At 41.1% G+C, this 144,179-nt stretch overlaps 1 protein-coding gene across 1 annotated transcript; it reads right to left on the bottom strand.

The window, feature by feature from the left end:
• Positions 1-44,244: 44,244 nt before the first annotated feature.
• On the bottom strand, positions 44,245-132,327 carry LOC134357021 (cadherin-related family member 3-like). Its single transcript, XM_063068331.1, has 19 exons — positions 132,297-132,327; positions 129,490-129,692; positions 123,197-123,362; positions 112,334-112,425; positions 106,218-106,309; positions 102,652-102,759; positions 100,712-100,908; positions 95,822-95,999; positions 89,864-90,026; positions 85,191-85,296; positions 80,339-80,437; positions 77,503-77,735; positions 67,233-67,404; positions 56,437-56,672; positions 55,047-55,249; positions 49,545-49,564; positions 49,408-49,439; positions 46,582-46,630; positions 44,245-45,920 (listed from the first exon to the last, which is right to left on the bottom strand). The coding sequence occupies exons 1-19, from the start codon at positions 132,325-132,327 to the stop codon at positions 45,787-45,789; spliced, it is 2,514 nt and encodes an 837-aa protein (XP_062924401.1). The 3' UTR covers positions 44,245-45,786.
• Positions 132,328-144,179: the final 11,852 nt, after the last annotated feature.

Genomic DNA, 144,179 nt, shown 5'->3' with positions numbered 1-144,179 from the left:
AGGTGTAGCTCCTTGACTTGACAACGCTAACAGCTATCTCTTCCCAGTGCACCTGCCTTGAATACATCTCTGCTTTCCCCACTTCCTCCAAGGTCCCTAATGCAATGCTGGCAGCCTGATGAAACTAATTTAGCCCTTGTAATTACGCTGAGTACTTACATCGCTGAATATGCCCCAGGTCAGCATGAGCTCCAGTGCTGCACCCAGGTCAAAATTAAATCCGTAAAGAAGCAATGACAGTGACTGCACATCAACATTGTTTAAATAAGAAGACAGCTTAGATTTTATGTGCTTCCATATCAGTTCTAATTACCACAGAGTAATTGTCCACTGTAACTGCTACATCTTTACACAAGTTAATCAATGTAGATTACTAGATATTAAGAATTGAATAGCCATAATCTGGTCACATGAAGCTAAAAATATCAATTGAATCAAATACAAGAGCTGAATAAAGTTATGATAAATTATAATGGAATAATGTGAAGTATCTGAGGTAAATTATAATGCCATTTCTTCATAAATTAATTAAGTTGCAGCATATATAGAAAATACATTTACATATAGGCATTGGTAATGGTTTATTTGCAAGTTAGAACAAATTATTTACATGATAAGACTTTGTGCTGCTGCTGCTGCAAACACTACAGAATGAATATCTGTAACTCTGTTGCTAAGCGGGTATATCACATGACTCCCTTGACCAATCAGGTTCACTGTATGAACACACAACATGGCTATGCCTAATGATGCAACTAGGGCAAGGCTTAGAACAGTTCAATCAACATATAAATGATGTGTATTATTACTCTTACTAAAACAAGTGTCGGAAAAGCTAAATGAAAATTTTGGAAATGAAATTAAATAGTGTAAACTATTGTATACTTTTAGGGAAAAAAAAACCTTGCTTCATTATCTTCAACATAATTTTCATGTCATAAGCTACTCATGTATCAGAAGATACCTAAACTAGTGTAATAACAGAATAAAATATCCACTGTCCTCATGCAGCTCATAACAACTAGCAAGGACACTGTGAGTAAACATATTAGTAAAGAGCATGCAGGGACTCCCCTGGTTATATAAAGGCGCCCTTCCTGACAAGTGTCCGAAAGCTGATTTCTCCATAAGTACAAAACGTCTGTTTTCTATGCACATACGTAGCACACCAAATGTCCATAAACACATTACTCTACATGCACTTGTTGTAGTTCTTCCAGTTCATCATATATTCACCCCACAACCAACCAGATTTAAACTAATGAAATATATACTGTATCCAGTCATTAATGAAATTTGTGAATATTTTATTATTATTATTGCTGGTACTATAGAAAAATTGTTAAAATGTATGGGAGAATTTGCATAAAGTCAGGTTTCCATAATTTAGGTCATTCATAACTGGGGAGTCCCTGTATTCAGCAACTAATTTAATGTCGATAACAGAGTATAAAAATGTTTCAAAAGTGTCTGTTCTTGACGATTTGCAGCACTGAGGAGGAGCACAGGACTAGAGAAACCTGTATAGCTATAATTTTTAATAATCACGCCTGTCCAGATGGAAAACTCAGTAAAGCCGAGGCTAAAGATTTAATTTCAACTCAGTTTTAGAGTTTCATAAAGGTAAGAAAACGTTAATATAACATGAATTATTCCATGTATAAAATTATTATGTTTTGAAGAAGGTGTTTACTTGTAAACCTGGTTTTTGAATGTTATTACTGGAAGCCTTTTCTCTGGATCCTCATATTCATATAGTATTTATTTATTCATTGAGGTACAGCGTGGAATGGGCCCCCTGACACTTCGAAACGTACCACCCAGCAAAGCCTGATTTAACCCTAGCCTAATCACTGGACAATTTACAATGACCAATTAACCTGCCAACCGTTATGTCTTTGAACTGTGGGAGGAAACTGGAGCACCTGGAGGAAACCCATGTGGTCACGGGAAGAACGTACAAACTCCTTACAATCAGCGGCGAGAATTGAACCTGGGTTGCTGGTACTGTAAAGCGTTGGGTTAACCACTTCACTACCATGCTGTCCCAATGTGGTAATCAGTTAAATACAAGGATATGTGAACAAGATAAGTATGATTGGGTAACATTCTGGTTGGTACTGGATTCTTTAACTACAATAGTGCACAACATTATTTAATGAAGCAATTTACTTTTGGGAGCAGTGGAAGTAACACCTCTGTTTAACTTGACATCTTGTTATAGTAATGTACGGCTTAATTTTCTGTAGTGTACTTGAGAGAGAACCAATGTCAGGTAATTTGACCAGAATTGTGCTTCGTGATTTATTCAGCTGTTTATCTATTTGGATTTAAGGTCACAGCATCTTGCAGCCCTGTGCCAACCCTATTTTAACTAATCCTATTTTTTTCTCCTCACATTCCCATCAACTGCCCTAAGATTTTACCATTCACTCATACCCTGCAAACAACTGGACAAACCATGGCAGGAATTGCTTAACAGAGCTACCTTTTAATCAGGACAGTGATTGAGATTTTAAAGGCAGAGTTTTGCAGCAGTTTCCCTGTGTTGAAGAGCAACCAATCAAGAAGGGAGAGAGGCAGGAAAAAGGAAACTCTAGGCCAGTTAGTCTGACCTCAGTAGTTGGGAAGATGTTGGAGTCGATTATTAAGAATGAGGTCTCAGGGTACTTGGAGGCACTTGGTAAAATAGGCCATAGACAGCATGGATTCCTCAAGGGAAAATATGCCTGACAAATCTGTTGGAATTCTTTGAGGAAATAATAAGCAGGATAGACAAAGGAGAATTGGTTGATGTTGTGTTCTTGGATTTTTAAAAGGCCTTTGACAAGGTTGCACACATGAGGCAGCTTAAAAGCTGTGAGCCCAAGGTATTACAGGAAAGATTCTACAGGAGTAAAGCAGTGGCTGATCGGCAGGTGGCAAAGAGTGGGAATAAAGGGAACCTTTTCTGGTTAGCTGCCTGTGCCTAGATTTGTTACCCAGGCAGCTGTGTTGGGACTGATTCTTTTTATATTATTTGTCAATAATTTGTTTGATCAAATTGATGGCTTTTTTCCAAAGTTTGAAGACAATATGAGGATAGATGGAGAGGCAGGTAGTTTTGAGGAAGTAGAGAATCTACAGAAAGACTTAGAGAGATTAGGGGAATGGGCAAAGAAATGGTAGATGGAATACAGTGTTGGAATGTGTATGGTCATGGTAGAAGAAATTAAAGGGTTGACTATTTTTAAAGGGAGAGAAAATACAAAAACCTGAGGTGCAAAGGGTCTTGGGAGTCTTTGTGCAAAATTCCCTTGAGGTTAATTTGCAGGTTGATTCTGTGGAAAGGAAGGCAAATGCGATGTTAGCATTCATTTCAAGAGGACTAGAATACAAAAGCAAGGATGAATGTTGAGACTTTATAGAACACTGATGAGCCCTCACTTGGAGTATTGTGAGCACTTTTGGGCCCCTTATCTTAGAAAGGATGTGCTAAACCTGGAGAAGGTTCAAAGGAGGTTCACAAAAATGATTCATGGATTGAAAGGCTTGTCATATGAAGAGCACTTGATGGCTGGCTCTGGTTCTGTATTCACTAGAATTCAGAAGAATAAGAGGTGACTTCATTGAAACCTATCAAATAGTGAAAGGCCTTGAGAGAGTTGATGTGAAGAGGATGTTTCCTATGGTGGGAGAGTCTAAGACCAGAGGACACAGTCTCAGAATAGAAGGTGTCCTTTTAGAATGGAGATGAGGAGGAATTTCTTTAGCCAGAGAGTGGTGAATCTGTGCAATTCTTTGCCACAGGCAGCTGTGGAGGCCAATGCTTTATGTTTATTTAAGGCAGAGGTGGATAAAATCTTGATTGGTCTGGGCATGTAGGGATACAGGAGAAGTCAGGAGATTGGGGCTGAGAGGAAAATTGAATGAGCCATGATGAAGTGGCGGAGCAGACTCAATGGGCCAAGTGACCTAATCCTGCTCCTATACCTTATGGTATCATGGTATGAACAATTTACAGTGGCCACTTCATCCACAAGCCTGCAAATATTTGGGATGTGCAGGAAAAGTCGAGAACATGGAGGGAACTATTGTAGCCACAGAGAGAACAAGCATACTGGACACTGAGAACGCCAAATATCAGTATTGAACTCAGGTCCCTGGAGCTGGGAGATGGAAACTCTACTAGATAATGACATAAGTAACTGCTTGGTTCAAGTTATTCTTATGGGGAACTCAATACTAAACTTTCTTCAAAGCAAGGTGTAAGCTGGAGCCTTTGAAGAGAATTGAAGATGTGCAAAAAATAGGAAGGCTAAGCAACCGGTATTTATGCACTGCCTTTCTCATTATTTACCATGTTGTGTTTGAAATGTACTCATTTTCTCTGAAAATAATATCGTGGAATCTTACATCCAATGAAGGATTACCAATACTGATCTACAATATTTTGGTAATTGTTGAGGAAAGTCATGGGAAGCAATCAGAAACTAAATTAATTTTTATAAGTTATTTATTCATTATCATGCCTGACTTAGGAGTCCTCATGCAAGACACCCAGAAGGCTAATTTACAGGTTGAGTCAGTGGTAAAGGCAACTGCGATTTTGGCAATTATTACAAGGGGAATAGATTATAAAAGCAGGGAGATAATGCTGAGCCTTTATAAGACACTAGTCAGGCCACACTTGGAATATTGACAACAGTTTTGGTCTCCATATCTCAGAGAAGATGTGTTGTCATTGGAGAGAATCCAGAGGAGGTTCACGAGGATGATTCCAGGAATGAAGGGTTTTTTAACATATGAGGTGCATTTGGTAGCTTTGGGCCTGTACTCACTGGAATTTAGAAGAATGCGGGGGTGGGATCTCATTGAAACCCACCAAGGGGACTTTCGCCTGCAGCTCAATGGAGTAACACACGAATTTTGTGGCTGCCTTTAATTCGTCATTTTCTCCAGTTTAAACTTTGAATTTTTAACTTTTATTTGTCAGATCTTAGAGGGGAATAGTTGTCATTATGTCACAATCTTCACGAAGTGGAAAACAGCTTTCTGAATCCAGCAATGGAAGGGGAAAAACTTTACTTAAGATTAAGCAAGATTGGGAAAGAGAGCTTAACATGACCTTGATAACATAGGATTGGTTGCGAATTTTGAAGTTGGTTAACTATTCTTCAATTTGTGCCAGTCACTCTCTAATTCAATTTAAAATTGTACATCGGTACTATTTGACAAAGCAGAGACTGTCTAAAGTAATTCCTAATGGTGATAGTCAGTGTGATAGATGTAAAACTGAGACAGCTACATTACACATATGTTTTGGTCGTGTTCTGTATTGAAACAGTTTTGGAAATCTATTTTCTCTACAATTTCTAAAGCTTTAAAAATTAATTTACAACCTAATAAATTGACAGTTTTGTTCAGTATAATCCCTCAGTATATTCGTGGTATTTCTATATCAGACCAACATGTAATTGCATTTGTCACATTATCGGCCAGAAGGGCTATTTTATTGAAATGGAAAGATGCCTCTGCTCCCACTTTGATACAACGGTTCTCTCAGGTGATGTTATGTCTTAGTTTGGAGAAAATCAGAAGTCGAACTTTTGATCCTCGATTTGACTTTGAGAAAAGATGGGGTTCTTTTGCCTGCTACTATCATTTGATTTGAGTTAATTAAGATGGTTCCCTTCTGATTCTTGTGTAAATGGATTTGGTTGGCGGATTGATGTTTTTCTTTTATGGAAGCTTGTATGGCGTATAGCTCCGGGGTTGTGCTCCCAATGGGTTTTTTTTTCGATTTTTTTTGTTAGTAGGGTTTTTTTTGTTTTAGTTAGTAGGGGTTCTTTTTTCCTCCTTTATTTTTTCCAAAAACAAAATAGTTTTAATATTTTGTTTTTTCTTCTTATTATTGATATATTGTTTAGCTTTGTTAATCAGTTATTTCATAATTTAATTCTTATTGTACATATTGATATGTTGACTTGATTACTTTAATGTATTTTTTGTTGATTTTCAATAATAATGAATAAAAAGATTTTTAAATGAAATTAAACCCACCAAATGTTGAAAGGGCTAGATAGAGTGGATGTAGAGAGGATATTTTCTATGGTGTGGGTATCCAGAACTAGGGGTAACAGCCTCAAAACTGAGGGATGACCTTTTAGAACAGAAGTAAGGAGGTATTTTTAAGAGGGTAGTGAATCTGTGGAATACTCTGCCACAGACTGCAGTGAAGGCCAAGTCCATGGGTATACTTAAGGCAAAAGCTAATCGTTTCCTGATTGGCCAGGGTATCCAAGGATGTGCCGAGAAGGCAGGTGAACGGGATTGAGTGGGATCCAGGATCAGCCATGATGGGATGGCGGAGCAGACTCGATGGGTTGAATGGCTGAATTCTGCTCCTGTGCCTTATGCTCTTACAGTCTTATTATAAAATGCTTCCACTAAAGGTATTATTGAATACAGGTTTCCCCCGCCATCCAAAGGTAGAGTGTTCCTATGAAACGTCCGTAAGCTGGAATGTCGTAAAGCGAAGAAGCAATTACCATTTATTTATATGGGAAAATTTTGTGAATGTTCGCAGACCCAAAAATAACCTACCAAATCATGCCAAAAAACACATAAAACCTAAAGTAACAGTAACATATAGTGAAAGCAGGAATGATATGGTAAATAAACAGCCTATATAAATTAGAAATACTTCTCTACAAGGATTGCCTGCACTGTTCCCGTAGCGAAAATCTCACGCAAGCGCTCTCGACAGAAAATCTCACAAGAGCACTCTTGGCAAAATACTCTCTCCAGTAATCTTTAAGCTATGAAGCTGCCAAATAACACATAAAAATATATAGCCGATATAAAGTAGAAATAATATATGTTCAGTGTAGTATCACTTACAGGAATCGGGAATACAGCGCAGAGCACACTGATGATGGTGCGTTAGGCTGAGTCATCGGAGTCTGGGTGGTGCAGTGGCCTCCACCCTCCGGGCAGCGAACCGATACCGATCCGCGAAGCATGCAGGGGTACAGTGGTAGCCGGGAGGCACACAGCACATCTTTAAGAAAAAAGCCGAAATAAACATGCTAATTAATTAGGTGCTGCCCGGCACATAATTATCGGCCCAGATCAGAGGCAATTGCCGATTGCGTCGCCTCTGACCTGGGCCGCAATTTACATGCCGGGCGGTACCTAATTAAGTAGCATGTTTATTTCGGCTTTTTTCTTAAAGATGTGCTGTGTGCCTCCCGGCTACCGCTGCATTCTCCACGAATCGGTATCTGTCCGTGGCCTGGGAGTTGGGGCGGTAGGACACTGGGGTGTCATCTCATCGTCGATTAGGGCAGGCAGGTCATCTTCTATGTCTGCCTGCCTCGATGTCGAAGGTCGAGGTTCGTCGTCTGCTGTGGCAGATGTGGAAGGCTTGCTTGACTGCTTAGCCTCGCACATTTTTAGATCATACAGTTCTTTGTAAGCATTCAAACCATCTTGCAAATACTGTATCCCTAAACCCATGTACCCTTTCAAAATTAAAGTCATACTTTATCATTGCAGTGAAAATCTCATGTAGTTGCTTCACGTTCAGTTCCTGGACAACTTCACTTTCGGTCCGTTCGGTACTGCATTCAGTTCGATTGTTATTCTTTCCTCTTCCAATTGCCTCAGCTCTTGGTCACGGGATGCCAAAACCTCTTCAACATCATCTTTGTCAACTTCCACAAGCCAAACTCACTTTGTCCTTACTTAGTTCACCACGATCGAAACACTTAATTATGTCTAGTTTTACGCTAAGTGTAACACCCTTATGAGCTCTTTTAGGCTTTTCCGATACCTTAGAACTCATCTTGCAAACGGCTGCTCACAGCCACGTGTTTAAGCAAATACCGTTCCGAATCTGGGGGAGAGCAGCTGCTCGGGGCACGTGCTGATTTTTTTTTTCACGCGCTGCTTTTTCTCGTAACAGTGAAAACACCTTCTGTTAGCGAAAACAGGGAACTAATGTAGGTCTTTCGTAACAGTGAGGTTTCGTAAAGTGAACGTTCAAAAAGAGGGGGACACCTGTATGTAGAATGCAGAAGTACAAACATCACTCCCAGCAATAGTCTCACGGCTGCCAACCAAAGATAAACGACACTCTCCCAACACTTGAATCAAGGGGTCCTTGGAAGTATTAACCTTTCGAGCTCCCTTCTTATCTCCACATGAAAAGATACCATCTATGCATGGTGTATGAAGATATTTGAAATAAATATTATAATTTTGCTTCCTCAAGTGTGCTGAGAAAATGTGCATTCTCATATCATCGTGAAGAACGTTAAAACAGATTCTGCTCCTCTACACTCTTCGTAATAGCATGTGCTACTCTTCATTCCTGGAAAGAAGCTCTGCTCAATCAGAACTGGTCCTCCATACCAGTGAGGCCTCAAAGAATTGTTTGTTTTTCATGAGATCATTAAGTATTTGTGCTACAGTCACAGAGTGAATATTGTTTGGCTACAGGATGGAATGAAAACTGCAACGGACATAGGAACAGATTAGGCTATTCAGCCCATTGACCCTGCTCTGCTCAGAGAACTCAAACATATACAGTAAATATGCATTATGCATCTTTCAAAAAAAATTAATGATCATAAAATTCACCACTAAGAATTTTAATGATGCCATGTAGTTACGCCTGAAATCCTTATATGCAAGATCCTCGTATTCACTAATTTGAAGCAGGAATAAATAAGGTAAATCGTAAAATATTCAGGAATAAATAAGGTAAATCATAAAATATTCTATTACCCAGAAGGTTAAAGCCACCCATAAAATCTGAATAATCTTATTTTAAAAATTGCAATTTAGAATCAATTATTCAGAGACTAATCCTGAAACCCCCTGGGGAGTTTCACCCTCATGCCCTCTAACGTGATTATTGTCTGCAAACAGCTCAAATTTCAATCTTTTCTGAAGTGCTCAGTGACAGCTGTGGCTTTTGCCTCCAAGTCACAGTTTCAAGTCCTATTTGACAGCCTGGCGATTTAAGCACGGAATTCAGTATAGATATTTCCCTGCATTACCAAGATGTTGCTCACTTTTTAAGGTTCAAAGTAAATGTATTATTAAAGTATGCATATGTCACCATATACTGTACATCCCTGAGATTAATTTTCTTACAAGTCACAGAACATACAAGAAACTCAACAGAATCAATGAAAAACTGCACCCAACAGCACAAACAACAATCACTGTGCAAAAAAAAAACAAACTGTGCAAAAACAAAAAGAGAAATAATAATAATAATAATAGCAATGAATAAGTAAGCAATAAATACTAAGAACATGAGATAAAGAATCCACGAAAGTGAGTCCATAGGTTGTGGGAACAGTTCAGCATGCAAGTGAAGCTATACTCTCTGGTTCAAGAGCCTCATGGATGAGAGGTAATAACTGTTCCAGAACCTGATGGTGCAGGTCCTCAGACCCCTATACCTTTTGGTAGCCTTCAACCTGAAGGCATGAACATCAATTTCTAGATCTTCTGTTAATTGCCCCCCCCCCACTTCACCATCCCCCATTCCAATTTCCCTCTCTCACCTTATCTCCTTTCCTGTCCATCACCTCCCTCTGGTGCTCCTCCCCTTCCCTTTCTACCAAGGCCTCCTGCCCTCTCCTATCAGATTCCCCCTTCTCTGGCCCTTTGTCTCTTTCACCAATCGACCTCCCAGCTCTTTACTTCACCCCTCCCCCTTTTTCCATTTCACCTATCACCTACTATCTTGCATTTGTTCCTCCCTTCCCTCATCTTCTTACTCAGACTTTTCATCTTTTCTCTTCAGTCCTGATGAAAGGTCTTGGCCCGAAACGTTGATGGTTTAATCTTTTCCATAGTTGCTGCCTGGTAGGCTGAGTTCCTAAGGCATTTTGTGTGTGCTCTGATAACAGCAGAAAGAAGAGAGCGTAGCCTGGATGGTGAATCTTGGATGCTGCTTTCCTGCAACAGCACACCGTATAGAGGCACTCAATATTGGGGAGGGCTTTACCCATGATGGACTAGACAACGTACACTAATTTTTGTAGGATATCCTGTACAAGGCATTGGTGCTTCCATACAAGGCTATGATGCAACCAGTCAATATACTCTCCATCACACATCTATAGAAGGTTTTCAGAAAGTTTCAGATAGCATGCCGAATCTTCGCGAAATTGGAGGCTAAGTCATGTTTTCTTCATAATGGCACTTACATGCTGGGCTCAGGAAGGTCCTCTGAAATGATAACACTGGGGAATTTAAAGTTGCTGACCCTCTCCAACTCTGATCCCTTGATAAGGACTGGCTCATGGACCTCAATTTTCCTCCTCCTGTGGTCAATAATCATCTCCTTGGGCTTGCTGACATTGAATAAGAGGATGTTGTTGCAGCACCACTCAGCCCGATTTTTAATCTCTCTCCTACGTGCTGATTCTTCACCACCGTTGATTCAGCCAATGACAGTGGTGTCGTCAGCAAAGTTAAATATGGCATTGGAGGTGCAATTAGCCTCGCAGTCATATTTATAAGTGAAGTAGATTAAAGTGCTGAGGGAGATTGTAGAGGAGATGTCGTTGCTAATCCAAACTGACTGGAGTCTGCAAGTGAGGAAATCAAGGGTCCAATTGTACAAGGAGATATTGAGGCCTGGGACTTGACATTTATTGATTGGATTCAAGAGGACTATAGTATTGAATGCAGAGCTGTAGTCAATGAGGAGCATCCTGACGTATGCATCTTTGCTGTCCAGATGTTCTAGGATTGAGTGAAGAGCCAATGAAATGGCATCTGTTGACCTGTAGTGGCAATAGGCAAAATGGAGTGGATCCAAGTAACACACACAAAGTGCTGGAGGAACTCAGCAGGCCAGGCAACATCTATGGAAAAGAGTAAACAGTCGCTGTATCGGGCCGTGACCCTTCATCAGGACTCGCTTCTTAGGTAGGAGTTGATCTGTTTCATCACCAGTTTCTCAAGCACTTCATCACAGTGGATGTACAACATGTGCTACTGGACAATAGTCATTGAGGCAGGTTCCCATGGCACAGGATAATTGAAGCCTGCGTAAAGCAGGTAGGTACCTCACACTGCTGAAGCAAGAGATTCCGGATCTCAGTGAACACGCCAGCCAGTTGATCAGCACAGGTGTTTAGTACTTCACTAGGTACCAGCCTGATTTAAATCCCCAACAACAATTTGAAAGGTGTCGGGATAGGCTGTTTCTTGTTTGACTAATCACAGCACTAAACACATTGACATGTCGATGCTTTGATGCCAGCAACCAACGCGACCATCTGCGACGTCCTGCAGTGAGTTCAAGAAACTACTTCTTCTTCTCCTTTTAAATATGATTCTACTACTAAACTGCATGCAATTGGACCTTGTAATTTACATTTTGATTTTCTGTTTTTGAGTGATCTGGTGTCTCCTGGGGAATTCAACGTGGTTGAGAACTGAGTGTGTTGCATAATGGTGGAGCACAAACCCGTGATCAGCTCCATTACTCGCTAAACTCACTGATTAAAGTATAAGGCAAGATTGAAAGCAACGAGGATGAGAGCGGGAGGTGAATGGTTGCTCATCACCATCTTCGTGTACTTGCCCGGTCTTCCTCTCCCTCTTGCTCAGTGCTGCTGGAGGAAGGTACAGGACTCTTGGGTGTTGGACACGGTTTGATCGGCATGGCCGTGGATTGGACTCATTTTAGAGGATTCTGCGGTTCATGTTACATATGTTTCTGGTTTCTTTTTTTATTCCTATTTTGCCCGATTTTGATTGGGGAAGTTCAACATGGACTGGCTCAACAAATGTCGCAGCACTAAACTGGAGAGAACTGAACTAAGCTGAACATTTCTAGACCTCCCTCTCTTTTGGCCGTAGTGATGTACTTCTTACGCTTAGAGGTGCCATATACCTGCGTGCTTGAGAGTTAAGTCCACCTAGTCCTTCAGAAGACTGTAAAATCGTTAGTTCATTGAGTTGGTTCAGAAGTATGTTGCTTACAGGGAAATTACAAGCTGCAGATTGCAGTGAGAGTAATTCAGAAGTGTATTTAAAGTTTTATTAGCAACCCTCAACACGTCGCTGTGGTTCACCAGCGCCAACTTGGCAATTTTTGGATGAAATATTATACTCAGATTTTCATTCTCAAGTGAATGTAAGAGGTCCCTTGGCACTACTTTGAACAGCAGGCAGGAGAATTTCTGCTGTACCTTGGCCAATGCATTCCCTCAATCAAAGTTACAACAATGTCAGCTCACATCAAAGTTGCTGGTGAACGCAGCAGGCCAGGCAGCATCTCTAGGAAGAGGTACAGTCTACGTTTCGGGCCCAGACCTTTCGTCAGGACTAACTGAAAGAAGAGCTAGTAAGAGATTTGAAAGTGGGAGGGGGAGGGGGAGATCCAAAATGACTTGGAAAACACAGCCATATATCCTTTCATGGAAATTTTGACTTAAACAATGGCAGCTTGTGGGAGCTCGCCTTGTGCAAATTGTTAGCTTCAATCCCAGCATTACAATGGTGACTACACCTAAAAATACACTTTATGTACAGCAAAGTAATTTGTGATGACCTGATGCTGTGAAAGGTACTACATAATTAACCTAATTTTAGATGTTATTTCAGAAATAGAGAAATGAGGAACATTTAGTGTTGTTATTGACCTTCAGGTTTGTTGGGAACGATAAGCATTCACAATTGTCTTTCAGTTCAGAGGTTTTCAATGCATTTACATGATTGAAAATCAGGAATGAATCCAATTATAATTTTTCAAGTACTTCGTTAAAACCTTTGCAGAAATCAGTTATTATCCATACTATAATTACTTATATTCAGTCACAACAAATAATTGATTATTTGATTAGCCCCTTTAAAATATACATTCAGTGGCCATTTTAGTACACCTGTACACCTGCTCTATCTAATCAGCCAATCATGTGATAGCAACTCAGTGCATAAAAACATGCAGATATGGTCAAGAGGTTCATTTGTTATTCGGATCAAACACCAGAATGAGGAAGAAATGTGACCTAAGTGATCTTGACTGCGTTGCCGCTAGACAGGGAGGTTTATCTCAGAAACTGCTGATCTCCTGGGATTTTCACACACAACTATCTCTAGAGATTACAGAGAATGATGCGAAAAACAAAACAACACCGAGTGAATTGCAGTTCTGTGGGTGAAAATGCCTTGTTAATGAAAGAGGTCAGAGGAGAATGGCCAGACTGGTTCAAGCTGACAGGAAGGTGACAGTAATTCTAATAACCGCATGTTACAACAGTGGTGTGCAGAAAAGCATCTCTGAACACACAATACACTGAACCTTGAAGTGTATAGGCTACACCAACAAAAGACCATGAGCATACACTCTGTGGCCATTTTATTAGGTACAGGAGGTCCATAGATGCTGCCTGACTTGCTGAGTTCTTCCAGCATTCTGCGTGAGTTGTCAAGAGTAAAATAGCACCAAATGAAAATGCCACACTCAAGTTTTACAAAGCCCATCTGGTTCCTTATACCATCCATGAAAAAGCAGCCAATGAGTATGGACATTGAAGGAATTCTTTCTGATGTTGAGTGGAGCCCATGAGCAATGCCAGTGGTCCCAGTAGCCATGAAGAATGGGACTGTCAGGATCTGTGGTGGTTTTAAGGTCACCATCAACCCATTACTAAAAGCAGATCAATATCCACAGCCCAGGATAGAGGAAATCTTCACAAACCTTTCTGGAGGAAAACACTTCCACAAAATGGATGCAGGTACAGATGGAGTAGAAAAAGAATTCAAAGTATTTCTTGCCATAAACACCCACAAAGGGCTTTATCACTATAGTATGCTTATTTTTGGAGTAGCACCTTCACCCGCAGTCTGGCAGAAAGCAATAGGCCAGGTGCTGCAAGGTGTCCAGGCATTCATTGTTATTTGGGTTACATTGTTACAAGTTCCTGCCAAACCTGGCTACTGTGCTCCACCCCTTGAACTCATTACGGCAGACCGGGAAGAAATGGCAATGGACAAAGCAGTATGGGGTTGCTTTCCAAAAGACAAAGGTGATGTTAGACACTGTACTCACACATTGTCACCACGTCAACCAGTGAAGCCTGCGTATGAGGCCTCAGCTTATGTTATAGGTGCAGTCATGTCACATGTTATGAGTGATGGAAGGAAATGGCCCTTAGCTTTTGCATCACCTTCCCTTACTGCTGCAGAAAAAAATTTCACACAAATTGACGGAGATGCCTAGAGTCTGGTTTGCCTTGTAAAATGTTTCCAGCAGTACCTGTGTAGGAGAGAGTTTACTGTCATTACTGATCATCAATCACTAGTGTCAATTTCCATTCCACAGAAGGGCGGTTCACTAACAGCACTGGCATGAATACAGAGGTGGACTCTGTTTCCTGGAGGACACAATTACAAGATCAGATTCAAGAAGGGAATTCATCACGGAAATGTTGATGGATTATCCTAATTACCCTTGGGAAAGGGAATACCTGAAAAATTTTAAAAAGAGGGTGCTCGTCTTGTCATGTTCTCCTTAATGCAAATCCCTATTACAGCAGAGATCCATACTAGGTCTTTCAATATTCAATAAGTTTTAATGAGATCCCCCCCCCGCCCCCCTTATTCTTCTAAAATCCAGTGAGTACAGACCCAGAACCATCAAATGCTCCAACTATTAACCCTTTCCTTTATGGAATCATCCTCGTGTGCTCTGGACACACTTCAATGCTGGCATGTCATTTCTTTGATTAGGGGCCCAAAACTTCTCACAATATTCCGATTGCAGTCTGACCAATACCTTATAAAGCCTCAGCTGGGAGGCTTTCACATTTCTGGGAGCCCTTCTCTCCAGTATTGAGCATAGAACACCAGTTACTGTACTTGTATCCTATCCTTAATGACAGAGGAGCTATAAGCCTATATTTTTAAACTGAATTCTACTATTTTAACCCTAGCCATTGTAAAATAAGAGCATAGAAGGCATTTCCTATGGTTGCATAGCCAGCCACAAAAACATCAATGCAAGCGAGAGCATCAAAGGACCACATCCAAAAACCTTGAGAATTATTCTTTTTCATATTTACCACTCTTGCTCAGACTGAGTTTCAGAGCCTGCTACAGCCATAATTTTCCTCCCACAGGAGGATGGCTTGGTTTGATGTTGCACTAGCATTACCTGTGCCAGTCGGTATAATAAATGAGGCTTCCCTTGAGATGCCAGACCAATGAACAGGTTGAACAGAGCTAAATGTATACAGCAATCACATGAGTGACAACACTGACATCTGTGAACTGTTTGCTTCATATTCCCAGTGTCCTATTCAATTTAATCACATATTACAGAGTGGGTGTGGAGAGGATGTTTCCAATAGTAGGTGAGTCTAGAACCAGAGGGCCCAACCTCAGAGTAGAGGAATGTCCGTTTGGAACAGAAATGAGGAGGAATTTCTTCAGCCTGAGGGCAGTAATTCTGTGGAATTCATTGCCATGGGTGACTGTGGAGGCCAGGTCATTGGATGCATTTAAGGCAGAGGTTGATAGGTCCTTGATTTGTCAGGGCATGAAAGGTTACAGGGAGAAGGGAAAAAGAATGGGATGGAGAGGGAAACGGATCAGCCATGATGAAATGGCAGAGCAGACTCAATGGGACAAATGGCCTAATTCTGCTCTCGTGTCTTCTGGTCTTAAATATCTCCATTGGTATTGTAGGACCTAAGGTGATGTTTGCCGTATTCAATTTATAAATTCAAGCATATAGTTGAATGGATTTTAAAAGACAAATTTCAGTAACCCTCATCTAGAAATTTAGATGGAAGATTTGAATGACAAATCACACAGCTGAGGAGGACATCAAGTTCTGATCCGGTTGAAATCTATTGTCTGTTCCATGCATTCCCTTAGTCTCTGTTCCCAGTGCACCTACAATAGATGCAGTGTGATTCAGGGAAAGAGTACACTTTTGGTGGAGAAAATTGCAAATCTCCTTGGAGACTACAGTCATAGAGTCAGAGAGAATTAAAACACAAAAGCATGCCCTTCAGCCTCCTGAGTTCATGCCAACAATCAACCACCAATTTACACAAAGCATTCATTAATTCCACGTTATTCTCCCAAATTGTCATCGTCTCCCCCAGGTTCTAACACACTTACACACTAGGGACAATTTACTATGGCTAATTATCCTCTCAACCTGCACAGTTGTTTCAGAAGAGGAAGGAATCCAAAGCTTTTGGAGGACCATGTGACACTCCAGACCATGTTCCACAATCTCCTGCGTGCAGTGTGCTTCCCCTTTAAGAAGTCATTACAGCCTTAAGTTGCTTTTACTCAGTAACAATATGATGCAAGTGACTTTGCAGCACAATGCTGAATGAGAAGTGGATGGTCTGAGCACAACAATCACTGTGCATTCATTGATATAAAATAACCTAAGGTGATGTTTGTCATATTCACTTTCATAAGTTCAGACACATTGCTGAATGAACTTCAAAAGACAAATTTCACTAGCCTTCACCTAGATTTTCATTTGCTATAATTGATGCTCCAGTTCAGACTTTACCACATAGTAGTTGCTGACAATAAATGGTTCAAAGTATAGATTATTGTAATTATTATTATTATTATTATTATTATTATTATTACCTGTTACGCCAATGGAAATGAAGGTCCTCCATCTCTGGCTTCATCCGCCTGCACAGCCATTGGGTTCGAAGTAACTTCGTCCGCCTGTTCCACCATTGGGGTTGTTCTTTGTCAGGGACCTCACCCTCGACCTTACTGCCATGGGTGACCCTACCAGGAGCATAGCTCCATACGGCATTGCTCTCGGGATCACAGGACCACACAAGCTTCTCCAGCACAACAAGGTGACAATCCACGGAGAAGTGGCAGTGTTTATGGCTTCTTCCCTCAGGATTTTCACAACTGTCAGTCATGCAAGTCCCAGGTGGAGACTCAGGAATACTATCGCACTCAGATGTAGAAGGATTTTTCATTGCTATTTCCATAGCAATTTTGTTTTACCAGTTAGGGTTTTTAGCCCTGAACTCAACACATGAACCTGGAAGACATGTGGAGCACTCTTAATCTGGCCTTTACCCTTTGATCTGGTTGGCATGGGTGACCCTACCAAGACCATAGCATAAAGCCCTGGCTCCAGCCAACATAGGTCTCCAGATCATTGAGGCATGCAAGCCTTCAAACCACGACAAGGTTGTGGTCCTCTTGGAGAGTAAAGTATAGAGGAGATGAATAATTCACTCATACATACAGGTTTAAAAAAGCACAAACGAGTATTATCCTGAAAGTTTTGGATGAGGTAGACTAGATGAAGTAGGTAGCTCAGGTGGAATATTAACATGCGCACAGACCAAATAATGTTCATCTCTTTTGTATGGTCAATGTAACTTATTTCAGTGAAACCTTAAAAGCAAAGCAATGCTGATTTATCGAAGCAGAATTATTACATTATACAAAATGCACTTTAAATTGTAGCTGAGATTTGCCCATCTTTAGTGGATTCATCAGTTGACCAGTGTCAAACAATGTGGTGCCACTTGGACTTGCAATATAGCCAAGGGACCAATCTCCTTGGTGCCTGGAACAAGAATAAGAGTCAGCCCCAGCCATCACAAACCTAGTTCCTCAGACTTCTTAAATGTGCTATATGTTGATAGTGATGGTGTAGAGTTGATGGTGTTTAAAGCGAATGTCACAAAATAAAACTTCAAACAGAAAATCCAAATAACTATAAATTGCCTGATTGTATTTCTTTCCCCAGGGACAAGAGCTGAAAACAAAATACAAAGAAATAATGTCTAATCTTGATGAAGACAAAGACAGAAGAATGGACTTTGAAAATTTCATGATTCTTTTGACGAGCCAAACAATCATGTCAGATCTGATGCGTGAGTTCCGATCTGTAACAGTGCCAAAATGACACTACTTTGATTCAAACTATTTACTTTTAATTCAAGGTGATATTCTGTCAAGGGACACAGCTACTACCCAGAAGAATGAGGAAGAATGCAGCATAAGTAGTCATTTTTGAGTCATTTTGTGCTTGACATTTTTCTTTCAAAAGCAGCAAGTTAAAAAAAATGAAAAACTTTGGTTTTAATAAATTAAGATTATTTACTCATGTGTCGGAGCACATTGCTTTCCAAAAGGAAATAGAAATGAAACACTATTAAGAAGGCAGTACATAAATGAAGAAGTAACAAATGAAATGTTTGTATAGAAGTTCTTTAGAAGTAAGGCAAAACCAATTACGAAGGCTTACAAAGAACCACAATGGGCAAGAGTCCTTCTAAAGTAAATGATACCAACACAATCAGTCCATAGAATTCCGCAAAACCTGGAACAGAAGCATTTAGTTCTGCAATATGTCAGTTGAGAAAGTGTTTTAGTATTTTTCAACTGTTCAGCATTACAGTGTAATAAAATACACTTGTTTGTTTTGAACATCAAGCATTTCAGGCTTTTTGAAACTTCTTCATGCAAAGCAATGCATCAACATTTTCATTGTGCTTCCATTTATCTACTTGTGGTCATCCTGCCACTGAATGTCTTTGGGATTGCTTTTGGAGAAGTCACCAGAAATTGTATTCATTTGTGCTTGACTTTCATTTGCAAATTACAAGTATAAACAATTTTGTAGACTTTGGACTTCACCGGTGCTAATTTCTGTCGCAATCTTATCCATCAAAAGTAGCCTGGGCATCTCCATGTGTAACTGACCCTCACTGTCCCCTCTAAGCTGCATAGGTGCATGGCTACCCAGTAACTGAAATGCTTCCATTTTATAGACTTTATTGCCGCACAACTGGGAGTTTATATTATACAATGTGCCACGCTGTTTTCAGGCCATATGAAAATTTCCTTCTCAGAGCAATGGTTGGTCCACGCAGATGTAAAAAAAAATTAAATGGTATATTGCTCAGCCCCTCGCAACGCTCTCATTCTCTGGCATAGATTGATCACCTGTGATATCACAAGTCTTGCACGGTACAATTCTTCCATTACTGGTGGAAATTGAAGCACTTGCATGTAATATACAACCTTTACTGGTCATTCATAAAAAAACAGGTACACCTTGCAGAGATGAGCAACAAGACTTCAATTAAATTGTCTGTGCTGCAACATTGCTCTTTTGGCTCTGTTTTCAATGCTCACAATCATGAAAACCTCAGCACTGTATGTCCCTTCACCATTCACTGTCTTTTTAAGTAAATCTCGGGACGGCACCCAGTGACCTTTGCCCCCCTCATCATCCTACACCCTGAAGTAGTGTGGAGCCAGTTGCAGCTTCGGACAGAAAAGACCATCTCCTGAGATGCACCAACACACAAAGGAGATCACCATACCTCCTCCCTCAGCTCCAAAGTAGCCTCTGATGCAGTGGGTCCATGGTTGCCATGGAGAATAGACTTACTGTCAGACAGTCTTCACAACTGTCGTGTAGAAGCTTTTCAACCTTCTCAAGCAGCACCTAGATTGCACATTTTCTACTGTAGTCCATGATTCCATGTACTGTTTGTAATGTTTTCCCTCAATCGCTTAAAATATTGCAAGGGATCTGTCTAGAAATCTATGCCAATAAGCAGCACATATTCATGTGTTTAGTGCATCAAATCAAAAGCATGAAATCTAAGTTCTAGACACGGTCCAGAAAAGACCCAAAAAGACTGAGAGGAAGACAGTACCATAGTTCTGGGTGATAAGAGTATGGAGGGCTATGGTTCTGGTTCAGGTCGATGGGAGTAGGCACAGACCAGATGGGCTGAATGGCCTGTTTGTGCTGTATCTTGCTACGACTCTATGGAACTTCAGTAAGAGTAAAACAAAATACTATAGGAAAATAAGAGATAATAAGCAACAGAGAAGAGATAAGTAAAACTTGCGAAATGTACAGAGCACCTAAAAAGAATGAAAATGAAAGAATGAGGAGAGATAATGGGTTAAGCATGGGGTAGGGTGTTACAAGAAAAGAAAATTCCCAATGTTATCTATGGAAACAAGATTCAGTAACTGTAAGTTCTGAGTGCTGATGAAGGGTCTCGGCCCAAAACGTCGATTGTACTCTTTTCCATAGATGCTGCCTGGCCTGCTGAGATCCCCCAGCATTTTGTGTGTGTTGCTTGGATTTACAGAATCTGCAGATTTTCTCTTGTACTGATTTACTTAGTTCCCTTATCAGTTTCCAAAATTTCCTACACCTAACTTAACTGACGAGAACTATTTACTGAAGCCCTTTGTATTATTGGGAAAAGGGGACCGGGGTACTGGTGAGCATTTGCCTTTCTCCTCCATGGTTTATAGAACTCAGAAAACAGCCTTAAGGAAATTGCTATTCTTTGCCACAATTGATCTCATGGGCTTCACTGCCCAAGGCAGTAACATTCTGCTTTGAAGTAATAATTGCTCTTCATTCATCATTAATTAGCTGTAGACAATTGTTCTGTTTTAAAATGATTAACATGTTTTCTATCCTGTTATTTAGTTGGGGTTTGCTGGGAAATGTATCTGTTTGATAGGGAAGAAATGATTAACTGATAGCAAATGCAATGGGAAAAGATTCTATTTAAAATAAATGAAATTGCATAAAACCAGAAGCTTCACATTCATGAGCTGATTTGAATTTATCCTCAATAGAACATGTCATCAGTGTTAGTGGATAAAAGATTTAGGGCAGGCCTGCCAGCTCACACTTTAACATCTGATGAGGTTTAATAAAAAGAAACAGAAAAGCACTGAGGTGTACTTTGATATGTAGAGATTTCATATCGCATATCTGAATCTGCAGCTGCTAGATTACTTCTCAATACCGAATATAAGGTAACTACTGTCAAAAATAAGGAATTCAAACCGTCAATAAAAGGAAAATTGTAAATGAGCAATGGATAAAAATGGATAAACGAAAAAAATAATGCAGAAGAAATCTGAGTCAGATGTTCAAACTCTATCAATTAAACTATGGACACTAGATCCAAAGATGTACCTAAACTCTGTGGAGGAATTTGGAATTCACCCAGTGCTACAGCACACTTGACAGATTTGAACAGATTTCCTCCATGTCCATCCCTATTCTCTCCATTGTTGTGACCCATAGCTACAATTTGTGGAACAGATCCCCAGTGCTGCATTGTCAGTCCTTCTCCAGAATTGTTGCAGCCTCCTCAGTACTGCAATTGTCAGGCAGAGTTTCACAAGCACAGGTCTATGGCACTCTTTGAGTATTATTACTATGGAATAAATTGCACATGTCCTAGGGGTATATAGTAATATCAGTGATATAAGCAAAACTGCGGCGTAACATAGCACATTTGATTGAGGTTGCACAGTACATTGCTTCCTCAATGGCAAGAAAAAGGATTAGTTAACAAGTGAATATCTGGTCAATGTTGATCTGTGATTAATCAGCAGTATCAGTAGAATGTATTTTAAATAGGATATATCAGATTTTCAATGGAGGGTTTACAGATGGTCCACACTCTCTCTAAAGCCTCCACATCCTTCCTGTAATGCAGCAACTAGAAATGCACATAGTACTCATGATGCGTGGTGGGTGGAGATACATCTCTACCAAGGGAGGTGTAAGATGCTCCTTCGCTCCACTAGCCTGCAGGTCACCCTTGGGCAAGGCATAGCACCTGCTTAGCTCCTCAGTCAGGGTCACATAAAGCTATGGGAGCACGTGGTGGATGGTCGTATGAGCAGCTGGTGCATATCATATTGGTCCAGGTTATGAGACCAATGACGCCAGGCAATCTTTGAAGAATAATTATAATGGCTGAGGGGCCACCCGTCTTGTAAGGACATTGCCCAGAAGAAGTCAATGGCAAACCACTTCTGCAAAAAAATTTGCCAAGAACAATCAAGGTCAAAGACCATGTTCACCCTTGTAATTACATGGCACAAAACGACTCAGTACATGGGCTGACCGAAGTTTCATACAGCTACAGCATGACTTCCAGACTTTGTACTAACTGCTATAGCCAATGAAAACAAACGTGCCATGTGCCTTCTTTGCCACCTTACCTTTTTCTATGGCCACTTTCAGGGAGCTATGGATTCTCACCATCAATGCTCCTGAGAATCCTGCTATTTACTTATATTTTCCTCTTGCATTTGAGCTCCCAAAATGCAGTATTTCACATACCCGTCTGGATTAAACTTCATCTACCATTGCTCTGCTCAATTTGCAAAAGATCTATGTCGTACTGAACGCTTTGACAACCTTCCACATTATCTACAACATTGCCATTTTCTGAAGCATCTGCAAACTTACCAATCAGCCCACCTAGCTTTTCATCCCTGATAACTTATGTATATTAGACCATAAGACCATAAGATATAGGAGCAGAAGTAGGCCATTGAGTCTGCTCCGCCATTCAATCATGGGCTGATCCAATTCTTCCAGTCATCCCCACTCCCCTGCCTCCTCTCCATACCCTTTGATCCCCTGGCTAATCAAGAACCTATCTATCTCTGCCTTAAATGCACCCAAAGACTTGGCCTCCACAGTCGCTGAAGGTAAGAAATTCCACAGATTTACCACTCTCTGACTAAAGTAATTTCTCTGTATCTCTGTTCTAAATGGACGTCCTTCAAACCTGAAGTTGTGCCCTCTTGGCCTAGACTCCCCTACCATGGGAAATAACTTTGCCATATCTAATCTATTCAGGCTTTTTCACATTTGGAATGCTTCAATGAGGTTCCACCTAATTCTCCTGAACTGCAGGAAATACAGCCCAAGAGCAGGAAATACAGCCAGACATTCCTCATACAGCCAGACATTCCTCATACAGTCAGACATTCCTCATACAGTCAGACATTCCTCATACAGCCAGACATTCCTCATACAGTCAGACATTCCTCATACAGCCAGACATTCCTCATACAGTCAGACATTCCTCATACAGCCAGACATTCCTCATACAGTCAGACATTCCTCATACAGTAACCGGGTTAAGGTGGCACTGGCGAACCTCAACGATTTCTGGCTGGTGACTGATGAAACGAGGAAAACAACTAAATACATTATTAATCACACAGTTTCTGACAAATGATCATCACAAGCAATAGTCTGTAACTTCCCTTTGGACTTGGAGGCAATTTGATGTGGCAGAACTGAGACAAGGCAAGGCTACAGCTGTGTTGCTGAGAACAAGGAAGACCCGAGGATTAATTGTTTTGATTCTCATGCCGAAGCCGAAGGCCAAATCGAGACAGTGAAGCTCTGGCGTCAGAGCGTCCCAATTCGACTGAACCCCATGCTTGGACGGAGACTTAAGCTCAGGGCTGAATCAGAAAGGTTGGTTTCAGGCCGAATTGAGGCAGTGGGTTCCCGGCCCCAGAGCATATCGAGGAAATGGAATACGGTGTTTGGACGTTGACTTAGGCGCCAGGCTAGATTGAAAATGTCAGGGTGTCGGGGTCTGAGGTGAGGGACGGGCCGGTTCAGATCATTGCTCCACCACTTGGCTCTGCACTGAACTATGAGACTCTCTTTGCAGACTTCAGGTCAGAACACTATCTGCCAGTGGTCACTGATTTCATGATGTATTTTTCCTCTCTCTGCACATTGGGTGTTCAACGGTCTTCTTTTAATGGGTTCTGTTATTTCTTATGGGTTCTATTTTTACGAACATGACATGTTTCTGTCTCTCTGCACGTTGCATGTTCAAAGGTCTTCTTTATGGTTTCTTTTGGGTTTCTTTGTTCCATGGCTGCCTGTCAGGAGATGAATCTCAAGATTGTATAATGTATACATACTTTGATTATAAATTACTTTGAACACAAACATGTAATGCCAACTATTAGATGGCCCAGAGAACTGGCAAGTGCCGTGCCCTTCTGGTAGACAGGCAATATAGGCGAACAGGTGCATAGCATTGAATGTTTCTAAACAAATTCGCAATGTTTCCCTGTGTTTTTGGTACAAAAGTGCTGAATGATTTTTTTATAGCTCAGTTTGGTAGCATTGATAATATTTTTAAAGGTAAGTCAGTGTAATGTTATAGTACCAACACTCAGAAAAGGTATACGGCCAATATATGACTACCTTTTCTTTGGATGGGATACTTACGCAGCTGGTTAAATATTCAAACCCTGGAATTTCCATCAAGATTTATAATACCAGACTCCATGAGGAGATTGCTTTTCTTAGGCCATCCCTTAGAATCGAGGATGATCGAAACCACTCCTGTTTTGTGGACTGGGAGCTGACTGATGAGACCAGTGTGGGATCAGGTGGGTACCCCTGCCTGACAGGGCAGGCTGGTGGGTAGCTCATGGGGTAGTCCATTCCTTTTGCTTCCTATTCAGGCTCCTGATGATGGACTCAAAGTTCTCAACATCATCCCTAATATTCCTTCTCCACTTTGAGAGATCAGTTCTTCAGAGAGGTTTTGATCACGTCCTTGAATCTGTTTTCCCACTCCACCTGGTCCTATCCCACAATGAGCCTTAAATGGGGCATCAGTCTCAGGAGTCTGATGTCGTCCGGAAGACAAGGACAATTCTCTGTGATTATTCATCATCCTGCCTGCTTGTAGAGCTGAAAGTTTAAAAGTGGAAAAGTCAGCTTGTTGGCAGAAGTTTCAGTTAATAGATTTACCTAAATTACAGTATGTAGACTGTGCTTATACCTTTTACTGCTCTTTTTGAATGCTCTAACAATATCCACTAGACAATTACTTCACTAATTAATTATTTATTAATATGGCCTAATAAATGTCTACTTAACCTTGATGCTGGAAACTAGCAACTCTGAATGTTACCATGAATAGTAGTTGAGGGCTTGACGTGTCAGCAGCTAATATTGAACGTGCTTTAGGAAAGTATGTCACATTTTTGGAAGTTTGAACTTTTCTATTATACTCATAATGTGCACCTGGCTTATAATTAGCTGTCAAGTTTTTGAAACCCAATCTCCATGTTTCCTGGGGGACTGCTGCGGAATAAAGATCACAAGTCCAGATTGGCAGCTGAAGTTCTTAAAAGAAAATATGATATAGCATCAACAATCCAATCTTTGAAAACTTGTGCAGGTTTTACTTTGAATAATATATTCAGGAATAGTCACAGGTGAGAACTATTAGAAAAGGAAAATATTTTAATTGCTGCAAATTTAATAAAACACAGACAGGGTGGGAAGAGGTATAGTCAAGATAACCATAGGAATCGGCAGGTTTATAAAAGATGTTGGTCAACTGTTTGTCTCCAGAGATGGAGACAGAAAGATCAAGAAAGGGGAGTGAATTTAAGGGCAAAGTTGATGAAATTGATGAGCTCAGCATGGGTGCATGAAGCAGCATCAAGGCACTCAACAATTTTATGTTGGAAGAATTGAGGAGTATCACCAGGAAAGGCTTCAAACATGGACTGTCCTATGTAACTAAAGAAGAGGCGGGCATTACTGGGGCCCATGCAGGTGCCCATGGCTACCCTTCGAGTCTGGAGAAAGTGTGAGGAGCTGAAGGAAAAATTGTTGAGATTGAGGACCGGTTCTGCCAGATGGAGGATGGTGGTGGAGGAGGGGAACTGGTTGATTCTTTTATTGAGAAAAAAGCAGAGAGCTTTAAAGCATTCTTTAAGGGAACATCCATGGCGAAAATGAAGTGGTCAGGGCCAGGGAATTGAAAGTTACTGAGAAGATCAAGAGCATGAGAAGTGTTGCAGATATAGGTGGGAAGGTCTGAATCTAGGGGATAAAATGGAGTCGAGGTATGAGGTATGAGTTCAGTGGACTAGGAGCAGGCAGAAATAATAGGCCTACCTGGACAGTCAGGTTTGTGGATCTTGAGTAGGAGGTAGAGGCAAGAACTGCGGGGTAAGGGAACTATGAGTTTGGTGGCGGTAGATGGGAGTTCCCCAGAGTTGATGAGGTCAGTGATGGTGTCGGAGACAGCTTTCTGATGATCTGGAAGGGGGTCCCTTCAAAGGGGTAGGAATGCGGTGCTGTGTCTGAGAACTGCCACCTAGCCTCAGCCAGGTAGGGGTCAGGTCACCATAGTACAACAGCACCCCCTTTGTCTGCAGAATCCCCATTGTCTTTGCAAGAATCAACTTGGGAACTGCTAGCTTTATAACAAAAATATTCCAGTCGATGTTTAATTTGCTGCTTTTTGAAGAGGTTATGCATAAATGAGCAAATAACTGTGAGCAAACGAGAGCCACGGAACTCGTGTAGTAGGTCTGAAAATCTGTGTACAACTCATCAGTGACATATACAAGATCCATTGACAGGGTATGCTGTGATTAGAATTTATTTTCTAAAACCTCTTCAGTTTCTTTACCTCTCATACTTCATGCAGGTACTAGAATCCTTAGATTTCCTTCACATCAAAAAGCAGGACTATCACGTGGGGCAATAATGTGCAAACCTTTATTTCAGACAGCTGCACAGAACTAACAGCATAACATCTGCTTCAAGTCTTCTCCAATTATTCTGTCAGCAAAGAGGGCATCATCACGCTGAACCTTCATTAATTTACACTACTGCCAAAATAGGAGGCGCCTTCTTTTGTTTAAATATGCAACAGAAAACCATACCATAGGCTTCCAGTGCCTCACCATACTTATTAAAAGAAAACAAATAACATGGATGCACTTTCTGTTAACACCTGTTTCCTGGTGATAAATGGCAGTAAATGAACAGTGACTTTCAATATCATCAATTAATTTTGTTATTTACACCTCATGATGTAATCAAGAATATCCAAAACACTCAACTGCAAAGCGACTGATCAAAATCTGGCAAGAATATTTGCTGACTGAAAAGAAATTTGCACATGCAAGGTAATAACACGATCAATATCTTGCTGTAATATTCCCTCCTGTCATAGAAACTGAACAGTGTCCAAAATCACAAGCTGATGAACAAAATATTTCTTATAGAAAACACAATATCGCATCAATAATTTAGAAGCATTTCACCCAAGGTTGAAATATTGCTTTAGTCACACTTCCTCCATTATGAAGGAGGCAGGTAACCGGGTGACTGTCAGCTGAAGGACAGGAAAGGGCAGCCAGTGCAGATTATCCCTGTGGCCGTTCCCCTCAATAATAAGTAAACTTCCTTAGGGTCCTGACCTACTGGGGGTGGGGGGGGGGGGAACCGCAGTGACCTGGTTTTTGGCACTGTGGCTCAGAAGAGAAGAGAGGTGAAAGGGACTGCAGTAGTGATAGGAGAAGCCATAGCTAGAAGAACAGAAATGAGATTCTGTGGATGCAATAGAGACACCTAGATGTCATGTTTCCTCCCTGGTGCCAGGGGCAGGGATATCTCACTCTGGGTCTGTGGCATTCTCAGGGATAGGGTGAGCAGCCAGAAGAATGAGGCGGGAGGAGAAGGTGGCAGCGCGACGCAGGAGGAACATCTGGAGAAATTTCTGAAATGCCCGTTCGCTTCCGCTGTTACTGTGCGATCGAGAATCTTCCGGAGGGAAGGCCCCAAAATCCCCGGCTTTGCCTGCTGCTGGCGACCAAGGCTGAGGTCGAACCGTGCGGCAGAGATGGTGCTCGGTACTCGGTGTCGGAGGGCTGATCGGAGGTTCGAAGTTTTCGGACAACTCAGAGTCAGACTGTGGTCGGGCATGGCAGGGAGAGTTTTCTTCCTTCTCCCATCTGCGTGAGATGTGGGACTTTCGAGAGACTTTGAGCTTTTTTTACTGTGCCATGGCCTGTTCTTCATCCAGTTATGGTATTGTTGCACTGTTGTAACTATATGTTATAATTACATGGATTTTGTTAGTTTTTCAGTCTTGGTCTGTCCTGTGTTTCTGTGATATCACACCGGAGGAATATTGTATCATTTCTTAATGCATACATTACTAAATGACAATAAAAGAGGACTGCATGTCCTCATAATCTAAAAAAAAGTCTTGGTGCATATTGGCACCAATGTCATGGGTAGACAAGGTGAGGAGGTGCTGAAGAGAGATTTTAGGGAGCTAGGTAGAAAGCTGCCTAAAACATTTAAACATTTAAACTAATTCAGCAAGGGGATGGGGACCAGAGTGATAGTGCTGAGAATAAGGTAGTTGGCTTACATCGAAGGCAATGTGTAGTGAGACTCTTAGTAAGGAGAGGCTGATGATAGCTCAAAATTGCAGTCAGCAGGATGAATTGCAATGTAAAAGGTGGACAAAGTTGAAAAGGGCGAATACAGGACTGTAAGCGTTATATCTGAATGCACACAGTATATAGAATAAGGTCGATGAACTTGTAGCTCAGTTGCATATTGACATGTATGATATTGTAGGCATCACTAAATCATGGCTGAAAGAAGATTATAGCTGGGAGCTTAACTTCCAAGGGCACACATTGTATTGAAAGGACAGGCAGAGGGGGTGGCGAGGCTCTGTTGGTAAAAAATGAAATCAAATCATTAGAAAGAGGTGACACACAGTCTCAGATCAGGTGCACGGCATTCTAAAGGGGGAGGGGAAGCAGCCAGAGGTCTTGGTACATCTAGGTAGGAAATGCGAGGAGGTCCTGAAGAGAGCTGGGCAGAAAGCTGAAAAGCAGGACCTCCAGGGTAGTAATCTCTGGATTGCTGCCTGCGCCAGGCGCCACTGAAGGTAAGAATAGGAGAATTTGGCAGATGAATATGTGGCTGAAGAACTGGTGCAGGGGGCAGGGGTTCAGATTTATGGATCACTGGGCTCTCTTCTGGGGAAGGTATGACCTGTACAAAAGGAAAGGGTCACACCTGAACCCAAGGGGGACTAATATCCTTGCGGGCAGGCTTGCTAGAGCTGTTAGGGAGGGTTTAAACTAATTTGGCAAGGCGATGAGAACGAGTGTGATAGAGCTGAGGATGGCGTAGATGGTTTACAAACAGAGCCAGCGTGTGGTGAGACTGCTGGCAAGGACAGGCTGATGATAGGACAAAATTACAGTCAAAGGGATGAGGTGCATTGTAAAATAGGGACAAAATCAAAAAAGGTGATGAATACAGGACTGAAGATGTTATATAAAATCATAAGCTATAGGAGCAGAATTAGGCCTTTTGGCCCATCGAGTCTGCTCCACCGTTTCATCATGGTTTATCCAATTTTCCTCCCGGCCCCAATCTCTTGCCGTCTCCCCATATCCCTTCACGCCCTGACCAGTCAATAATCTATCAACCTCTGACTTAAGTATACATACAGACTTGCCCTCACAGCTGCCTGTGGCAAAGAATTCCACTGATTCACCACTCTCTAGCTAAAGAACTTCCTCCTCATCTCCGTTCAAAAAGGACACCCTTTTATTCTGAGGCTGTGTCCTCTGGTCTAAGACACTCCACATCCACCCTATCAAGGCCTTTCACCATTTGATTGGTTTCAATGAGGTCACCCCTCATTTTCAGAATCCCAGTAAATACAGGCCCAGAGCCATCTAACGCTCTTCATATGACAAGCCATTCAATCCTGGAATCACTTTCATGAACCTTCTTTGAAACTTCTCCAGTTTCAGCACATTCTTTCTAAGATAAGGGGCCCAAAACTGCTCACAATACTCCGAGTGAGGCCTCGCCAGTTCTTTATAAAGTCTCAACAGTACACCCTTGCTTTTATATTCTGGTCCTCTTGAAATGAATGCTAACTTTGCACTTGCTTCCTCATCACAGACTCAACCTGCAAATTAACCTTTAGGTGATCCTGCACAATGTGAATGCACACTAAGTACGTAATAAATATTCCTTCCTCCACCATCAACACTAGCCTCATCCCAACCTCCCACCTCCACTTCAGGGATAGGGTTCCTCTTGTCCTCACCTACCACCCCACGAGCCTCCTTGTCCAGCACATAATTCTCTGTAACTTCGGCCATCTCCAACGGGACCCTACCATCAAGCACATCTTTCCCTCCCCCCACTTTCCACATGGATTGCTCCCTATACGACTCCCCTGTCCACTCATCCCTCCCCACTGGTCTCCCTCCTGGTACTTACCCTTGCAAGCAGAACAAGTGCTCCACCTGCTCCTATACCTCCTCCCTCGCTACCATTCAGGGCCCCAAATTGTCCTTCCAGATAAGGTGACATTTCATCTGTGAGTCTTTGAGATCATCTACTGCCTCCTGTATATTGGTGAGACCCGCCATAGATCCGGAAACCACTTCGCCGAACACCTTTGCTCTGTCCACCAGAAAAAGTGGGAACTCTGTCTGGTGGCCACCTATTTCAATTCTACTTCCCATTCCCTTTTTTGACATGTCAGTCCATGACCTCCTCTACTGAGGCGATGAAGCCACACTCAGGTTGGAGGAACAACACTTTATATTTTGTCTGGGTAGCCCCCCCAACCTGATGGCATGATCATCGATTTCTTGAAGTTCCAGTAATTTCACCTCTGCCTCCTCTCCTTCTCCATTCACCATTCCTATTTCCCTCTCTCACTTCATCTCCTTACCTGCCCATTACCTCCCTCTAGTGATCCTCCATCATCTCTTTCTTCCATGGTCTTGAATCCTCTCCTATCAGCTTCACCCTTCTCCGGCCCTTTATCTCTTTCACCAATCGACTTCCCTGCTCTTTACTTCAACTCTCCCCCTCTCCTGATTTCAGCTATCACCTGCCACCTTGAACTTCTTCCTCCCCTTCCCTTATTCTGAGGTGGCTTTTTAGAGCAGTCCATGGTTGACCCCACTAGGACAGCAGTTTACAATGGAGTAAAGGGAATTACAGAGGCAAGAGAGAGGAGCTTGCCAAAATCGATTGGAAGGGAATGCTAGCAGTTATGACAGCAGAGCAGCATTGGCTGGAGTTCCTGGGAGCAATTCAGAAGGGACAGGATAGAAGAAGATGTATACTGAAGGCAGGATGATTCAACCGTGACTGATAAGAGAAATCAAAGCCAACATAAAAGCCAAAGAAAGGGCATATAATAGAGCAAAAATTCATGGGAAGTTAGAGGATTAGGAAGCTTTTAAAAATCAACAGAAGGCAACAAATAAAGTCATAAAAAACAAGATGGAATGCGAAGTTAAGCTAGCCAGTAATATTAAAGAGGATATCAAAAGTTTCTTCAGATATGTAAAGCATAAAAAAGAGGCAAGAATGGGTATCGGACAGCTGGAAAATGATGCTGGAGAGGTAGTAATGGGGAACAAGGAAATGGTGGATGAACTGAATAAGTAGTTTGCATCAATGTTCACTGTGGAAGACACTAGCAGTATTTCGGAAGTTCAAGAGTGTCAGGATGCAGAAGCGAGTGAGGTTGCCATTTCAAGGGAGAAGGTGCTTGTGAAACTGAAAGGCCTGAAGGTAGATATCACTGGGACCACATAGTCTAAATCCCAGGATTTTGAAGGACGTGGCTGAAGAGATTGTGGAGGTATTAGAAATGACCTTTCAAGAATCAATGGATCTTGTCATGGTTCTGAACAACTGGTTAGTTGCAAATGTAACCCACTCTTTAAGAAGGGAGGAGGTTGAAGAAAGGAACTTATGGGCGAGTCAGTCTGATCTCAGTGGTTGGGAAGATGTTGGAGTCAATTGTCAAGGATGTAGTTACAGGGTATTCGGAGGCACATGATAAAATATGCAGAGTTGGCATGGTTTCCTTAATGAAAATTTTGCTTGACAGATCTGTTGGGATTCTTTGAAGAACAAGCAAGTAGGATAGACAAAGGAGAACCGGAGAATGATGTATACTTGGATTTTCAGAAGTCCTTTGACAAAGTGCCACACATGAGGCTGCTTAACAAGTTAAGAGCCCATGGTACTACAAAAATGATACTAGTATTGATAATGCATTGGCTGATTTGCAGGAGACAAGAAGTGGGAATAAAGGGAGCCTTTTCTGGTTGGCTGCAAGTGACTGGTGGTGTTCCACAGGAGTCTATGTTAGGACTGCTTCATTGTACATTATATGTCAATGATTTGGACAATGGAAATGATGGCTTTGTGGCCAGATTTGTGAATGATACGAACATAGGTGGAGGGGCAGGTAGTGTTGAGGAAGCAAATAGGCTTCAAGGGGACTTAGACAGATTTGGAGAATGGGTAAAAAAGTGGCAAATGGAATACAGTGTCTGGAAGTGTATAGTCATTGACTTCGGCAGGAGGAATAAAAGCGTAGACTACTTCCCAAATGGAGAGAAAATTCAAAAATCTGAGGTGTGAAGGGACTTGAGAGTCCCTAAAGTTTAATTTGCAGGTTGTGTCTGTGGTGAGGAAGGCAAATGCAATGTTAGCATTCATTCCGATGGGACTAGAATATAAAAGCAAGAATGTAATGATGAGGCTTTATAAAGAACTGGTGAAGCATCACTTGAAGTATTTTGAGCAGTTTTGGGCCTGTTATCAAAGGAGGTTCATGAAAATTATTTCAGGATTAAAAGGCTTGTCGTATGAGGGGCTTTTGATGGCTCAGTGCCTGTACTCACTGGGATTCAGAAGGATGATGGGGATCTCATTGAAACCCATTGAAATGTTGAAAGGCAATAGAATGAACGTGGAGCGGATGCTTCCTGTGGTGGGGTGAACCTAAGACTAGAGGACACAGCTTCAGAATTGAGGGAAATCCATTTAGAATGGAGATAAGGAGGAATTTTTTTTAGCCAGAGAGTGGTGAATCTGTGGAATTTGTTGCTATAGGTGGCTGTGGAGGCCAAGTATTCCAACTTGTCAATGCCAATAGTTCAAGGTGAATTTGCCAGCCCACAAGGAAACAAATTCCTTGGGGGAGGCAAGATACCAATTTCAATTCCAGAAGCCATTAAGTGTCATATTTGGCATATCCCTTGAAAAGGTGAGGACGGAGATCAATAATGCTTATCACTGTCAACCTGCTAAGCCTACTAAATCAGGAAACCCAAATGTAAGATATTAATGCACAGGCTAAGTTAAAAAAGACATTAACTTGTACAGAAGCTTCTGTATTTCTCCATATAGTAACACCCCAGTACAAATCACTTGCTGCCCTGCTCCTGATTCAATAGAATGTTAATATTCAGCCCCTGGAGTCAATTGCAATAATGAAAAGTTGGAGTTGTTGATAGCAGCATATTGGTGTGAGCTAAACTCATGCTAAGCAATTATGTTCCAACATTGTGGAATGCAAAAGATAAATAGGAGAGAGGAAGGATATACCCTGGGGTATTTCTGAAATTGCCATGTAGTGTCAACAGAAAAAAATGTTTAAAAAATGTAATGACTGATTTGGGAAATGTTATAAAAAGGGAAATAAGAGATGAACGTGACTGTGGAGAAAAAAAGATGATGGAGAATGGAGTATCGAAGATGACAGAGGGACGGGGAGCTGAAGTCACAGTGACAGCCACATGGACTGTTATTAATGACATTGACCTTTACAAACATAATGCCAAGAGCTTGCTGTAGGAATTCAGAGAGTGGAAGGAAGACATACATATAAAAATTTGGAGAAGAATGAGCTTGTAAGAGACAGAAAAAATATCAGAGCTGAGCTGCATTTTCTGAGGAATGCAGGTAAGATAACAATGATATTATTTTAGAAAAGAAGAACACCTGATGGTAGTGAAACATTGGGACAGTGTCAGCAAGCATGTGCCAAGGAAAGGAAAATGATCTGATTAATTCATTTCATTGAAGTTAATGAGAAAAAAATGGAATAATAAAGATCACATCAGACAGTACCTGTGTAGTGATGAATAGAGAGAATGGTTTGAAGCAATGGCCTTTCATCAGAACTCGGGAAATGTCTGAGGTAAGTAAGTTTTAAGTAAGGAAGAAAAAGAGGAAAATTGATAGCTGGGGAGAAAGGAAAGAACAAAAGGAAATTCTGTGATAGGGTGGAGAGGTTTAAATGACAAAATAAGTAATGATGTAAGGCAAAAGGAAGTGATCATGAAGCAAGTGAGGAAACAGAGTACTCCAGGGAGGTTTGTGCAAGAATGGAAAAATCAATACCTGAAACTACTGAACTTGATAGCTTCCGGGTCATCAAGGGAATGGCGGCGTAAGGAAAAGGTCTCTCGACAAAAAAGAAGGTAAACTGCCCCAAAATCGAATTTAGACAAATACTTAATATTGCATAACTATACTAATAAAAGGGGCAAGGATGATGTCTAAGAACAAGATTAAAAAGTCCGCTCCGAAGGCTGATAAACATAAAGAGACGCAGCAAGGTGACGGGTCTAGCTCCCCCACAGCAAGCCAGGACGGAGATAATGAGGGGGAATCGGTGACTCTGTCTTTGATTCTCGGAGAGATTCGCAAGTTCCGACAAGATAACAGCAAACAGCTGGAAGATATTAAGGGAGAAATAGTAAAAACTAACTCGCGGATAGATGAAGCCGAAGCAAGGATTGTTGGAATTGAAGAGAAGCTACAAAACGCCGAGGAAGTGTTAGCAGAAATGCTGAAGCTACAAGACCAGCTCCAGTGGAAACTAATAGATCAAGGCGGCCGCTCGAGAAGGGAAAATGTGAGGATTTACGGAGTTCCTGAAGGAACCGAAGGTAAACCCGGATTGATGATTCCCTTCGTGGAGAAGCTGCTTAGAGAGAACCTTGATATACCAGCCGCAAAAGACCTACAGATAGAAAGAGCTCACCGCGCGTTGGCACCACAGCCCCCGGCAGGCGCCCAGCCCAGATCGATTCTGGTCAGATTTCTCAGTTACAGAACGAAGGAAGAGGTGCTTAAAAGGGCATGGCAAAATAAAGGTTTCATGTGGAACAACTGTAAAATCAGTTTAGACCACGACTACGCACCGGGGATTCTTGCCAGACGGAAGGAATGTACGGAAACACGGAGAGTCCTGGAGGAAAACAACATCAGATTCCAGACCCTGTATCCAGCTCGGCTGAGAGTCTTTTACGACGAAGGGACAAAAACTTACGCTACGGTGGAGGAGGCAACGTTGGACCTGGCGGACCGGGGACTACCTATTAAAGTTATCACCCAACCGGAGTCGCTACTGGAGAGGATTCGGCAGAAGTCGTGGCAGTTAGTGGGGCGAGGACGCTCCACTCGAACCAGAGTGTCAAACTACAAGGAAAAGCTGCAAATATTCAGACGCGAATGTACAGAGAATACAGATTAATTAAGAGAAATGACTGAAAAGAGTAAATCGGACTTAAAGGTAAAATGAAAACTGGTAACTTAAAATAAACTAGGCGGAATAACTTGAATGATAGCAATATGGTCAAGACATAAATAGGAGAAAATTCTCTATGATTATTCAAACTGCTGAGGGCCCTCTAACACAGGGTGAAGATAGAGGTTATCCCTCTGAACTGAGGCGGGTCGGTGCTCAGGCCTCACTGTGGGAAGTCGGGAAAAATTTTCAAATGTTACACGTTCAAAAATGTCTAGAGTGTGGTTATATGTCTTGGTTTACTGTTGAGAAGGGATTGCTTACTGTTTGGTTAGAAAAGGAGAGGTTTTTTTTCTACTAGAGAAAAATGCAAACTGAATTGGTAAAAATAATTTCCTATAATGTTAATAGGGTTTTGAATCCAATTAAAAGAAATAAGATTATGTCTAAATTGAAAAAAGAGAGGGCACAAATAGCTTTCCTCCAGGAAACACATATGAGCCAATCTGAACCTGGAAAATTAAAAAGAATGGGCTTTAAGCATGTATTTTATTCATCATATAAATTGAGTCACTAAAGAGGGGTAGCTACTTTAATATCAAGTACTCTTAATTATGAACATATTTCAGAGACTAAAGACAAAGAAGGACGGTTTGTAAAAATCACAGGAAAAATAGAAGGTACAGAAATAACATTGCTGAATGTTTATGCTCCTCCAGGTTGTGAATGGTCATTTTATAGACACATTTTTGACCTAATGGTCAGTTCTCAAGGGGTAGTAATTTGTGGAGGGGATTTTAATATTAGATTAAATCCTGTATTAGATTCTTCCAGAATAGTTACTCAGAATAAACCTCTGACTCGGAAAATGAATTCATTGATGGAGGAGTTGGGAATTATAGATGTCTGGAGGGAACTACACCCTACTAGTAAAGATTATACACATTACTCTTTCCCTCATTCAGCCTATTCAAGGATAGACTATTTCTTTATCTTTAATACAGATAGACTCAGGATAAAAAACTGTAATATTGCAACAATTGATCTGTCGGATCATAGCCCAGTCTCTATGTCTCTAATCCTGGAAAGGAAAATGAGGAAAACACTATGGAGGCTAGACTCACATATACTCAATAACCCGAAGGTAATGGAGAGATTAAGGGGAGAAATCAAAGAATATCTAGACCTCAATAACACGGGAGAAACATCACCAGTGATCTTATGGGATACATTGAAAGCTGTACTGAGAGGGAAAATTATTTCCATTACCACTCACATGAAAAAAATCAATGCACAAAAATTAGCAGACCTTCAAGGAAAATTAAAACAACTTCAAGTTGTAGATAGCAGCAAAAGTAATGCAAATCGAAAACAGGAAATTAGGAAATTGCAAAGTGAAATTGACGATATTTATACATTGGAAACTCAAAGAAATTTTCTTTACTTGAGACAAAAGAACTATGAAGTAGGAGGTAAATCAACTAGATTATTAGCATATAAATTATGAAAACAACAAGCAGACAATACAATTCATAAAATAAAGAATCCAAAGACAAAGCTTGTGGAGAGTACAATAGGGAAAATTCAAGAGAGTTTTGAAACATATTATCGAGAGCTGTACTCCCAACCCCGGGCCCCCAATGAGCCCTATATAGACAGTGTATTGAATTTTTTAGATCTACCTGAATTTACAGATTTACAAAATGAAAGTTTATTAGAACCAGTAACTGCCAAAGAACTGAACGTGGCCATCTCTAGATTAAAGGCTGGAAAGTCCCCGGGTTCTGATGGGTTTACCTCAGAGTGGTACAAGTCCCTGAAGACACAGTTAGCCCCATTACTACTTAACACCTTTAACTGGATCTTGCAGCGAGGAGAAACTCCACCTTCCTGGAGAGAAGCGATTATTTCAGTTATTCCTAAAGAGGGTAAAGATAAACTAGAATGTGGCAATTATCGGCCAATTAGTGTTCTTAATTTAGATTACAAACTATTTACATCTAAATTAGCGCGCAGATTGGAAAAGCTTTTACCTGGCCTAATCCATTTAGACCAGACTGGATTTATTCAACAAAGACAAACACAGGACAACATAAGGAGAACTCTGCACATATTAGAACAGGTTAATAAGAACGAGACAGAGACAATGGTAGTAGGATTGGACGCTGAGAAAGCTTTTGATTCAGTTAGTTGGGCATTCCTATACAGAGTGTTAGGAAGATTCGGCTTTCAAGAAAAGTTTATTAAAGTAATTCAGACTCTATATGACAGCCCTACAGCCCGAATTAAGATAAATGGGGACCTCTCTGACTCCTTCATCTTAGAGAGAGGCACTAGACAGGGATGCCCAATTTCTCCTCTCCTTTTTGCGCTATATATTGAACTGCTAATAAAACAGAGCGAAATCGTAAAAGGTATCAAGGTGGCAGGGATTGAACAGAAAGTGGCGTTATTCGCAGATGATGTTTTGGTCTATCTGAGTGAACCAGAAAAATCATTTATAGGATTGTTTACACTGTTGGATGACTTTGGGAAAATATCAGGTTATAAAATAAATGTAAAGAAAACGCAGGTTATGTCCCTAAATTATACACCATCCAAAAAATTGCAGGATACATACGATCTTAAGTGGGAAGCTAAATCATTAAAATATTTAGGAATAACCCTGCCGAAGGATCTTTCAACACTGTCACAGGTAAATTATGGGCCATTAATCTCAGAGATAAAAGCAGATATGCATAGATGGAATCTTATCCCCTTTTTAAGTTTAAATTCAAGGATAAATACTATAAAAATGAATATTCTTCCTCGGTTATTATATCTTTTCCGTACTTTACCAGTGGAGGTGGATGATAATCAATTCAGGGAATGGGACAAATGGATTTCCCGCTTCATTTGGCAAGGAAGGAAACCTAGAATTCGAAATAACACCTTACAGTTAGGGATGGAAGGAGGAGGTATGGTTCTTCCTTGCCTGAGAAATTATTTTTATGCCTCACAGATAACCCCTCTGTTATATTGGTGTAATAGGGAATATAAGGCTAGATGGAAGGAAATAGAATTTGGATTAGTTGACAGTTTTCCTCTACAGGCCTCAATAGCTGACAAAGGATTGATGGCCCAGTTGGAAAAATTTAAAAACGGTTGGATAAATCTTACATTAAAAGTATGGCAGAAGGTGGTTAATTCATGTGGAATTAATAACATGTTAAAACTCTTTAGATGGTGTGCATATGATACCGAATTCCTTCCCAACAGAGGAGATAAAAGATTTGAGCTATGGATAAAGAAAGGTCTTACAACCTACCTCTCATTTATAGATAAAAGAGTATTACAAAGTTTCCAAATCCTGCAGGACAAACATGGCCTAGAACACAATGACTTTTTTAGGTACCTTCAAGTACGAAACTATGTTAACCAGAGTTGTAGATATACAGACCTATCAACAGTAGAATTAGAATTTTTCAAGATTCTGAATTCGGCTTGCAGTTCAGTACCTAGTAAATCAGTTTCTCGATTATATAATGCACTCTCCCATGCTAAAAATGTAAATACACTGTATATTAAAGAGAAGTGGGAGAAAGAAGCGGGGTTGGTACTTTCAGAGGAGGCTTGGGGGAAAATCTGCTGCTTTCAATGGTCCTCGACTAATTCTTTGACTTGGAGAGAACATTGTTGGAAAAACATTATAAGATACTTCAAGACCCCATATCAGGAAAAATATAAAGATACAAATATGATGTGTTGGAGAAGGTGCGGCTCCAAGGAGGCAATTCATTTTCATATTTTCTGGGATTGCCCTAAATTAAGTCTATATTGGGAAGATATTCATAGAACATTAGTTAAGGTACTTAGGTCCCAGATACCTCTGAACTTTGAGACACTCTATTTGGGGCATATATTGTTTCTTGAACAGAAGGAAGATATAAAGTTGCTGCAGGCCCTCTTAGCGGCAAGTAAGAAATCAATCACTAGAAAGTGGCTAAATCCAATACCACCTACATTAGAAGATTGGCACGAAATTATCTTGGAAATATTTAAAATGGAAAAGTTGACTTACTCCCTGAGAATTCAAAAAGAAAAATTTTATCAAATCTGGAATAAATGGATTGAATATATAACCCCAATGCGAGCAGACTTTAGATGACTCTCCTAATGATTTATACTGCTCTTCTCATCAACACAGTAATATTGCTAACGTAAGCACCCCTAGTCTAAATGTCTTTTTTTTTTGTTTTCTTTTGGAAAATAGAGAATTAACACAAGTAAAGGGAAAGATTTGGGAAAGGGATAAAAATGAAAAAATTAAGTAAGTAAGTACATAGGGATTGGATAATTATGTCTGCGGGCAGGAGCAAGCATGAACAAATTAGGATATAAGCACCTACAATGGTTGTTACATTTGCTTACATACAACACTTTGGACCAGTGGAAATGGTCCAGAAGAGTTATATGGAAACTATTATTACCATTTTTCTTAACAACTAATACCATTACTTAGCCTAACAGATTAGAATTACCACAGTACATAATTATCTATTTAAGTGTCTAATTTCCTTTTATATCATCTCAATGTGTACTTAAGAATGTATAAATAATTATAGTTTTATACATATAAAAAAATGGAAAAGGTTATATGTGTGAAAAAAGTACACGATATTTGTGAATTCCTTATCCAAATAAAAATAAAATTTTAAAAAAAGAAACTACTGAACTTACTTTTGAGATACAAAGGTAGGATATTGTTCTTCCAGGAATGGAATCCTAACAGAAAGCAAAATGGAGATAAGTGCAGTTGTGGGAATCTTTGAGTGAATGTGAATTGACAGCTTATTTCAGGAAATATAGAGAGTTGAAATAAAGATGGGAAGTTGAATGTATAGTACACATTGGAATCAAACAATGACATTGTGCACATTGGAAGGAGAAAAGAAAACAATGACAATATTTCATTAAAGTCTTAGATTATGCGTTTAAGGAGATGACTAGATGACAAACAGAGTACAGAATGCATCGTTTGAAGTATCTGCGATTGCTTGAGCACAAGAAGATTCCTACAGCAACACATTTCATTTGCAGAGAGAGTAGAAACAAAGGAAAATTGATCCTATATTACAACAAGTTCAGAGAGATAAATGAGTCTCGGTGATTATTTAGAAAGGTGACGGGTCCTCAGTTTGTTAAGGGACAGAGATGTAGTGGATTTGGTGACATCAAGACAATAGGAGAGAGAGCAGAAACTAGTGTTGCAATGGTGGACTTCAGAAAAGCTGGAAGCAAAGGCTGAAAGAAGCTGAACGGGGAAGAAAAGGCTTAAGAGACAAGCTTTGCAGGACAAGCACGAGCTGAAATATGAATCTACCAGGGAAGAACAGCTATGTGAACTGGAAAGAATGTAGAAGCAGATTGTGAGAGTTTGAGTGAGAGCAGTGCTGGAACTTGTTATCTTTGATATTAGAAAGAAAGTTACTTTTGTTAAAGTGCAGGATGAGCCAAAATTGTGAATCTGGAGAGCTCTGAGATAAAATAAGTCAGTGCTATTGAAGTAACTAATGCAATAGGAAAAATTGGCGCAGTGTAAAATGGAACGTCAATGTGGTTGAGAGGGATAATAAATTAACCATGATGGAATGGTGTAGCAGACTCGATGGGCTGAATGGCCTAATTCTGCTCCTATGTTTTATGGTCAACCATTTGCTCTGGCAGATTGTTTGTTGCTCCAAAATCCAACATCTGCCGGCTTTTGTGTTTCCATTTTGCCACATTGATTAGCAGATCAGTTAAAGTAGGCCTCAAAAGTTTTTGTTCCTTGACAACTGCAATTATAGCAATATGGAGACAATAAGATGCTGGGGATGGAGTAACAAACAGTCTGTTGGAGGAACTCAGCAGGTTTAGCAGTGTCTGTGGGAGTAGAGAAATTGTCAAAAGTTTGAGCCAAAATTTGTGTTTTGGAGTCGCAGTATGACCTTCGCAAATGTCTACAGATGTACCATTGAGAGCATTCTAACTGGCTGCATCACCATCTGGTATAGGGAGGCTACACCATAGGATCAAAGTAAGCTGCAGAGAGTTGTAAAATTAGTCAGCTCTAGCCTCTGTAGTATCCAGGACATCTTCAAGGAGTGGTGCCTCAGAAAGGTCCATTATTAAGGACACCCATCACCCAGGTCATGCCCTCTTCTCATTGATACCATCAGGAGGAGGTACAGAAGCCTGAAGGCACATACTGAATGATTAAGGAACAGCTTCTTCCCCTCCGCCATCCAATTTCTGAATGGCCATTGAACCCATGAACACAACCTCACTACTTTTTTTATTTTCGATTTTTTTTTTGCATTACTTATTTAACTATTTAATATATGCATACTTACTGTAATTCAATTTTCTTTTTCTTCTCTACTATCATATTACATTGTACTGCTGTGGCGAAGATAACAGATTTCACAACATATGCCGATGATATTAAACCTGATTCAGACTTAACGGCTCTAGATTGTGTGTGGTAATTGTAGTGAAATCAGTTTAGAAAAGCCAATATCAAGGTTGAATCTGAGTTTGCAACTAAGGACTGCATCAATCACAATGTCATAGCTGAGGTTAAACCCTTAAATAGTCTGCTTTCGATCTGAAACTTATTTAGAATGAACAATTTTGCACTTATTTTCACCAATATAGTCCCAATTTTCAAGTCACATAAGAGTCATTGCAAATAAGTGTAACCCTCAGGTTCGGCCGGGGTGGGGGGGTGGGAGGCGTTAGTCTAGGGAAGACAAACTCTGGCATCACCAAATGTATGAAATCTGAGGTGCAAAACCTCTCATTTGTGTGGACGCTGCGTGATGTGTTCCCCTGTTATAAGTCAGTACCGTGAAATAACAAACAGTACACCATATGCAATTAAATGATTTAGCTTTATAATTCTTAATTTGACTAGAGAGTTAGTAAAGAAAAACAAAAAGAAAAGGGCCCATTTTAATGAAACAATCTAAAATGTGTACGTTGGAGCTCACGGTTTCCCGTCCATTAGTCCTCCATTGATTTTCCCCGGGTGTCATCGACTCCCAGCCCGATTCCAAGACCACTCCGCTCTGCAGTCTACGACCTCTCCGTTCTGGCATCTTCTCTCTCCATCTTCCGCTGAACAAAAGACCTCAAACCACTCGCTCTCAGGCACAAAAGAAAAATCACTCCCCTCATTGGACGGCACACATTCCAAAGCCCCCGTTATCTCTAGTCATAACCCAAACACTGCTGCTACAGAACAACCATTGCATTAGCAGTGAAACCTTTCCCAGGACGTTACATAAGTAAAAGAACTTTAATCTATTTCTACTGCAGTATTCAAATTAGGTGCAATAGTGTTACCCAGAAATTGGCTGTTCATTTATTTTTATTTTTATTTATTTGAGATATAGTACTGAGCAGACCCTTCAGCCCAACAAGCCGGTACCACCTAATTACATTTACAAAGTCAAATCTATCTACTTCCGTTGATAATTAGTCAGTCAGCAGCATTGCATTCTATCTGTTTTGAATCATTATTAAGTAATTATGGCCAAAGGCTATCTCCAAAATAATGGACTCTGTTGTAAAGTTTCTACCTGGCAGGAAACGAATGGTAGCAGTTAATAGAAACGGAAATAAATTTATGCCTGGAGGGAACAGTTGAAATTGACCTCATTATCACAGGCAGAGCAATCTTATCAGATGGTTTAATTGGTGTTTAACAAGGTATTTATTTAAGTGACACAAATTCACAGGATGCAAAAAAAATCTTTATAAATAGCTTGAAAGGTTAATTTTTAAAGATCACGCTTTTCCTCAGATGACCAATGTTTCAGCTGATGCACTAGAGGTGACAGTCAATTTCGTCATTCATCTGTCTTGTCTGAGAGGTGGCTCCCACATTTTGCATAGTCTCATCAATCATTATTGTGGGTTGAGGGGAAAGTTCTTCATTGCAACACCCATCCATACAGAGAGCTCGTGTCACCTGCTTGCTAATGTTGGGTTGGTTTTGGAATGGGAGCGAAGGTGGTCGGTTTCCACTGTGAGATCTATTGGAGGTGAGGTGCAGCATTGTGGGGAGAAAGATTGAGCAAAGTGTTGCAGTACATTTATCGTTGAAGAATCTATACATTATACAACCTTGAGATTTGTCTCCTAACAGGCAGCCAAGAAGCAAAGAAACCCAAGAGAACCCATAAAAAGATTGTCAAACACCCAATGTGCAGAGAGGAAAAAAACAAATCATGCAAACAATAAACACAAACAAATAGCGTTTTGAACTGAAGTCCTCAAAGACAGTCCGAGACCCATTGCGAGCTGTTCCCTTGCCTGGTGCCCTGACACCTTGAACTTTTCAATCTGGCTTGGTGCCTAAATCAACACCCAAACATTGGGTTCAACTGCCACAAATCATTCTGGGGCCTGGATCCTGCCACCTCAATTCGGCCTGTACTCTACCTTTCCAATCGGCATGGTTCTTATAACAATTGAACCTCGGGTCTTCCTTGCCTCAGTTCTGCCACATCAAATTGCCTCCGAGCCCAAAGGGGAATTACAGGCTATTACTTGCAATGATCATTTGCCAGAAAAAAATGTGATTAATGAAGTATTTAGTTGTTTTCCTTGTTTCGTCATGAGAACGCCTTATTTGACAGCGGTTTGCACTAAGATTGGACATCTTGTGAACCCATTGGATTAAGGTCCTGGCTTGCAAACATAACTTGGACATGAATTTCTGCAGGCAACCAAATTTAAGAAAAATTTTCATTATGTGGAAGACTTTCCTCATGATAGACAGCAGGCAGACCATTCTGTGGTTAACATTATCAGCTTTGTCGCCTTCCTTGAAGATGATAACATGTCTAGTGTGTCTCCTTCTTCCAAGACATGAGGGATAGTTTTAGGAATGGTGACTGATGTTTTTCTCTGGTAAGTTTAAGAAATTTAGCAGGGATAGCACCTGGTCCTGAGGCCTTGCTGTTTCTGGGTTGGCACATAGTCTTTTTGCTGTATTTGGGCTGGCCTGGTGATAATTCTGCACTCTAATTTTGCAGATTTTACAGTGAAAGACAAAAAAGGGCTCGTACTTCTCTACAAGAAGATATTTACACAAAATTACAAATTAAAATGATGTCAACAGGTGATGCAAACTCGTCTGTCAGTGTTTCTATTTCTGGCAACTAAATCTGAACCTTAGGAGACTTCAATCCACAAAGAATTAGATTTTAATGAAGGACAAGCATCTTACATGTACACATCCGTAAATTAACAAGTTTAGAATAGGCTTGTTACAAAGGTTATTTTGAGAAGCTGAAAAAAATACTGATATACATCAAATATATTGTCCCTGCATCTTTTCATGCTTTTTGCCACATTTTGAAATATTGTGCCTCACACTTTAGATATCAAAAACCTGAAAGAAATGTCACAGCTTCCATTCCAGTTCTCTTAGCTTGTGGTTCTCCAGTAACCGGGTGGCAATGACAAACCTTACCTAATGTTTCTGTTGCTCTCTCCCTCCAAACAAAAGAACATCTAGAAATCAAGTTGAAATAGAATATATGAGGACTTGGGATATTTAATTGGAATAGAGGTGCAGCCATCGGCGGTGCCACCTCACAGTTCCAGTTATAGAAGTTGTACAGGCCATCCCCAGGTTACAAAAATCCAAGTTACGGACACTCCTACAGATGATGGAGTTCCTGTATTATTATTAAATTCAAATGTTCAACATACATACAGTACCTTCACTCCGGCAAACAGCAGAACAAGTTTCAGCTCTCCCTCTACTTGTAATTGTTCTTTCTTCTTAGTCATGTGTGTTTGTGCGATATTGTGAAGGTAGGGCTATCATACTGAATCAATTTTCTGATCTATTGGCAAGACTGACTTGACATCTGATAAAAAAGGCAACTGTTTGCTACCCAAGAATGGCTTTTACTTTTTTAATGGGCATGGTTCAGCCATGGCTTGAGGTGCTGTACGCATTGGCTTTCCATGAGCCCCTCAGGATCATGCACTCCGGCTTCCTCCCCGTTTTGGGCTGGGAGATTAATTGGTAAATATAAATTATCCATTGCATTATTTAAGTGGCAAAAGAGACAAGGTTGAGTTAATGAGTATGAAAGAGATTAAGTTGCAAGGAGATGGAAATGGGACTGACAGGTTGCACTGCTGGGAGCCAGTACAATGTTAATAGCCTGAATGGTCTCCTTCTATATTAGCAAATGCACCCAAGAAAGCAACATACTTATACCAATTCTGTACTGTTATAGTTCCACTGGTAATAAATTGATAGAACAATAATACAGACTTCATAAATGCCCCACTAATTTGATTAAATCAAGCAATGACAAGAAAATTGCTTCATTATTTATTCATGAAACTATCATTATTTCCGTTACCCTGTAAATCGCGTTAAGTATATTTTTTTGTTTAATTGCAGAGCAGGTTTTTACATTACAGCAAAACTGTACTTTTATGATATTTTGAAAGTCAAACAATAACATTTGATATAACCTATTGGTTGCAAAGTAAAGCTAAATCAGGAATTGTAATCAAATCTCAAAACCCAAACTTTTTAATTAAAAATATAACTCAATAATATTCAGAATGCATATCTTTGTTCACCTTGTAAAATGTCTCCCAAACTATTAACAAGCAATCATATATTGATTAAGAGGATAAACCTAGATCCTTTTTCAGGATAAACCTATTTATGAGATCTTCTCTTCCTATTCTTTGTAATAACTTCTTTTTATTTCGGAGAGGGAAATTTCTCAGGCTTGTGTATTTCGGGTGCAGTATTCCTGTTTTCCACATCTGGTATATTTCCTTCCTTCCACTTCCTGGCACCTGTTGCACTGTTGTACTCATACAACCTTCCAGAAACTGAAGAAGGTAGGTATATTTTCAGTTAGAAATTTATTATTCAGTTATGAAGTCAGAGTTTTTAAAAACAGCTCATCAGCAATAAACAAAATGTCATAGTTCAGTTCAGCACCTGAAGAAACAAGCATTAAACAACCTGGTAATCCCAATCCCAAGGCAACAAGCACACAGAAATGCTACTCCTTCATCCTCAAGGGGTCTAAGTCTCCATTATTTCTTCTTGTCGGTATTGTGGGAGTACCTTCACTGGAAGATACACAGTGATTCAAGGAGATGGCTCAGTGCCATTTTCTCAAGGGCAGTTGATAGGCAATAAATTCTGGTCTTGCTGTAACGCTCATATTCCAGGAATGAATAACAAAAGACAGAACTGACTTTTAACAGCCTAATAAATGATAAAAGTTCTATATCTTCTCTGAGAGTACATAAGAAATAAAAGCAGGGTCGAGTCATGCAACCACACAAATCCTGCGTCCCCAACCATTCCCCTTGATCCTAGTTATTATTCAAAGAGTCTATATAACTCAGATATCAGCAGCCACAGCCCACCTGAGTATAGACATACAAAGATTTATGACCATCTGCATGAAGTTTTCAGCCTAAGATTATATGTGCAGATAAATATTTCATATCATTGGAAAAAGTATTTGTCCATCATTACCTGGGTCGACCGCTTGCCCATTGAAAACAGTGTCGTATTTAGTTACCTCCTGGGAAGAGCAAACAATTACGCATTAGTCAAATTAAGAAATTGATAATATTTACTTCATTGCGTAATCTTTTATTCTGCAGTCTTTTCAATCTTTATAATAACCTTAAAATAATTCAGAGTTCACATCCTATGGGCAGGGTGTTGTGATCAGCAATTTCCAGCTGATGGAGACATATCTAATGTTAGAGTAGAGTTGACAAGATAACGATCTCTTTCCCGTGTTAAAAACACAAAGGTAGTAGTTTAAAAAGTCATTTTCACATTTTCACTCTGGAGACCAGGTAGTCTTCCTGCCAACACCCTTTGCTAATTGCTGAGAAGTTGTTTGCACAATGAGAAAGCTTTAACTGCTTCATCAGTGTCAAGCGTACAGTCTTCCTCACCCATGCTGGGAATGTTCCGGTTGCTACGAAATATTAAACTTGATGCAAAACAAATTTATGAAATTTAAAGTAGCACACACAGTACGCTGGAGGAACTCAGCAGGTCAGGCAGCTTCTATGGAAAAGAGCAGACATTCGACGTTTTGGGCTAACAACCTTCTTCAGGACTGAGAAGGAAGGGGGAAGATGCCAGAATAAAAAGGTGGAGGGAGGGGAAAGATGCTAACTAGAGGATGATGGGTGAAGTCAGGTTGTGAGGGAAGGGTCGAGGGCTGGAGAAGAAAGAACCTGTTAGGAGAGGGAAGTGGACAATAGGAGAAAGGAATGGAGAAGGGATCCAGGGGGAAGTAATAGGCAGTGAGGAGAAGTGAAATATCAGAGTGGGGAATATAGCAAGGGGGGGAATATTTGTCTGGCGTTCCCCCCCCCATCCTCTATTCCCCACTTTGACCTTTCACTTCTCTCCTGCCTATTACTTCTCCCCGGGTCCCCTTCTCCTTCTCTCCTTCCCTTTCTTCTATTGATCATTCTCCTCTCCTATCAGATTCTTTCTTTGCCCTTGACCTTTCCTACCTATTACCTTCCAGCAACCCTCTTTCCCTCCCCACCCCACTTTTTATTCTGGCATCCTGCCCCTTCCTTCCCAGCCTGAAACGTCAACTGTTTACTCTTTTCCACAGATACTGCTTGACCTGCTGAGTTCCTCCAGCATTTTGTGCACGTTACTTTGGACTTGTAGCACCTGAAAACTTAGACAATTTTAACTTTAACCCTTTTGCTTTATCAGCCATATAACAATACTCAAGAAATTATCTATTGTCTTGTATGTCACACTGAGTGCACTAAGAAGAAATTTACCCAAACTAATCCATACTATAGTTTATGGTGCCTCTCAAACCTCTCCACATCTCATTTAACTCTTTTAAAATAGCATTCTAGTTTCCTCTCCCTCATATATATGTAAATATATCTTCTCCCATACAATTCACCTCAGCTCCTGTCTCACCATGCCTGATTTAATTTTTTTTCTTCTGAATTCACTATTTTGTTCTTTATTTATATTGACAGGCTCTACTTTTGCTCTTGCCTGCATGAGTAAACATAAAAATCTTCCATAATTTAAACATTGTTGTTTCTGTATTATATGAGGTGTATAGGAGCACCAAAGTGGTGCAGAAACATTTAAAAATCTGGTGCCAGACAGAGAGACAAAAAGACTTTGCATCTGTGGTACCAGCTTCAGAAATACTTTTGCACCACTCCAGTACCCTTATACACTTCCTATAATACAGTAACCACAATTGAACACATCATTCAAAAGTAGATTAACCATGATCAGAGAAATCACTGTTTTGCAATTTACATTTTCTACAAGTAGTGCTTCAATTTTTTTCTATTAACCTGCATCATTACTTTAACAAATTGTATATTTGTGCCTCCGGATCATTTGAATCTCATTTTATTTCATTATTTTTCAAATTGTATGTGAGTCTGCTTATTGTTCTTACAAATGTGTAATATCTTATCCTTACTTCATATTGGCTCTAATCAAATTGATTGATGTTGCTGTGTGTCTAATTTTTTCCCAGATCAGACTCATTACTGACAAAGATCCCTCCAATTTGTTTCTACAATGTGCCTTAATGACAACCTGAAACTATCATTCATATTGCTCCCTCATGCCCTCCCATACCCTACCTCACTCTCACCACTCCACTCCCACTGCACCAAATATCTAAGCAAACCTTCAGCATGAATGGTGGCAGAACTTTGAAACTCAGTGAAAGGAAATGGGCTCAATTCAAGAAAGCTTCAAAGTAAATTTACTATCAGAATACATACAGAATATGTCACTATATACTACCCTGAGATTTATTTTCATGCAGGCATTCACAGTTAAACAAAGACTTACAATAGAATCAATGAAAAACTACACACAAAGACTGACAAACAACCAATGTGCAAAAGAAAACAAATCAAAGGATTATCTATAGTGGCATTTATGTACTTCGATAATTAAGTTTACTTTGAACTTTAGAATGCAAACTATACAAATACAAAAAAAAGTTAATAATAAAAACAATAATTAATAAATAGTACTGAGGACATGAGTTGTGGAGTCCTTGAAAGTGAGTCCATAGGCTGTGTTCAGTTCGATGTTGCGGTGAGTGAAGTTACTCATACTGTGTAGGACATGTAAGGAATAATTCTCTCTTTTGCCCAGCTTCCAGATTTCCATGAACTTCCTAGCATAAACTTGGTCTGATGTCACACACATTACTAGTTGCTACTCACTGGGGAGGAGTTTATGAATTCGTACATCTGAGCTGCCCTCAGCCCCCTCCGTTTCCCATTATTTTGTTTAGTAAAGTCAAAATTCTGCCCTACTTACCGTTAGCACTTCCACTTTTTCTTTCTTAGGTTCTGTTTTAAAAATGAATAGAAACTTGTCAAAATTATGACCACATCATTAAATAGTATTGTTTGCGTAACAAATTCTTGGTTTTATTTATAATCTAACATACACACCTGGTACATAAATCTTCACTCTGCAAAAGTAGCATGACGAGAAGTTAATTAAAAGAAATACAGTATATGATAAAACATTTTACAAGATTCTCAGAGAACAATTAAGCAAACATCGTAGAGGGCACTGGGATCATGATCAGTATCCATTGCCTCTGATGCAAGTGGCCCACCATCTTTGTCTTGCCTGCTGAATTCAGATGGGTGCAATGAGGAACTGCCACTCACTGGTTGTTGAGTGACTGTAAGCCTCAGTAGGGAGCTGGAATTTGTGACAGGCTGGTGTTACAGCCAGCCAGCATGTTTAAGGAGACGTCCATTATGTCTGTAGCAAGTGTCTTAACTGAAGTGCAAACATCTCTGCCGCTTTATTTTGATACCCAACTTAAAAGCCTGCATGTTGAGGTTTATGAGAAGAACTGTTACGTGATCAACACTGGGTATATGTGGCCTCACGCTGCAAGATTCATCTCCCCTCTTTTTTTTTCCGGCAGATTGAACTGTGAGCTCCTGGGGAACATCTACTGATCCATACAAGTCTGCAGCATCTGGTTGTTGCAGAAACCTTGAAGTCAATTTAAAGTCCTTCAGCCCCTCCCATGTGACTCCCTGTTGACCTTTGTAATTATAGAAACTCTCAAACACTTTAACAAGCATGGTACCCGCCTGCAAAAGTCAGTCAGAACTAACGTGAACGCACTGATCCCTTTAAATAATTATGGTGCTGAAGACATAGTCAATGATGCATAATTTTAAGGGACATTGAAACCAAGACAAGAATTTACTGATGAATACTGACAGGAGGCGCATGTGGCAGGGAATTTCTGAAGATTACAGACTACGAGTCTACCCTGTGCGTCAGCAATCAGGATGCTTCACTCCGAAAGGCTGAATGTCTTCTATGCCCAGTTTGATGTACAGAGCAAAATACTGGCGAGGAAGGCACCCCTTCCCCCAGGGGAGCAAACACTGTCTGGCTGAAGCAGAGGTGAGGAAGATTCTGGCTAGAGTCAACCCATGCAAAGCTGCGGGACCCGATAACATACCAGGTTGAGTTCTGAAAGACTGTGCACCCCGGCTAACCAAGGTGCTGATGGATATGTTCAATAACTCTCCGGAAAAGTCCATTGTCCATTTGGTTTTCAAGTCGGCAGCCATCATTCCAGTGCAAAAGGTGGTGACAGTAACCTGCCTAAATGACTATCATTCTGTGGCATTAACATCAACTACTATGAAATGCTTTGAGCGGCTGGTCATGGAGCATATTAAAGCCTTTCTCCCAGCTACGTTGGACCCTTTCCAGTTTACTTATCGCTCAAATCGACCCACAGACAATGCCATAGCCTCTGCCTTCCATTCTGTCCTGTCCCACCTGGAAATTGGGGTCTCATATGCCAGACTGCTGTTTATAGACTTCAGTTTGGCATTTAACACCATCATACCCCAGGAACCGGTGGGAAACCGACCTCGCTGGGTCTCAATGCCTCCCTTTGTAACAGGGTCCTGCACTTTTTAACAGAAAGTGCACAGTCAGTCAATGTGGGCAGCAACATCACTGGTCCCATTACGCTGAGCACTGGAACTCCCCGGGGCTGTGTGCTCAGCCCACTGCTGTTCACACTGCTGATGCACGACTGTGCCGCAGGATTCAGCTCAAACCTTATCATCAGGTTTGAGATGACACAACAGCAGCTGGTACAGCAGGCAGTGAAGAAAGCTAATGCCATGTTGGCCTTCATAACAAGGGGAGTTGAGTATAGGAGCAAAGAGGTCCTTCTGCAGTTGTACAGGGCCCTGGTGAGACCACACCTGGAGTACTGTGTACAGTTTTGGTCTCCAAGTTTGAGGAAGGACATTCTAGCTATTGAGGGAGTGCAGTGTAGGTTCACAAGGTTAATACCCAGGATGGCGGGAATGTCATATGTCGAAAGATTGGAGCGACTGGGCTTGTATAAACTGGAATTTAGAAGGAAGAGAGGGGATCTGATTGAAACATATAAGATTATTAAGGGATTGGACACACTAGAGGCAGGAAACGTTCCCGATTTTGGGGGAGTCCAGACCCAGAGGCCACAGTTTAAGAATAAGGGGTAGACCATTTAGAATGGAGTTGAGGAAAAACTTTTTCACACAGAGGGTTGTGGTTCTGTGGAATGTTCTGCCTCAGAAGGCAGTGGAGGCCAATTCTCTGGATTCTTTTAAGAAAGAGTTAGATAGAGCTCTTAAAAATAGCGGAGTCAGGGGAAATGGGGAGAAGGCAGGAAAAGGGTACTGATTGTAGATGATCAGCCATGATCACAGTGAATGGTAGTGCTGGCTCGAATGGCTGAATGGCCTACTCCTGCATCTATTGTCCATTGACCTCATCAACAACAACGTGCAGCAAGGAAGTGGAGTGGCTGGTGGACTAGCGTGAGAACAACCTAAATCTGAACATGGAGAAGACCAAGGAAATGATTGTGGACTTTATGAAGGTGCACAATCTCCCTGTGCAGATACACGGCTCCTCCACAGAGAGAGTTAAGTGCACTTTGTTCCTACAAGTTCACGTCACAGATGACCTCACCTGATCCCTTAATATCACTTCCCTGAATAAGAAAGCACAGCAGTGCCTCCACTGCCTGAGGAGACAGAGGCAAGTGAGGCTCTGCTCCATCTTACTCGAATGGAAGAGAGCCCTGCAAGAATGTAGCACCTTTCAATCCCTTTCATACAGGTTAAAGAGGCTTACAGCCAATAACTAAGCTTCTTTTGATGTTTACTCAGAGTTCCAATACTTGCCAATATAAGACCTATGACAGATATGACTCTGAAGTGGCTTCTTTAACTCATATGTTTTGGTCCCGTCCTCTTTTGGAAAAATATTGGAAAGATATTTTTGATATTATCTCAACAGTTCTATGTTTTGATTTACAACCCCATCCTATTACTGCAATTTTTGGATTGCCAATGGTAGAACATAGATCTTTGTCTTCTTCGGCCTGTCAGATGATAGCATTTGTTACGTTAATGGCCAGAAGATCTATTTTATTGAACTGGAAGGAGACCAATCCTCCTACTACATTCCAATAGTTTTCCCAAACTATATTATGTTTAAATTTAGAAAAAATTAGAAGTGATATTTTTGATCTTTCGGTTAAATTTGAAGAAACTTGGAAACCACTTATGCAACATTTTCATATGATGTAATTTGACCTTTCCAAATATTTTTTATTAATTTAAAATATACGAATAGAGGAGTGGAGTTGACGACATTACTGAACATGTTTGATTTAAGATATTGGTCTAGCCCTGTTTTGTTTTGTTTGCTTTTTTGGGTTTAGTATTTAGTTTTTTTTTCTTTTTGGGGGGTTTTTTCTTTGTATTTTTCTTCTTTTTATTTCTTTTTTTTCTTTACAATTAATTACATCATGAGTTTGGAAGTCTATTATACCTATGTTATCTGAAATCCTTTTTGCATACGTTTATTAACAATAAGATTATTCCCATCTCTTTGTATCAACATTGTTATTTTGTTTATAATTTTGGAAAAAGTAATAAAAAGATTTAAAAAGAAAAAGAAAGACCATAAGACCATAAGATATAGCAGCAGAAGTAGGCCATTCAGCCCATTGAGTCTGCTCCGCCATTCAATCATGGGCTGATTCAATTCTTCCAGTCATCCCCACTCCCCTGCTTTCACTCCGTACCCTTTGATGCCTTTTTGATGCCAAGAACCTGTCTATCTCTGCCTAAAATACACCCAATGACTTGGCCTCCACAGCCACTCGTGGCAACAAATTCCGCAGATTTACCACCCTCTGAAGAAAGTAATTTCTCCGCAAACACGAGGAAATCTGCAGATGCTGGAAGTTCAAGCAACACACACAAAATGCTGGTGGAACGCAGCGGGCCAGGCAGCATCTATAGGAAGAAGTACAGTCGATGTTTTGGGCTGAGAGCCTTCGTCAGGACTAACTGAAAGAAGAGATAGTAAGAGATTTGAAAGTGGGAGGTGGAGGGGTAGATCCAAAGTGATAGGAGAAGACAGGAGGGGGAGGGATGAAGCTAAGAGCAGGAAAGTTGATTGGCAAAAGGGTACAAGGCTGGAGAAGGGAGAGGATCATGGGACGGGAGGCCTAGGGAGAAAGAAAGGGGGAGGGGAGCACCAGAGGAAGATGGAGAGCAGGCAAGGAGTTATTGTGAGAGGGACCGAGAGAGAGAAAAAAGGGGGGGGGGGAATAATTAATGAATTAATTAATTAATAGATAGATAGATAAATAAATAAATAAGGGATGGGGTAAGAAGGGGAGGGGGGGCATTAACAGAAGTCAATGTTCATGCCATCAGATTGGAGAATACCCAGACAGAATATAACGTGTTGTTCCTCCAACCTGAGTGTGGCTTCATCTTGACAGTAGAGGAGGCTGTGGATAGACATATCAAAATGGGAATGGGACGTGGAATTAAAATGTGTGGCCACTGGGAGATCCTGCTTTCTCTGGTAGACAGAGCATAGGTGTTCAGTGAAACGGTCTCCCAGTCTGCATTGGGTCTCACCACTATATAGAAGGCTGCACCGGGAGCACCGGATGCAGTATATCACCCCAGCCGACTCACAGGTGAAGTGTCGCCTCACCTGGAAGGACTGTCTAGGGCAGTGAGTGGTGGTGAGGGAGGAAATGTAAGGGCATGTGTAGCACTTGTTCTGCTTACAAGGATAAATGCCAGGAGGGAGATCGGTGGGGAGGGATAGGGGAGACGAATGGACAAGGGAGTCGTGTAGGGAGCGACCCCTGTGGAAAGCAGAAGCGGGGGGGGGAAAGATGTGCTTGGTGGTGGGATCCTGTTGGAGGTGGCAGAAGTTACGAAGAATTATATTTTGGACCCGGAGGCTGGTGGGGTGATAGGTGAGGACAAGGAGAACCCTATCCCTAGTGGGGTGGCGGAGGATGGGGTGAGAGCAGATGTGCGTGAAATAGGAGAAATGCGTTTGAGAGCAGAGTTGATGGTGGAGGAAGGGAAGCCCCTTTCTTTAAAAAAGGAAGACATCTCCTTCGTCTTGAAATGAAAAGCCTCATCCTGAGAGCACATGAGGCAGAGACAGAGGAATTGCAAGAAGGGGATGGCGTTTTTGCAAGAGACAGGGTGGGAAGAGGAATAGTCCAGATAGCTGTGAGAGTCCGTAGGCTTATAGTAGACACCAAATAAGCTGTCTCCAGAGATAGAGACAGAAAGATCAAGAAAGGGGAGGGAGGTGTCGGAAATGGACCAGCTAAATTTCTCCGCGTCTCCGTACTAAAAGGATGTCCTTCAATCCTGAAGTCATGCCCTAACATCCAGTATGACTCACTTTTCAACTACAGGCAGGCACACGGTATCACTGAAAAATTGCATGGTCTGTACTTGCATTTTTGCCTTTGTCCTCACATTACAGATGAAACATAGTTCTAAACACAAATCTCCTAATTGAAAAACACAACAGATCTAAAATCATTTCAATGTAATGAATTTTAAAGAACTTACTTCTTGGGAGGTGGTTTTGGCTTTTTAGTGCATGCTTTGCTGCAGCGTTGTATGCATTTAGTCCGGGTCAAGATAAGATAAAGAGCCAGGGCAAAGAGGATAGCCAACAGGATTGCCAGCAATGTGATTACAAAGGGAACATACCAATCTGATCCATTATAGGTATTCACTGCACTCTTAATGATAGTCAGTCCTTTTCTTCCCTGTTTAAAAAGGATGAGAAATCTATTACCATCCACATATGATGAATTAGTGTGGAACAGATTTACATTTTTCAGTCTCTCTAATGGAAATCCCCAAGACCATTCCAGGGGAGGCATGAAAGAAGAGGGTGAGATTAATTGCAGTCAGTGTGACATTAATTTTGTATCCAGAAAGGAATGGTTGGCAGAGAGACAACTCTCTGTTCCAGCCAAAGGTTAAGGTGCCAATCAGAGGGAAGAGAAAGCAGGTAGTTCTCTTGTGGAGCTGAGTTTGGGAGTGGACTGAGAGGGCAGGCAGCATTTCTGGAGAAGAGAGTGAGTTGTGAAGGAGCCATGAATGTGCAAACATGTTGGTATCTTGTACAAAGTATATTGAAGCATTTCTAAAACTGGAAGAGTCATAGAGATGATGCAGCCAGCATCCAAGCACCCTACCTGGCTCCTGGCCTCTCATGGACCCCTTCAGTGTCAACTGGAATTACCATGACCCAGGAAACTCTTCCAGCAATGACGAGGCCATTCTTGCACCAACTGGAGTCCACCTACTGGACTCACTTTCGTCTCAACCAAGCTGTGCGCAGGGTTCGGAGGAGAGATTAGGGCACAGGACAGGCATCTCTGCCTGATTGTTGGCATACCTCAGAGGGAGGGGCAAGACCAGTAACTGTAACACGTCCCTGCCCGATTCCATCAACAACAGACTGTGTGGTTTGCAGCTAGGGAAGTCGCATACAGAACACTTTAAACAAGAGAAAATCTGCAGATGCTGGACATCCAATCAACACATACAAAGTGCTGGAGGAACTCAGCAGGGTTCCCTTCCCCCTCTCCCAGTTTCACCCATCACCTACTATCTTGTATTTCTTCCTCCCCTCCCCCCACCTTCTTACTCTGACCTCTCACCGTTTTTTCTCCTGATGGAGGGTCTCGGCCCGAAACAACACCTGTTTACTCTTTACCACAGATGCTGCCTGGCCCGCTGAGTTCCTCCAGCATTTTGTGTGTGTTGTTTGATAGAATATCTTAACTCGTTTTTAAACTTGCAGTTACCAAAAGATTTAAAATAGTGACTGTGTCCTATTTAGTCACTTTCTACCACATTTTCAGTGCATGACACCATTATAATAATGTAATAACAATATGAAGATTAATGGGCAGTGTGCTGTCTTAAAAAATAAAGCACTCACATAGAAGGATGCCGTTGTGGGAGCAGTTGTTCTTGTCTCAACTACAGTAATGTCAATCAGCACAGTTCCTGTCCTTGGTTTCACTTTATTAATATTATCATCGATGATGTGAACAACAAGATGGTATTGATGCTGAACGTCTACTTTCCCCTCAAAGTCAAATGGAGCTGTTACTATCAGTTTAGGAGTATTCAGTCCACGGACAGGGTCGAAACCAAAATGGTGGTTCACATTTCCTTATGAAAAATGAAATGAAACGAAACATCGTGGTGAAGAATGGATTGACAGATTAATTTCCATTTTACTCTGAAATGTTAATTATAAAAATACTGATGGAAATATAACTAGATATGGATATGTGGGATTAACTTCATATGAGGGAACTTCATTAAGTATGCTCGCTCGAAACTGTTGGCTTAGATAAAGCGTTCAGTATCAAACATGACATGAATTCTAAGTCATAATTGAATAATAATCTCTTCAATACAGAAGAATGTTCAGTGAGATTTAAAATAGTTTTTGTTATCTGATAATGAAACTAAAAACACTGCAAGTTTTTGGCACCTGGTGGTGACCAGTGGAGTGCCTCGGGGATCTGTTCTGGGACCCCTACTCTTCGTGATGTTTATAAGTGACCTGGATGAGGAAGTGGAGGGATGGGTTAGTAAATTTGCTGATGACACAAAGGTTGGGGGTGTTGTGGATAGTGTGGAGGGCTGTCAGATGTTACAGCGGGACATTGATAGGATGCAAAACTGGGCTGAGAAATGGCAGATGGAGTTCAACCCAGATAAGTATGAGGTGGTTCATTTTGATAGGTCAAATATGAAGGCAGAATATAATATTAATGGTAAGACTTGGCAGGGTGGAGGATCAGAGGGATTTTGGGGTCCGAGTCCACAGGACACTCAAAGCTGCTGCGCAGGTTGACTCTGTGGTTAAGAAGGCATACGGTGCATTGGCCTTCATCAATCGTGGGATTGAGTTTAAGAACCGAGAGGTAATGTTGCAGCTATATAGGACCCTGGTCAGACCCCACTTGGAGTACTGTGCTCAGTTCTGGTCGCCTCACCACAGGAAGGATGTGGTAACCATAGAAAGGGTGCAGAGGAGATTTACAAGGATGTTGTCTGGATTGGGGAGCATGCCTTATGAGAATAGGTTGAGTGAACTTGGCCTTTTCTCCTTGGAGAGACAGAGGATGAGAGGTGATCTGATAGAGGTGTATAAGATGATGAGAGGCATTGATTGTGTGGATAGTCAGAGGTTTTTTCCCAGGGCTGAAATGGTTAGCACAAGAGGGCACAATTTAAGGTGCTTGGAAGTAGGTACAGAGGAGATGTCAGGAGTAAGTTTTTTTTACGCAGAGAGTGGTGAGTATGTGGAATGGGTTGCCAGTGACGAGGGTGGAGGTGAATACTATAGGGTCATTTAAGAGACTCCTGGATAGGTACATGGAGCTTAGAAAAATAGAGGGCTATGGGTAACCCCAGGTAATTTCTAAAGTAAGGTCATGTTTGGCACAGCTTTGTGTGCCGAAGGGCCTGTATTGTGCTGTAGGTTTTCTGTGACTATGTTTCTATCGGACAGTGAAGCTCAGAACATATGCCAGTGATTCCCAGAGTATGATCAGGACTTTAATGATTATCTTATCTGCTTGTAATTCCATTATAACATTTTTCTGTGCCTTTTTTTAACAAAATAAACTTCATTCACAATAAAAAGATTATTGACAAAAATAGACTGTTTCATGACCTTGCATTCTTTATATAGGTGGTCAATGCTTTCCACACTGTTCTCGCACTCTGCCACTCTGGGTTTTTATATTAAATACTACAATGATTGAGAGGCTTCCTTCCCCCACTTTGCCCCTCCCTCTCCAGCAGGAGAAGTATCCTAAACTGTGGTCTTTCCACACTGAGCCTTGGCGGTGACTGCACCAAGCTTCTGTGCGTCCCTCAGCACGTACTCCTGCAGCCTGGAAAGTGCCAGTCGACAGCATTCCTCCACAGACGTGCTGGCAGACCAACAAGTTTTGGGCTGACCAAAGAACGCCTTTCACTCAGTTGATGATCTGCCAGCAGCACCTGATGTTCGTCTCCGTGTGCGTCCCCGGGAACAGCCGGTAGGTCAGAGAGTTCCCTGTCACACTGCTGCTCAGGATGAGACGTGACACACGCCCTTTCAGCTTCCTCCACACCTTCTTCACAAGCCCACAGTGTGCATGGAGGTGAGCTGCTGTTTCTTCCCCACGACAGTCAGCGGGTTGTAGGGGCGATGTTCCTCGCACACAGGAGGGATATGACTGGGAGGGCCCCTCTCACTGGCAGCTGGGCTCGGCTTTGACGCCTGTTGGTGAGGCCTGGGGATGATGGTCTGGACAGTCTGCTCAGGGAACCATCCCACTATGTCCACCACTCCCTTCTGCAGTGTCTGCAGAACGTCCAACTGCCTGAAGGCCCTGTGGTCGAAGGTCTTGGTCTGTAAGAACTTTTCCATGAAGGACTGGTGGTCCAGTAACATCCAGCTAACTGGGATGTCGCGCAGCAACAGGGGCAAATGCGTACTTCGCTACACCGGGGACAGGTAGAACCTCGGCACGTACTAGCACTTGGTGCCCATTCAGCCTGATGCAGTCATGCACAAAGGTGGTCATCAGGGTGAGGGGAATGTTAGGAACATTTTTGTCCCCAATGTCCAGGGACTTGTGCATGGTGACCCATCTGACCCACTCCATCTTGGATCCCTCAGTGAACCTGCAGTCGCCTCAGGTGATTCTCAAGCTGGAGCAGCAGGGCATGGGCCACACCAGCACCAAGTGCAGCAGCCCTGAGGGCAGCTCAAACCTGATCTCCAGGTTCTTCCCCGTTATCGATAGGTAGCACCCTCTCCAACAGTCCCAATTTCTGCTTTACCTTCCCAGTCCGCTCCAGACAACTCTTGTTGCACGCCTCGGCCCCTCCGAACCAGATCCCCAGCACCTTCACGTAATCAGACCTGATGGTGAAGGGCATATGGCCTCACTCTTCATGCAGTTAACACCAGCCACGGACGCCAACTCAAACTGGTCGCAGACACCGATCAACCTGCAAACTGGCCTTGGGCGTGAGCTGAAGACAGAGACATCGTCCATGTACAGGAGGGTTTTCACTTCTGTGCTGGTAGGCAATCAGAATTGCAGCAAACTTAACACCAGTCAGCAGATCGATTCTCTGATGGGTAGATGCATCAGCAACTAATTCACTTCCAGTGAAGGGTCTCTGGTCTTTCAGATGATTTCCCAGAGCACATGTTTTCAGTTGAGGCATTTTCATTCAGCATTTCCCTTCATTATTGGTGCCATTTGTCATTGTACTTGGGTGTATGTGGATCGCTCTGACAGCAGGTTGTTGGGGAATACGATGTCGTGCTTCAAAAGCCTGGACCCATTGGGCTTTGAATAAATGTCATAGTTGCGGACTCACCAGTGATAATGAGCAACACTCTGGGATTTCTGTCGACCCACTTCACATTTGAAGAGTGTAACACTGCAAGGTTTAACTGCTAATGTAATGGTTTCCCTGTAGCAGCAGTGTTTGGGTTATGACGAGAGATAACGGGGGCTTTGAAGTGTGTGCCATCCAATGAGAGGCATGTTGTTTCTTTCTTGTGCGTCTGAGAGGAGGGTTTCGCGGTCTTTGGTTGGCAAGGGATGAAGAGAGAAGATGCGAGTGGAGAGAGTTAGCAGGCCGCAGGATGGAGTGGACTTGGAGCGAGGGTCCGGGAGTCGACAACTCGGAGGAGGTCGGTGGGGAACAAATGGACAGATATCCGTGAGCTCCAATGTGCACATTAGACTGTTCCATTAAAATAGGCCCTTTTTCATTGTGTTTTCTTTACCAACCCTATAGTCAAATTAAGAATTATAAATCTAAATCATTTGATTGCAAATCGTATGCTGTCTGATACTTTGTGGTACGTATTGGTAACCTGGCAACACATCACACAGCATCCACACAAACAAGGTTTCTCAGATTTGGCTGGGCCGGAGGCTGTCTTTCCCTAGACAAACGCATGTAGGCCAAACCTGAGGATTACAATTGCAAACATATCCTCGATAAGAAGGTGTATCATTCTGCTTAGTTGAATTCAGTACTGATACTGGGAGGATTCTTCAGTACTGTAATTCATTCATTTTTAATTTATTTAGAGATACAGCACAGAATAGGCCCTTCCGGCCCTTCGAATTCACATCACCAGCAACCCACTGATTTAACCCCAGCCCAAACACGGGACAATTTACAATGACCAAGTAATCTACTAACCAGTATGTCTTTGGAATGGGGGTTCACACACAGGAGTCCCACATGTTCATGGGGAGGTCGTGCAGACTCCTTACAGATGACGTTGGAATTTACGTCAGTAAGACGAAAGAGCTGATTGTGGACTTCAGGGAGGGTAAGACGAAGGAACACATACCATTCTCATAGAAGGATCAGAAGTGGAGAGGGTGAGCAGTTTCAAATTCCTGGGTGTCAAGATCTCTGAGGGTCTAACCTGGTCCCAACATATTGATGCAGTTATAAAGAAGGCAAAACAGCGGCTATACTTAATTAGGAGTTTGAAGAGATTTGGCATGTCGGCAAATACACTCAAAAACTTCTATAGATGTACCATGGAGAGCATTCTGACAGGCTGCATCACCGTGTGCTATGGAGGGGCTACCACACAGGATCGAAAGAAGCTGCAGAGGGTTGTAAATTTAGTCGGCTCCATCTTGGTTACAAGCCTACAAAGTACCCAGGACACCTTCAGGAGTGGTGTCTCAGAAAGGCAGCGTCCATTATTAAGGATCTCCAGCATCCAGGGCATGCCCTTTTCTCACTGTTACCATCGGGTAGGAGGTACAGAACCCTGAAGGCGCACACTCAGCGACTCGGGAACAGCTTCTTCCCCTCTGCCATCCCATTCCTAAATGGACATTGAACCCTTGAACACTATCTTACTTTTTAAATATAAATTATTTCTGTTTTTTGCACGATTTTTAACCTCTTCAATATATGTATACGGTAAATGATTTATTTATTTATTATTATTATTTTCTTCTATATTATGTATTGTATTGAACTGCTGCTGCTAAGTTAACAAATTTCACGACACATGCCAATGATAATAAACCTGATTCTGATTCTGAACCCGGAACTCTGGTGCCCTGAGCTGTAACCATCTCACTGCCGTGGTGCCTTTGATAAAAATTTCAATTTGAGCCTCCTGTTGCTTTATGGGGCAAGGAGACGGGGTGTGGAGTCTCGCAGGCGAGGATACCTCTGTGCTCTGGTATATCGGTGGAGGAGTCGGCAGAACGGGTGAGCGTGCTGACAAACAGCTGAAAGCGAGTTGCCACTGTAGCAGCCCTGAGGGGTGCTGCGAGATGTCGACTCTTCCACCATCACACACAGAAAGTCGGTTGAAAGGTGTAAACATTTCTACCACTTTACTCAGGTGGCGCAGGTACCCTTAGTGACTCGTTTTCACCGTGGTAAATCTGATCTCTGGGCTTTTATGCTCTCTGACACACTCCAAGTTTATTCCACCAATCACAAGTGAACACAAGAAAGCAGTATTATCTCATTCCAATCACTCGTGCCTACAGCTTTACAGTCTGCAGTCATAGCATTCTGTATTTGCCCAGTAACTATTTGAGGCTCTTTACTATGTCAGAACAACAGCACTTTCTCCATTTCTCTTTAGCACTCTCCTTTTTAAAGTGAAACCATGATGGCACAGGGTCACGTCTCCCATTCTGATCACAGTTTTTTTTTTCTGCTTCTCCCCCACATCCCCACCCTCCCCAGGCCTGGCTGCACTCTCACCCTGACACACCCATCTCCACAGCCCTTCCTACTTGCAGAGCGAAAATCCTCTCCCCCTCTTTAGGTCAGAATAACTGTGAAATGATGAGGAAGAGAGACCGAGAACAACCCAGGGATGCTGCTGTTCTACTTCATCACTGATGCCCCCAGGGTTACAGGTTGCCTTTATCCTTCTGCTCTTGTTAGTGTTCTAGCCAAATATCGATACAGTCCAACAAAATAAATTACATTTTTACTTCACCTTTATTGTCACAAGAACATTCTAAGGAGTGCTATCAAACTAAAAAAATGAAATTCAAACTAAATTGATTATCAAAGTACATATATGTCACCATATCCAGCCCTGGGATTAATTTTCTTGCAGGCATACTCAATAAATCCATAATAAAATAATAACCATAATAGAATCAATGAAAGACCACATCACCTGGTTTCACACATGACCAACAACAGAGATAAATTTCATGAATATTATACATGAGAAACATAAGGTGGGGAGCTGGAGAGATTCAGGGAAAGAATTTAGGATATTGGATTCTTGTCATCAAAAGGCATAGCTGCCAGAGGCTGCGTGATTATATTCAGGGATATACAAGGGGCCAGAATTTCAAGAGTGTAAGTGCCTTGGGAGGTAATGGAATCAGTGGAGACTACAGAGTTAGAGAGGGGTCAGATTAAGGCAGGGTTTAGCCATGTCAACTGCTTTTTAAACCTTGTCAAGAGGAACAAGTAAGGATTGAGTGAGTTGGTCATGGACATGATCTTTCGTGACACTGATCAGACCCATTCTGGTACGGTGGTAAGTTATCTGCATGGAGGGTTTCCAAGTAAGGATGGGTATGAATTTGGGGGAACACAATGAGAATTTTGGAGGAAAGGGTGAATGTAGAGATGGACTGATAAGTTGCAAGAGTACAAAGAAATGCATACTTCAAATCTTCACCAGTCCTGCCAGATGCAGTGAATTAAAATTGCCTCTTATAGTCTTTAGTAAATTGCTAATAAGCAGGATAACTCACGAGAATTAAGCTGGTTTTCATCTGCTGTTCTTGGCGAGTTACAAGACTGCCTAAGTACTTCTGCAAGTCTGCAAATTACAGATCCTTATAAAATCACATGCTATCTCAGAAACATCCTATACCTCACACAAACCTATCTAATTAGAAAAAAAACACCCTCCACAGTAATTAGTCAACATTTTTCTGTACATAACAAAATTTATCCAAAGAACTGAATTGTAGCTTTGTACAGAAAACTGGGTTACTATGCCATAGGTAAACAAGAAACTCAAAAGAAAAAGCCCATGAATTAGGATATATACAAAACACTCAATCCCCTCAGCAAATGGTTACTGAGAGTAAGCGAGCCATTTTCATAAGATGCCAGACATGTGTGTCTTGTGGAGAGCAATTTATCAAACCATATATTAACTTTTAGCAGTTGCATGCAGCTGAAATAGTACAGACTAACTCATTAGTAGAAATAAAAAAACAAAATAAATTGTAAATGCTAGAAATCTGACAAATAATGTTCTTATGAGTTCATAGGTCAGCCTACATGAAGAGAAATAGTCATATTAAAATTCCAGACATGCAATTGTATATCAGTAGTTCAAATCACAGTCAGCGTGCTTTTTCTCTGCACGAACACTGACTTGCCTGAGGCCCACACGCTTCAATTGATTTCTTTGGATAGTTTTCTATTCACAGTTTTTCCAAAGACAAAGAATGCTCCACTAAATTGGAGTGATTTTACAATGCTAAACAGGTATGAATATTTCACAGAATTATGCTACCATTTTATATAATAATCTAAAATGTGCTAGACTGAGAAAGAGAATTCTAGTAGAACTTTATAAATGAAGCATTATTACAGCCATACAATGGCTTGGTTAGAGCATATCTGAACTAGTGTGCTTGGTTCCCAATCTGCATCTTCCCAAGGTTATATATGCCGTGGAGCAGAGATTCATCAGATTGTTAGCAAGGATCTAAATGATAAATTACAAGATGCAATTAAAATGATAGAATTATGTTCATTGGAGCATAGAAAATTCAAGGGTGATTTAGCTGAGGATGTTTGATTTTGGAAGGAATTGTTATAGAAAATGAAACTTTTACCGATGGTAGAGGGTGGTGGGGAGGAGATACCAAAGGAGATGTAAGGCACTCCTTCCATCCGCGAGCCTGCAGGTCACCCTTGGGCAAGGTTGCTTAGCCCCCCCCCACCCCCGATCAGGGTCATGTGAAGTCATGGGACCAGGTGATGGATGTTATGAGCAACTGGTGCATATCACAAGTTGTGCGACCACTGATGCCAGGCAAAGAATCTCTGAAGGGGATTGATAATGGCTGGGGTCACCCATCTTGCCCAAGTGAAGGCAATGGCAAAGCATTTCTGTAGAAGAATTTGCTAAGAACAATCATGGCCATGGAGACCATGACCACCCACGTCATACAATGACCAGTGGTAGGAAAATTTAAAGTCAGAGCCAGACTTTTGGGAGGGAAATTCGTAAAAAGTCTCTTTTCAGCAAACTCTCCGACACACTGAACAGCATCTCAACTAAAGATATTAAATCTGCGACTGATGGGGCAAAAGCAGAAAAGCAAATGGATCAAAGTGAGTTAATAGAAATGTAACAGCATTTGAAGGCCCAAATAGGTTGAAGGGCTGAATGGCCTGTTCCTACTCTTACATTCTTATGAACCTGCAGCTTATCTCTGTATCTGTGGTAGCAACTAATCCATCAAAAGTACTGTTTTTGAATTTTTTTGAGACCCTTTAACAGGAACCATTTAGCATACATTTGAGAGTTCAATCTGCAAGAACAAAGCACTTGACTTGAATAATGGATGTCAAACTGTGTATCACAAATTTGAAAGTATATCTTGTCAGTGGCTATAATTTGTGCTTAGAAAGGTTGCCGATGTTGCAACTGGCTGGTCAAATTGTGTCATTGATCATATAACATTAATACACATTGTTTATTACACTTCAAAGTGATAAGCTGATATTTAGCACACAGTATTTTTTAAAAGCAGCCTTGACATTTTAAGCTGCTTACTTTTAACACGGAATGCAAAGAAAAAGCCTATTGTCAACAAGGCAATTTTTTTTACACACACGGAAGAGACTTTATTTTTTTCAAATCAGTCCAAGGATTTCAGCCCATGTTGTTTATTATTCCTTTTCCTCCACAGATGCTGCCTGACTTGCTGAGTTCCTTCAGCAGCCTGATTTTCTCTTGCTGCAGATACCAGCATCTGCAATCCCTTGTGCCCCTGTACTTGCCCTACCTGCTATTTTATAAGGTTTCTGTAAGCTTCATTTAATATTTTCTGGAAAAAAAACAATGGTGAAGATGCAATGCCAAACAAATATTTGCCAGCGATGACATCAAGAAGCTCAGAAGACTTTCACAATGACACCATAATTGTCAAAAACAGTACATGCCTGTAGTTATGCAGTGTGCTCGCTTCCTCCTTTGAGTACTGCTGTTTATTCCCTTCTCCTTCAGATGCCTATCTGACCTCGTCATTTACCAACAGTCCACTACTCTAGTTATGTTCTTCCTACATGGAAATATTTTATCTGAATCTATCAAAAATTTAGATAATCTTAAAGACTTTATGATGTCACCCTTCAACCTTATTTTCTCAAAAAAAAAACACCCAAATGTTCACCCTTTCTTTTTATATATATCTTCGCACCTTGTATCATCCTTGTGAACCTTCTCTGGTGCCTCTCTGTAATAGACAACCAGAAATATATGCAGTATTAAATATGATCTAACCAAGGTTCACTACAGATTTTGCACAACTTCACAGCTTTTCAATTCTATTGCCCTAGAAATAAATCCTCATCTTGCTTTACATTTTTTTTTAATTTGCTATGAAAATTTTGTCCAACCATAAGTGAAATAAAGTTCAATAGATACAGCACAACTTCACTACTATTGCTCCAGAAGTATATCTGCATCTTCCTTTGCATATTTTATAAACTTACCATGAATTTTTTTGTCTAATTTCCTGAATCTAGAATTTATCCTTCAAAATAAGATTCAGGGTAAATTCATAAAGCTCTATAAAGCTATTTGAAAGTTTTTGATGGATTGAATTCAGAGAAAATGTTTTTCCATGTGGGAAAGCACATAACGAGAGTGGCAAACTATTAGTAAGATTACAGTTCACAGGAGGTCAGGTAGGCATCAGAGGGAGAAAGGAATAAACAGAGTTCTCAGAGGAAGAACCAATCTAGTGTTATTATAAACCATCGCATTTCCTTGGTTGGTTCAGATAATTTTATAATGCTACTGAGAAACGCTTTGTAACACCTGACTGCACTAAGAGTGCTATATACACATGGATAGCTGTATTAATGCCTGTTTGAGGAAGACAAGAGGTCAGCCCATTCGTAGAAGGCAGCTGACAGAAGTTGGGGTATCATGGTGGCATGCATAATGCTAATACATCACTTCCGCCATTGGCTGTAGGGAGTTTACACATTCTCCCTGAGGCGTGTGTGTTTTCTTTGGGTGCTCTTGTTTCCTCCCACAAGACTTGTGGGTTAGTAGGTTAATTGATCATATGGGTGTAACTGGGCCTATCACCATACTGTAAGAATTTGTATTTTAAAAAATCAAGGGAAAGAAACACTTTTACTTTTAAAACTATCAATAATGAAAATGCTAATTTCTGAAGTAAAAACAAAGAAAGCTAAAAAGACACAGCAGGTGAGGCAGAAAGAATTAACATTTCATTTCAGGCTGATGACTTGTTTACGATCCATTTATACATGTGAACTAAAAACTGCACAATAGCCATCACTGGTGAAAAGGTTCCTTTTCATGTACACTGATAAATATTTATCAAGAAAGTGATTTTGCATGTCAACCCACATTCAAACTTTTATTTCAAGTTAGATGCAATATAATATACATACCTGATACAATCTCAAACCGTGTCTCATTGTGACTGGAATCTCTATCTTGACAGCTCAGTCTGAAGCTATTGATATTGGTTCCAACAGCAATATTGTCAAGAATAGTTGCTTTGTAAGTAAGTGGAAAGCAAATAGGTTTTTCATCATTTTCCTCTATTATATTGATGATGACCTAACAAGGAACATATTTCAAATGGAAAAGAAGTTTAAGATTAATACGCAAAAAGAAAAGAGTGGAGCTTTCAAAGTTTTGTTGGCTTTTATGAACATGTACCCATATCCTTGCCAGAAAATAATATAAAAGACTGCTTAAAGATTATAAATTGATGTATCATATTAATATCCAATTCCCACAGGAATACTTTAGTACTCTGTCTGAAAACCTGCACTTAATTCACCTTTAGAGATATTCTGGTTTCACAGGAGAATGACACGTAATAATTTTACAGAAAACAAAAAAGAGATTTAATATCAGAAGCCAGGAAGATTTTCCCAAGCCTGCTGCAAAAACAGCAGTGCCAGCCATTGGTAGCCACCCAGAAAGCCCAAAGATCAGAGTAATGTCTACTTCATGTCAAGTGATGCACTTTAGCCAACGTTTGAGGCTCTCTCCAAAAGATTTTGTGAAGCTTTATAGTATACCAGATAATAAACACCACTGCAAACAAATCTGTTAATGTTAGCTGTGTACATACATCTATTGATGCTTCTGGACACATCTTCAGTGATGTTCCTGGAATCATCGGGTGTTTCGGGTCTTTCAACGTCATACAACCTCCTCCAGGTGACCCAGCCAGGGCTGATCAGACCCCAGCTTGTGTCCAGATGGCTAGCTACTTATGACTCCATGGCTCCCCTCTTTTGAGCCACAGCCATCTTGAGGCCCTCTCTGCCGCATCGGTGGTACTGCGGATGGCTCTCCTCTTCTTCTCTCCCTCGATGCCCAAAATGCTGAAGGCTCTAACTAAAGAACGGGCTACAAATCCCCTACAACCAACCTCCACTGGGAGACACCTCGCTCTCCATCCAGCCTGCTGACAGTTGCTGACCAGTCCTGCGTACTTGGAGAGCTTCCTTTCAAAGGCCTCCTCCAAGCTATCTTCCCATGGGACTGTCAGCTCCAGCAGCACCACTTGCTTAGTCGACTCAGACGCTAGGACAATGTCTGGTCGCAGGGTGGTGGCTGAGATATGGCTGGGGTACTTCAGCTGCCCTTCAAGGTCCACCAACAGCCGCCAGTCCCTTGGAGAGGTCAGAATGCCTGCAGATGTTCTTTTGGCAGGTATTGGCTGCTCCCCAGCTCTGACAAAGGCAATGGTCTGCTTGCAGGATCGGGACCGCTTCGCCCACTCAACTCCTGTGCTGACGGCTTCAGTGATGGTCTTCAGGACCTGATCATGCCTCCACCTGTACCGTCCCTCACCAAGTGCCCTTGCACAGCCGCTGAGGATGTGCTCCAGGGTTCCTCGCTTGGAGCACAGTGGGCACGCAGATGACTCTGCCTTGCCCCATGTGTGCAGGTTTGATGGGCTTGGAAGCACATCGTACAGTGCCTGGATGAGAAATTGGATACGGTGTGGTTCGGCTTTATATACCTCAACACCAATGGGTCTTATATTATAGAATCAATTATCTTTTAGTCCTCTGTTACATGATCTTACTTTTATCTTCAAATGCAAACAGAAGTAATGGGGCAAAAAATACTGAAAGAAAATTCACTGACACATGATAAATCAGAGCTCTCGGCTGTAAACACAGATGCACTCTCATTAAATCCTCCTGATCCCAATCTATATTGATCTCCTTTAAACAGAGTGGGAAGGTTGCAATCCCACTTAGGTCAGATGCAGACAAGATAAACGACCTCTGATACAACATTACTTTGGTCATTTTTCTGCCCTGTCCTAAATTTAGAATTAAGCTCTCTAAATTGAACTGCAGATTTCACTTTAACCCCTGGAAAATTGCCTCAACAGGATCCAATTTGACCTCCAGAGCTTCTAGCATTTCTTTTCTCACCCTACCTTTCAAAAATTTGATTTGTCAATTTCCCAAGAACTACCTCACAGAGCAATCTCTTCCAGCCATGTATCACTTCCTCTCATCCTGGTCCTCTGCCAATTGCTCATTGCACTATTCGATTTGCCAGTGACTGCCACTCGACACACACTTCCATCACCAATAACCCCTCCAAAGTCGGCAAAGTTCACTTAAACCTACTGTATATATTTCTATCCTGTCATAGAACACAATTAAAAATGTGTAGAGTTTGATTTTCTTTTTGTTGAACCAGCTTATAGCTTACAGCACTTCACCACTCTACAGGAAAGATTAAGAATGATATATAAAAGATTCACAAGGATGCTGCCTGTACTGGAGAGCTTGGTTTATAAGGAGAGGTTGTGTCTGTTTTCCTTAGTGCAGAGGAGCCTGAGGGTGACATGATAAAGTTATTATGAGAGGTATAGAGAGGTTAGAAAGCCAGAGTCATGTTTCCCCACAACAGTGCGTCTTTAATGTGAGGTCATGGGTTTTGGGTGAGAGGAAGGAGGCTTAAAGTGGATCTGAAGGGTAAATTGGGCACTTGAAGAGTAGTTGACATCTGGATTGAGCTGCCGAAGGAGATGGTAGAGATAGGAACAGTAATCTGGACAAGAAGGTTGTCGTGGATGTGGTGGACAAAAGGGCCAGATTCTATGTTGTACAACCAAATGATTCTGTGACTTCTCAGATATGAGAAACAGCATCTCCATGTCCATGTTGTGGAGTCCTCGAAGAATTCTGTCTTTCAGTGAGGTCAGCTCTCATTCCACTCAACTCGAAAGGATGGAGGTTTATCTTGTTCAATAATTTCTCAAAAATCAGACATTTACATAAACACTGTGATGAGTCTTCACTGCACTCTCTCTAAAACAAGTATTTGTTTTTGCAAAGCAGACTAGAACCATATACAATACTGTACTCCAATATTATGGTCTCAGCAAGGAAGACGCTTACTCCTGTACTTGAATCCTCCAGTAATCAAGGCAAATACAGAATATCATTTTCCTTCCTAATGGCTTGCTGAACCTACCTCTTAGCTTTCAGTAACTCATGTACAAAGCTACAAATGCCCCTTTAAACATCAAAATTTCTGAATCCCTCACTCTTTAAAAATGTTTAGCGTTTCTCTTAATCTACTGAACTGGATAGCTTCATGTTGATCTCCCAACAAATAAACTGCTGAAGAAAGTCAGCTTCTGTGTGGGAAAGAAACTGTTGATGTGTCAGGTCGAAACCCTGAATCAGGTCAGAGAGTCTCAGTCTCTTGTGTCCCACTCTGATTCCCATTGATTTCGATAGGACTCCATTGCCCACAATATGCCAACCTGTTATTCCTTTGTTTTGTTTTCTATTTTTTACTTGGCTCTTAATCAACACTGGCATATTTCCCTCAGTTCTGTGCTCTCAGTTCTTTTACAGTACTTTCACCAAGCTTCTACATGGAACCTTATCAAAAGCACACGGAAAATCCAAATGCACACATACATTGGCCCGACCTCATCTTCTTTACCAAATGCACCTCAAAGAATTCCAATGGATTAGTTAGGTCTAATTTCCTTTTCATAAGTCCTCTGCTGAATCCTATCATTTTCCGATTACTAATTTCACATCCATTATAAGACCACAAGACCATAAGATATAGGAGCAGAAGTAGGCCATTTGGCCCATTGAGTCTGCTCCGCCATTCAATAAGGGGCTGATCCAATTCTTCCAGTCATCCCCACTCCCCTGCCTTCACCCCTTACCCTTTGATGCCCTGGCTAATCAAGAACCTATCTATCTCTGCCTTAAATACACCCAATGACTTGGCCTCCACAGCCACTTGTGGCAACAAATTCCACAGATTTACCGCCCTCGGAGTAAAGTAATTTCTCTGCATCTTCTAAATGGACGTCCTTCAATCCTGAAGTCGTGCCCTCTTGTCCTAGAATCCCCTACCATGGGAAATAACTTTGCCATATCTAACCTGTTCAGCCCTTTTAACATTCAGAATGTTTCTATGAGTTCCCCCTCATTCTCCTGAACTCCAGGGAATACACCCAAAGAGCTGCCAGACGTTCCTCATATGGTAACCCTTTAATTCCTGGAATCATTCTCGTGAATCTTCTCTGAACCCTCTCCAATGTCAGTACATCCTTTTGAAAATAAGGAGCCCAAAACTGCACACAATACTCTGTGTGGTCTCACGAGTGCCTTATAGAGCCTCAACATCACATCCCTGCTCTTACATTCTATACCTCTAGAAACGAATGCCAACAATGCATTCATCTTCTTCACAACCGACTCAGCCTGGAGGTTAACCTTTAGGGTATCTTGCACAAGGACTCCCAAGTCCCTTTGCATCTCTGCATTTTGAATTCTCTCCTCATCTAAATAATAGTCAGCCCGTTTATTTCTTTCACCTAAGTACATGGCCATACACTTTCCAACATTGTATTTAACTTGCCACTTCTTTGCCCATTCCCCTAAACTATCTAAATCTCTCTGCAGGCTCTCTGTTTCCTCAACACTACCTGCTCTACCACCTATCTTTACATCATCGGCAAATTTAGCCACAAACGCATTAATACCATAGTTCAAATAATTGACATACATCGTAAAAAGCAGTGGTCCCAACACTAACACCACTGGGAACTGGCAGCCAGCCAGAATAGGGTTCCTTTATTCCCACTCTCGACCAGCTAATGCTCCACCCATGCTAGTAACTTCCCTGTAATCCCATAGGCTCTTATCTTGCTAAGCAGCCTCATGTGCGGCAGCTTGTCAAAGGCCTTCCGAAGATCCTAGTGCACCACATTTATTGCATCTCGTTTGTCTATCCTGTTGTAATTTTCTCAAAGAATTGCAGTAGGTTTGTCAGGTAGGATTTTCTTTTTAGGAAACCATGCTAGCTTTGGCCTATCTTGTCATGTGCCTTCAGGTACTCTGTAATCTCATCTCTAACAATTGATTTCAACAATTTCCCCACCACTGAATTCAGGCTAATAGGTCTATAGTTTCCTTTCTGCTGCCTCCCACCCTTCTTAAATAGCTGAGTAACATTTGTAATTTTCCAGTCATCCAGTACAATGCCAGAATCTATTGACTCTTGAAACATCATTGTTAATGCCTTCGCAATCTCTCCAGCTACTTCCTTCAGAACCCAAGAGTGCATTTCATCAGGTCCAGGAAATTTCTCCACCCTCAGACCATTAAGCTTTCTGAGCACCTTCTCAATCGTTATTTTCACTCCACAAACTTCACTTCCCTGACACTCTGGAATGTCCGGTATATTGCAGATGTCTTCCGCTGCGAAGACTGATGGAAGTTCCTCTGCCATCTCTGTGTCTCTCATTACAATATCTCCAGCATTATTTTGTATTGGTCCTATATCTACTCGCGACTCTTTTTCACCCTTTTATATACTTAAAAAAGCTTTTAGTTCCTTCTTTGATATTAGTCACCAGCTTCCTTTCATAGTTCATCTTTTCCTTCCCAATGACCTTCTTAGTTTCCTTCTGAAAGTTTTTAAAAGCTTCCCAACCCTTTATCTTCCCACTAGCTCTGGCTTCCTTGTATGTCCTCTCTTTTGCTTTTACTTTGGCTCTGACTTCACTTGTCAGGCACGGTAGTGTCCTTCTTCCCTTTGAAAATCTCTTCTTATTTGGAATATATCTGTCTTGCACTTCCCTCATTTTTCACAGAAACTCCAGCCATTGCTGCTGTGCTGTCCTTCCTGCAAATATCCCTTTCCAGTCAACTTTGGCCAGTTCCCCTCTCGTGCCATTGTAATTTCCTTTATTCCACTGAAATACCAACACATTGGGTTTTAGTTTTTCCCTCTCAAATTTCAAAGTGAACTCGATCATATTTTGATCACTGTTCCCTAAGGATTCCTTAACCTTAAACTCTCTTATCACCTCCAGATCATTGCACAACACCCAATCCAGCACAGCCAATCCCCTAGTGGGCTCAACAACAAGCTGTTCTAAAAAGTCATCACTTAGACATTCTACAAATTCTCTCTCTTGAGGTCCAGTACTGGCCTGGTTTTCCCAATTCCACTTTCATGATGAAATCCCCAACGATTATCATGACTTTGCCTTTCTAACACGTTTTTTCTATCTCCTGCTGTAATTTGTAATTCACATCCTGGCTGCTGTTTGGAGGCCTGTATACAACTGCCATTAGGGTCCTTTTACCCTTGCCATTTCCTAACTCAACCCATAGAGACACTACACCTTCCAATCCTATGTCATCTCTTTCTAATGATTTAATATTATTTCTTATACACAGAGCTACACCACTCCCTCTGCCTACTAACCTATCTTTCTGATACATCGTATATCCTTGGACGTTCAACTCCCAACAGCAGCTAGCTACCCTGTAGCCATGTTTCAGAGATGGCCACAACATCATATTTGCCAATCCGTAGCTGAATTTCGAGATCATCCATTTTATTCCTTATGTTGTGTCCATTCAAATATAAGACTTTCAGTCCAGTATTTGTTGCTTTCTGTTTTAACTGCACCACACCTCTATTGCCCTGTAACTCATGCCACTGCGTATGATTAAGCCTCATCTCCTGCCTGCCCTTTCTATCACCTCTGTTGCACGCTATCTTTGATTTATTTCTGTTTTCCCCTTCCTCAACCCTATCACTCTGGTTCCCATCCCCATGCCAAATTAGTTTAAACCCTCCCTAACAGCTCTATTAAATATCCACTAGGATACTGACCCCTTTGGGTTCAGGTGTAACCTGTCCTTTTTGTACAGGTCATACCTTCCCCAGAAGAGGCCCCAGTGAGCCAGGAATCTGAAGCCCTGCCCCTACACCAGTCTCTCAGCCATGCATTAATATGCCTGAGCGTGCTATTCTTGCCCTCGTCAGCACGTGGCACAGGCAGCAATCCTGAGATGACTACCCTGGAGGTCCTACTTTGCAGCCTCCTACCCTACTCCCTGAATTCTCTCTTCAGGACCTCCTCCCTTTTTCTGCCTATGTCATTGGTATCAACATGTACCAAGATTCTGGCTGTTCACCCTCTCCCTTCAGAGTACTCTGCACCCGATCCAAGACATCCTGTACCTTGGCACCTGGGAGGCAACACACCATGCGTGTATCTCTACCCGGCTGACAGGACCTCCAGTCTGTTCCCCTCACTATGGAATCCCCTATGACTACCGCATTCCTCATCCTCCTCTTTCCCTTCTGCACCACGGAACCAGGCTTAGTGCCAGAGACCCGATCGCCGTGGTAGTCCTCTGTCAGGTCATCCCCCACAACAGTGTCCAAAGCGAGATAGTGATTACTGAGGGGGATGGCCACAGGGGTGCTCTCTACTATCTGAGCTCTTTCCTTCACTTCCCTGACCATCACCCACTTATCTAACTCCTGCAGCCTCAGGGTGACTAACTCCCTGTAGCTCCTCTCCATCTCCTGTTCACTCTCCCCAATAAGCTGTAGGTCATCAAGCCGCAGCTCCAGATCCCTAACACGGTCTCTCAGGAGCTGCATCTCGATGCACATGGCGCAGATGTGGCCACCTGGGAGATTGGAAGGTTCCCAGGATTCACACATCCGACACAACAGAGCAAAATACTAACCCCACTGACATGCTCTCTATTCCTCAAAAAAATGCAAAGAAAAACTAAAAACGAAGTCCACCTACCCGCTTACCTCTTCAAAGGTTCAATTTAATGTCAGAGAAATTTATACAATATATATCCTGAATTGCTTTTTTTTCACAAAACATCTACAAAAACAGAGAAGTGCCCCAAAGAATGAACGACAGTTAAACGTGAGAACCCCAAAGTCACCCCCAGCTCCCCCCCACGTGTAAGCAGCGGTGAGCAACAATCCCCCTCCCCCCACCGACAAAACAAAAAGCGCACCCGCTACTGAGCACAAGCGTGAGCTAAGCGATAGCAAAGACAGAGACCTCTTTATTATAGACTGAACTATTTTCCTACCTTTTTCAGGTTAATAGGTCAGTAATTCCGTTTTAACAGCACTGGGTTGGACATCCTCTGGTCTTTGGGATAAATCAGTTTTCAGGCTCATTAATTTCTCTAGGAATATTTATTAACACTATTTTTTTTTCTAATTTGCACTGAACTTTGGTTGCCCACTATTTCTGGATGTGTTCTATTTCTTTTGTGACAACAGACACAAAGTATTAGTTCATTTCTCTGCCATTTCCTTATATCCAATTATAAATTCTCTTATATGTATGGGACTCACCTTTAACCTCACTAGTCTTTTCCTTTCACCTATCTACGGAAGCTCTCACAGGTTGATATTGATTTTGCTTCTCATTCTTTGCCAAATTCTAAGATGCTCATCGTTTTCAGGTTCACTGTTTCTTCTGACAATTCTATAAACCTTCTCTTATAATTTAATGCCATCTTTAATTTCTCCTTTATCATATGTTAGGACCATGTTGTGTTTTTGTGTCTTACAGGGGGTTTATTTGTTGCATTTTATGTATTATTGTTTCAACAGCTAGCCGTGGTTTGTCCATGGGAATCTATATAAAAGTGGTCCCCGCTCTCCCACAACCAACCCCAACTTATACCTTCATAACTTCCTTCGTTTAGTTTGAAAATCATGGTTTCCAATTGAACTACATCAATATCAAGCTTAATGCAAAATTCCAGAATACTGTGGACTTCCTTTCCAATTCTCTTTGTATAGCACTAGCCTGAACCCTTTCAGTTCCTCAACAGAAAACTATCTCGTATACATTCTAGAAATTATCCGTACTAATTTGTTTGGCCAATCCATGTGACACATTTAGGTTTTCCATAATTACTGACTGTAATGACTCATTTATATCGTTCCCCATTGCACTATTATTCAGTGGCCTATTCTATCAACTTCTGCTAAAGTTTTCTTGCTTCTGGCCTCACCCGACTCTCATTCTCCACTTTCCATAGGGATTGTTCTCTCTGTGATTCCCGTGTCCATTCATCATTCCCCACTAATCTTCCTCCTGGCACATAGACCTCCAAGTGACCAAAACGCTACACCTGCCCATTTACCTCAACCTTTTACCTCCATTCAGGACCCCAAACAGTCCTTCCAGGTGAGGCAACGCTTCACCGCCAAATCTGTTGGGGTCGTCTATTGTATACAGTGCTCCCAGTGTGGCCTCCTATACATTGATGAAGACTGACATAAATTGGGGGACTGCTTTGTCGAGCACCTCTATCCACCAAGAGTGAAATTTCCTAGTGGCCAACCATTTTAATTCCTATCCACTTTTCTATTCTGACATGTCGGTCCACAGCCTCCTTTTTTGCCAAGATAAGGGCACTCTCAGGGTGGAGGAGCAACACCTCACATTCCATCTGGGTAGACTCCAACCTGATGGCATGAACATCGATTTTTCCTTCCAGTAAAAATTTCTCTCTCCCTTTCCTCTTTTTCTATCCCCCACTCTTGCCTCTTGCCTTTTCTCTCACCTGACTATCACCTTCCCCTGGTGCCCCTCATTCTTCCCTTTCTTCTATTGTCCACTCTCCTCTTCTATCAGATTCCCCCTTCTCCAGCTTTTTAGTTTTCCCATTCACCTGACTACACCTATCATTTTCTTCCTAGTCCTCCTTCCTCTTCCCCCACCCTTTTATTCTGGCTTCATTCCCCTTCCTTTCCACTCCTGAGGTATGGTATCAGCATGAAATGTCAACTGTTTATTCATTTGCATGGATGCTACCTGACCTGCTGAGTTCCTCCAGCATGTTGTGTGTGTTGCTCTGGATTTCCAGCATCTGCAGAATCTCTTGTGTTTATGATTTTCTTGCTTCTGCTGCTTCTTAGCATGACCCACACTGAGGCTAATTCTACACTACGCCCTGCCAAACTAAGATCCATTCTAATTACTGTGCTAATGAGATCTGTAATTAATAGCATTACCCCACCTCCTTTTCCTTCTTGCCTATCGTTCTAAATGTGGAATGTATTGAAAAATATAGTTCCCTGTTTTAGAAGAGCTGTAAAGACTGGCAATTGATTTATCCTTGGAAAGTTCAAGGGCAGTTCCTTCCACATGACTTTTCTAACATCATTTTCAGAAGTTCAGTCTTGCATTTTAAGTATCCCACAGCCAAAGTCTACACATAAAGATAATGTGTAACATTTTAGGAAATATATGTACATAAAAGTAGATAAATGCTATTTATAGTTTTTATCTACTATACCTTTTATTCTTTCAAAGAGTTGTCCATGTCAAACACATATTCCTACCTGGGTGACTGCAGTTTTAGGTTGATTAGGATCACTATCCACAGCTTCGACAGTGAGAGTATACTCTTTGACAGATTCATAATCTAACTGTGTTATCAGCTCTAGAATTCCTTCCTTTGGATCAATCCAGAACTGCTTCATGACTTGCATGTCTCCAGAAATGATCTTGTAGGTCACGGAATTCAGCGGAAAATCATCATCTGTTGCAACAACTCTCCCAATCTTGTGTTTTGCTGTTCAGAATAGACAATTTAAAAACAAACTCATTTGTGAGATGTGCACCAGAATCTAGAATGAGCAAGGAATTAGGAGATGGAGTCAGTTTACAAGCTGAGATGAAACTTCAGCTGCAGAGGATGAAGATGTGGCAAATATGGTGGCCTACTTCATAACTTTTATTTGACGTATACAAGAGAAGGATCTGGAATGATTAATGTAATTATCCGCAATATATAATGCTACAGTAGATGAAGAGCACAGCTCCAATATGTGCCTGGGGCCTCAGGCCAATCTTGGAGACCATTTAATTCTCTATGAACTGACACCCCATCCATCACTTACCTTGTTTCTGAAAGCACTGAAATTTTCATCACTTCTACATTCTATTCTCATGCAGAGCTTTTGGGACCCCCTCTGTCATCTCTCAGCACCCATTGTCACGGATCTGTCTATGTGCTCCTCTAAGCTAACGTCTTACACATGCTCACTGCAGTTCCATAAGACTATAAGACATAGGAGCAGAATTAGGCCATTTGGCCCATCAAGTCTGCTCCGCCATGCGGTCATGGCTGATCCTTTTTACCCTCCTCAGCCCCACTGCCCAGCCTTCTCCCTGTAACCTTTGATGGCATGTGCAATCAAGAACTTATGCACCTCTGCCTTAAATGCACCCAAAGAACCTGGCCTCCGCAGCTGCATGTGACAACAAATTCCACAAATTCACCACTCTGGCTAACAAAATTTCTCTGTGTTTCTGTTTTAAATGGACACCCCTCTACCCCGAAGTTCTGCCCTCTTGTCCTAGACTCCCCCACCATGGGAAACATCCTTTACACATCTACTCTGCCTAGGCCTTTTAATATTCAAAAGGTTTCAATGAGATCCCCCCTCATCATTCTACATTCCAGCAAGTAAAGACCCAAAGCCATCAAACACTCCTCAAATGATAACTGTTTCATTCCCAGAATCATCCTTGTGAACCACCTCTGGACTCTCTCCAATGCCAGCACATCTTTTCTAAGATGAGGAGCCCAAAACTGTTCATAACTCTCAAGGTGAAGCCTCACCAGTATCTTATAAAGCCTCAGCATCACATCCCTGCTCTTGTATTCCAGACTTCTTGAAATGAATGCTAACATTGCATTTGTCTTCCTCACCACTGACTCTACCTGCAAGTTAACCTTTAGGGTGTTCTGCACAAGGACTCCCAAGCACCTTTACATCTCAGTTTTTTGGATTTTTGCTCCATTTAGAAAATAGTCCACACATTTATTTCTAACTACCAAAGTGCACGACCATGCATTTTCCAACATTGTATTTCATTTGCCACTTTCTTGCCCATTCTCCTAATCTGTCTAAGTTTTTTGCAACCTGCCTGTTTCCTCAACACTGCCTTCCCCTCCACCAATCATTATATCATCTGAAAACTTGGCAACTATTCCATCATCTAAATCATCGATATACAGTAGAAAAAGATGTGGTCTCAACATCGACCCCTGCAGAACACCACTAGTCACTGGCAGCCAACCAGAAAAGGATCCTTTTATTCCCACTTGCTGCCTCCTACCAATCAGCCAATGCTCTAACCATGTTAGTAACTTTCCTGTAACACCATGGGCTCTTAACTTGGTAAGCAGCCTCAAGTGTGGCACCTTGTCAAAGGCCTTCTGAAAGTCCAAATATACAACATCCACTGCGTCCTCTTTATCTATCCGACTTGGATTTCAACAGGTTCATCAGGCAAGATCTTCCCTTAAGGAAACCATGCTGACTTTGACCTTTCTTGTCCTGTGTCACCAAGTATTCCATGACCTCAAACTTAACAATTGACTCCAAAACCTTCCCAACCACTGAGATCAGGCTAACTGGTGTATAATTTCCTTTCTGCTGCCTTCCTCCTTTCTTAAAGAGTGGCGTGACATTTGCAGTTTTCCAGTCCTCTGGCACCATACCAGAGTCCAATCATTTTTGAAAGATCACTGCAAATGCCTCCACAATCTCTAATACTACCTCTTTCAGAACCCCAGGGTGCTGTTCCTTTGGTCCGGGTGACTTGTGTACCTTCAGATATTTCAGCTTTTTTGAGCACCTTCTCTCTTGTAACAGTAACTGCACTCAATTCTCTTCCCTCACACACTACAACATCTGGCACACTGCTAGGCGCATTCCATGGACCATCTGTGAAGCAGGAGTTAACGCTTTGCCAAAGAAACCGAATTTCTTAACTTAAATAATTTTTCCAGAGAGAATTGTTGATTGAGATCAAATTAATAAGTCTTCACATAGAAAATTGATACTTACATTCTTAATTTCTCTGTGAATTAAAGTACAGTTAATCTGTAGGCCCGTCAAGTTCTTAAGAATGGCAACCCTGGACATTAAAATCTAAACCATGAGCTGTCAATGCCCTGAAATCACTGTTGATATCACAGGTAGGGGTGTGAGTGTGTGTGTGTGTGTGTGTGTGTGTGTGTGTGTGTGTGTGTGTGAGAGTGTGTGTGTGTGTGTGTGTGTGTGTCCCCTCTATATTTATCTTAGCAGTGTAGATTTTATTGCATATACACACATTGTTTGATAATCATTAAATCTTCCATGGTGGGAAATGAGAATAACTCACTTGCTTCTGTTTCCAAAACATCAAAGTGATAGGGAGTCTTCTCAAATACTGGACTGAAGTCGTTTACAGGTGTAACTTCTACAATCACTGTGGCAGTTGCTGGAGAAAACAATTACTGAAAGTTATTCCTTTTCAAATGTCATTTTCTGGTCTCACATCTAACAAAAAGAAATGTACAATATGACAATGATATTATTCCATTTCACACATGCCACATAGTAGCTAAGCTGAGAAATCATTTCAGTTTGAAGATTCACGGTTAAGCATTTTGAATCAATGCTTACAATTGATGTTATCTACTCCATTTAATGAGATGCTTTCTGATTTAAATAGAACATAAAACACTACAGCAAAGGAACAGGCTCTTTTGGTGCACAATGTTGTGCCAAACTAATTAAATAAAGGGACAACTGAACCGATCCTTTCTGCCTGCACAATGTTCATTTCCTTCTATCTCCTGCACGTGTCTATGAGCCTCTTTAACACCTCTATCATATCTGCCTCCACCACCAACCCCCCTCCCTCAATAGCACATTCCAGGCACATACCACTGTGTAAAAACTTCCCCTGCATATTTCCTTTGAAGCTACCCCCTCTCACCTTAAATGTGTGCCATCTGGTATGAGACATTATTAAATCCATTTTCTGAACATCACCTTTTGTTCAGTCTATAAAATGAAACTGTAAACACCAATGACAAAAATGACATAAACTTTGACAAACTTCTATAGATGGAGAGTGATGGTTGCATCACAGCCTGGCATGGAAACACCAATGCCCTTGAATGGAAAATCCTACAGAAAGAAGTGGATACAGCCCGGTCCATCACAGATAAAGTCCTCCCCACCAAGGAACAACATCTATACGAAGCATCATCACAGGAAAGCAGCATCCATCATCAGGGACTCCAGCCACCCAAAGCATACTCTCTTCTCACTGCTGCCATCAGGAAGAAGGTACAGGAGCTTCAGGACTTATATCACCAGGTTCACGGACAGTCATTAACCCTCAACCATCAGGCTCTTGAACCAAAGTGGAAAACGTCACTCAACTTCCTTGAAATGTTACCACAACCTATGGACTCACTTTCAAGGACTCTTTACTTCATGCTCTCGATATCTATCTCTTTTTTGTTTATTATTGTTATTTCTTTCTTTTTCTATTTGCAGTTTGTGTCTTTTGCACACTGGTTGAATGCCCATGTTGGTGCAGTCTTTCGTTGATTATATTATGGTTATCATTCTATTGTGGATTTATTGAGTATGCCCACAAGAAAAATAATCTCAGGGTTGTATATAGTGGCATATATGTACTTTAATAATAAATTTACTTTGAACTTTGAATTGAACTGAATCACCACCCTAAATCGGTATTGAAACCTGGAGTAATCAATATTTTAACGATTTTCTGAGATGAGTCATTCTGTGAGGAGGATCAAGGGGAACACTTTAATTTTCACGTCCCTTCTTTACATTTTAAGATGCATCCTTTCTAACACATTATACTGTTTGTAGGTCATAAACTCTGATAAACAACATTTTCATACAGTCATGTGCAAAAGTCTTAGGCACATGTAAAAAGATTCTGTAAAGCGAAGATACTTTCAAAATAATGAAATTAAAAGCTATATATCAAAAAATACTATAAAGAGCAGTAAGTGGTAAAAAAAAATTAAATCAAATCAAAATTTGGTGTGACCACCTTTAAAACTGAATCAAATCTCTTAGGTACACTGTGGTGCAGTTTTATAAGAAACTTGGCTGGTAGGCTGGTTGTTCTGAGCATCTTGGAGAACTTGCCACAGTTCTTCTGCAGACTTTGGATGCCTCACTTGCTTTCGTCTCTCCAGATAATCCCAGACTGCCTCTCTGATGTTCAGAACAGCATTCTGTGGAGAGCATACCATCTGAAACCATATAAAAAAATCTAAGGTGCCTAAGATCTTTGCACAGTACCGTTCTGGGATAATACACCTGGAGGCTGCTAAAAAAATAACTAAACTAGTAGTTCCAGAGGCCAGAATTTTACCAGCACTGGTATCAAAAACATGCCCACCAAATCTCAGTGAGCTGATGGAGTTTAGTTTTCCTGATTGAGGCTTAGTTCAAATGAATCTGTGTTATCCGGGAACTGATGTTGTCAAGGGTCAGAAAAGCCAGCTGGACTAAGGAAAACAACAGGAATTCTGCAGATGCTGGAAATTCAAGCAACATACATCAAAGTTGCTGGTGAACGCAGAAGGCCAAGCAGCATCTATAGGAAGAGGCGCAGTCGACGTTTCAGGCCGAGACGTCCTGACGAAGGGTCTCGGCCTGAAACGTCGACTGCGCCTCTTCCTATAGATGCTGCTTGGCCTGCTGCGTTCACCAGCAACTTTGATGTATGTTGGTTGGACTGAGGAAAACTGACAGACAGCAAAACTCTATTAAGTAAAAGGAGCTCTCAGTTAGATATATTTAAAAGGCTTTATTGAGTGCAAAGACTGGGTCGCGCCTGTAGATTAAGTTAGAATCATAGAATAGCTGCAGTGAAGAAGGAATCCACACATTATGAAAGAAACCTTGTTTTTTTTAAACATCCATGAATTTTCAAAATAATCACACTGAGGATATTAGACTTCACGTATGAAAAATTTTCCCTTCAAGGTCAAAGTCATGGTTCATCAGTAATTATGGCTTAGAAATCTGTTTTTTTAACAGCAAGAACAGCAGCTAAAAGGTTGAAGTTCACATCAACTTTCTAATTGTATGTTGAATGCCTCAGCAAAGACCGTAATAGCGCACCCTGTGGGGAAGAACGAATCACTGACAGCAGCTTCTGAATTTTCACATTGAGCGTATTTTAGCTTGCATGGTGCTGCTGTCAGTGTTCCTCCAATGTAATGTCACCACAAAGACCAGACCTTGATACAATAAACATAGCCTTGTCCATCGTTTTATTTGTTAAACGGCAAGCAGTGTGTTAAATAAAAGCTGCACAAAAATAGCAGTCGGGTGAGCATGCTGTGAGCAAGTCATAATGGTGTGGTATAAAGAAATACTTGCTGCTCCTTGTGATGGGCTAATGAAGGTTTGGCAAACAGTAGTGAAAAACGATGCTCAGGAGGCTGACAACATGTTAATGGTGTAGGGACAACGTAAAGTGGATATGTGTGGGAGGGAACACAAGAAGTGATAGCTTATAATTACTGGAATGAAGTTGAAGGTTGAAGAATTTGAAATCCATAATTCCATAGCAGTGAGAGTGCAGAGGTAAAGCTGAAAGAAAAATTAGTGCAATACCATTTGATAATACTTTTATAAATAGAAATGTAAGGGAATAATAAATGAGGAGAATTTATAACATGAAAAAGGCTTCATGGCCCTGGGCAGCTTGGACTACTTAATACATAAAGTCCATCTTGGAAAAACTCCAAAAAGCACAAAGAGCTTGTACGTTTGCAACTATAGCCAGAGGAAATTTGTTAACAATTAAGAAGAACATAGTGGATAATTCACTTAAATAAAGCCTGTGGAGGGACCCCTTCCCACTGCTTGGGCACTTTAGGTGGGATAAGGTTACGAGTGACGAACCAGAATGATGATTGTGACAGTGATCTGCTTGCTGTGTGATCTCCCAGTCTGCCAGGACCAACATGATGCACAGAAGAGGGACACATGCACATATTTATCATAATTTTTGTTCCTTTACCTGCGGGCAAACAAATCTCAAGGTTGTATAACTAATACGTTCTTTGATAATAAATGAATCTTGAATCTTGGCAAAAAAAATGTGCCAGGCAGCTGAGCCCGATTTCACTTCAGCCGTTCCTTTGGGAAACAGTTACAAAGAATTATCAAATGAAAGATGTCACCAGAAGAGAGAAGACTTTAGGAGATATTTCCTGATACAGATAGTGACAAAGTGTGATTGACAACAGGAAAAAATACATTTTCTATTAGTGCTTATGGACTTGTTTTAGGAGAAACTGGATATTTGAAACAGAAGTCTATGGTGAGAGTATGGGCTGGTGAGATTAGTTTAGGATAACTCTAGCAAAGACATGACAGATCAAATAGGTTTCTGCAAGGTTGTAAATATTCGCTATTCCAAGGTGTTATGCCAACAGTTGAAGAAGTATTAACCGCTAACTCCTAAATCTACTGTTGAGTGTAAGAAATTTAAACAAGGTTGCACGAACACATGAACTAGCTAAGAGTGCTCCTGAGAATGGCACATTCCCTACCGTAGTTGATGCTGTATGTGTTCAGTGAGACAATGCATGCATAAGAGATATAGCACTAGGGCTTCTGTATAACTTTTCTTGGGGTATTTCTTGAACTGGGTCGATTAACAGCTCTGACAAAACTACAACAGTAAACCCCTCCCATGATTTTCATACCTGCTCATTAGTCTTAAAGGTTCCTACAAGAATGCCAAACAAATATATCCTGCTGAACGGCAAACTGGAACTGAAAGCTGTGGTTCTGATCACTACTCAAGGTGATTATCAGAAATGGACAAAGAGTCTAGAAGCTGTTTCAGGTGTGGCCAGTGTCAGATATTTTATTTTAGCTTTTCAATATGGGAAAGAGTACATTTCTAGCTCTTAATATACTGAAGCTTCAGGAAACCATCTGGTATCTAGAAAACAGAAGATTCATGGCCATATTTCTAACCTAAACTTTTAAATTGGCATTAAATTAATAAAAAAGTGGAATTCACAAGATGTGGAAACTGCTCTTTACATTTTCTTCAGACATGTCATATTTATTACTTCAGGAAACATTATCCTGTAATAAAAATTTCCCATTGCTGTGATGACTAGCTGACTCACAATGTCAAACATATATGAAGAAAGTACTTCACTCACCAGTGTGAGTGGAGATACTTGAATCGGACACAGCTATCATCATTGTGTATGTAAAACCCACAGCAGCAACAGCTACATCTTCATAATCCAAGTCTTTAGCTCCTACCTAAAAACCAAAAATACCATCTCAGAAATTGTTTAATGTGTAATTGTGACAACCAAAAGTGGCTGTGTGTGTATGTGTATATAACTACAACACAAACAACAAAAGCAAAAATATCAGAATAAAAACTGAAAGATGGTATACCACTTCTGGGGTTTCCAATTCCTTCAATAAGAAAGGGAACTCCAAATTTAAAAAGCCCAAAACTGAAATGTTGACCTCAGCCTGGACTGTGGCCTCCTAACAATCAAGTGCTAATTCCAGAGGACATAGAGTACATATCTAACTAGCAGAGATACCCATTTTGCATTGGTGTTGTCATTCTGTCTCTCCAAGAATATGCATAGAAGACCCTAATCGAGTTAGGGATAAACCAATGCAAAAATCTCATTTCCTTACAAAGAATGCAGGAATGGATTTTAAATAAGTTGCATTTATTCAGTGGGAGTGGAGGGAAAATCTTGGTTAGGCTCTGTAAGTAGCAGAATCAGAATCAGGTTTATTATCACCGGCATGTGGTGTGAAATTTGTTAACTTAGCAGCAGCAGTTCAGTGCAATACACAATATAGCAGAGAAAAATAATAATAATAATAATAAATAAAACAAAAATAATAGTATATTAAAAAAGGGAGGTAGTGTCCAAAGAGTCAATTTCCATTTAGGAATTGGATGACAGAGGGGAAGAAGCTGTTCCTGAATCGCTGAGTGTGTGCCTTCACGTTTCTGTACCTGACGGTAACAGTGAGAAAAGGGCATGTCCTGGTATGGTAGATTAATGGCTAAATTACTGGATTATCAACCAGAGTTCTGCAGCATTGATTGGGGAACGTGAGTTTAAATCTCACCAGGGCAATTAGGAAATTTAAATTCAAGCAATTAAATAAGTTCAGTTAAAACTAGTCTTGGTAGCAATAACCATACAACTGCAGGATTTTGTTAAAAATCCACCTGGCCCTGCAGCATCAGTGTATTTCACGATAGGAAATCTGAGATGTCTGTTTAAGAATAAAAAGATTTTTTTTAGTTTGGCATGCAATATCAAAGCCCATTATTTAGTCTGTCGGAAAACCTGCTGTGTGGCTGCTGGCTAATCAATTGAAATCTAATTATGTTAAATCTCAAATCAATCAGATTTATAACCAAAATGATCGATTGATATTGGATCATGTGGGGATTAATCAAACCTTTTGTGATTTTTATTCTTCTTTATATCAATCAGAGTCTCCTCGAGATTCTAAATATATGAATGATTTTTTAGATAAGTTAGACTTCCCTCAGATTTCACAGGATATGTCTTCTTTATTAGATACTTCCATTACAATGGATGAGATTAAGAATGTTATTTTTTCTATGAATCTGGGGAAAGCTCCTGGCCCTGATGGGTTTACCGTTGAATTTTATAAATGTTTTGCTTCTTTATTGATTCCTTGGCTCTATAAGGTTTTTGAGGCTTCTTTGAAACTTGGTAAACTTCCGGAATCTTTTAATAGAGCATCAATTTCTTTAATACTAAAGAAGGATAAAGACCCTGCTCAATGTGCATCTTATAGACCAATATCTTTATTAAATGTTGATTCTAAAGTTTTTTCCAAGTTATTAGCAAATAGACTAGAAAAAGTACTTCCTTCTATTATTTCGGAAGACCAAACGGGTTTTATTAAAGGTCGTTACTCTTTTTATAATATTCGTACATTGTTAAATATCGTTTATACTCCCTCACAAAATGTTCCTGAGTGTGTTATTTCTTTAGATGCCGAGAAAGCTTTTGATAGAGTAGAATGGCCTTATTTATTTAAGGTGCTTGAAATGTTTAATTTTAGCTTGAAATTTATATCCTGGATTAAACTGTTATATCACTCCCCTGTAGCCTCGGTTCGTACTAACTCCTTAAACTCACCTTTTTTTCCTCTCTTTCGTGGTACTCGACAAGGCTGTCCTCTTAGTCCCCTATTATTTGATATTGCATTAGAACCTCTTGCAATTGCTATTCGAGAATCTTCAAATATTACTGGGATAACTCGGGGATTAAAGTCCCATAAATTATCACTCTATGCTGATGATTTACTTTTATATATTTCTAATCCTGAGAGATCCATTCCTGCTGTTTTAGAGTTATTAGCACAATTTGGTCTTTTCTCAGGTTATAAATTAAATCTTAGTAAGAGTGAACTTTTTCCGATTAATAAACATCTTCCCTTATATTATAAATTTCCATTTAAATTGATTAATAATTACTTTTCATATCTTGGGATTAAAATTACTTGTAAACATAAAGATTTATTTAAGACTAACTTTTTACCATTAATAGACCATATTACTCAACTTTCATCTAAATGGTTTCCCTTATATTTAACTTTGATTGGTCGTATTAATGCAGTTAAGATGTTTTTTTTGCCAAAATTTTTATATGTGTTTCAGGCATTACCAATTTTCGTTCCTAAATCTTTTTTTGATAAAGTTGACTCTAAAATTTCTTCATTTATTTGGCAGAATAAGAATCCGAGACTGGGTAAAATACATTTACAGAAAGCTAAGAGAGATGGAGGTTTAGCATTACCTAACTTTAGATTTTATTATTGGGCTATTAATATTCGACATATGAAATTTTGGTTACTTGACCGGGACATACTATCTATTCCTAAATGGGTAGCATTGGAATTACAATCTGTTCAGGGTTATACACTTGGTTCTATTTTAGGTTCCTCTCTTCCTTTTGATTCGAAACGCCTTAAGCAGGTCTCTAACCCGATAGTTAAATATGCTTTGCGCATTTGGTTTCAATTCAGAAAATTTTTTGATCTTAATCAATTCGGGTTAGCGATTCCTATTTTAGGTAACATATTTTTTCCTCCCTCTTTTACGGATCGCGCTTTTCAAACTTGGAAGACTAAGGGTATTTTACGGTTTTTGGATTTATTTTTAGATGGTTCCCTTATGTCTTTTGAACAATTATCTAATAAATATAACTTATCAAGAATACATTTTTTTAGATATTTACAAGTTAGAAATTTCCTAAGTACTATACTTTCTTCCTTTCCAATGCTTCCTCCTATATATATTTTAGATTCGATAATTAACCTTAATCCATGTCAGAAAGGTGCATCGGCTATGATTTATAATATTATTATGAAACTTAGGAAAGCTCCATTTGATAAGATTAGGGTAGATTGGGAACAGGAATTGGGGCTTACCATTTCTGTGGATGATTGGGGGCAGATTTTACAATTAGTTAATACTTCCTCTATTTGTGCTAAACATTCCCTAATTCAATTTAAAGTGGTTCATAGAGCACATATGTCCAAAGATAAGTTAGCGCGTTTTTACTCGCATATTAATCCTTTCTGTGATAGATGTTCGGGGCAGATAGCCTCTTTAACTCATATGTTTTGGTCTTGCCCTACTTTGGAAACTTTTTGGAGAGATATTTTCAATATTATTTCTAAGGTATTAAATATAGATATCTCTCCTCACCCTATTACTGCTATCTTTGGACTACCTAAAATTTCTAGTAATCTTTCCCCTTCAGCCCGTAGAATGATTGCATTTCTTACTTTAATGGCGAAAAGATGTATTTTACAACATTGGAAAGAGCTTAATGCTCCAACTACCTTTTTTTGGTTTTCTCAGACGATTTTATGTTTGAATCTGGAGAAAATTAGAAGTAACCTTTATGATTCTTCATTTAAATTTGAACAGATTTGGGGACCTTTTATTCGATATTTTCATTTAATGTAATATTTACCCTTCTTGTTTTTTTTTCACTGTTTTAATGGAGGTCGGGATTGAGGACGTGATTTTAAGTTTAACTCTGTTTGGTTTCAAGTTAGCCCATTGCTTTGCTTTGCTTTTAGGTAGTTGCACGGTGGGTTTTTTTTGGGGGGGTTTTTTTTCTTTTTTCTTTTTTTTTCCATTGATATATATAAAATCTAGTATACTATTATGTTATCTTGGTTTCTTATGCTTAAATTACATTGTTTGTAGTATTTTCTTTTTGGTATTGTTATCTTTTGGAATTTTATTGTACTTTAACATTGTATTAATGTTTATATGGCTTACCTTTTTTGTATACTTACTCAATAAAAAGATTTAAAAAGAAAGGAAAACCTGCTGTGTGATATTTATGGAGTGTGATGGCATAACTAAAGCAACTTTCTCTAATGAGAAAGTGTTTTTTATTAAATGTGATGATTAAACGTTAGAAAAAGAGAAAAGTATACATGTGCAGGGCATGAAAATTAATGACAATAAAGTTGCAGAAACACAAGGTAATATTTCTATTAGAATCATATTAAACTTAATCAGACTCCGATGGACACCAGGGATATGGATGACAGTGCACTGCACACTCAGTTATTTGACTATGATATGAAATGCATATTCAGTGCTTTTATTTTATTTTCTCCTTGGATGCAAAGCATTTAATTTTCTGCATGGTCATCAGCAAGGATTTGGCATTCCTTAGTTAGCACTCTTTATACAATAAAAGATAATGAGTTTAATAAAATCACCTACTCCACTATAAAAATACAATAAATTTTAGTTAGTGTAAATTAATTAAATAAGGCCAACCTGTATAACATGATCTGCACCAGATTTTTGGACAAAAGTATTTCCAGGGCCAAGGAACCCACTTATGGGAAGATATGATAATGCGTTGCTTGGAATGTCTGAGTCTGTACAAATTAAAGTTGCTACCACTGTTCCTCGAAGGACTACTTCAGGATATGAAATTCTGAAAAGAAGTAGATATCAGGTAAATTTTGAGTCAGGATTCAGTTTGTGTGACACAACAGCCCAAAAATATTTCAAATTCTGATGGGACCCTTGTTCTTTGTTTTGTATATAATAATGACAGAGGAATGAGTGTAGGAGATATAATTGGTTTGTTCGCAGATGATCCAACATAGACAAAGTGGACTAGAATCAACATGTGCTGTTGATAGCGAGTAGTCTTTGGTTGCAGAACAATATTGATCCTGCAGAGAATATTGCAGGGAAATAGCAAATGGAATTTAACTTTGATGTGAGGAGATAAAATTTGGGATGATAAATAAGGCTAAAGCACAAAAAATGTTCAGGGAACAAGGTGATGTAGTATATTTGTCCAAGGTTTAGTGAAGGCAGCAGCACAGGCAAATGAGATGGTTAAGAAGGCATATGGAATACTTTCCTTCATTACGGAAGCATAGAATATAAAAGCAGGGAAGTTATGCTATAGCAATATAAAACGTTTTCTGGGCCGCAGCTGGATTATTGTGTGCAATTCTGGTCACACTATGGGGAAGATGTAATTACATTGGAGAGGATGCAGAAGAGATTCTAGGCTTAAGATAAAGGATAGGAGATTCCTTGGAATTCTGTGGGAGAATTTTTCCCAATCAAAGGTATTGAAATCTGGAACACAAAGCATAAAGTGTGGCAAAGGCAGAGCCTCAGAAAGCATGGCTGCAGGCACTTTAGATCACCATGCCTGTGCTGGTGATGAGTTCCTTCAATTGGAGCAATTAAATAAATTTGGTTAAAACCAGTCTTGGTAATAATGCCCATGAAACTGCAGGATTATGATAAAAATTCACCGGGTCCTACAGCATGAATGTTCTTCATGATAGGAAATCTGAGATGTCTGTTTAAGAATTAAAGGACTTTTTTTTAGTTTAGCATGTAATATCAAAGCCCATTATTTAGTCTGTTGCAAAACCTGCTGTGTGATATTAATGGAGTGTGATGGCATAACTTAAGCAACTTCTCTCCAATGAGAAAATGTTTTTACTAAATGTGATGATTTATGTATCTGTTAGAAAGAGAGAAAAGTATATATGTGCAGGGCACGAAAATTAATGACAATAAAGCTACAGAAACACTAGGTAATGAGCTTCTGAAACATCTGGGCAAAGAAAGCTTAGGCTGAGCACTAGAAAATTGGATTATTATAGGTAGGTGCTGATGGCCAGCACAGTCATGGCGATCTAAAGTGCCTGCAGCCATGCTTCCTGAATCCATGAGAAGTTTAAACACAAGGGTACTTTGTGTGATGGATCATGGCAACATGTTGGAAGATGCAATGGACCAGTGATTATCAATGAACTCTAAGAATGGATTGTGTTTGTTATTATGGTCACACAACTCTCTTCTGATTTACTGAACACTGATCCTTAGGCACTGGTATCCAAGGCATCACATAATGAACCAGATTCAACTTCATACCACACTGATGCAATATTTCTCATTTTCTGCTTTCCAATTTTGGGGCCAGGTGGCCTTCCTGTATCGCTTCAGAAACCGATAACAAGAACAGTGGACTTAAATCATGTCTGGGCTAGGCAGTCTGGGAGGCTCTTCTTGTGATAATCTAGCAAGGTGCAAATCAACAGCGACATACAGGATTGCTAGAAGAACTCAGCAGGTCAGGCAGTATCTAGGAAAATGAGTAAATAGTCCGCGATTTGGGCCAAGACCCTTCTTCAGGACTGAGAATGAAGGGGCAAAGATGCTGGTGTAAGAAGGCGGCGGGAGGGGACGGAGGCTGGCTGGAAGGTGATAGGTAAAGCCAGATGGGTGGGTAAGGTCAGGGTCTGGAGAAAAAGGAATCTCATAGGAGAGGAGAGTGGACCATAGGAGAAAGGGAAAGAGGGAAGGAGGAAGGGATCCAGGGGGATTGATAGGTAGGTGAGAAGAAGTAAAGATCTGACAGAAAAGGTCCGACAGAGTGATCAGCAGCACTGGGGCTCCACAGGGGACTGTCTTGTCTCCCTTTCTCTTCACCATTTACACCTCAGACTTCAACCACTGCACAGAGTCTTGTCATCTTCAGAAGTTTTCGGATGACTCTGCCATAGTTGGATGCATCAGCAAGGGAGATGAGGCTGAGTACAGGGCTACTCTAGGAAACTTTGTCACGTGGTGTGAGCAGAATTATCTGCAGCTTAATGTGAAAAAGACTAAGGAGCTGGTGGTAGACCTGAGGAGAGCTAAGGTACCAGTGACCCCTGTTTCCATCCAGGGGGTCAGTGTGGATATGGTGGAGGATTACAAATACCTGGGGATACCAATTGACAATAAACTGGACTGGTCAAAGAACACTGAGGCTGCCTACAAGAAGGGTCAGAGCCGTCTCTATTTCCTGAGGAGACTGAGGTCCTTTAACATCTGTCGGACAATGCTGAGGATGTTCTATGAGTCTGTCGTAGCCAGTGCTGTCATGTTTGCTGTTGTGTGCTGGGGCAGCAGGCTGAGGGTAGCAGACACCAACAGAATCAACAAACTTATTCGTAAGGCCAGTGATGTTGTGGGGATGGAACTGGACTCTCTGACGGTGGTGTCTGAAAAGAGGATGCTGTCTAAGTTGCATGCCATCTCGGTCAATGTCTCCCATCCACAACATAATGTACTGGGTGGGCACAGGAGTACATTCAGCCAGAGACTCATTCCTCCAAGATGCAGCACAGAGCGTCATAGGAAGTCATTTCTGCCTGTGGCCATCGAACTTTACAACTTCTCCCTTGGAGGGTCAGACACCCTGTGCCAATAGGCTGGTCCTGGACTTATTTCACAATTTACTGGCATAATTTACATATTACTATTTATGGTTCTATTACTATTTATTATTTATGGTGCAACTGTAACAAAAACCGATTTCCCCCTGGGATCAATAAAGTATGACTATGACTATGTAAAAGGACAGAGTGGGGAACAGAGAAGGGAGGGGGTGCAATTGACAATTTGCTATGATGGGAACTCACAATCTCAAGGTTGTTAAATGTGTATCATAATTGTTTTCATGTTCCAACTCTCCTGACTACTCAACAGTCTTTACCTTGCCTCCGTAATCTTGATATTTAACTATATCTAGATTATACTGCACAATAGAGGAAAAGTACCTGGGTTCTGATAAAGGAGCATCGGCCTAAAATGTTAACCCTGTTTCCCTCATCCCAGGTGCTATCATGCTTCTTTTATATTTCAGATTTATATTATCTGCATTCTGTTGCCATTCAAGAAAACACCTATGTAGATATTGTAAGTAACCCATTGCTTCACCCTACGACAAAAGTCCTCTCTGCCTGCCTGTGCTGCTGAGAACCACTGGAACTCATATTAGTCCCACCACCACTCCCATTGTTTTCACACCTTGCACCTCCACTAATATGTTGCCTCAGAGAGCGGATACCTAAGATCAAAACAACACACTCATCATCTGCTCATTTTGCAGCATCCACCATTATCAAAAGGGTTAAATGTATCATCTCTCACCTGCACTTGCTCCACTAAACCAATCACAAGCTGACTAAGTGATAAATGAGTGTTGAAGGTACATTGCCTCATTAATACCCAGAGACGAGGCCATTTTGACATGTCACATAATCTGATGAACAAATGAATATATGAAAGTGTAGGAAATAGGAGAAGCACAACAGGCCACCAAGCCCTCAACAAGATTAAAGCTGATCCATATCAATCCCACTCTTCCACCTCAGCCTTTACTTTCCCTAATCCCTGGATTCCCATAGCATCCCAAAATCTGTCGATCTATGATAAAGGTGTAAAGGTGTCCATGACTGATGATCTTATGCCTTTGTGCCTTATACGACACAGAAGCTAGTCAGGAGAGAGCTAAGTATATTATTGCATCACTTATAAGCTGGGAACAACGGAAGTTGGGGATCTAGAGTCTTAGTCCAAAAAAATATTTACAGTAAAGGAAAAAAGATTTTTATAGAAAATTCAGTATATCAAAGGAAAAAAAAATCAGAATCAGGTTTATTATCACTGGCATGTGCCATGAAATTTGTTAACTTAGCAGCAGCAGTTCAATGCAATACATAATATAGAAGAAGAGGAAAAAATAAAATGATAATAAGTAAATAAATAGTATGATCTGCATTTTGTTGCCATTCAAGAAAACACCTATGTAGATTGGTGTAAATCTATGTAAATTGATTACAGTATAATCTATTTTGAATAGATTAAAAATCTAGCAAAAAAACAGAAATAATATATATTTTAAAAGTGAGGTAGTGTCCAAAGATTCAACGTCCGTTTAGGAATCGAATGGCAGAGGGGAAGAAGCTGTTCCTGAATCGCTGACTGTGTGCCTTCAGGCTTCTGTACCTCCTACCTGATGGTAACAGTGAGAAAAGGGCATGCCCTGGGTGCTGGAGGTCCTTATAATGGACACTGCCTTTCTGAGACACCGCTCCTTGAAGATGTACTGGGTACTTTGTAGGCTGGTATCCAAGATGGAGCCGACTAAATTTACAACCCTCTGCAGCTTCTCATAGTCCTGTACAATAACGCCCCCCCCCCCGCCATACTAGACAATGATGCAGCCTGTCAGAATGCTCTCCATGGTACATCTATAGAAGTTTTGGAGTGTATTTGTTGACATGCCAAATCTCTTCAAACTTCCAATGAAGTATAGTTGCTGTCTTGCCTTCTTTATAACTGCATCGATATGTTGGGACCAGGTTAGATCCTCAGAGATCTTGACACCTAGGAACTTGCTCATTCTCACCACTTCTGATCCCTCTATGAGGATTGGTATGTGTTCCTTTGTCTTACCCTTCCTGAAGTCCACAATCAGCTCTTTCGTCTTACTGACATTAAGTGCAAGGCTGTTAGTGCGACACCACTCCACTGGTTGGCATATCTCACTCCTGTGCACCCTCTCGTCTCCACCTGAGATTCTACCAACAATGGTTCTTTCATCAGCAAATTTATAAATGGTATTTGAGCTATGCCTAGCCACATAGTCATAGAGTAGAGCAGTGGGCTAAGCACACACCCCTGAGGTGCACCAGTGTTGATTGTCAGCGAGGAGGAGATATTATCACCAATCCACACATATTGTGGTCTTCTGGTTAGGAATTCAAGGATCCATTTGCAGAGGGAGGTACAGAGGCCCAGGTTCTGTAATTTCTCAATCAGGATTGTGGGAATGATGGTGTTGAATGCTGAGCTATAGTCGATGAACAGCATCCTGACATAGGTACTTGTGTTGTCCAGGTGGTCTAAAGCCATGTGAAGAGCCATTGAGACTGCATCTGCCATTGACCTATTGTGGCCATAGGTAAATTGCAATGGATCCAGGTCCTTACTGAGGCAGGAGTTCAGCCTAGTCATGACCAACCTCTCAAAACATTTCATCATTGTAGATGTGAGTGCTACCGGGTGATAGTCATTAAGACAGCTCACATTATTCTTCTTAGGCACTGGTATAACTGTTGCCTTTTTGAAGCAAGTGGGAATTTAATAGAACTTAATCTCATCTCTCTTTTTGATTGTCAAAAGATTTCCAAAGACGAATAATTTAAGACCAGTCATGAAAGTAAAATAAATACCATAGTATGAGGAAAAGGGAAAAATGTATATTCCCCTTATAATATGAAGATAATAAACTTCCAGTTTTAATACCTTATGAAATGGCATAAATATGAACCTTGTAGTCTTACTTAGTTAAAATCTACATTTTAAGGTTTATTGCTCATTTGCAATAATATGCTGCATTGATGATTTGTATAAACCACTTACCTATAAACAAATGGGTTGCAAGATGGAGCATTGTCATTAACTGGAATAATGTTCGTTCTGACTGGAATAGATGCGCACTTCAGATCTTCATCACATGCTTTAGCAGAGAACGTCTGAACTGTCTGAAATCCATTTTGGTCCCTGTCCATTTGAGAGAAAACAACCACCTTTCCTGTGTCTGAAAGATGAACGAAGTTGAGTCTATATTCTTTTTGACAGGTATGACAGATGTGATGATAGGCACATTGGATATTGCTAGCCTGACAATGTGTAGACTAATCTGCTGTTAAATAAAACTGCACATTGCTAAGAGAGCATTCTCATCATTGACATTCAGGAAACTGTGACTTGGTGCACTTAAATTGTCGTTATCCTAACTACCACTGAATGTACTATCATTATATTTCTTTGTTTGGTGATTCTTTAAAGCCTGCAATCCCTTTAAATAAAGTTACATTGGATAAACATTTCCTTAGGGTCATTGTTAATTTGACACATTAGCTTTTATAAAAACACAGCAAGATAATGAATGAGAGCTATCGTGAGGGCTATTTTTGCGAACATAACACTCAAATTCACCACTTCACAGAAATTAAGAACAAAGACATGTAACAACAGGCCTTCATTTCTGAGCCTGACATTAGCCTGTGACAGCCTGTGGAGAAAACTTCCATAAGCAGAACTTTCATTATCAAATGTTAATAGCGTAGGATCGCTGTTATGCCTCCCTTGAGTTTTTTTTCGGCTGCATTCTAAATGTATATTACTTCGGTAGGATACACATATAAATGATTACCAAGAGTTGCTAGGTGATGAAATTTAAAACACCAAGAGGAAAAAATAAATCAGTACTTCTGAGACAAATTCAGAATTACTTTCTTTATACAAACTGCTGTCATTTGCCTTCAGCTGTTTAGTTTTGTATTCCAGCAGCAATAAGCATCAACTGGAATTGCTATCATATCTAGCCCACTCTTAATCCCCCATTGAAGAAGACGATGTATTAAAAAAACAGGTCATTAGAATATTTCAAACACTTGATTAATAGATTTTTTTATGCATATGGGACCAGTAATCAATCCAGTCTAAACTTGGTCAACATAATGAACTGTATGTCTGTAAAATAGGTCAGCTTAATAAATAATTTCCAACTGTGTTTTATAAGCTAGAGTCAGTAAACTGCAACAGGAAATAAAATATATATTGTAAGCAACCTTCTTCTACTACTGTTGTCTAATTAAACTGACAATTTTTAAATTTATGTACAAACGGTAATTTTTACAGAAAATATTTGAGGCACACAAAGAAAGTAAAGACAATTTAAATTTGATTCACTATTCATGTATAAAACTACCCTTCACAAAAATTTCACAAGTCTGAATGCATTTCCAATTCAGTTTTGCCCTCTACTTGTTCACCACAATTGGTTTTCAGTCAAGCAATGCTTTATTTCTACGTACATGAAAAGCGTGTTGACAGGCTGCATCACAGTCTGGTATGGAAACACCAATGCCTTTGAACAGAAAATCCTACAAAAGGTAGTGGATTTCGCCCAGTACATCACGGGTAAAGCCCTCCCAATCATTGAGCACATCTACATGAAACACTGTCATAGGAAAGCAACACCCATCATCAGAGATCACCACCACCCAGGCCATGCTCCTTTCTCCTGTTGTCATCAGGTAGAAGGTACAAGTGACTCGGAACTCACACCACCAGGTTCAAGAACAGTTACTACCCCATAACCATCAGGCTCTTTATTAAAGGGGATAATTACACTCACTTGCCCATCTATTGAGATGTTTGCATAACCAATGATCTCACTTTAAGACTCTTTATCCCATTATCTCATGATCTCGTTACTTATTGCTATCTATTTATGTTTGCATTTGCATAGTTTGTTGTCTTCTGCACTGGTTGATCTTTCATTGATCCTGTTATGGTTACTATTCTATAGATTTGCGGAGCATGTCCACAGGAAAATGAATCTTGGGGTCATATATGGTGACATATATGTAATTTGATTATAGAATTTACTTTGAACTTTGAACTTCACCTTGTGTTCAAATTCCCCCATGATCTCCCACAATTACAAGTCTTTACTCTCCTCCATCTGTAGGTTTCTGCCCCTGGAAAGCTAGTCTTCTGGAGATCCTTTCTTCCCTTCATGCCATCAGCTGGGCCAATACCTACAGTTGAGTAGGCTGAGCAAACCTGCACATAAAAGTCTCTGCCTCTCTGCCTCTCTACCTTTATCTTTCCTCTTTGGAGCCACTCCTTTAGCACATGCATGAATTGATAGTTTAGTCTTCTTGCCTTTCAAAAGTTGCTTGCTGTTTTATTTTATATATTTTCTTCAGCTATACCTTCGTAAGTGAAACATTCAAATTAAATAAATGTAACCATTCAAAATGTTGGGAACAAACTACAGAAATAATTGAAACATTATCATTCAAATGATGTGAATGCAATGATTCATTTAAATCGCTGAAATATAACCATTTAAAACACAAACGTACAACCATCCAAAAATTGACATGTAAATATTTGAAACATGGAATTAATGCAAAGGATCTGCAGTATTCTCATCATCCTCAGGGTTGGCAATTCAGAAGTTATCTGGGATCTCAATGCAGCAGAAAAAAAAACTTTAAAAGGTATAGGGAGCGCAGGAATAAAATTGTAAGAGAAATCAAAAAATTAAACAAAAGTTATGAAAAAAGTGGTTTAAGACTATAAGCCATGGGAGCAGAATTAGGCCATTTGGCCCATCGAGTCTGCTCTGTCATTTGATTTATTATCTCTCTCAACCCCATTCTCTTGCTTATTGCCCATAACCTTTGATGCCCATAACCTTTGATGCCCATAACCTTTGATGCCCTTACTAATCAACAATAATAATAATAGCTTTATTTATATAACACTTCCCTACATTAAGATTCAGGCTCAAAGTGCTTTACATAGATTGTAAAAATAAATCAATATAGTCATAAAATATGAAGCAAAATTAAAAATCATAAGGACAAACATTATATAGAAAAAATGTAATGAAATATACCAATTTATATAAATGTAATCAACACCAACAGGCACATGAAGACCAAATGAAAAAAGTAGTTTTTAGAAGTGTTCGAAACTTTCCACAGTACTAGCCTGGCGTTTCTCACTCAGTAGAGATTCCAGGTTTAAAAGGCCGCATCACTGGTTCTTATAAGCTTGGCTCTAGGAACACGAAGCGAACCAGTATTCAGGGATCTAACATTATGATTAGGGAAGTAAGGGGATAGACACTCCAAAATATACAGAAGCTAGATTATTCGAAGCCTTATATACAATTAAGAATATTTTAAAAATTCATCCTAAAGGACACAGGCAGCCAGCGTATGATGTCAAAACTGCTGAAGTGTGCTCAGATTTTTTTTTGGGTTAAGAACAAGCGGCAGCCGATTTATATCTTTCTTAGGCAGTCCTGAAAAGAGTGCATTACAGTAGTCTAATTGGTTGAAAATAAAATAAATAAAATCTTGAGAAGTTGTAAGAAATCGAACTCTTGCAATGTTCCTTAAATGAAAGAACGCAGTCTTGATAATATGGTTAATGCGTGATTTGATATTTAGGTCAGAGTCAATAATGACTCCTAAATTATCCACTCCTGCCTTGATTTGTAAGGGCAGATGATTGTGTGTATCTCTAAGATTCACACTAGTCAAGAACCTATCAACCTCTGCTTTAAATACACCAAATGACTTGCCCTGCACAGCTGCATGTTGCAATTAATTCCACAGATTCACCATCCTAAGGCTGAAGAAATACCACCTCAACTCTGTTTTAAAGCGACATGCCTCTATTCTGAAGCTGGTGCCCTTGGTCCAAGACTCTCCCACTAAAGGATGCATCCTCCCTACGACCACTGTACCTAGGGCTTTCAATATTTGATAGGTTTAATGAATATTTTGCAACTGTCTTCACAAAAAAATTGGAGATTATTTTGCTGTAGTTATGGTGAATGTGCTAATTATTAAATGGGATGAACACAGTAGAAGAGGAAATATTCAGCAATTTATCAGCCTTGAAAATAGATAATGGAAAATGGATAACATAATGATAGGCAAGGCAAAGAAAAATATGGATCTAATGAGAACAAATGGGATTCACCTACATAGGTCAGCATGGACCTCAATGAATCTATGAGTCTATATGTCAACAGATCAATAAAGTTATTCAAAAGGCAAAGACATGGAGATCTGAAATAAAAACGGAAATTTCTGGATATATTCAGTAGGTTGGGTGGTATCTGTGGAGAAAGAAGAATTAACATTTGAGGTTTCATCAGAAATTTATAGATAGCAGGACAGGTCAATAAATCGTTCAACAGATAGAAAGAAAACATGTTCCCTTAGCGGAGACATTGATTATAAGCAAGAGATGAAAGTGGAACTGTATACCATTCTAGTTAGTCCACAGCTTGAGCAGTATATCCAGTATTGATCACTGCATTTAACAGAGATGTGTTTGCACTGGACAGGGTGCAGGGGAAATTTACAAAAATGATGCCAGGAATGGAAAATTGCATCTATGATGAAAGGTCAATTAAGCTAGTGCTGTTATCTTCAGAATAGCAGGGCTTGAGTGAAGATGTAGTTGAGGTATATACTGTATAATGATAAATATTTTCTATTTGAAATTATTAGTACAACAATTACAGGGAAGATTAAAAAAAACAGAGCTGTTCACTGAAAGAATGGTAAGAGTTTAGAATTCACAGCCTGAAAGAAGTAGAAACCCCATATAGTTAAACAGTGCTTGGATGTGAAGACCCATTGCCGACAAACCCAAACCTTACAGAAGTTACTAATATTTAAAGAATTGTATAAGTATTGAGAAACTTACCTCTGTCAATGGTGAAATAAGTATTTGCAGGATCAAGCTGGTAGCTGATTTTACTCTTAATATCAACATCTGTAGCTGTGCATGTGGCAATAACTGTTCCAACTGCCAGCTCTTCATCTAACTCTAGAATTGCTGTCTTCCCCGAATTAGAATCTTCTTTCGATTCTGTTTCCTTGCCATTAGTTATACTTTTGAAACTACAAAACAAAACAATCTTAGTTAGACTGAACTAAAACAAAACAGTTTTCAATAAATTCCTGAAAGCTTTATTTGTCTGCTTTAAAAACCACTATAATTATGCCAGACCTTTATATTCATATTCTTTGCTTTAATAGATAAAGTATTTATCAAAGTTAACTGCAATATCTACATGAAGAGCATTTCCAGATGAAATTGAACATGGGCTAATTGTTTCCATGCTGAAGGCAACTAACATTTTGAAAATCTATTAGAAATTAGGTCACTCAAAAACTTCTATAGTTGTACTGTGGAGAGCATTCTGACAGGCTGAATCACTGTCTGGTATGGAGTTTCTACTGCACAGGACCAAAAGAAGCTGCAGAAGGTTGTAAATCTAGTCAGCTCCATCTTGGGCACTAGCCGACAAAGTACCCAGGACACCTTTAGGAAGCGGTGTCTCAGAAAGGCAGCGTCCATTATTAAAGACCTCCAGCACCCAGGGCATGCACTTTTCTCACTGTTACCATCAGGTAGGAGATACAGAAGCCCGAAGGCACACACTCAGTGATTCAGGAAAAGCTTCTTCCCCTCTGCCATCCAATTCCTAAATGGACTTTGAAGCTTTGGACACTACCTCACTTTTTTTTAATAAACAGTATTTCTGTTTTTGCACATTTTTTAAATAATCTATTCAATACATTGCTATTCAAATATCATGCTATTCTAAATGCAAAATTCTAACAAAAAAATGTGTGTGAATCTCTCAGGGAAAAAATATTTTCACAGTTGCTGTGGTATGGGAACTTTCAAGAGAAAGATCCATATTTTGGGTACAATTTGATTGGCATCATACTGAATAAAATGATAATATTTGTTGCCAACGAGAACTGGCCACTATCCCTGGTGGTTACAAGAAATCTACCTGTCTGAATATTGAAACATGCAAAAGGCACAGTAAATGCTTTAATGTGGCTTGACTGGCAATAGTGGATTGCCACACAGGCCCCTCAACTAGTTGTATACTTTGATAATGAATGAACTTTTGAACTAGCATTCAACAATAATCTAAAGTATATTAACTGTAAGTTTGGTCTGTTCATTTCAGTTCCTGGTCAACTTAAAGCTTTCAGACATTCAAAGATAATTGCTACCCACTGTAAGTTATTTTCAGAGCAAACTCAGCATGATAGCTGATGCAAAAACTGGATTTTGATTTGCCAGTGCACCATTTGAGAAGATGTGTTTGGTATCAATAAGATGACTTAACTGAATCTCTACCTGGTTTTTCTAACCTGTGAACAATGAATCTGGGTGCAACAAAGATGATGTGTTGATGTCCAATACAAAAATTTCTTCACTTAAATATGTACTTACTTTAAAATGTAACAAAGTGGGGAGTTTCAAGATTGAGACTTTACAACAAAATGTTTACCAGAGATTTCAATACTGAAGTACCTTCACCTGTGAAATTGTGAAAGTTTTGAATCAATAGTTCATAACTAAAGACATTTATTCTTATTTCAGGTGAAGACATAAAACAGATCAATTTTACATATATCCAATTTATCAGGACTTTCCACATCAACTCAGAAATTCTGCTGGAAATCACTCAATGTTTTCTGGTTCTTAGGGTCAGGACATTGTAAGTACTTGAATTTGTGGAATGCTGTGGCAGTAAATGGGGCCATTGGCAGCAGTACAAATTGGCAAGAGCGGCCTTAATATATCTTACAGCTCATTAAATAATTATCAAGACTTACGTGCAAGATAATACTGGACTGTTATCATTGACATCGGTGATGAATACATTCACGGTTCCAGTAACAAAGAGACCACTTGCATCATTTACCTTCGCTGCCAAGGAATAGCTTCAAATTACAAAGATATGTATTAGCTAGAAAATTCTGTTAGAAAGAAGATGTACATAATAATTGATATTATAAAAAGAACACCAAGATACATGTGAATACATACGTCTACATGTAGTATTCCTGGGAATCTCTCAGCTTTACAATATGTATCTCAATGACTTGGATAAAGGAACTGAGAGTCAGAAATCCAAGTTTACACAAAGCAGCATTTTGGGAGGGGAGTAAATAGTTGACATTCTAGGCCAACACCTTTCACCAAGACCTCAAACATCAACTGTTTACACCCACCCCCTATAGATTCTGCCTGACTTGCGGAGTTCCTGCAGCATTTTGTGCATGTTGCTCAAGATTTCCAGCCTCTACACAGAATCTCTAGTGTTTACAAGATTACGAGGAGATTCATTAAGTTGTGTTGAACAAGAAATTACAAAAGGGGAAACCGAGTGAACAAAAAGGTAGCAGATGGATTTCAATGTATGGACATGTAAAGTAATCCATTTTGAATTTTTGCCTTACGGTTTTTTTTTAAATAGTATAAATGGCAAAATGACAATTTTTTATTATTTCATGTAAATAAGAGAATTTGCAGGAATTCTACACATGGATGTGAAAATCCTAAACTTGTCGGCAATCATCAACCCTACACTGATGATGCCTACAATACAAATTTAATATGGGGTTCAATAAAGTTATTCAGTTACTTCAACTAAGTGATTCTCTTTATTTACAAAGTTAACTTGGCTGACTTTGTACCATTCTCTTTTAAAGGCAGAAAACAGCTGCAAGAAATCTAGCGGCAGATTTTAATTTAGTTTGTTCAGGGGAAAAAATAAAGGTCTTATCAAACCTTTCCCATGAATTATTAACTTAGATGATTTTAAAAGTTTCTACAGGTTTCATTAAGTTTTAAATTTGTGCGTAAATATTTTTATTTTATTTTATTTCGAGATACAGACCCTTCCAGCTCTTCGAGCCACACCACCCAGCAACCCACCGATTTAACCCGAGTTTAATCACAGAACAATTTGCAATGACCAGTTAACCTACTAATTGGTAATTCTTTGGAATGAGGGAGGAAACTGGAGCACCGGGAGGAAACCTACACATTCATGGGAAGGAACATGCAAACTTGCTTCCAGAGGACACTGGAATTGAACTGCAAACTCTAATACCGCGAGCTGTAATAGTGGTTCACTAACCGCTACACTACCTTGCTCCTGAGTTTAGGGAGAACCTCTGATTGTGTTAAAAAGTCTAAGCATAATGCTGAACAAAGTAATAACTCAGGATGGGACATGAGGATTTGCTGAACATTTTTCAGTCCTTTAGTATTTGCTAGTGGAAGGAACTTTGAAGGAATGGGGTTAGGATTTATATCAAGGTCAGCACTGTTGCCTGCAAAATCCAAATCAATACTTTCTTAATGGTATGACACTAGAGACTGTCGAGGAGCAGATAATAATTCTCAAAAAAATTCACAAATGCCAAAAGTAATGAAAAAAGTGGTCTACCATTTATGTTTCAGTTTTTAAAGATCATTCTCTCTTTCATACTCTCATTTCAGGAAGGTGCTACCTGGAAAGAAGCTAACAATAACTCTTGTTCCTCTCCACACACATCTGACGGCAACCTTTACCATTTCTTTAGCATTTGTCTATTTTTTTTATTTTATGAGGTGGAGTAGCTGGCTTGACACTCAACCCAGCACGGATAAAAAGCATGCAAGGAGCTGGCCGGAATTGAACCCGGGACCACTCACCTTGAAGTCTGGTGCTGATGCCACTACACCGCCAACCAGCTAACCATAACTTTTCTATAAAATATTCAAGTTCACATGGATCATAGCTATCTCAGCAGACTTTTTGGCTGACATTATACCTTAGCATCCATTTCCATTCCATCAGTCTTCCTCTATCTCACCATTCCCTGGGGGTTGAGACTGATTTGCTTCCATTCTGCGTCTGTGGGGGTTTGATGTAGTGAGACATGCAAACTCTGCCTTAGGCGGGACAACTGGCCAGTTTTAAGGTGGCGCACTCCTCCCACCATTTACAGTGGCCTTGCTCCAAATGAATAGACTCCAGGTTTTCAAAGCTGTCTTGAATGCCCCTTCTCCATTTTGAGTAGTCCTGGGATAGGGGCTCCCACAATTCGGTGGGGTCATTACACTTTTTCAAAGAGACTTTGAAAACAGCCTGTTACTCACACACTATGACGGAGCCTGAATCTTTCTTCAGTCTGCTGTTTGGCATGGAGACAATATAACCTGCCCATTGGAACTGATTGAAGGGAATTCGGACCTCAATGCTGGGAGTGTTATATGGGAAGATGAAGTTGGTATATTGGTATATTATCTTTCCAGTGGATTTGGAGAATTTTGTAAAGACAGAATTGGCGGAATCTCCCTCATGAGGTGTAATCTATGACACAAAAGTGTTCAGTCAACTGGATCTCTAATCCTGTGAGGCAGTGGTTCTACTAGCTGTGATACTGTGCTAGCCTGTGCTGGAACCATTCTATGATTCTATCATTTTCTATTTATGACTGGATTAGAATCTCATTTTGTTTAAATCAATATTTAAAATCTGTTTTACTACTAATAAGCTCCTGTATTTCATTAATCTCATTGAATTTCATATAAAACCAAAAGCTTGCATCTAACAATAGAAGGAATTAACTGAATTTACCCCTATAAGCACTGAGCTGACATTGTCACAGAAGTTGGAGAAAATATGGCAACTTAGTAGCTATGATGTTTAATGTTATGCATAAATGGAGAAATTTAAAGAAAAATGTGGATACCTAGGAACTATAGTCCTACACTGACCTTAGAATGTTGTCCCGAGGGCAGAATGCAGTTTTTGGCACTGAGATCACTGCACAACTCCACATTTTGTTGCACTGTCTCTGAGGTTTCTGCAGATACACTTCTAAGAACCACACCCACACATGCTCATGATTGTCTCAGTTATCAGCATAATAAAGCTAAAACTTGGCTCTAAGATGCTACTTGGATCAGTTAAAAAACAGTATTTTTTTGGATTCAGATTTTGGGTTCCAGACCCACTTCAGAACCTGAGCATGTAATTTCAGTCTAGTGTTCAGAATCTATTGTTATATGCAGCTTCATAAAACAACATCATACAGAAATATTTTAGGCTGTTCAGATGAATGTATAAACTTGCAATCAAAGGACAGAACTTGTTTCTTTTAAATGGTATCACCCCGCAACTAAAACAAAGTTATCCCTAACTATGTTTGTTTTAGAGTTAGTGAATTTTGCCTTGTTCACACCCAAACAACTGAGACTGCATTTCAGAAGTAAATAATAAACTTTGAAGCCCTTTTTGATGTCCTAAAAAGGACAGGTTAAGATGTTTTGTGAGTACAAACGTCTTTTATTCTTTATTGGAAAAGCAGATTGATGCAAATACGCTGAATTATGTTTGATTTACCTCTTTGATGCACTTTCATAATCAAGAGTCTTCCCAACAGATATTGAACCTGTAGCACCGATCTGGAAGTCTGTGGTGCCTGATAATGAATACTGTCAGAAACAATAACACCAATTTAAATGCTTGAATAATAATATTTTGAAAAACATACAGTTAATTTATTTTGTTAATCTGAGTGCTTTTTAAGTTTCTAACATCTGTTCAAATCAAAATCTAATGCAAAATATACCCACAATATACGGCTATAGGAGGTTTGTAATTTTAACTCTTGTATTTGATTTCCCTCTTGACTAATGCAGGTTAATTATGGATCATAATTAACTCAAGACATGAAATGATAGCAGGAGTGGACATTCAGCCCCCTCCCCAGGCAGGCTCTGCCATTCAGTAGGATCACAGCTAATCTGTTCTTGAACTCAGCTCCAATTATCTGCCCAATCCCCATAATTCTAGATTCCCTACAGTCCAAAAACAGAACATATTCATGTTGGAGATGAAGCAGTGATTCTTCCTCTACTATTTTTTTCTGAGACAGAAGTTCAAAAGGTGCACAATCCTCTGAAGGAAGAAATTCCTCCCCATCTTAAAGAGACAAATCCTTGCCCTGAGGCAGTACAGACCCAATATGCTTAACGTTTTAATTCTCTCCTTAGCTAGAAAAAAGCAAGCCTGCAATCAAAGCAAATGTATCTTTCCTTAATTAAGCAGAGAGAACAAAATGCGCTGCTCCAGGTCTGGTTTTACCAATGTGTAGTGACACCAACATGACGATCAATTTTACATCCCAAGAACTCTTGCAATCTGACATAAAAAGAAATAATCAGCGTTATATCAGAGAGTACCCATGACTTTAATGGATTCTGTTCTGATCGGATTTTTCATTTGCTGGTGACATGATGATATTACCTATGACAAAGCTTTTCATTTAAATGAATTGCCTATTTTCCATATCCATGCTAAGCAAAGAATAAATCACTGTTGCAAACAAATATTTTACAATTACTTTTTAATTGCCAATCGGAGAAGAAAGGAATTAAGTGAATGTACTTCATGTTACAGTAGATGAGGCCATTGCCTCACTTTTGGGACTTGAGCTAGGGTCAAGCCTCAAAGTGAACTGGAAGTTCCTCCTCTGTGGCCCAAAGACATGCAGTGGCATGACAGCTTCGGTAGATGTGTTTACAGCATAGAATAAACTTGGCTCATGTAAGGGGGTTTCGACTTATATGTTACTGCAGAGGCTAATTAAAATGGCGTCTTTGTTATGTTAATGTGGGGAATGCGGCTTTGTTGTGTTAAACGCTGAGAAAGTTTGCGCTAGCAGCTTGTTTTGGTTTAGAGTGTGATAAGAAATATGTTATTAACCAATTGGGATAGTTGTTACGTTTTTGGTGTATTTAAAGATACTGTATGCGCGGGGTTTTGGGGCAGAAGGCGGGAGAGCGAGACAGAGGATGGACGAGGTGCTGTGATGTCCGCTAACGGGGTCGGACCCCGAGGAGGGCGTTCGGCAAGGAGACGGAAACGAACTCGTGTGGAGCGTCTGGTTGACCACCGTTGGTGGTCCCAGGCGGCCGGTCGAGGTAGTCCGAGGGGTCGCAGGGTGAAGAAGAAGGTCCTTGAGCTCCAACTGTTTTGTGCACGACGAGATTGAACTTTGATAAGTGTGGCGCCTTTTATTTTCCTTTTATATTTTATTCTCTCTTAATTATATAGTTCCAGTGATATCTATAAACTGTAAATCATTTAATTGCATCTGGTGTATTGTCTGTTATTTGGGCGGGGTGGGGTACCTCACACAGCATCCACACAAACTATTACCCAGTTTGGTGGGGCCGAGGCTGTTTCCCTAGATGACAGCGAGCCGAGCGACCCTCAGGGTGGCCGGGGGGGGGGCTACATTGTGAGGGCTCGTCCGGGATTTGATCTACTGGTATGCTGTGTGGGTGCCCTGTTTAAATCTGTAATGTGTGTCTCTGTGGGTTATTTGCTGGTTATTGCTGTACGCATGGTGGGTGTGGTCTTTGTTCGAGTTCAGGCTGGCATTGACGAGTTGGAGGCGGCACTCGGGGCTGCCCATGCTGTTGGGAGAGAGAGGAAAGAGTGGTCTGATTTGGAGGTAGGGTCTGCGAATAAATGTTCTAGCTCTGGCAGGCTCCGCCTGGCACTTGGGATAGTGTCCACCCCTAGAGGGGCGGAGGCGTGTGAGACGTGGGCGGAGCGGATCTCTCAGTTGTTAGATGAGTGGCAGTGCTCGGTCGAGGGAGAGCGACAGGGATTGATTGAAAGTTTGAGTAGGCGGGCTGGTGACGGTGTTAGAGCTGTCAGGTTCACTTACACTGTAGTGACAGCTGTCAGTTATTTGAAAGGCGGGGGAAAGTTTTCAGTGTGTCTTCTCTGGCTAGGAGGGTGGCTAAATTGCTTGCAGTGCCACGGGGATCATTTCAGGGGATCAGCCCCTCCTTCAGTTGTTCAGCTGATCAGAGAGGTGTCGGGAAACTTAGTGGAGGCCCAGTGGGGGAACGGCTTGGGGTCTCTGGGGAAGCACGTTCCCAGCAATGTACCGATGAACTGCGGAAAGGAGAAGACCCTATTCCTGAAGGCTTAGAGGGGCCACGCCCCAGGGTGTCGCTATGGATAGAGTGAAGCAATGTTAAAGCTATCCTCGACCCTGGGGCACAGGTCAAGTTGTTGTACAGTTCGTTTTATAACCGGTGTCTAAAGCATTTACCCTTGACAACTGCACGGGCACCGGAGATTCTGGGTACCAGTGCTTGTAGTTATCCAGAAGACGATGATTGGTTAATGACCCTGGAGTTCACGGAGGCATTTTCTGGGCACCCAGCGTGTCGAGTTCCTTCTGAGGACGTGTGTAGCAACCTTGAGCCGGTACTGAATTTAAACGAGACCCAGCGGTGGTACGGCCTGGGGAAAGTAGCTGAGGGTGAGACCCTCTTAGTAGATGCTCCGGACTACCACGAGGGAGGGGAGTTGACAGCTGAAGACACCTCAGTGAGAGAGAGGTCACGGCAACTGGACCCTAGCGGTGTGGAAGATGAAGGCAGCGTGTGTGTGGATGATGCGATGTGGTTTAATGTGCTGGATCTGAGGAGTGGATGTTGCCAGATCCCGAGGAGTGCGGCTGTTGAGCCGAAGACGGCCGTTACTAGTTCCCTAGGATTCTTCCGATCCGAAAAGATGCCCCAGGGCATATCCGGAGCCCCTGCATCCTTCCCGTGGGGCATGAGGAAGACCAGGGGGGAAGTGAAGGTGTGTGGAGCTTTGGCGTATGTGGATGACCGCCTAGAGCTTGGATTCGCCTGGGGGGACTATGAAGTGAGACGAGTGGCTGAGCCCAGGTGACCGAAGCGAAGTGTCAAATGTGGAGGAGTTTTTGGCTGGAGGAGTTTGGTGCAATGTGAGAAAAATGACCTGACATACCAGTTGAACTTCCTGGTGTTGGGACAGACAGTGGTGGACTGGGGCATGGAAACCCAGGTCGTCAATCTGAATGGGACACAGGGAAGCGAGGGGATTTGCACCACACTGCGGTCATGTACTGATGAATTAATCCAGCGAGAAGAAATAATGACCCCACCTTCGAAGGGATCAGCAGAAACTCAAGACGTCCTTTCAGAACAGATTGGAAGACTTACAAGTTGGGGAAGATCAAGGAAGTGTTCTGACTAAGGTCAACAGAAAACCAAGAGCCCAGGGAGGGGAGTTTGACTACACTGCCGAGGAGGTGAAGAAATGGAGGACAGATCTCGGAAAAGGGAGGTGGACGCTTGAAAGGAACCTGAAGATGACAATCGTAAGTTTAAAAGAAGTGGAAAAACTGAAAGTTGACTTGGAAGACGTCCTCAGGAAGAAACCACCAGAGGCTGAACATCCTTTAACTGCTGCTTTTCGGGTCAGGGTGGAAGAAGCTGGTGGGGTAACTGCGTCTCAGATTGAGATGGCCAAGAACCCTGAGTCAGAACTGTTGAGGCTGTGGCGAGAGTTGAAGGAGTCCCCGAAGAAGCTGACGTCTTGACTGCAGGAGGCTGAAGGGGTAGCCCCGGCTAAATGTTTCAGTTTGGAGAAACTCAAACAGCAGCTACCGATCGAGGGAATGAGGAAGAATATGGATTCGAAGGATGATGTGCTGCACATGTGGTACATGCTGCCTTTCGCTAACTTCCCCGTGATTGAGGAAGAGACCTTTGGCCCTTCTCCCACTGAGTCAGGTGTAGTGGGGAGGGCTAGCTGTGGGCAGTCAGAGTTACAGCAGGATCAGGAAGGAGGAGAGGCGGGGCCCCGGACACAGGACGGGGGCTCCGAGCTGTAGTGGTGGCCTGAGTGAGAGAGGAGTTGGCAAGCAGGCCCGAGGTATCCCTAGTAGTGTCTGAGCCTTTTGGGTTTAGGTGAGGGAGTACGGAGGTCTCAGAGGGTTAAGAAGCTCCCAGATAGGTTGGCCTATGTAGTGCCCATGGGATGGGAGTAAGGTCCACTGTTTGAGGAGCACCGTCACTGTGTGTATCTGTGTATGTGTGTGTTGTGTGTCTGCAGGACTGGTTGGCGAATTATTTAAAAGTCATGAGGACATGACTTTATTTGGTGGGGGAGAGTGTAAGGGGGTTTCGACTTTTATGTTACTGCGGAGGCTAATTAAAATGGCGTCTTTGTTATGTTAATGTGGGGAATGCAGCTTTGTTGTGTTAAACGCTGAGAAAGTTTGCACTAGCAGCTTGTTTTGGTTTAGAGTGTGATAAGAGGGTGCTATTAACCAATTGGGATAGTTGTTATGGTTTTGGTGTATTTGAAGATACTGTATGCGCGGGGTTTTGGGGCAGAAGGCGGGAGAGCGAGACAGAGGATGGACGAGGTGCTGTGATGTCCGCTAGCGGGGTCAGACCCCGAGGAGGGCATTCGGCGAGGAGATGGAGACGGACTCGTGTGGAGCGTCTGGTCGACCACCGTTGGTGGTCCCAGGCGGCCAGTTGAGGTGGTCCGAGGGGTTGCAGCGTGAAGAAGAAGGTCCTTGAGCTCCAACTGTTTTGTGCACGAAGAGATTGAACTTTGATAAGTGTGGCGCCTTTTATTTTCCTTTTATATTTTATTCTCTCTTAATTATATAGTTCCAGTGATATCTATAAACTGTAAATCATTTAATTGCATCTGGTGTATTGTCTGTTATTTGGGCGGGGTGGGGTACCTCACACAGCATCCACACAAACTAATTACCCAGTTTGGCGGGGCCGAGGCTGTTTCCCTAGACGAAAGCGAGCTGAGCGACCCTGAGGGTGGCCAGGCGGGCTACGCTCAAAATTAACAACCTCTTGCAAATAGACCACAGAGAGAAGAGTTCAGAGAGGATATGAAAGTGCTCTATTAGTACCCGTTCTAACTGTCTAGGGTGCAAACCCTCACTAATTTTTATAGATGCTCCGTAGAAAGCATTCTTCTAGGGTGCATCACAATCTGGTATGGAAGTTGTCCTGTCCAAGACGAAAGAAGCTGCAGAAGATCGTGAACACGGCGCAGCACATCACACAAACCAATCTTCCATACTTGGACTCACTTTACACCGCACGCTGTCGGAGCAGTGCTGCCAGGATAATCAAGGACAAGACCCACCCAGCCAACACACTTTTCGTCCCTCTTCCCTCCGGGAGAAGGCTTCAGGAGCTTGAAGACTCGTACGGCCAGATTTGGGAACAGCTTCTTTCCAACTGTGATAAGACTGCTGAACGGATCCTGACCTGGATCTAGGCTGTACCCACCAAACATCCAGACTTGCCTCTGGGTTTTTTTTGCACTACCTTACTTTCCATTTTTCTATTTTCTATTTATGATTTATAATTTAAATTTTTAATATTTACTATCGATTTGTAATCCAGGGAACAGGAAGCGCAGAATCAAATATCGCTGTAATGATTGTACATTCTAGTATCAATTGTTTGGCGACAATAAAGTACAAAGTATAAAGTAGAGCATAGAAGCTCATCAACTGTATTTAGGCAAACTGTCCAGTCAGGGTAAGGGACCTGGGTATGATTGATGCAGCTTTTCCTTGCTCATTGCAAGTATTCCTGAAAAATAAGAAAACTTCAAAATGAATAAATAGCTTGTACCTCTAGGACATCATTTTTGTCTGGATCTTTCGCTGAAACTTTGTATATTACTGTGCCAACCGGAGTATTTTCTGCAATATAAACTTCAGCATCTGCAAAATCAGATTAGTTTCAAAGCTCAAAATCACAGTGTTTAATGAAAAAACATAAGCTATTTCTTTACAGTTAAATGCATTTGTGCCCTCCATCTCCTTCGACTTTGACAGCGGGACTGCAAAAGAAGAGCCAGACAGTAGACAGGAGATGCTTCAGAATGATCCACAGCAGCTCCTATACAGACCATGTCTCAAATGACAAAGCATGATGAACCTTCACCCAACGCATGAGGCAGCACGAAGATCTACTGTCCACAGTAAAGAAGAGGAAATTGAGATGGTATGGCCACATAACAAGATCAAGTGGATACTCGAAGACTATTCTTCAGGGAACAGTTTAGGGGGAAAGAACAAGGGGCAGACAGAGGAAGAAATGGGCAGACAATATTGCAGAGTGGACCGGAGAGAGCTTTGCCACAACCCAGGCATTCACCCACAACTATGAGAAATGGAGGCAGCTGGTGCAGCGCCCTTACAGCCCAGGGTTGCGGGACCCACAACCATAAATGCAACCCAAAGAAACAATGCACTTTAATGATCGACGAAAAATTAAACTCTTGTGAAACAGATCTTGTGGGCCAGGAAACCAAAACAATTATCAATGGACAAATGTTTAAGATCCTTTCTAGAAGGACGTCCCTCTGCTCTGAGGCCGTGTCCTCTAGTCTCAGACTGTCCCACCATAGGAAACATCCTCTCCACATCCACTCTAACAAGGCCTTCCATCATTTGATAGGTTTCAATTAGGTCATCCTTCATTCTTCTGAATTCTAGTGAATACAGCCCAGAGCTGTCAAATGATCTTCATATGACGAGTCATTCAATACTAAAATCATTTTCATGAGCCTCCTTTGAACCCTCTCCAGTTTCAGCACATCCTTTCTAAGATAAGGGCCCCAAAACTGCACACAATACTCTAAGTGAGGCCTCACTAGTGCATTATAAAGTTTCAACATTACATCCTTACTCTTATATTCTAGTCCTCTCGAAATGAATGCTAACATTAAAATTGCCTTCCTCGCCATCGAGTCAACCTGCAAATTAACCTTGAGGGAACCCTGCACAAGAACTCTCAAGTCCCTTTGCACTTCTTTTTTTTTGTATTTTCTCTCTATTTTGAAAACAGTCAATCCTTTTAATACTTCTGCCAAAGTGCATGACCATACACTTCCCGAAACTGTATTCCATCTGCCATTTCTTTGCCCATTTTCCTAATCTGTCTAATTCCTTCTCTACTCCTTCAAAATCACCTGCCCCTCCAGCTGCATATCGTCTGCAAACTTTGCAACAAAGCTATCAATTCCATCATCCAAATCATTGACATATGACGTAAAAAGCATCGGTCCCAACACAGACCCGGTGGAAAACCACTAGTCACCGGCAGCCAACCAGAAAAGGCTCCCTTTATTCACACTCTTTGCCTCCTGCCAATCAGCCACTGCTTTATCCATGCTAGAATCTTTCCCGTAATACCTTGGGCCTGTAACTTGTTGAGCAGCCTCATGTGTGACACCTTGTCAAAGGCTTTCTTTTTTTCTAGTAATTCAAATTTTTATTATTATTTATTCTTATTTTACAAAGCAGCACAGCATATCATAGAGCAGATAGAGTACAACATATTTACACAGCCATCCCATGACAGGAAAACAAGTAAACCTTAGAAACAGAAAGAAGTTCTAATTTAAGTTTAAATTATCATACAACCAAAATTGATCTCATGCATCTTGCACTTTTCCCTCACTGTTAATTCTTCCCAACATGTGTTCATATGATGAAATCTTAATCATTTCTTCAGTCCATTCCTTCACAGTGGGACATCTGTTTGTTTTCCAGTTTTGCAATATAATTCTTGCAATTGTGATGAGACCTACCTTTAAAATAGTGAACTTGTCATTGTTTACATTAGGTATCATTGTCCTGTCACCCAAGAGACAAAGCCATGGGCACAAGGGCAGTGTGGAACCCGACCAAATCCCCAACAAATCAAGAACTTCACACCAAAATGGACGAACCATGGAACACTCCCAAATCATGTGAAAATACAAACGTTTGTATGTGCCCACCTCATTTTTACATTTCCAGCATAAATTATTATCAACAATCCCCATTTTGTATAGGCTAGTTGGTGTCCAATACTATCTTATATTGAATAAATTTCCCTCTCGCTTCCCTAATATGTCTACCCACATTTGATAAAATATTTGACCACTCATTATCTGCAATATCGCTTCCAAGATCCTTCTGCCATACTGCTTTGAGAGTGTTACACGATTCACCCACAGAATGCTCGAACATTTTATAAAACACTGAGGCTTTATGAACTTTCTGTGGTAATGTAAAGTATTCAGTTAAAGGGTTACTTTGTGGGTCATCGTTCTTGAATATGCTACTAATGCAATGTCTTATTTGCAAATACTTCCAAAAATACCCTTTATCTACAAAGTTATATTTCCTCTGCAAATCTACATATGACATAAAAATCCCATTCTCATAGAGATCGCCTACTGTATTTACACCTTTAATCTTCCATTCTTTCCAGTACCCCATTCTTTTCCCAATGCATATCTCGGTTATTCCAGAGCGAGGAGTATAACTGGTTTAAATGTGACATTCTACAAGCTTTATGAATTGTACTCCACACACTCCTTGAATGAGATAGTATAGGATTTAGATTAGTCTTTTTTTCCACATGTTATGAGAGGATGTTAAGGGGAGAATGTGGTGCAGCCAGGCTCCGTTCTATAATTACCCAATCTATATCAACATCAGCCCAGTCCCAATGTTTAGCTAACTTGGTCATTTCAAAGGATAATTTATATGCCCTGACGTCTGGTAGACTGAGTCCATCCGTGTCCCTGGACATTCACATCTTACTCATTTTAAGGAAGAGGTGCAGTCGACGTTTCAGGCCGAGACCCTTCGTCAGGACTAACTGAAGGAAGAGTGAGTAAGGGATTTGAAAGCTGGAGGGGGGGGGGGGAGATGCAAAATGATAGGAGAAGACAGGAGGGGGAGGGATGGAGCCGAGAGCTGGACAGATGATAGGCAAAAGGGGATACGAGAGGATCATGGGACAGGAGGTCCGGGAAGAAAGACAAGGGGGGGGGGGACCCAGAGGATGGGCAAGAGGTATATTCAGAGGGACAGAGGGAGAAAAAGGAGAGTGAGAGAAAGAATGTGTGCATAAAAATGAGTAACAGATGGGGTACGAGGGGGAGGTGGGGCCTTAGCGGAAGTTAGAGAAGTCGATGTTCATGCCATCAGGTTGGAGGCTACCCAGACGGAATATAAGGTGTTGTTCCTCCAACCTGAGTGTGGATTCATCTTTACAGTAGAGGAGGCCGTGGATAGACATATCAGAATGGGAATGGGATGTGGAATTAAAATGTGTGGCCACTGGGAGATCCTGCTTTCTCTGGCGGACAGAGCGTAGATGTTCAGCAAAGCGGTCTCCCAGTCTGCGTCAGGTCTCACCAATATATAAAAGGCCACATCGGGAGCACCGGACGCAGTATATCACCCCATTCTGACATGTCTATCCACGGCCTCCTCTACTGTAAAGATGAAGCCACACTCAGGTTGGAGGAACAACACCTTATATTCCGTTTGAGTAGCCTCCAACCTGATGGCATGAACATCGACTTCTCTAACTTCCGCTAAGGCCCCACCTCCCCCTCGTACCCCATCTGTTACTCATTTTTATGCACACATTCTTTCTCTCACTCTCCTTTTTCTCCCTCTGTCCCTCTGAATATACCTCTTGCCCATCCTCTGGGTCACCCCCCCCTCCTTGTCTTTCTTCCCGGACCTCCTGTCCCATGATCCTCTCGTATCCCCTTTTGCCTATCACCTGTTCAGCTCTCGGCTCTATCCCTCCCCCTCCTGTCTTCTCCTATCATTTTGCATCTCCCCCTCCCCCTCCAGCTTTCAAATCCCTTACTCACTCTTCCTTCAGTTAGTCCTGACGAAGGGTCTCGGCCTGAAACGTCGACTGCACCTCTTCCTATAGATGCTGCTTGGCCTGCTGCGTTCACCAGCAACTTTGATGTATGTTGCTTGAATTTCCAGCATCTGCAGAATTCCTGTTGTTTACTCATTTTAATCCTGGCCTTCTTCTTATCCCATAGAAAATCCCTGATAATTTTGTTGTATTGCTTGTAGATCAAATCTGATATACTTAAAGGAAGCATCATAGAAAGATAGTTAAACTGAGGTGCTATGACCATTTTAACTACATTGACTTTACCCCAGAGTGACAGTCTCAGAGCCCCCTACATATCCAGATTATTTCTTATCCTACTTAATAATGGGTCATAACTTAAAGTAATTATTCCATCCAAATTCTGACTAAGTTTGACCCCCAGATATTCATTCCAACTGGCACCCATCTGAAATTAAACTGAGATACTGAATTTGAAAAAGACAATTTTGACATTGGCATAGCCTCAGATTTATTGCAGTTGTTTTTATAACCAGATACCTCAGAGTATAATTGAAATGTTTTCATTTGTGGGGGTAAGGAGTTAGATGGGTCTCTAATCAGTAATAAAATATCGTCAGCATATAACATCAGTTTATGATCCTTTCCACCTCCCTTCACTCCTCTAACATTTGGATCTGTTCTAATCATGACTGCCAGCAGTTCCAAAAAAATCATAAGTAACAGTGGGGAGAGGGTGCAGCCTTGGTGTGTACCCCGTGAGATGTTGAAAAATGGGGATATGATACCACGTGTAATAACTGCAGCCTTGGGATTTTTATACAAAATTCTAACCCATGATTTAAAGATAGAGCCAAACCCAAAGAATGACAAGGCTGTGGTTAAAAATCTCCACTCAACCCTGTCAAAGGCCTTTTCAGCATCCAAGGAGATGGCAGTAACTGAGATACTACTTGGGGAGTTCAGCCATATTAAGTGTAGTAATCTCCTTACATTGTCAGTTGAGGATCTGCCTTTAATGAAGCCAACCTGGTCAGTATTAATTATAGATGGCAATACTTTCTCTAATCGCAAAGCCAGTATTTTAGTCAGTATCTTACAGTCAAAGGCTTTCTGATCTTCCAAGACACAACATCAACTGATTCTCCTTTGTCTATCCTGCTTATTATTTCTTCAAAGACTTCCAACAGAATTGTCAGGCAAGACTTTTCCTTGAGGAAACCATACTGACAATGACCTATTTTATCATGTGCCTCCAAGTACCTCATCCTGAGACCTCATCTTTAATAATAGACTCCAACATCTTCCCAAACACTGACACCAGACTAACTGGCCTATAATTTCTTTTCTTCTGCCTCTCTCCCTTGTTGAAGAGTGGAGTGACATTTGCAATTTTCCACTCTTCTGGAACCATTCCACAAATCTAGCAATTCCTGAAAGATCATTACTAATGCCTCCACAAACTCTTCAGCCACCTCCTTCAGAACTCTGGGGTATACACCACCTAGTCCAGGCGACGTATCTATCTTCAGACCTTACAGTTTCCCCAGAACCTTCTCTCTGGTTAAGATAACTTCACATATTTCATGCCCCCTAACACCTGAAACTGCCACCATACAGCTATTGTCTTCCACAATGAAGACCGGTGCAAAATACTTATTCAGTTCATTCTCCATTTCCTTGTTGTCCTTTACTACTTCTCCAGCATCATTTTCCAATGGTCCAATATTCACTCTCACCTCTCCTTTACATTTTATGTATCTGAAGAAACTTTTGGTATCCTTTTTAATATTATTTCCTAGCTTACTTTTGTATTCCATCTTTACCTTCTTAATTACTTTTTTAGTTGTCTTTTGTAGGTTTTTAAAAGTTTCCCAACCCTCTAACTTCCCACTAATTTTTGCTCTATTATATGCCCTCTCTTTGGCTCTTAAGTTGCCGTTGACTTCTCTTGTTAGCCACAGTTGTGTCATCTTTCCTTTAGAAGATTTTTTCATCTTTGGGATGTTTGTATCCTTTGCCTTCTGAATTGCTCCCAGAAATTCGAGCCATTGCTGCTCTGCCGTCATCCCCGCCAGCGTTCTTTCCCAATCAGCTCTGGCCAACTCCTCTCTCATGCCTCTATAATTCCCTTCACTCTACTGTAATACCGATATATCCAACTTCAGCTTCTCCTTCTCAAATTTCAGAATGAATTCGATCATATTATGATCACTTGTCCCCAAAGGGTTCTTTTTCCTTAACCTCTCTAATCAATCTGGTTCATTACACAACACCCAGTCGAGAATAGCTGATCCTCCAGTGGGCTTAACCACAAGCGGCTCTAAAAAGCCATCTCATATGCACTCTAGAAATTCCCCTTCCTGTAATCCAGCACCAACCTGAAATTCCCAATCTACCTGCATATTGAAATCCCCCTTGACTATTTCAACATTGACCCTTTGGCATGCATTTACTACTGTTGTAATTTGTAGGCCACATCCTTACTACTGGGGTCTGTATACTACTCCTATTCAGGTCTTTTTACACGTGTAGTTCCTTAGCTCTATCCACAATGATTCATCACCTTCCAACCCTATGTCACCTCTTTCTAATGATTTGATTTCATTTTCTTCCAACAGAGCAATGGTGCTCCCTTTGCCTTCCTAGCTCTCTTTATGATGCAATCTAACTATTATATTAATTCTTCAAATTCAGTCTGTGGCCAGGGACGAGAGGCTGTGACTGAGACTGGGACAAGTAGGAGGATGAGAGGTTGTTCTGGAGGAGTCTCAGCCCTCGACTTGCCTACAGGTCTGCAATTGTTGCTCCCCATGAGAATGAAAGCGGAGGCTGTAAGAAGGATAGGCAACTGAACCATGGCATGTAGCTCAGGGAGTCATTCAGGTGGGTGGAGGGAAGAGAAATGTAGTTGTAATTGAGGGTAGCATAGTCAGGAGAACAGACAAAACTCTGTCACAAGATCAAGAGTCCCAAAGGTTCTGTTGTTTGTCATGACAGAGAAGACCCAATGGTCTAAGTCTAATCGTATGTTTTATGGTCTTATGGTCTCTAATAAAGTAATGGACAAAAGTATTTAACATGTGAAGCATTGTTTTGGATAAATGACCAATACTGAAATTTTAAGATACTTTATATGCCAGGCTGATAAATGTTCTATTGTTTTGGTCCCAAAAGAAATTTTTGATTTCAAATGATGTTATATATTATATATATTTAAATGATTGGTTCAAAAAAACTGTGTATATTTCCAAGGAAGTCTTATTCTCTGGTGAAGTTAACGGACAGCTGAATGCTCCCAGTCACAACCAAAATCATTCTGCCATGTGTTGCTAGGAGATGCGCAGAAATCTCCTGAGTAATCACTCCTGGTGTGTTGTGCACGGCTTGCAGTTAATAACTTCCCTGATAATCTGTTTCTATATTTTCATTCTTTCATGCTAGTTTTTATAAATGTGTGATCATGATTTGCAACTTAGAATGGCAGAATAAAATTAATGACAAAATCAAACATCACTCAAATAGTGGTAATGGCCCTTGCATTTATATTAGTTATCGAATCAGGAATTACCCTAGCGGAGTCAAATCATATCTTTCTTTAACCAGGGCCATACTCAATGAAAAAAGACCAAAAATTCATCTCTTAACTGTATTTTCACTTATTCTTACATTTGCACAATTGTCTTGAGTGAAAATGTTTTCTCATTAACTTGATTTAAATCAGTTACTCAGTTAAACAGATGTTTGCAGCAAAATCAATAACGAAAATAGAAAAAAGTAACTTCCTAGTTCAGTGCACTTAGCAAATACAGAAATGTATCAAAGTTCCAGATAGCCTGAGTCAAAATTAAACAACCTAGAGAAAGTGTAATAAAACCCTTTCTTCAGTTGTAGTTTAGACCATTGTGGTCCCTTCTCTTTAAAGTTATAATCGTGATCTGCAATCTCAGATGTGCATAAGGTGATGACAAGTGCACCAGAAAGATGACAGTGGTCCTTGCACTCGAATTAATGCCAAATAGAATGATACTGGACTTCTTAATGGGATTGACTCTTAAGGATATGTGCATCTGTAACAAAGACAATATTTACTATTTAAAAATTATCATCATGAGTCAATTACCTCTGAGAACCTTGCCCTCAAAATATTTGGCCTCAATTTACCCCATAATGATCACACATTCTTAGTGCTCATCAGTATGATGTAAAATATTTATGCCAATACGATTACAAACCATTGTTCTGGTTTTTATGTACTATTACACAGAAATCCTTGCCAAAAGCACTGAAGTGCTGGATCTAAAACATAAACACGAGGAATTCTGCAGATGCTGGGAATTCAAGCAACACACATCAAATTTGCTGGTGAACGCAGCAGGCCAGGCAGCATCTCTAGGAAGAGGTACAGTCGACGTTTCAGGCCGAGACCCTTCGTCAGGACTAACTGAAGGAAGAGCTAGTAAGAGATTTGAAAGTGGGAGGGGAGGGGGAGATCCAAAATGATAGGAGAAGACAGGAGGGGGAGGGATAGAGCCAAGAGCTGGATAGGTGATTGGCAAAAGGGATACGAGAGGATCATGGGACAGGAGGCCTAGGGAGAAAGAAAAGGGGGAGGGGGGAAAAAAACCCAGAGGATGGGCAAGGGGTATAGTAGCGGGACAGAGGGAGAAAAAGGAGAGTGAGAGAAAGAAGGTGTGTATATAAATAAATAACGGATGGGGTACAAGGGGGAGGTGGGGCATTAGCTGAAGTTAGAGAAGTCAATGTTCATGCCATCAGGTTGGAGGCTACCCAGACGGAATATAAGGTGTTGTTCCTCCAACCTGAGTGTGGCTTCATCTTTACAGTAGAGGAGGCTGTGGATAGACATATCAGAATGGGAATGGGATGTGGAATTAAAATGTGTGGCCACTGGGAGATCCCGCTTTCTCTGGTGGACAGAGAGTAGGTGTCAGCAAAACGATCTCCCAGTCTGTGTCGGGTCTCACCAATATATAGAAGGCCACATCAGGAGCACCGGACATAGTATATCACCCCAGCCGACTCAAAGGTGAAGTGTCACCTCACCTGGAAGGACTGTCTGGGGCCCTGAATGGTGGTAAGGGAGGAAGTGTAAGGGCATGTGTAGCACTTGTTCCACCTACAAGGATAAGTGCCAGGAGGGAGATCAGTGGGGAGGGATGGGGGAGGACGAATGGACAAGGGACTCGCGTAGGGAGTGATCCCTGCAGAAAGCAGAGAGGTGGGGAGGGAAAGATGTGCTTAGTGGTGGGATCCCGTTGGAGATGGCGGAAGTTACGGAGAATAATATGTTGGACCCGGAGGCTGGTGGGGTGGTAGATGAGGACCAGGGGAACCCTGTTCCTCGTGGGGCGACGGGAGGATGGAGTGAGAGCAGATGTGCATGAAATGGGGGAGAAGCGTTTGAGAGCAGCGTTGATGGTGGAGGAAGGGAAGTCCCTTTCTTTAAAAAAGGAGGACATCTCCCTCGTCCTGGAATGAAAAGCCTCATCCTGAGAGTAGATGCGGCAGAGACGGAGGAATTGCGAGAAGGGGATGGCATTTTTGCAAGAGACAGGGCGAGAAGAGGAATAATCCAGATAGCTGTGAGAGTCAGTAGGCTTATAGTAGACATCAGTAGATAGGCTGTCTCCAGAGATAGAGACAGAAAGATCTAGAAGGGGGAGGGAGTTGTCGGAAATGTTTCAGGTAAACTTGAGGGCAGGGTGAAAGTTGCAGGCAAAGTTAATGAAGTCAACGAGCTCAGCATGCGTGCAGGAAGCAGCACCAATGCAGTCGTCGATGTAGCGAAGGAAAAGTGGGGGATAGATACCAGAATAGGCGCGGAACATAGATTGTTCCACAAAGCCAACAAAAAGACAGGCATAGCTAGGACCCATACGGGTGCCCATAGTTACACCTTTAATTTGGAGGAAGTGGGAGGAGCCAAAGGAGAAATTATTAAGAGTAAGGACTAATGCTGCTAGACGGAGCAGAGTGGTGGTAGAGGGGAACTGATTAGGTCTGGAATCCAAAAAGTAGCGGAGAGCTTTGAAACCTTCCTGATGGGGGATGGAAGTATATAGGGACTGGACATCCATGGTGAAAATAAAGCAGAGGGGTCCAGGGAACTTAAAATCATCGAAAACTTTAAGAGCGTGAGAAGTGTCACGAATATAGGTGGGAAGAGATTGAACAAGCGGGGATAAAACCGTGTCGAGGTATGCAGAAACAAGTTCGGTGGGGCAGAAGCAAGCTGAGACAATAGGTCTGCCAGGACACGCAGGTTTGTGGATCTTGGGTAGGAGGTAGAAACGGGAAGTGCGAGGTGTGGGAACTATAAGGTTGGTAGCAGTGGATGGGAGATCCCCTGAGCAGATAAAGTCGGTGATGGTGTGGGAGACAATGGTCTGGTGCTCCTTAGTGGGGTCACGAGCGAGGGGTAAATAAGAGGAGGTATCTGCGAGTTGTCGCTGTGCCTTGGCATGGTAGAGGTCAGTATGCCAGACTACAACTGGATGTTTTTTTTGTATAGATCTCAACCCATCTCAGATGATCAGACTAGAGGTATTTATCCTATAAATACAACCCTGTTAAATAATCTATTGCATTGGATCAGGCTCAGATCCTTAATATGTATCAGGTATTACCTGGACTGTCCCTAGTTTACTACAGTGTATTTTAGCTATTTGTAATGTGCATTTGCTAATGAGAAACTACTTAATTTATGGTACTCACAAAGAGCAATGACTTCCAGACACGTGTATTTTTTAATACATACTAGGTACCTTTTTAGTCTGGAATGATCTGCCGGAAGTAAATACATACCTTGGTTACCCAAAGTTCCCAGAAAGAAGGGCGGCTCATTTACATCAAGAATCTTGATTACGATGGTTTGGGAAGCTGAACTACCCTTCTGGTCTTTCACGAGCAGTTGAAGTGTGAAACGTGGAGTGCGTTCAAAATCAAGCTCAGGGCTGCTTGTTGTCACTAGCTGTTACAAAAAGCAAAAACACAGTATTAAGTAAAATTAAGCATATAAAAACGGCATTCAAATATATTGATGAAAATTTCAGGTAAGATTATGTTATATTCCATTGTTCTCCTTTTAGGCATATAGATGGGGTAGCCAGCCACAATCTTTTTTTTTCAGGGAGAGTTTAGAACTAGAGTACATGTGTTTAAGTTGAGGGTGGAAATACTTACAGGAGATCTGAGAGCAAGTTTTTCCACACAGCGTATCTCTATATATGGAACAGGAGGAGGTGGTAGGGTTCGATATAACCATAATGTTTCAAAAACATTTGGATAGCTACCTGGACAAGAAATAAATTGAGGCATAGGGACGAAATGTAGGAATTTGACCTATATTTCAGTCATATCCTCCCCATGGCGTATATAAGTATTTTGGTCAGCATGGATGAGATGCTGAAGAATCTGTTTCCATGCTATAAGACTTCATGACTCTATTTTAGGTGTTGGTGTTATACGAAGTTACTTCCTCTCAATGATCGTTTGAGTTTCAGTTCAATCATTCATGTGGGAGCTGGTGGACCCCATTGCGGCTGCTGGTGACCACATCCGCAGCAAGGGTTGGCTGCTGGAGGAGCTCGGGCTTAAAGTTGATGAGTTGGAATCTGAGCTTCTAATGCATCAGGGAGGGAGAGAGTTACCTGGAAGCTGTGTTTCAGGAGGTAGTCACGCTGATTACATTAACTACTTCAAATTCAGTCTGAGGTCAGGGACAAGAGGGCGTGACTATGAGTGAGGCAGTTCGGGAGATCCGAGAGGTGGTTCTGGAAAAGTCTCAGCCCTTGAGCTTGACCAACAGGTCTAAGGTTCTTACTTCCTGGGCAGTTGGGGGTGGGGGCTATAAAGATAAGCAACTGGACCATAGCACCATGGTTAAGAAAGCCATTCAAGAGAGAGGAGGGAAGAAAAGTGCAGTTCAATTGGAGGTGGTATGGTCAGGGAAATAGACACAATTCTCTGTTGCAATGATTGAGAATTGTCTTTGCCTACTGATGCCCAGATTTGGGACACCCCATCTAGCCCCCAGAGGAATTTGGAGTGGAAGGGGTAAGATCCAGTTGTCTTAGTCCATGTGTGGACCAACAACACAGGAAGAACAACAAAAAAATTCACTGCTGAGGGAATTTGAGCAGCTAATGACTGAAATAAAAAGCAGAACCAAAAAGGTAATTGTTGTGTCTCTACAACTGCCTATCAATATCAAAGCTGCACCCTCTGTAACATGCTGGTAGAGGGAGTTTTATTTGGGTTTTTAGTGCTGGAAATAGTTACATTCCGACACGTCTCATTAGCGGCACAGAAGCATGGTCGCATTGTTTATTCCAGGGACCAGCTGCTTGCGCTTATGCCGGCCGGTTTAGCAAGCAGAGCAGCGGACACCCCTGCTGAAATCTGGAGGAAAACACACAGAGGATGCAGAGGGGGATCACAAAGTCAAGGAAAGAGGACCGGGTCGAGACAACAGAGACTTATGGAGAAGAGGAGTTCAGTGGGTAATAAAATGGACGAGTTTACGGCGCTAGCCAGGCGTCAGAGAACATTTCGGGAGTGCAATGTTATGTGTTTCACTGGAACGGGGCTGCATGAGGACATACCCGATCAAAACTTTTCCATGGACGGCTTCCAGAACGTTCGGGCTGACCGGAAGTGCACTGAGAGCGGTAAGCGTAAAGGAGTTGGGTGCTTACTGTTCTGGTTAACAACAGATGGTGCAATCCGGGTCATATTACAATCGAGGAACGTGTTTGTAGACCGGATATTGAACTTTCCACTGTTGGACTTCTGCCACATTCCACCATGATACAACACTTGGCGGCACGGGAGGTCGTTCCTGCCTGCGGCCATCGAACTTGCAGCTCCTTCCGTGGAGAGTCAGACACCCTGAGCCAATAGACTGGTCCTGGACTTATTTTCCATCTGGCATAGTTTGCATTTTGTTGTTTGATTGTTTGTGGTTTTTGTATTGCTATATTCATGCTCTATTCTTGGTTGGTGCGGCTGTAATGAAACCCAATTTCCCTCGGGATCAATAAAGTATATCTATCTATCTATAAGAGCATGCACACGGGAGATGGCTTTAACCGGTGTATTCACATTGCAGAGAGAGAGAGAGAGAGAGAGAGAGAGCGAGAGAGCGAGAGAGAGAGAGAGAGAGAGAGAAAACAATGTGCATGCGTAGACAGCAGATCAATACATAGTGCTGGGGGGGGGTCATTGCTCTAAAAGAAATAGGTCCATACATTACATTTCCTCCCCCTTTAGATTAATGCAACATAAAACTGTGTATGTACAAAACATTCAATTTCCCTTTCGTAAACCATATTCCAAATAAATATGCTTTCACAATAATGGTCCATAACTAACTTCACTAACTTCAGTCTTTCGGGTGGTGCTCTGTTTCTTTCAGGATAACGCCTCTGGACCTGTGGAGTGACATCAGGTCTGGTAGGAGTCTTATCTAAGAAAACATTCTCGGCTGCCAGTGTCACGTTGCTGTCAGTGACCTGATCATCACTGAGAGGTAAGTCCGGTGACTGTAATGGGTCCGTCTTATTAGATGCAGTTGACTCAGGCGTGCTCTTTGTTTGAGCCTCCAGTACCTGGTCCACATGATGTCTCCATGTCTGATCTCCAATGTCCACTGTGAACAGCAGTGGTCCAGTTCTTGTAGCTATCCTGCCGGGTGTCCACTGTCTTCTTGGTAATCATGTACTAGGATTTCCTGCCCAACCTCAAAGCTCCTTGCTGCTTCACTTGGCAACTGGCTGAACTGTTTATTCTGCACTTCCCTCCACAGGTCTGGTTTCAGGAGGTCTATTCAGGATCTCAGATTCATGCTCATGAACAGCATTACAGGTGTTTGATTTATTGTTGCATGAACAGAGTTCCAATACACAGAAAGGAATTTGTCCACCTTATGCTACAGAGAAATGTCCTCCTTGTCCATCACTTTAATTGACTTCTTAAAGGTTTGGATAAACCTTTCAGCTAACCCATTCATTGCTGGGTGGTGAGGAGCTGACTTGAAATGTCTGATGCCATTTTTCTTCATGAAGAGACGGAATTCTACTGATGTGATTTGTGCTCCATTGACACTCACAATTTGTTCAGGTAAGCCATTTCTGGTGAAGATAGTCCTCAGGGTGGAGACAGTCTTTGCTGAGGTGGTTGACTTCATTGGTGTGACCCCTGGCCACTTCGAATTAGCATCCACAGCAATCAGAAACATGGAATCCATGAATGGCCCAGCAAAGTCAATATGTACTCTTTGTCATGGTGATGACGTCTACTCTCCCAGGTGTAACAGAGCCTATGGGGTGCATTTTGAACCTTTTGGCATCCTGAGCAGCTTTTAGCCATGTCTTCAATCTATTTATCTATTCCTGGCCACCACACATACCTTCAGACGAGACATTTCATCTTGAAGACTGCCAGAGACATTCCAGAAGTCACCAGAATAATGAACAGGACAGAAACTTTAGAAATAGGTAAAAATGTAACTTCAGGAAATATGCAGAATTGACAAGAAGTTAGAGAATCAGACTGAAGGTGTTATACACAAAGTAAGTTAGATGAGCTTATACTGCAGCTAGAAGTCCACAGGTATGACCTTGTGGCCATCAGAAGGTCATGGTTGAAAGAAGACCACAGCTTGGAGCTAGACATCCATGGATACACATTGTATCAAAAGGACAGGCAGAAAGGCAAGAGAGGTGGGGTGGCTTTGTTGGTGAAATATGAAGTCAAATCCTTAAAAAGAAGTGGCATACTGTGGATCTGGAGATGTAGAATCCCTTGTGGATGGAGCTAAGAAATTGCAAAGGTAAAAACACCCTGATGGGAGTTATATGCAGGCATCTGAACAGTAGCGAAAATGTGGGATACAAATTATAACAGGAGATTAAAAAGAGGCATGTAAAAATGGCAATGTTACAATAGTCATGAGGGATTTCATTGTGTAGGTACATTGGAAAACTCTGGATTGTGCTGGATCCCAAGAAAAGGAATTTGTGGAATATCTGCAAGATGGCTTTTGATTAGCTTATGATTGATCTGTGAGGACAGCAAGTGGACAGGGCATATTTTACATGTTCCCAAAATTAGCTGGGATTTTGGCAGAGACTGAGGCTGCACCGTCCTTCTCACAGCTGGTGCACGATCACCTATCTTCGCTGTCGACAGAATTCGAGCGTGACTTCTCAACCGCAAATGACCCAAGACGTGTAAAGGAATAGGTCAATGACCCATTTGTGAATGTCCCTGGTGAATCATCCATGTCAGTGCAGGAAGAAGATCAACCCCTCGAACTTGCAAATGATGGTGGGCTGAAAAGTATGTTTGACTTAACATCTCTGCCGGCATTCTGGATCAAAGTCAAGGCTGAATATCCTGAGATACCCACGAAAGCACTGAAAACGTTGCTTCCATTTCCAACATCATATTTCTGTGAAGAGCACCCGCTCCCCACTGGTTGGCCGGTCCACAAGAATATTGTCAATATTAAACCGGTCCGCAGTGAAAAAAAGGTTGGGGACCCCTGGTGTAATGAACCAGATTTGACTATGGAGCTTAAGGTGAAGGAACTCTTCAGAGACAGTAATCATAGTATGATACAATTCACCCTGCAGTTTGAGAGATTGGATATACTGGTATCACAGTTGAATAAAGGTAACAGCAGAAGCACAAGAGAGGGGCTGGCCAAATTTGATTTGAAAGACAAGCAGTCCAGCGGATGCTGGAAACCCAAAGCAACACACACAAAATGCTGGAGGAACTCAGCAAATCAGGTAGCATGTATGGAAATTAATAAACTGAGAATGTTTCGGGTCATGATGGGAGTTGCACTAAGGCGAAGGTTAAAGACCTTTCAAGTGAGACCGCCGGAGACACATCTGCTTAGTACAGATCAGACAGGTGGGTGTGACTGCGGCAGTGTGTCTTCAAGCCTTACACAATAGGGGTGTCGGAGACAGACAAGGTAGGAATAACTGAAGGATGTGAAACACAGCCACCAACTAAGGGACAATTGTTTTACTAACTTCAAAGCAGCATCAGTTGTCAGCTTGTCTATTCCATTAACTTTTCAGACCTCTATTGTAAGGAATTGAAGCATATGCAATTTACCAAATGGTATTCGTAACTGATAAAGCTGGTTCTATATAAAAAATAGCAGTTTACTGTTCTGGCCTCAGAACAGCATTGTGACAGGAGTCATGCGTTCTCCTGCACAAGTAAAATGAAGTGTGGTTAAGTTGTATGTGAGCATGTGTTCTGGGTCCAGGTATTTTATTTTATTTTCAGTGATGAAAGCATGATATCGCAAAAATTGTACGAAGCTAGCGGATTGGGAAGCTTTTAAGAATCAACGGAAGACAATCAAAAAGTCATAAGGAGAGAAAAGATGAAATATGAAGGTAAGCTAGCCCAACAGTATAGAGGATACCAAAAGATTGTTCAGATATATAAAAAGTAAAAAAAGGGAGGTGAGAGTGAGTATTGGACGGCTGGAAAATTACACTAGAGAAGTAGTAATGAGGGAACAAAAGAAATGGAGGATACACTTCAGAAATATTTTGCGTCAGTCTTCACTGTGAAAGACACTAGCAGTATGCCAGAGTTTTGAGAGTGTCAGTGGGCAGAAGTGAGTGTAGTTGTTATTACTAAGAAGAAGGTGCTTGGAAAGCTGAAAAGTCTGAAGGTAGATAAGTCACATGGACTAGATGGACTACATGCCAGGCTTCTGAAAGAGGTAACTGAACACATTGTGGAGGCATTGGAAGTCATCTTTCAAAAATCACTGGACTCTGAAATGGTTCTGGAAGACTAGAAGATCGCAAATGTCACTCCACTCTTTAATCACCAGCCTAATAATGCACATACATGATAGTTTAATGTATGTTGGAAATTTCATAACACAATTAGCTCTTCAGGTAATGTTTTTAAATGTTAATTTATTATTCTGTTAATAAAAACAATACAAGCAGTTTAAGAGATTGCCTAAGGCATTTTTGGTAATGAAGCTAAAAATGAAAAACATTTAGCAATTTTTTTAAAAAGAAAGTTTGCAAACAAATTGCTGTGAAACTTACATCCCATTGATTTGTTGCATTTGGAATTATGTCAAATGGATGTTCAGCTGGATCAGCATTAATGATAACTGGACCACCAACCAAGTTATCTCCTGTCGCCATGGTGGCAGTGATAGTGGTGAGCAGACGATGCACTGGTGTATCTTCCCGTATCTCCAGATTCAGTGGGTTCACACCTGAGATAGTTGGTGCATTGTGTGTGCCTCAATAAATGAAAGAAATATACAAGTTTCAAAGCAGGTACACATATGAGCATGTAATTTTTTACTCCTTTCTATTAAAGTTGAATTAACAACACTGCTTATGTGACTTAGGCTGAATGGTCTACTTGTTCTCTCCAATCGGAAAGTTAGTTTTTAGTCAAATGGCCACAATGAAACTTTATATAAACTCATATTTTTATCCAGCTTTTATACAATAAACTTTGTGTTCCATTGATACTTTTATTTTTAATTTTAATTAATTTCAATACTTAAGTTTTCATAATTTTGTCTTCCTCATTCAAAATATATATTTTAATTAACTCTTACAGTAACTAACAGGGATTTATATTTGTCACCATTTTCCCATTCCACAGTCTATCTACATGTCCTTGTCGCTTCCAGTGGTCTGCAGAATTATTCCAAATCTATCATCATCTGCTAATTTAGATTTTGCTCCCTGATGTCATTAATAGACACGGTTTACTATTGTCACTTGTACTGAGGTACAGTGCAACTTGTCTTGCATGCTGTTCACACAGATTATTGCATTACAACAGTAGTACAAGGTAAAACAATAACAGATTGCACAATGAACGCATCAGCATTACAGAGAAAGTGCAGAGTAGGTGGACAATAAAGAGAAAAGCCTTAACAAGGTAAATTGTTATGTCTAGAGTCTATCTTACTGTTCAAAGGGATTGTTCAATAGTTGTATGACAGCTGGAAAGAAGATGGCCTTGAGCCTGGTGGTACATGTTTTTTGGCTTTTGTATCTTCTGCCAGATGGGAAGGAGAAAGAAAAGAAAATGCCCAGGGTGGGTGAGGTTTTTGGTTAAGCTGTCTGTTTTACTGAAGCAGCAAGAAGCACAGAGCCCATGGAGGAAAGGCTGGTTTCTGTGATGTGATGGACTGCGTCCACAACGATCTGCAGTTTTTTGTGGTCATAGGTAGAACAGTTGTCATACATGCCATGGTGCATCTAGATACTTTTTTATGGTGCATCAATAAAAATTGGTAAGGATCGACAGGACAAGTCAAATTTCTTTAGCCTCCAAAGGAAGTAGAGGTGGTGGTCAGCTTTCTTGGTCTTGGTATCAACATGGTTGGACCAAGAAAGACTAATGGTGATGCTCACTCCTAGGAACTTGAAGACATCAACCCTCCCAACCTTAGCACCATTGATGGAAACAGGACATGAGTGTCACCCCATCCTAAACCACTTCCTGAAATCAATGACCAGCTCTTTGTTTCACTGACATTGAGGGATGGTTATTGTCATGACACCATTTCACCACACTGTCTATCGTTATTTGAGATAGGGTCCACTATGATGGCACCATACTTGTGGATAAATTTAGAGGAGAATCTGGCCACACAGTAGTGAGTGTAGAGAATAATTGTGGTGGAGGTATTGCTCCCTATCCTTACTGATGGTCTATTGGTCAGGAAGTCAAGGATCAAGTTGCAGAGGGAAGTGTTGCCTCAGAGGTCTCAGAGTTGGGCGATGAATTGCTTGGAATTATGGTATTGAATGCAGAACTGTAGTCAATAAAATATATTCTGACATACTGTAGATGTTCCAGGGATGTGCATGGAGTGAGGGAGATGGTGTTTACTGTAGACCTGTCTCAGGAAATGATGAATTGCAGTGGGTCAAAATTGTCTGGGAGGCAGGAGTTAATTTGTGCCATGACGAGCCACTCAAAGCTCTTCCTGATGGTGGATGCCAGAGCTGCAGGATGGTAGTCATTAAGACACGTTACCTTGTCTTCCTTTGGCACTGGCTTGAAAATAGGACCCTCACATTCAAGCATGGAAAGATTAAAAAATACCCCCACCAGCTGATCTGCATAGAATCTAAGGACACTTGAATATCAGTGATCTCAAAACAGAACCCTACAATCTATTTCTGAATGCTCCAACAAACTATTCTTTATATCCATTTACTTTTACTTCCATACTAAAAGAAATTTATTGACAGTACATCTTCGTTTAACCACCTCCCCCAAGGCCTTTTGCATGATTAAACCACATAAACGCAAACTATAGGCACTGTGTGCCCCTCATCGACACTTTACCTCTGCTCCTTGGTATGGATTAAGTGATTAATATGTTCTTCAATCGTAGACTGCAGGGACATTTATTGTGTAGTTGTTCATTTACCATAATTAAGTGGTTCGTTGATCCTTTACCGTCATCATCACAACAACAGAAGTAGCTATTAACTAATTCATAACTTTCGCAAAGAAATACAAAGTTATTGCAAATGTCTACATTGAACTTAAGCATATGAAAGAAGGAGCAAGAGCAGGCCATCTGGTCTGTTAAATCTGCTCTGCCATTGAATAAGATCATGACTGCTCTGGTTGTGCATTCAGCTCCACCCACCTGCCTTTCTCCCCTTAACCCTTAATTCCCCTGGTATGCAGAAATCTATCTAACTATGCCTTAGAATAAATATAGTTAATGAGTTAATGTCTACTTTTTCCCTCAGCAGAGAATTCCACAGGTTCCCTACTCACTGGGAAAGGTGATTTCTCTTCATCTCCACTTTAAAACTATTCACCTGAACCTGAAAGCTACATCCTCTAGTTCTTGTCTCACCTGCCAGTGGAACCAACTTTCCTGCCACCATCGTATCTATCCCTTTCATAATCGTATGCATTTCTATAGGTCCCTCTCATCCTTCTCAGTGTCTGAGAAAGCAGACACTGTCTCAGTTACCATGGAAAGAAAACACCTACAGCAATCACGTCTCATTTTATTGCTGAAAATAATATAATGTTCTGGCAAAGTTGTATTAAACACACAAAAAAGTCACATCCTTTTTTATGAGGAAAGCTGTTACTAAAATAAATATTACTAACTTTTAATGATATCTTTTGTATTATTTCATGAGTGAATTAGTTCAGTAAACTATTAGAATGTAGTAATCCACAAGACAATAGTTAGCATTTCTGTAAGTTTTTAAAGGCCAATGACTGTGATGAAGGTGAACACAGCTGTTATCAAATTCATTCTTAACTGATAGCATACGACTTGTTTATTTCTGCTGTTGGTAATATTATTAATAAAGACACACAAAAGCTATATAAGCCACTTTAGAACTACTAATATTATAATTATAAAGTCAAATTGGTGAACTTAGAAGAGAGTGGAATATTTAGTATAAAAAGCTGACCTGTTAATGATGTGAATAAAAAGATGACAAACAAATATTTCTCCATGTTTTCTTCAAAATAAGTGTGTTAAAACACCGTAGGAATGTTGATCAGTTTAGCTGCTATCCTCAAGTCTGTTTTATTTGTTTGCAATTTTAAGGTTGAGTCGTTTCCTGGTGCCCAACACAAACACTGGCTGGTCACACCCTCTGAACCATAGAGAAGGTGGCTTAGGAAACAGGTACTGTGCAAAATTTGCCTCTCAATCACAGGAGTATCACAGTTCGAGTTTAGCCCAAGTGTATGTTAAGAAATATGATATTCTAAGCAGCAGCATTGTCTCCTGTTCTAGCCAACATCTAAAATCTTATTATATGAACATTTTCCAATACATTTCAAAACACAAGGAATGATTGACAAACCAGCCTATTAAGTTAGCTTATACGCAGTTTTGTAGCTACATGGACTGTACTTGGCAACATGGAAAAGGTTTGTAATACCACACTTGCTCATGTTCAGCTCTATATCCCACTCTGGCATCTCAAGAGTTAACTCTTAATGAAAATCACAGCTTGTTCAGAACTGGATTTCCCCATGCATACAGAAAGAGGAATCTCTGCTTCATTAAACATTACTTTCTATTTGAATCAATCCAGGAAGTTTCTTTGCACTGCACAATTTTGCTTCCCATTTATTTCATATTTTCTTGCACCATGGAAAGAAACCATTTGGTTCATTGACTCGTTGCTGATTCGAAGCGCATTCCCACATTTATTTCCTTATAACCAGTTCTCTCTCACATACCCATCCACAACATCTTCCCCCACACCACGTATACGACTCCCCACCCCGAATTTTCTTGCCTGCTATCTACACTCAGGGTCGTATACAGTAGACAACTGACCTACCAGTCTTTGAGATGTGGGAGGCTGTTGGATACAAAGAAAACTCGTTAGATTCTGGACTAGTTCCTGAGGATTGGAGGGTGGCTAATGTAACCCCACTTTTTAAAAAAGGAGGGAGAGAGAAACCGGGGAATTATAGACCGGTTAGCCTAACGTCGGTGGTGGGGAAACTGCTGGAGTCAGTTATCAAGGATGTGATAACAGCACATTTGGAAAGCGGTGAAATCATCGGACAAAGTCAGCATGGATTTGTGAAAGGAAAATCATGTCTGACGAATCTCATAGAATTTTTTGAGGATGTAACTAGTAGAGTGGATAGGGGAGAACCAGTGGATGTGGTATATTTGGATTTTCAAAAGGCTTTTGACAAGGTCCCACACAGGAGGTTAGTGTGCAAACTTAAAGCACACGGTATTGGGGGTAAGGTATTGATGTGGATGGAGAATTGGTTAGCAGACAGGAAGCAAAGAGTGGGAATAAACGGGACCTTTTCAGAATGGCAGGCGGTGACTAGTGGGGTACCGCAAGGCTCAGTGCTGGGACCCCAGTTGTTTACAATATATATTAATGACTTGGATGAGGGAATTAAATGCAGCATCTCCAAGTTTGCGGATGACACGAAGCTGGGTGGCAGTGTTAGCTGTGAGGAGGATGCTAAGAGGATGCAGAGTGACTTGGATAGGTTGGGTGAGTGGGCAAATTCATGGCAGATGCAATTTAATGTGGATAAATGTGAAGTCATCCACTTTGGTGGCAAAAATAGGAAAACAGATTATTATCTGAATGGTGGCTGATTAGGAAAAGGGGAGGTGCAACGAGACCTGGGTGTCATTATACACCAGTCATTGAAAGTGGGCATGCAGGTACAGCAGGCGGTGAAAAAGGCGAATGGTATGCTGGCATTTATAGCGAGAGGATTCGAGTACAGGAGCAGGGAGGTACTACTGCGGTTGTACAAGGTCTTGGTGAGACCACACCTGGAGTATTGTGTGCAGTTTTGATCCCCTAATCTGAGGAAAGACATCCTTGCCATAGAGGGAGTACAAAGGAGGTTCACCAGATTGATTCCTGGGATGGCAGGACTTTCATATGAAGAAAGACTGGATGAACTGGGCTTGTACTCATTGGAATTTAGAAGATTGAGGGGGGATCTGATTGAAACGTATAAAATCCTAAAGGGATTGGACAGGCTAGATGCAGGAAGATTGTTCCCGATGTTGGGGAAGTCCAGAACGAGGGGTCACAGTTTGAGGATAAAGGGGAAGCCTTTTAGGACTGAGATTAGGAAAAACTTCTTCACACAGAGAGTGGTGAATCTGTGGAATTCTCTGCCCCAGGAAACAGTTGAGGCCAGTTCATTGGCTATATTTAAGAGGGAGTTAGATATGGCCCTTGTGGCTACGGGGGTCGGGGGTATGGAGGGAAGGCTGGGGCGGGGTTCTGAGTTGGATGATCAGCCATGATCATAATAAATGGCGGTGCAGGCTCGAAGGACCAAATGGCCTACTCCTGCACCTATTTTCTATGTTTCTATGTTTCTATGTAAAATGCACTAGGTCACAGGGAAAACATGCAAACCTCACAAAACCTCACAGAAACAGCATCTGAAGTGTGGTTTGAAACTTGGTTACTGGAACTATACAGCAGCAGCAAACTTGTTCTCCCTTAAAGGAATTTAGTTTGGAACATGATCACTAAATAAGCTTAGGTCGATTGTGTGTATTCATATAATTTTGTAAATATTGTTTGGAAAACGCTATCAAATGTGTGCACACTATCATTCACAATGACTGGAAATAGAGAAAATGATGCAGTGACATCAAGTAACACACAATGCAAGCTTCTAATTCAGAAGCAATATTTATTAGTACATCTGTGACCCTCTAACAGAATAGGCAACTCACAGAGAATCAGGCCTTCATACGATGCTCATGCCAAGTCTAGATAGCAAGATAGATAGCCTTGCTGGTTCATTGACTGTTGTGACAATCTCTAAAACATTTCCTCTTCCATCAGCCTGCAGTTGTTTCTGTTCAAAACCCTTACACCATTACCACGTTAAAACCCAATTACATCCCCATTTTCTGCTCCTCCTACCCACACAGCCCCAAGCCTAATCATAGAACTACTCCTCACTTCCCCCATCAGAAATTTGAGATCTCAACCCCATCATGTCTCCAATCCATTCACAACCACTTGTAGCCCTAAACTGCACCCTCTTCCTCCAACTTTGTCTTCAATGCCATTGCAGACCAGCTCAGTCTACCTCTGCTTTCATCTGCCTACCACTCCCTCCTCTTGGTCAGCCTGGTCCACTCTTTGTAATGATGTCCCTGAAGCCCATGCCCTCCACAGCAGGAGAGAGAAATGCCTCCCTGACTGCATCTCCAGATGGTGGTGTAACAATGCAACCATGGAAGTTATGGAGACAAGAGAGACTGCAGGCACTGGGATGTACAGCAACTCAGTAAGTCAGGCAGCATCGGTGGAGGCAGAGGGATGGTTGACATTTTGGGCTGAGAAGCTCCATCTTAACCTGAAATATTAACCATTCCTCTGTCTCCACAGGAGACGCCTGGTTCGCAGATTTCTTCCAGCAGTTTGCACAGAGGTAATGACCACATCCTCGCGACCTCCCTCCTCAATCTCTAATCTTCCCTAATTTTCCAAACACAATTCTATCTCAACAAACATCTCACTGTACCCTCCCTTTTCAAGCAGTGGTGGAGTGAGTGGAGGAAAGGCCTTTGTGCACACTTATGAGTGCAACACCTGTCCTATAGCACTTCACACATTGGGAATTGTATATGATAGAGTATTTGGAGGGATAATACTGAGGCACTTCCCCTTTTCACCAAAGTGAATTGAACACTTCCCCTCAATTCCTTCACCTAACAATCCACACGTGTTTGACTCCTTCTTCTTTGCTCCCCTGCTCCACTCCTTTTACCTGTCACTCACCTCACCTTCAGCTCTTTCTCTTCCCTTCTTCCTCTGATTATGTTGGACATGATGACTGTTGCAGAAAGTATCAATTTTACCTGTTCATCGAAAGCCGTTCTCCCATGCTAACTAGAGATTGGCCCATTTAAGGAGCACTGCAGCCCTTCTACTCGATGCTGTTTGGTGCCACGGGGCCAACTGATGATGTCATGACACTGGCAGAGTATAAATCTAGCATGCTGAAAGCACTTGGTCTTTTTTGCTTTGAGGACTCACCGATGAACTGAATCACAACCGGTGCCGTGGAAACAGCGGAGGTGTGCTGCAGTGCGAGAGGGCCCGAGCACACTCTTTGGTATTTGTAACTGGGTGTAACTTGAAGGGTTTACAGAATGTTTAGTGTCTGTTGTATCCTGTAAATAAATGGTTAACTGTTAAATCTAACTTTAAAGTTAAAGGAGAGGAAAGAGAAAATCAGATATAGAGTCTGAGCAAAGTTACAATTCCATGCTTTTGTGATGCTATAAAGGATCATGTTTCATTTTGTTTTGAGAAGTAAATGTATAAGAGGGTCAAGTTCGGAGGAGCACTGACCATGGTACTTTTGATCCTGTACAGCAATAATAAAAGGAATGTAAACAAAATCACTTCCACTTGATAATATGTTGCGTACTGCTACAATTTCTCTAACCTCACTTTGAATGGCACTGTAAATTTCAGCAATAGGTTAAATAGAATCAGCAAATCTATAGTGAAAATTGGTTGTGAGAAGTTGATCATGCAGTGGCGGGTTCCAACTGACTTGGTAAATTTCAAACAGATATGTCGTCCCAAAAGAGCTCCCCATGTATTGCAACAACTCCTTTGACAAAAGGAAATTACTTGGCATCAATCATTCTTGTCCCTGAACAATTGTTTTCAGTATCTCTTGACACAAAAGCAAAATAAAATTCTACTATTCCTCTTCACTTGTTATGCATCAAAGTATGCAACTCATCATAAAATAATAATTATAGTGCCTACAAAAAGTATTCACAGCCCTTGGAAGTTTTCATGTTATATTGTTTTACAACATTGAATTACAATGGATTTAATTTGGCTTTTTTGCCACTGATCAACAGAGGAATCCTTTTGTGTCAAGGTGAAAACAGATCTTACAAAGTGATTTAAATTAATTACAAATATAGAGCACAAAATAATTGATTGCATAAGTATTCACCCCCTTTAATATGACACACCAAATCATCACAGGTTTTAGAAGTCACATAATTAGTCAAATGGAGAGCTGTTTTTGGAGACCAGTATGCAGTCAAGGTGTTTCAACTGAACGTAGTAAAAATACGCCTGTATCAGGAAGGTCTAACTGCTGGTGAGTCAGTATTCTGTCAAAAACTTCACCCTGAAGACTAAAGAACACTCCAAGCAACTCCGTGAAAGGTCATTGAAAAGCAGAAGTCAGGAGATGGATACAAGAAAATTTCCATGTCACTGACTATCCCTTGGAGTACAGTTAAGTCAACAATCAACAAATGGAAAGAATGTGGCACAGCTGTAAATCTGCCTAGGACAGGCCCTCCTCAAAACTTGAGTGACCGTGCAAAAAGAGGACTAATGAGGGAGGCCAGCAAGAGACCTATGACAACTCTGGAGGAGTTACAAGCTTCAGTGGCTGAGATGGAGAGACTGCGCATACAACAACTGTTGCCCGAGTGCGTCACCAGTCGCAGCTTTATGAGAGTGGCAAAGAGAAAGCCACTGTTGAAAAAAACTCACAGGAGGTAGCTGACCCTGAAGTCAACTGGAAGAAGTTCTATGGTTTGATGAAACCAAAAATGAGCTTTTTCGTCATCAGACTAAACACTATGTTTGGTGTACGCCAAACATTGCACACCATTAAAAACACACCATCCCTACTGTGAAGCATGGTGGTGGCTGCATCATGCTTTGGGGTTGCTTCAGTGCAGCAGGCCTTGGAAGGCATGTGAAGGTAGAGGGTGAAGTTAATGCAGCAAAATACAGGGAAATCCTGGAGGAAAACCTGATGCGGTCTGCAAGAGAACTGAGACTTGGGAGATGATTTGTTTCTCGCAAGACAATGACCTCAAGCATAAAGCCAAAGCTACATAGCAATGGTTTAAAAGCAATGTTCTGGAGTTAATGTCCTGGAGTGACCATGTCAGAGTCCAGATTTTAATCCAATTGAGAATTTGCGGCTGGACTTGAAAAGGACTGTTCACTCTCCATACCTATGCAATCTGACAGAGCTTGAGCAGTTTTGTAAAGAAGGGAAAAATTGCACTGTCCAGATTTGCAAAGCTGATAGAGACCTATCCAGACAGACTGAAGGCTGCAAGTGCTGCCAAAGGTGCATTTTACTAAATACTGACTCGAAGGGGATGAATACTTAAGCAATCAATTATTTTGTGTTTTATATTTATAATTAATTTAGATCACTTTGTAGATATCTGTTTCCACTTTAACACGAGTCTTTTTCTGTTGATCAATGTCAAAAAAAAAGACAAATTAAATCCACTGTGATTCAATGTTGTAAAACAATAAAACTTCCAAGTTGGGGGGAGGGGGGTTGGTTGAATACCTTGTATAGGCACTGTATATAGCACCTTCAATGACCTCGGGACATTTCAAAGTGCTTGAGAACTAATAAAGTACGGGGACTGCCCGGGTTGCAAATAATCCAAATCTCAGATGTGAAGGCTGAACTAACTAAATTTAGGGAATATTGATTTGAAGCTTCTTAATAGGCAAAAAATATCAAGCATTTAAAAATTAATTAAAATCCGTCAATACCTCACTGAGAAATGAAAATATCTAGGAGAAAAGTGTTTCAAATATGTCTAAGAGATTAAGAACAATATTAGGGTAAAGATACAATTTTATAAGACAGCAGCATCTTTTGCTAAAGACCCTCACCATCTGGGTATGCTCCTTCCTGTTACTATCATTGGGCAGAAAATACAGAAGCCTGAATTCCCCCACTCAAAAATTCAGAAACAGCTTCTTTACCTCCACCATACAATTTCTGAGCAGTCCCTGAATACTACCTCATTATTCCATCTATTTGCACAACTTATTTTTGTATTTTGTGTAATAATTTTATTACTTTACACTGCACTGCTGTCACAAAACAGCAAATTTCACATCATATAATTTAGGATAATGAACCTATGTCATTCTGATTCTATTGCCTAAAAATTTGATAAAGATTTTTGAGAGTAATTTAGTATATATATAATAGCAAGATAATGAGAGTTTCAGTATAACGACCATAAGACCATAAGACAAAGGAGCAGAAGTAGGCCATTCGGCCCATTGAGTCTGCTCCACCATTTTATCATGAGCTGATCCATTTTCTCCTATTTAGTCCCACTCCCCCACCTTCTCACCATAACCTTTGATGCCCTGGCTACTCAGATACCTATCAATCTCTGCCTTAAATACACCCAATGACTTGGCCTCCACTGCTGCCCGTGGCAACAAATTCCATAGATTCACCACCCTCTGACTAAAAAAATTTCTTCACATTTCTGTTCTGAATGGGCGCCCTTCAATCCTTAAGTCATGCCCTCTCGTACTAGTCTCCCCCATCATGGGAAACAACTTTGCCACATCCATTCTGTCCATGCCTTTTAACATTCGAAATGTTTCTATGAGGTCTCCCCTCATTCTTCTAAACTCCAAGGAATACAGTCCAAGAGCGGACAAACGTTCCTCATATGTTAACCCTCTCATTCTCGGAATCATTCTAGTGAATCTTCTCTGTACCCTCTCCAACGTCAGCACATCCTTTCTTAAATAAGGAGACCAAAACTGCCCACAGTACTCCAAGTGAGGTCTCACCAGCGCCTTACACAGCCTCAACATCACATCCCTGCTCCTATACTCTATTCCTCTAGAAATGAATGCCAACATTGCATTCACCTTCTTCACTATTGACTCAACCTGGAGGTTAACTTTAAGGGTATCCTGTATGAGGGCTCTCAAGTCCCGTCGCATCTCAGAACTTTGAATTTTTTCCCCATTTAAATAATAGTCTGCCCGTTTATTTTTTCTGCCAAAGTGCATAACCATACACTTTCCAACATTGTACTTCATTTGCCACTTCTCTGCCCATTCTTCCAATCTATCCAAGTCTCTCTGCAGACTCTCCGTTTCCTCAGCACTACCGGCCCCTCCACGTATCTTCGTATCATCAGCAAACTTAGCCACAAAGCCATCTCCAAATCGTTGATGTACAATGTAAAAAGAAGCGGCCCCAACACTGATCCCTGTGGAACACCACTGGTAACCGGCAGCCAACCAGAATAGGATCCCTTTATTCCCACTCTCTGTTTCCTGCCAATCAGCCAACGCTCTATCCATGTATGTAACTTTCCCATAACTCCATGGGCTCTTATCTTGTTAAGTAGCCTCATGTGTGGCACCTTATCAAAGGCCTTCTGAAAATCCAAATATACAACATCCACTGCATCTCCCTTGTCTAGCCTACTGGTAATTTCCTCAAAAAATTGTAATAGATTTGTCAGGCAGGATTTTCCTTTAAGGAATCCATGCTGAGTTCTGCCTATCTTGTCATATGCCTCCAGGTACTCTGTAACCTCATCCTTGACAATCGACTCCAACAACTTTCCAACCACCGATGTCAAGCTCCTTAAGGTCTATAATTTCCTTTTTGCTTCCTTGCCCCCTTCTTAAATAGCAGAGTGACATTTGCAATCTTCCAGTCTTCCGGAACCATGCCAGAATCTATCGCCTTTTGAAAGATCATCGCTAATGCCTCCGCAATCTCCACAGCTACTTCCTTCAGAACACAAGGGTGCATTCCATCTGGTCCAGATTTATCTACCTTTAGCCTATTCAGCTTCCTGAGTACTTTCTCTGTCGTAATTGTGACTGCTGCACACTTCTCTTCCCTGCCACCCTTGAGTGTCTGGTATACTGCTGATGTCTTCCTCAGTGAAGACTGATGCAAAATACTTGTTCAGTTCCTCTACCATCTCCTTATCTCCCATTACAATTTCTCCAGCATCATTTTCTATTGGTCCTATATCTACTCTCACCTGTCTTTTACTCTTTATGTACTTGAAAAAGCTTTTAGTATCCTCTTTGATATTATTTGCTAGCTTCCTTTCATAATTAATCTTTTCTCTCTTAATGACCTTCTTGGTTTCCTTTTGTAAGGTTTTAAAAACTTCCCAATCCTCTGTCTTCCCACTAATTTTTGCTTCCTTGTATGCCCTCTCCTTTGCTTTAATTTTGGCTTTGACTTCTCTTGTCATCCACGGTTGCATCCTTTTTCCACTCGAAAATTTCTTCTTTTTTGGAATATACCTGTCTTGCACATTCCTCATTTCTCGCATAAACTCCAGCCACTGCTGTTCTGCTGTCTTTCCCGCCAGTGTCCCTTTCCATTCAACTTTGGCCAGTTCCTCTCTCATGCCACTGTAATTTCCTTTACTCCACTGAAATACCAACACATCAGATTTCGGCTTCTCTTTTTCTAATTTCACAGTGAACTCAATCATGTTATGATCACTGCCTCCTAAGGGTTTCTTCACCTCAATCTCTCTAATCACCTCCAGTTCATTACACAATACCCAATCCAGTACAGCCGATCCCCTAGTGGGATCAACAACAAGCTGTTCTAAAAAGCCATCTCGCAGACATTCTACAAATTCTCTCTCTTGAGATGTTAAAATCCCCCACAATTATCATATCACTGCCCTTCTGACAAGCCTTTCCTATTTCCAGTTGTAATTTGTAGTCCACGTCACTGCAGCTGTTTGGAGGCCTATAAATAACTGCCATCAGCGTCCTTTTACTCCTGCTATTTCTTAGCTCAACTCATAAAGATTCTGCACCTTCCGATCCTATATCACCTCTTTCTAATGATTTAATATCATTTCTTACCAAGAAAGCCACTCCTCCCCCTCTGCCTACCTTCCTATCCTTCCGATACACCGTGTATCCTTGGACGTTCAGCTCCCAGAGACATGCATCCTTTAGCCAGGTCTCAGTGATGGCCACAATATCACACCTGCCAATCTGTAGCTGTACAACAAGATCATCCACCTTATTCCTTATGCTGCGTGCATTTAAGCACAACACCTTAAGACCAGTATTTGATACTTTTTGCTTTGATTTCACTGCAACTTCATTGCACTGCAACTCATCCCAATGGCTACAAATTTGCCCCATCACCTGCCTGTCTTTCCTGACATCTTTACTGCTCACTATCTTAAATTTATTTCTGTTTTCCCCTTCCTCCGCTCTATCATTCTGGTTCCCATCCCCCTGACAAATTAGTTTAAACCCTCCCTAACAGCTTTATTAAACTTTCCTGCCAGGATATTGGTTCCCTTCGGGTTCAGGTGTAACCTGTCCTTTTTGAACAGGTCATACTTCCCCCAGAAGAGATCCCAATTATCCAAGAATTTGAAGCCCTGCCCCCTACACCAGTCTCTCAGCCACGCATTCATCTGCCTGATCCGATTATTCTTGCCCTCGCTAGCACGTGGCACAGGTAGCAATCCCGAGATTACTCCCCTGGAAGTCCTGCTTCTCAGCTTCCTTCCTAACTCCTGGAAATCTCTCTTCAAGACCTCCTCCTTTGTCCTATCTATGTCATTGATACCAACATGTACCAAGACAACTGGCTGCTCACCCTCCCCCTTTAGAATATTCAGGACCCGATCCGAGACATCTCGTACCCTGGGAGGCAACACACCATGCGGGTATCTCTGTCAGGCTCACAAAATCTCCTGTCTGTTCCCCTGACTATGGAATCCCCTACGACTACCGCATTTCTCTTCTCCCTCCTTCTCTCCTGCACAACAGCGCCAGGCTCAGTGCCAGAGACCCGGACACCATGGGCGTCCCCTGTCAGGTCATCCCCCTCAACAGCATCCAGAACAAGATATTTGTTGCTGAGGGGGCAGCCACAGGTGTGCTCTCCACTATCCCGGCATTTCCCTTCCCTCTCTTGACAGTGACCCAGTTTTCTGACCCCTGTAGCCTAGGGATGACTACCTCCCTGTAGCTCCTTCTATCACCTCTTCACTTTCCCTGATAAGCAGTAGGTCATCGAGCTGCAGCTCCAGATCCCTAACATGGTCTCTGAGGAGCTGCAACTCGGTGCACCTGGTGCAGATGTGGCCATCAGGGAGGCTGGAGGACTCCCAGGATTCCCACATCTGACACCCTGAACAAAGCACTAACCCTACAGGCATGCTACCTAATTCTACAGGAATGGAACAGAAAAAATAAGACTACTCACCCACTTACCTCGCCAAACAAACGAACTTTTTAAACCGTTAGCTCATACCGTTAGCTGTGAGAGCCCTGCTGTTCCTGTCTGTCCGGGCGGATTCGCAAAAGGGGTGGGGGGGGGAGAAAAAAAAGAGTTGGCGCTTTGCTCTTGCCTCTTCCCCTTTACCGCCAAAGCCCGTTGAAGCCAAAGC

Source organism: Mobula hypostoma, chromosome 15 (genome assembly GCF_963921235.1).
Source record: "Mobula hypostoma chromosome 15, sMobHyp1.1, whole genome shotgun sequence".
NCBI lineage: Eukaryota > Metazoa > Chordata > Chondrichthyes > Myliobatiformes > Myliobatidae > Mobula > Mobula hypostoma.
This window is presented reverse-complemented; position numbering and strand designations above follow the sequence as displayed.

Excerpts from the sequence above, each read along its gene's own strand:
- LOC134357021 (XM_063068331.1), bottom strand. The coding sequence starts at position 132,327 with ATGGTGGCAGGAAAGTTGGTTCCACTGGCAG. Across the intron at positions 112,426-123,196 it reads GGGAACTTTGGGTAACCAAG|ATGCTGAAGTTTATATTGCA; the intron begins GTATGTATTTAC and ends CTGATTTTGCAG. Across the intron at positions 100,909-102,651 it reads AGTCCAGTATTATCTTGCAC|TTTCAAAAGTATAACTAATG; the intron begins GTAAGTCTTGAT and ends TTTGTTTTGTAG.